At 35.9% G+C, this 144,179-nt stretch overlaps 2 protein-coding genes and 2 pseudogenes across 4 annotated transcripts; 1 reads left to right on the forward strand and 3 right to left on the reverse strand.

The window, feature by feature from the left end:
• Positions 1-3,021: 3,021 nt before the first annotated feature.
• Positions 3,022-4,214, reverse strand: LOC149828884 (secoisolariciresinol dehydrogenase pseudogene; annotated as a pseudogene). The gene has a single exon (XR_016434357.1). The product of XR_016434357.1 is annotated as a secoisolariciresinol dehydrogenase pseudogene (transcript).
• A 21,428-nt stretch (positions 4,215-25,642) lies between these two features.
• LOC149828885 (protein AUXIN RESPONSE 4 pseudogene) lies at positions 25,643-29,552 on the reverse strand (annotated as a pseudogene). Its single transcript, XR_016434155.1, has 2 exons — positions 28,350-29,552; positions 25,643-26,111 (listed from the first exon to the last, which is right to left on the reverse strand). The product of XR_016434155.1 is annotated as a protein AUXIN RESPONSE 4 pseudogene (transcript).
• Positions 29,553-54,193: 24,641 nt separating this feature from the next.
• LOC149828886 (Metallopeptidase M24 family protein) lies at positions 54,194-108,523 on the forward strand. Its single transcript, XM_090017780.1, has 13 exons — positions 54,194-54,567; positions 55,343-55,468; positions 55,630-55,749; positions 56,885-57,160; positions 57,907-58,079; positions 58,260-58,538; positions 71,141-71,292; positions 76,353-76,543; positions 77,165-77,273; positions 78,060-78,214; positions 100,721-100,813; positions 106,179-106,259; positions 108,267-108,523. Exons 1-13 carry the CDS (start codon positions 54,253-54,255, stop codon positions 108,339-108,341), a joined length of 2,145 nt encoding a protein of 714 aa, XP_089873906.1. The 5' UTR covers positions 54,194-54,252; the 3' UTR covers positions 108,342-108,523.
• A 15,358-nt stretch (positions 108,524-123,881) lies between these two features.
• On the reverse strand, positions 123,882-138,003 carry LOC149828887 (ribosome-recycling factor, chloroplastic-like). The gene is made up of 11 exons (XM_090016994.1): positions 137,778-138,003; positions 131,097-131,247; positions 130,827-130,896; positions 130,540-130,635; positions 129,716-129,813; positions 129,478-129,589; positions 125,315-125,356; positions 125,130-125,186; positions 124,975-125,025; positions 124,670-124,726; positions 123,882-124,108 (listed from the first exon to the last, which is right to left on the reverse strand). Exons 1-11 carry the CDS (start codon positions 137,872-137,874, stop codon positions 124,091-124,093), a joined length of 849 nt encoding a protein of 282 aa, XP_089873120.1. The 5' UTR covers positions 137,875-138,003; the 3' UTR covers positions 123,882-124,090.
• Between the last annotated feature and the right edge of the window lie 6,176 nt (positions 138,004-144,179).

Below are 144,179 nucleotides of genomic sequence, written 5' to 3' on the forward strand. Positions count from 1 at the left end.
TGTCTATATATGCATATAGTCACACTGTTTAGTATAAAAACCATATGATTGTCTTTGTTATCTTCACAGGCACCTTTAATTAGCTTTTTTTTTTCTTGTTTAAGAATCTCGAAAAAATATCATCATTTATAAAAAAAATATAGAAACATATAAAATATGTAAAATATGAGTGAAAATATGAAATTTGATATTTTCAAGCATGCTAGTTTGAAGTGTTAACATTATATGCAGCGTCGCTGCATGCCCACCTGATTGACAGCGACCCATCTTGGCATTTGGCGAGATGGGTGTGGTGTCCATCTCGAGAAATGTTGAGATGAATGGTCATCGTTGCTGCATAAAAAATGACATCAAAGGTTGACGAATGTTCCTTTAGGCTGATTCCCAAAAGATGGAGATTCAAATTTAGCTGCAAGGGACCCTTCCATTTTTGTGAGGTGTTTGCTCCAACCGTGAGTCCCACATGAGAAAGGGACGCAATAGTCCCCGCACACTGTTGTGTCCCTTGATTCAAACACCCCTAAATGTTCATCTGAGATCCTCACGAGGGTAGGATCTCAGATAAAGCTGGCAAACAAGTTTTACTAGACGAGCTTGAATTCAAGCTTGGCTCAATTTTGTGGCAAGCAAAGCTGAAGAGCCGGCTTGTTTATAGAAAAAATACACAGTTTTCTAGCTGAAAGAAATAGGATTACAAAAAAAAATACATGTAAAATATATCTAAAATATATTTTTTACTACCTAACAAACTTATAAGAGTCAAGCTGAGCCGAGTACCTGATCATATTTAGCTTGCCGAGCCCATTTTATGAATTTGAACAAGCTTTTTACAAGCTTAAAATGAACTGATCCATGAGCAACTCAGCTTGTTTCCCAGCCCTAATCTCAGATAAAGAGATTGAGAGACTTGGATTTGTACATGAGACATGCGCCATATCAGCACAGTTCATGCCGCATCAGATCCTTAGATCTGAGATCCAGGCTCTCGAATGCTGCCTTTGTATCCAAATCTCCTCATGAAAATGCTGATTTTTATATAAAAAAAAAGTAAAACAGCATGACCTTTTTTTTTGAAAGTCCAGCTGGGGTTAGGCATACCCCCCACCAGTTATTATTCAACCTACCACTGGGGTTTGAAACTGCAACGTTCGCTTTATGCATTAGATAATTACTTCTGTGTTCTCCTCCTCTCAACGCTTCCAAAAAATGGCAGTTTGTGTGAAAATGTTGGTTAGTGTCAGCTTGGTGGTTCATCTGGTTGTTGAGAAACAAGGGGTTGTTCAAGGGGAAGCATTCATCTTTGCAATCTGTTCCTCTGCACATTCAATCAGAAGTTAGGTTATGCGTTGGTGATAGGTTACCCAATACACCTATTTCTTTTAAAAAACAGTTTGTTTGTAATAGTTTTTTTTGGATAGTCCTAGGGGAAACACTCCCCACCCCACATCTTCACCAACTGCACATTGGCTGGCCTCTGGTTGGTAAAACCCTTGAGGTCCCCTCTGCCCACGGGAAGTATACTCTGGTTCGACCTTGTGGCAAAGGACACAACCTGTGGGTTTCGAGCTTGTGACACACCGCCAACTTGGCGACCTTCACAAGTTACCCCTACTATATGAGTGGATCCCTTGTGGGCCATTTGCTTGTAATAGTTGGTGACACCTGTTGGATGTAAAAAGATATGAGAAAAATAATTCAAAGAAGAAAACAATTTGAGGACCACTACTTTAATGGAGTACCTTTGTTTGGACTTTGATGATGTGGAATAGTCTCATGTTGATGAATCACAAAATGATTGTGGGGTTTATATCAATCACTTCTTCCAAGAACAAGAAGATGAAATGGTAACCACACAGGCGTGCTCGCCCATCGTGCCGGTACGGGTACAGGTAATTGGCCATTTAGAGCCATATCCATTAAATTTAAGTCCAATGTTTTTTTTCGCATTAATTATTTTATTTTTAATTCTTTGGATTAAATAAAGAAAAAGAATAAAATGGATTATGGATCGTTCTATTGAAGAGTCACATCTTTTCGTAACAGGTAACTGATCTCTTCCACGTCTTAGTGTTCGTTCAGGGATTATAAAACGTGGTTAGAGGGTTACAAAGAAAATGATCATCCTACAGTAATTGTTCTTCTCTCTCCTATCTCTCTCTCTTGCTTTTCTGGAAGGCGTTTCCTGGAAACATGAGTCTGCAGTTGTTCCTAGAGGTTGTTTTTGGAGGGTAATCTACCATCGGAGTGCACCGATCAAGATCACCGAGGCTATTGTATCCTTGGGGGTGGACGTTGGACCCTTTTTTGCACCACCTGTTTCATTTATAAGTTTAATGAATTTTTTCTTTTCTTTCAAAAAAAATACCTTGACCTTCAAACTAATGCTTTGGAAAAAAATTTGTCCTCATAATTTTATTTCATCCTCTTCCAAATGTCTAGGAAAGATTATCCGTGTTTTGATGGATGTTGTTGGTTATTGTTGTAGGGTTGACTAATAGATAGAGGCAGGGGAAGAATGTTCAGCCAGATAACACAAGTGTTGGACAGAATTAAGCATCAAATGATTGTTTTGCCTCATCATGAACAGAAGATATGTTGTCAAGGATTCCATGATAAAAAAAGGTAATGAATATGAATATTTGATGCAGAGAAATTTTGATGATCAGGAATCCTTGCCGAGAACAGTCACTTAATGAGCACGTCCCCCAGCGAGGTAAACCCCGCCGGCGCTCAAGTCCTTGCAGGGCCCACCAGTTAAAGGCACCTGCACAGCTGGTGGGAGTGGGTATTCCTGAATATTGTATCCGATAATACCTACAAAGCTAAATTACCTAAATATTTTTCGATAGAGAAAGCTGGGGTTAGGCAGACCCATACCAGTTATACAACTAGACCATAGGGATTCGAACTTGCAACATCCCAACACAAGGTGACGTGCACTAACTGCTCCTGCCACACAAGGGGAGCCCCCATTGGTTAAATTACCAAAATATTGAACAAGAAATAACTGGGAACAAAATAGAAGTGGAAATTAACTGAATTTTCAAACTAACCTGCCCTAGATCTCTCATCTATTTATAGATGAGAATATTTTAATTTTAACAAACCCTGACTTATTAAGTTTGATAAACCTTTTACTATTTCAAACTTATTATATAGATATGGATCAGACATAATGATCCTATATCTAAATTCAAAAACACCCAAATAACAGAAAAGATACAAAATTACATAATGGAACCTAAATGCTCCAATAAACCTGCATCGCTACATCAAGATTGCATTTCATGCAAATGCATCCTTAAAAGTCTTCTCTGAACCCAATTGTTAAACCTCCATCTATGACAAGGTTATGTCCACTGGTATACTTGGATTCATCACTGGCTAAATACAGTGCAGCCTCAGCGACGATCTCTGCTTTAAGGTTCACCCCTTTCACATACGAATATTTGTTCGCATGTTCGTAAAATGCAGACTCCTCAAAGCCAACCACCGGTGTCGCCAAAGGAGTGTATACTGCATATGGTGATACACAATTCACTCTGATCCCAAACTCCCCCAACTCCATAGCCATGCTCTTAGTGAAGCCTACTATTGCATGCTTCGATGCGCAATAAGCGTGAAGTCCGCGGCTGCCGACCACCGAAGACACACTTGATGTGAAAATTATGCTGCCCTGTTTTGCTGGGATCATGACCTTTGCAGCATGTTTGGCTCCAAGAAACATACCAACTACATTGACACTCATTATTTTCTCAAACATGGATTTCTCGGTCTCGACTAATCCAGGTCTCTTCGGATCGACTATGCCAGCATTGTTGTACATGATATCAAGCTTGCCATACTTGGCCACAGTGCCATCGATGGCGCTGCGTATGTCTTCTTCACTGGTGACATCACAATGAACATACATGACATTGCCTTTGCCGCAGGAGCTTATTTCATTACAGACTTGCTGGCCTAATTCATCTTGGATATCAGCAATCACCACCTTGGCGCCATGGCGATGGAACAGCTTGGCAGCAGCCAGGCCAATCCCACTGGCGCCACCAGTTATAATTGCTACTTTCCCTTCTAATCTGCAAGTGTTCAAAATGTGTGTTTGAGTTGGAATTGCCCAAAATCTGTACTGCATGTTTGCTTGCACTCAATAAAGCACTTTTCTCAGGTTTCTGAGAAAAGAAAGCTCAACTCTAGCACTTTCACAAGAGCTAACTGAGAAAATGGTTTGGAAATCCCTGTTTTTTTAGGTAAATGATTTGGATGTAGTTTGAAACCAGGAAAAAGAAAAAAGAAAAGAAACGAAAGATTAACATGTTCATCTCTACTTTTGGGCTTGATATCAAAAAGCTGTTCCCAACAAAAAGAGAAGAATGATAAACCAATCGAGAGAGTATACACACTATACGTAGAGAAAAGTTCACATACCTTTGGGCCGCACAAGAAGGAAGGTCGGAACCCATTTCTAATAAAATTATACAATAAAAGAAGACTTCTTTCTTCTCTTCTTTTGCCTCTGCTTAATGGTGAAGAATATGACATATCTCTTAAGATACAAATGGCTTTTTATACGATGCTTCTCCACACTGTGTTGGTGAATATAGTCTGATTCACATTTATCACAACAAAAGTCATCATGTGTTTCCAACTCATTGCACATGCTTTTCATGTCTTGTATGTTAAGGACCCACGTTTTCATTTCGGGGAAAAAATCATTTAGGGCCCAACTTTTGCCCCTAATTTAAAAAATGAGCTTACTATTCAGAAATTTTTTGAAATGAGCCATCGGTTTATTGACAACTGTCAAATAGGGACCCAGTTTTTTTTTTCATTTGATTTCGAGCCAAGTCCGAGCTGGCTCGGTTCGGTGTACATCCCTAATTCCACCCCAATCAAATGGGACAGGATTTTCATTGAGAGAGGATCAGGTCGGGAATGAGGGTAAGGTGCAATGTTTGGAGATCAGGCCATAGTGAATCGTTCATCTAAAAATGAACGACATAAGTAACCCGGGGTGGGCACCACTCATGCCCGACCCAAAGGAGCCATGGCCCACTTGAGCTCGAATGGTGAGAACCACTTCGATACTATAGTCTCTCTCTCTCTCTCTCTCTCTCTCTCTCTCTCTCTCTCTCTCTCTCTCTCTCTCTATATATATATATATATATATATATATATATATATATATATATATTATTTTTTATTTTATTTTTTGAGCTCCCTTGACCCCACCTCTTTGTCTCTCTCCTCAACTTTTTGTATGGGCCTCTCACTGAGCCATAGCCACAGGCTCATTGGCCACCAACCACCTCACTCAAAAGTCTTCAAGGGCTTTAGAGGCAGCCTCCACACTATGCACGTCGCTGCCATTGTACGCACAGGACCAGGTTCTCTCTCTCTCTCTCTCTCTCTCTCTCTCTCTCTCTCTCTCTCTCTCTCTCTCTCTCTCTCTCTCAATTTTCCGAATTGTGTCTGACAGTCCGCCGTCAGACGACCTCTCTAGCACATGCCCTTGGCCCTGATGGCTGAGTCTTCTTTTGGTTTTTGTTTTTTTTCATGAAATGCTAGATAGGGTTTTGATTTTAGGGGTTCTGTTTGTTTTTTAACTTTTCAATTAGCATAATGTGTTCAGGAGTTTAGGTTTTTTATTTAGTTTTTTTTTTAAATAGCATGAAATTTTAATTAAGGTTTCAAGGGTTTGTTTCTTTTTCTTTTTTTACTTTCAGTTAGCATAATGTTTTTAGGGGTTTCAATTATTGTTTTTTAAAATAGCATGGAATTTTCATTAGAGTTTTAGGGTTTTTGTGTTTTTTCAATTAGCATTTGAAATGAATATAAATGCTTGATTTTGGTTAGATAGGGGTTTTAAGTTTTGTCTGATAGGCATAAATCTATAGTTCTTTTTAGAATTTTTTCAAATGACATGAATATGTAATTAGGGTTTTAGGATTTTTTGTGTTTTTTTTTTTTAATTATCATTAAGCATGATTCAATCAATGAGTGCTTTATTTTGATTACCAACCCCCTAAATTTGATTTTTGTTAGTATTTAAGCCTTTTATTTTGGTTTTTCAAATGACATAAATATTTATTTAGGTTTTTTTTTCAATTAGATATCTAGGAATGATGTTTGTTAGGATTTAGGGTTTTGATTTGATTTTTTTAGAATGACATAAATGTGTAGTTTATTATTTTAAGGCTTTTTTTGTATGTTTTTTAAATACCATTAAGCATTAATCCATGAATATTTTGTGATTTGATTTTGGTTAGAATATTAGGAATTTTTTTATCAGTTAACGTAAATGCATAACTTATGATGTTTGTAGAAACTAAGGTTTTGATTTGATTTTTTTAGAAAAACATAAATGTTTAGTTATGGTTTTAGGTTTTTTTGTATTTTTTTTAATTACCATTAGGCATGAATTCGTGAATATTGCATGATTTGATTTTGGTTAGAATGTTAAGATTTTTCTATTAATTATCACAAATGCATAATTTATAATATTTGTAGTAATTTTGATATTTACTTTAGTTTTCTTAGAATGGCATAAATATTTAATTATGGTTTTAGGGTTTGTTTGTATTTTTTTTAAATTACCATTAGGCATGAATCTATGAATATTGCATGATTTGATTTTAGTTAGAATATTAAAGTTTTTTTATTAATTAACATAAATACATAACTTATGATGTTTATAAGAATTAGGGTTTTTATTTGGTTTTTTAGAATGACAAATGTTTAGTTATGGTTTTTTGTCTTTTTAATTATCATAAGCATGAACCCATGAATATTGCATGATTTGAATTTGGTTATGTTGGGTTGGGTACCGGGTCCGCCCATGATGGGCGAGATTCGGACCCGGCCCACCATTTGAGGAGGGGACGGTTTTGGAAACCGCCCACTCCCCAATTTTCTGAGGCTCTCTCTCATTTGGGCGTAACACAGAAAATGAAATGTGTAGCAGAAAAAATAAAGAGAAACAAAGTAAGAAAGAGGAGTTGTGTACGTTGGTTGTGAATGTGCACAGTGAGTGAATGTGCACAGTGGAAAGAAACAAGTAGAAGATGGTGACATTTGAGAATCGGAGGGCGTTTGGACTGTGGATTTGTCGTTCTCTCCAAGTGAGGGCACACATCCGTTGAGCAAAACGAGCATCAACGATCGGGGGTTTTCCGTTTCTGTTTCATCAAAAAGGTATGTAGCAGAACCTTCATTGGTATCAGAGCACCAGGTTTTATTTGATGTTGTTTTTGCTTGCAGTTTGTTGTTTCATGGCCGAAATGGAAGACGTTCATGGTGGACGTTTGAATATAGGGCATCATATGTTAAATTTTTTTATTGACTGCGTTGGCATGGGACCGTCTGGTGTTAATGCCCGGACCAGAACAAGTTTTTTTTGTTTAGTTTGTCGGCTCCGTTGTAGAGAGACAGTGATGCTTGGTCGACGCTGGCCCCGCGGCTCGGACGGAGGTCTGGCCTCCGGCCAAGCGGTTTGCTACAGCCGTAGATTCTGCAACTAGGTTGCAGACCTGGGCTGCAGCCAGCCCTATTGCAGAGCAAGCCTGACCATGGACCAGACCATGCGGCATAGGTCACAGGTCTGACCAGACCATGCAGCGGTGCTGCCCGCATTTTATGCTCCCTGCCTGCAGCATAGGCCGCAGGCTCTGTCTGGCCTGACACAGCTCTGCGGCATTGGTCGTAGGCTCTCCTGTTTCCATCCTGCGGCATAGGCCGCAGACTTTGTTATCCGGCTTGACCCGATTCTGCGGCTTGAGCCACAGGCTTGATTGCTCCCAGCCATGCGGCATAGGCCGCAGGCTCAAGCCGGCCTGTCACTGCCTTGCGGCACAGGCCGCAGACCGAGTTCCTGGCACTGCGGCACAGGCTGCATAATTTTTTTTTGGCTGAACTCTGGCAGGGCCAGGGTCCATGTGGGTCGAGGCATTTTGGTTAATGGTTGGAGCCATAATTTTTATTTAGCCATGGATGAGCCGGGCATTCATGAATTCATTTTATTATATAGTTTATTCATGAATGTGTATAAATATGATATAATCATATTGATTATAAGATGGATTTTTTTAAGTACTTTGGAAGTATTTATTCCATGAGTTAATATTTGATTCAAACAGTCATAATACAGTTTAGGTAAATATAATCATCTTAGGGAAAGTGGGAGGTGATTGTGAACGTAGTGATCTTTTGATTCCACGCCCTATGAAAAATTATATGTTACCTAATCGTGTGATTATAACTGCATATAGATATGCTAATGATTAGATCATAACATGCTTAAATAACATTATTTTTTGTGCATTGCTTTACTTTTATCTAAAAGGACATGGTTGCACCAAGTAAATCAATAATAGACTTGGCACGAATTGAAAAATTGAATGGTGATAACTATGATATATGGCATAGAAAGATTCAGTTTACACTGGAGGAGGTTGAGGCCTTGGAGACTCTCAACCATACTGTGGAATGACCTGAAATCGGTACTGGGGCACAATCTCGTAAGGACATAGAAACCTATGAGAAATGGAAGCGCATGAATACTGTTGCGTGTGTCACCATGCTATGTTCTATACAGGATGACATCATGTGTCAATTTGAGCATTATAAGACTACTCAACAGATGTGGATGGCCCTTAAAAATAAGTTTGGGGGAACATCAGTCACAAAACTAAGGAGGTTGACCATCAGGTTTGATTCATACAGAAAGTCCTCTCACCACACCATGAGCCAAGATCTCAGGGAGATGGCAAACATGATTAGAGAGCTCAATAGTACAGAGCAGACCCTTACAGATGAACAACAGGTCCAAGCTGTGATTCGTTCTCTGCCACATAGTTGGGAACATATGAAAATTAATGGCTCACAACGAAAGTATTAAGACTTTTGATGATATCGCCTGTCATGTAGAGCTGAAAAATGATCGCCTTGAGGCGACTCAATCATCTAGCATGAGGGCATATGTAGCAGAAAGCTCTAAAAGGCCAAATTCTTTTAAGAAGAAACACTATGGACCAAGGAGGTTCAAGAAGGGTGACAATAAGGGACAAGACAAAGAGAAAGAAAAAAAGCCTTATCAGCGCTCTGGGAAGCGTGGAAGCAAGAAAAATAAGGCAAATGCAAAATGCTTTAAGTGTGGCAATTTGGGTCATTATGCTCGTGAATGTCATGAGCAGGAGAAGACTCAGGAGCCACTAACCATGTGACCAAAGACCACACAAACTTCGTCGAATATAGGAAGATGCCATCTGGTTCGAAGTGGTTGTTCTTGGGGAATAACACTAGAGCAGAAGTCAAAGGGATTGGGAGTTGCAAATTGGATTTGCGAGGAGGACGATCTCTATTATTATATGATGTTCTGCATGTTCTAGAGATTCGACAAAATTTGATTTCAGTTTATGCTTTGTCTATGTTAAACTATAAGCTTGTGTTTGGGAATGTCAATGTTGACATCATTTGTGGACAAACTTTAGTTGCTTCTGGTTTCTTGATGAATGGTTTCTATGTGTTGGACACAGAACTTATTGATTTGAATGTTAATGATGAATGTTTTTCACTTGTTTCAACTGCTAATAATATCGATGTGGATGTATCTGTATGGCATGCTCGGCTTGGACATATAGGGCAAAAGAGAATGGATAGGCTTGCACGAGAGGGTCCTTTGGGATCCCATGCGAAGATTGAAATGCCTATATGTGAGCATTGCCTTACTGGAAAGGCAACTCGGTTACCTTTTGGAAAGGCAATTAGAGCAACCTATCCTCTTCAATTAATCCATTCAGATATATGTCGGCCAATGAATGTGGCAACGAGGCATGAAGCTTCATATTTCATCACTTTTATTGATGATTATACACGATTTAGCCATGTGTATTTAATTACGCATAAATCTGAAACATTGGATTGCTTTAGATCTTTTATGAACATGGTGGAGAATCAACTTGATCGTAGGATCAAGGCTTTGAGAACAGATCGTGGACGTGAATATCTATCCGAACAATTCAAGGAATTGTGTGATGATAAAGGGATAGATAGACAATTAACTACTCCTCTAACTCCGCAACAAAATGGTGTTGCGGAAATGAGGAATAGGACCCTCTTAGAGATGGTCAGGTCCATGATGGCGCAGGCAAATTTACCTATTTCCTTTTGGGGTGATTGCTTATTGACTGCCGCTCATGTATTAAATCGTGTACCATCTAAATCTATTTCTTCAACTCCCTATGAATTGTGGAAAGGCAGAAAGCCAGATTTGGCTTATCTCAGATCCTGGGGGTCTATTACATATGTCCATAATCTTTCCCATCAATATGGAAAATTGGGTCCTAGGGGAAAGAAGTGTATCTTTATAAGATACTGTGAACATTCAAAAGGATATGTATTCTTAGGAGAGAATACTGATAGGAGTGTTTCTGAAATAGATTCTAGAGATGCCACATTTATTGAAAGTAACTTTCCTAAAAGGGGAGAGATAGAGCGTCACTTCCAGTTCTATGAATTGGATGATGAAGATCAATCTAAAGAGATTGATCATCATGTTTTAGAGACACAAGAGGATGTGTCTATACCACTATTAGATAGTGGGAGTAACACTCAAGTGGATATTGATTTTGATGAAGATCTGACAACTCGAAAGAGTCTGAGGAAGAGAATTTCTCGTCAGAGATTCCAAATCAAAGGGGAAGCCTTTGTGGTTTTGCTCCAAGATGATAAGATACCTAAGAGTGTTAGAGATGCTCTATTTTGTCCTAAAAGGAATGAATGACACAAGTCGATGGAAGAGAAAATGAAATCCATGGCATCCAACGAGGTCTGGGATCTTGTTAATCTTCCAAAAGAAAGAAAACCTATTGGGAGCAAATGGGTTCTCAATATTAAAAGGAATGTTGATGGATCTATCGAGCGATATAAAGCTCGTTTGGTTGCTAAAGGATACACACAGATGGCATGGATAGACTATGGTGAAACATTCTCACCTGTGGTCAAATTGACCTCTATTCGCCTTTTGTTAGTCATAGTGTCACATATGGATTTAGAATTATATCAGATGGACGTTAAAACTGCATTCCTTAATGGAAAACTGGATAAAGAAATATATATGGAACAACCCGAGGGGTTTGTTACTGCTAGTTTTGAGCGCAAAGTGTGCAAGCTCAAACGATCCATTTATGAATTAAAGCAGCCATCGAGACAGTGGTATTTAAGATTTCATGAGACCATCATGAGCAATAATTTTGCTATGATTGATGAGGACCATTGTGTTTATCTTAAGCGTCAAGGTCCAAAATTTGTAATTCTAACTCTATATGTGGATGATATTTTATTGGCTAGTAATCATTTGGAGTTTCTAAAAACCATTAAAGAATGGTTGTCTATTCATTTTGAAATGAAAGACATGGGTGAAGCATGCTTTATGCTGGGCATAGAGATAAAAAGAGATCGTTCAAAAAGACTTCTTTCTCTTTCACAAGAGTCATATATAAAAAAGGTCTTAGAACGATTTCATATGCAAGATAGTAAACCCATAGATACTCCTGTTGCAAAAGGAAATGATTTAAGTCTTAAGATGTGTCCAAAGGAATCTAAAGAAATAGAAGTTATATCCAAAGTCCCTTACTCCAGTGCAGTAGGCAGCCTTATGTACCTTATGATGTGCACCCGACCTGACATATGTTATGCAGTAGGGTTGGTGAGTAGATATCAAGCTAATCTAAGACAAGCCCATTGGAAGGCTGTCAAGAGGATTATGAGATATCTTAAAGGCACATCGGATTCAGTTCTTTGTTACCATGGTGGTAACATGCGTGTGGTAGGCTATACTAACGCAGATTGAGGCGGGGACCCTGATGAGCATAAGTCTACGTCTGGCTATGTGTTCTTGATGAACAATGGTGTTATATCTTGGTGTAGCAAGAAGCAAACGTGTGTAGCCTTGTCCACAATGGAAGCTGAATTTGTTGCAGGCTCGTTTGCAGTGCAAGAATGTGTTTGGTTAAGGAGATTCATCAAACATTTGGGACTCTCTTATGAAGCAAAACTGCCAGTGACTTTATTCTGTGATAATCAAGTGGCAATTGCGTTTGCTAAGGATCCCAAGTTTCACAATAGAACCAAACATATTGATACGAGATGCAAGTATATGTGCAATATTGTATCTAAAGGCAAGGTTGCCTTGGCATATGTTAATACCCAAGATATGGTGGCAGATCCCTTTACTAAGCCAATCAATAGGGATTCTTATGTTAAACATGTAAAATCTATGGGTATTTGTAAGATTTGATATGCTAATGTTATTCATATTTTTTTCTATGATCATTGTATAGCATGTTGCACATCTATATGAGTATACTACCAGGTTTGAGATAAATCTCCTCACACGGATTTATCGCCTCAGACGCTGCTTGTGGGTGGGCTGAGATGAGATGTAACAAAATCTAGGATTGCTGAATTAAGAAGCATGTCGAATTATGGGGATATCATGTGATAATAACTCAAAAGAGTGGGAGTACAATGAGTTATGATATCCGCCATATATACGTATATGGGATACATCGCCCTAACCGGGTTAGGATGAGGTCTTGTGTATATTTAACTATATGGAGAGACCAACCTTGATATCTAAATGTCAAGGGTAACCTGGTTGACCAGATCTGAGGACTTAGATAGACATTGCATGGGAATGTGTATCCTGAAATACTCAAGTTAGTTTCTCGGGGAGGAACTGAACTAGTAAAGATCTGTACGACAAAAAAATTATGGTGTATGCATACACTCACTGGAGTGAAAAAGTCTTGCCGTAATACGTGAGTCATACCACGTATGTCGCACCATGACTATAAGTCGACCACAAAAGGAAATGAAGAATGATCCTTGCTTCTTCATTGTGTAAGTCCTTAATATATATATAGATATATATATATATTAATGTCCTTATTGACTTTTAACCTTATTTTAAGGAGAAAGATGAGTGTTGCTACTTTAGCATGTTGCTTAAGACCATGTATGATTCGGTCTAAAAGAACATGTCTGGGAAAGCAACTTATCTTGATTCAAAGAATAAGAATTGGAAAGGAAGATGATTTGACATTTTCAGATTATGCACATGTTAAAAGCCAGCTTATTTTACCGCATTCTGGGGATGTTTGGGTTTATGATGAAACATGTGGCATAATGAAAGGCTTTGTCTAGCATAGCTTAGCACTATAATATGTGCAGAGGGATTCAGTATGCTAGAATATGAAAAATGTATTTGATCTAGGACACAGTGAGCTTCTTACTTGGCTTGTGTAGGTATACCTTGTGTTATCTTATTGTTTGCAGGTTTAGGCTATTATGTTACATTAACTGGTACATAATATGTCTCCACTCCCCAAGCTCACGGGTCGTACAGTCCATTTGCTAGTATGAATACCCGATGTTATTCACCATATGAACACATTTGGTGTTCCTTCTTCTAAGATCTCTTCCCATCATGTGCGAGTGGGAGAATGTTGGGTTGGGTACTGGGTCCGCCCATGATGGGCGAGATCCGGACCCGGCCCACCATTTGAAGAGGGGACGGTTTTAGAAACCGCCCACTCCCCAATTTTCTGAGGCTCTCTCTCATTTCGGCGTAACACAGAAAATGAAATGTGTAGCAGAAAAAAATAAAGAGAAACAGAGTAAGAAAGAGGGGCTATGTACGTTGGTTGTGAATATGCACAGTGGAAAGAAACAAGTAGAAGACGGTGACATTTGAGAATCGGAGGGCATTTGGACTGTGGATTTGTCGTTCTCTCCAAGTGAGGGCACGCATCCGTTGAGCAAAACGAGCATCAATGATCGGGGGTTTTCTGTTTTTGTTTCATCAAAAAGGTATGTAGCAGAACCTTCAGGTTAGAATGTTAAGTTTTTTATCGATTAACATAAATACATAATTTATGATGTTCGTAGGAGTTAGGGTTTTGATTTGTTTGTTTTTTTTAACTCTAGGTGCATTTTTTATGCATTTATAATTTAAAATTTTTACTCTGCGTGCTTATATATAAAAGTAAAGTCTAGGTGCATTTGTTTGTTTGTTTTTACATGAAGAAATTGCTTGAAACATAGAGACCTAACTGTGTTGGCTCAGCCTGTTGTACTTACAATCTTTGCCCATGTCGGCGTAAAATTTTGAAGGCTTACACCTCGACCCTAGGGAGTTGCCAAGCTTCAGTTTATGCAATAGAGTGATGCCCATGGGATTTAAACCCAGACGGCCTATCAAATGGTCTAGGCCCCATTCCGCTGTGCTAAACCCCTTGTGTCAAATCTAGATGCATTTGTTCCCACCCTAGTTTAGATTCCTCACTCGGCCCTTAACTGCCAGTGAGATGTCCATAATCAGGATGAGCCTCACCTGTTTTTTTTTTATGGTGTTCATGTTTCGGATGGACATCTGGGTGGTTAAAATTGAATGGCTTGAAATGAGCGATCTTTGCTATTTGATGGGTGTCGTTCATTTGTAAGATGAACAACATCCAAGGCGCCTCTGACACTGTTATAATCCCACCCCCTCCCCCCGCTCCAATGTGATTGCATACTTTTAGCGTGTGCTGCTCAGCTTGAAACAAATGGACACCAAATCCTCATTCTTAGGTCAGGGCTTTTGGCTGATAAAAAACATGCAATGAACACTATTTTTTTACCTTTTATTCTTAGTCGTTCATTCTTTATCCTCTGGATACCATTGGTCAGGAGTCTTGAAAAATTTTGTGAGCCTTATCTATGAAAATATATATAAATTTTTTTATAAATTACACTTAATAGTCCATATTTTATGTATATATTTTTTATTCATCCTTTTTTTATATATTTTATGCATTATTTATTTTATATATTACACAAAATATATATTATTAATAAAAATATATATTTTATCTATACAAGCACTATCGAGCCAAGCCGAGCTAAGATGAACACTTTGTGTTTGGCTTGACTCATTTAAGCTAAACGAGCTGCTCGTGGCTCGGCTCGCCAACTATACGAATCAACGAGTTCGTGACTAGCCGAACCGAGCAGAGTCAGCTCTGTTTGTTTAGCAGCCCTAACTGTATTGCTTAACTGAGGTGCCATGTCATTTCTTGAACAAGAGAAATTTTCACATCAATTTGAAGAGATTTTCTCACAGCAGCCTCCAATCACTTTGAGGGAATTTTTATTCATGTAAACAAATGCTCTCTTAAACACCAGCCGGGGTCTCCTCCGTTTGTCTGGTATAGCAGTAGCTAGTGCACGTTGTCACCTTCTGTTGGGACGTTGCAGGTCCAAAACTCAATGGTATAATTGTATAACTGGTAGGGGTCTGCCTAACCCCAGCTTGCTTATCAAAAACAAAAAATGCTCTCTTACTTATATTTGCATGCACTCATTGTTGAAGCTTCAAGGATGCCGCACTTTGGAGACGAAATTAAAGCTGCCATATGGTCTTTACCACTTGACAAGGCAGTCCCCTCTGACCATTACTATTCAATCTAGTAAGAGAATATCTCTACCATCTTGGGCTCAGCTTGTTTGGTAGGAGCTGTTAGTGCACATCACCATGTGGGACGTTGCAAGTTCAAAACCCAATGGTATGTTGTGTTAACTGGTTGGGGTCTGCCTAACTCTAGTTTGCCTATCAAAAAAAAAAAAACATTGCATCGGGCTTCATTGAGAATCTTCAATTGGCGGAACTTGAAAACTTTTCTATGATCCAATTTGCAGACGATGTGTTGGTTTTTGGGGTTGCGACTGCACCCCAAATTGCGAGAACTTTGTATGTTGATTAAGGCTTTTGAACCGACTTCTGGGCTGACCATTAATGAAGCCAAAGGAAGTCTCATAATATGCTTAATGCCTGAACCCATTAATTTGACCAACCTGGTGGAGATTTAGGCCAGTTTTGATCAAGCATGTTTTAAGTTTGATACCCATCCATATGTTGTCTTTTTCAGTTGCATAAGAAAATTAAATCCAAGTTGTGTAGACAAGATCTAGATCATTTCTTTGGGGCAGTTCTGAACGAGACAAAGCTTTGGTTGCTTAGCATGCTATTGCTACCAATAGTTCATGGGGGGCCTTGGTATTCGGAAGCTTGGATCATTGAATAAAGCCCTGCTTTGCAAGTCTTGCCAAAGAGGCATCACCATTATTTGATATTCTAAAAAAAGAAATACTAACATAGAAGAAGGACCAGTCTTTGAATGGGGACCAAAAAGCTGGTGGAGGAGGGGTTCTTCAATCTCAAAAGTATCGCCAAGCAATTAGACACATTCTTGCACCACATTCAGGCGCCGAAGAATTCTTCGTCAGACGTCTCATGGTCAGTAATCAAGCATGGACAATTCTCTACATCCTCGTGTTATTTTGCAAACCTTGAGCTTGGTATGGACTGGCTACATCATGATGCGCCCTCAAGTAAAGGTCCCTCTCCACATGCTAGGTTCTTTGTATGGATCCTTCTTGCTGGTAACATCAAGACACTCTTCAAAGGAAAGGAATTCAGCTAGCAAAACAGATGCCCTCTTTATCTTAACAATTCGGAGACTGACCCAACTTTTTTTGGTTTTGTAGCTTACCTCTTCAAGAGTGTCTGGCCTAATATCATTCTTAATATTGACCCATCATCTTGCTTTATAAAATTGATCTTAGGCCCTTGTCAACTTAGCCATCCGAAAAAATCGAGATGCATCTGGAAGTGGTGGATATGTTGGCAAAAAACAATGGAGAACTCTACTTATCGGAAGCTGCCATGGTCGATCTAGTCAAAGCTTTGATAGATGTGGGTGCAAGTGGTCGGTGTTCTCCTCAGCTAATCGACACTCTCGATGAGCCAAGGCTGCCAAGTCAAAAGTTCAGCAGGACCTTAGAACCCATAGACTTAGAGTGAAATCCAATGTTCACATATGCTCTCATCAAGCATCCATGGAGGTCTTCTTATATAGTGGTAGATGAGTGGGGCTTACATGCATGACATTCATGCATATTGAATGTGAACTTTTCACATTCTCATAACAACCCCTCACTCTTATGATGTTCCTTAGTGTGTATGTATCAAACCGGGTCACATCCAGTTGGACCCCATCCAAAAACTCTAATATTCTCCCACTTGACCCATTGACGCGGAAAATGCATAATAGAGGTTATTTATTGTTATCTCGATTTAATTTTCATGTGGGTTCAACAAGAATGAATCTTAAGAGTCATGGAGATGAATATCTTTATATGAGATGTAATATTTTCATGCACGGTAATATTATTCATTTTAAGTGTTTAGCATGTTAAAAATACCTTTATGAACAGGTTGTTTTTTAACTCATTCTATTAGTCCTTTTAGTATTGTTAGTTTGTTAAACTCTCTATACAAATTAGAGATACTTTATACGCAATCAACAATACACAAAACCATTGCGAACCAATTTAGTTTCATAAATGTGATCACATATAACCATAATGTATTATCATATATCAAAAGGAATCAAATAGATTCATCATTATTACATGTTGAGAATATAATCTCGGTGCTAGTCCTTTACTAAGAGGATCCACAGTTATTTCTTTCGTACCAATTGTATTAATACACACTAAATGATTATCAGTCATTTCTTTAACGATAAAGTATTTTAACTTCATGTGTCAACATGATGTGGAGATATTGTTATTATTCGAAAAGGGCATGACAATTTTATTTTCATATAATAAAGTTTATGAACCATATGGCCAGAGACGAAGTCTAGTATAAAGCAATAAATTCTACCTTCATGATATGAGTTGCAGTTATAGACTACTTTTTGCTTCTCCATGAGACATCATCACCTACTAATAGGAAGATATATTTAGTAGTAGACTTTTTGTTGTTGAGAGATCCTCCTAAGTTCACATTAAGGTATCCAATTACCTCTAGGTGGTCAATATATAGTTCTTCATTTGTTGCAAATAGTGCATGACCTTCTTCATTGTCTTTCAGTGCATAATGTCTAGATTAAGTTGATATCTACTAAGCATCCCAATAACAAATGTGATATCTAGTAGTGTACAGGTCTGCGCATATTGCAAACTTCCAACCATCAAAGCATATAAGATGCTTGTCATCTAAGTCTTTTTATTATCATCTTGAGGACAATCATTTAGGCTCAATTTTTCCTTTTTTACTATTAGTGCCGATCCGAAAAAATAATTCTCCATCTCATATATTTTAAGAACCTGTAGAATTTCTGATAGAGGCCAAAGACACCCTTAGTTTTATCATGATGGATCTCAATTCTATAAACATAAGTGGTTTCATCCATGACCTTTATATCAAAATGAAAGAAAATGAAACTTTTGTCTCATGTAGCATACTCAAATCATTAGTTGCAAGAAGAATGTCATCAACATATAAAACCAGAATTATAAACTTAGTCCCACTAGCCTTAAGGTATATGCACTGATCAATAATGTTTTCAGTGAATATAAAGTTCAAAATTACCTCATTGAACTTTTTATGCTACAGACAGAAGGCTTGTTTAAGTTCATAGATTGATTTCTTCAATTCACATACTAAATTATTTGAGTTATCTATACTGAAACCAGGAGGTTATTGTATATATACCTCATCTTCTAGATCTTCATTTAGAAATGTCATTTTTACATCCATTTAATGTAGTTCTAAATTAAAATGAGCAACAATGATTCTTTAGTTAAGACATAAAAAAATTTCATTATAATCAATGTCCTCCATCTGTGTGAATCTCTTTCAATAAGCATATCCTTGTACCTCTCCACCCACCTTTTAAAGTCTGTTTTGGTCTTTAAGACCCACTTACAACCAGCAAGTCTTACTCCATCAGGTTGAGGTATAATATCGCCTACTTGGTTCTTTGTCATAGGGTTAAGCTTTTTTTTAATGACATTAATCTAATGTGTCGATCTTTCATTTTTAATAACTTCTTCAAAGGTTAAAATATCATCATCAATATCTATGAAATCATTGAGTTCTTGCAAATACACTAGTCTGGATGGATAACAGATTTCCTTATCCTCGTGGACCTCCATATAGGTGCTACAAGTGGTTCAAATTGAACCTCGACGTCCTGTATTATTGTATATCCTTATCGACAACTTGTTTTACTTGAGATTGAGGTTCATTGACTTGATTTTTCTTAACATTATTCAAAGAGATAAAGATCAAGAAAACTCAGTCTTTTTTCTTCGCAGATATAGAAACTGCATCTTGCAATTCCTCAAATGCAAGATTTTGATATGCATTTATCCCAATAGAACCATTTTCAAGAAATCTCATAATATTTATTTTTACTATTTGTGGTATACGAAATAGACAAAAAAAACTTAAAGCCTTTTAATCTTTCTGGATAACCAATGAAAATTCACTAGTTATCCTAGGATCAAAGACTTTTATATATGGGTTATATAATTTAGTTTTAGTCGAACAACCTTATATGTGCATATAAGACAAAGAAGGTTTTTTACATGTCTATTACTCATAAGAAGTTGAACAACCATCAAAGGAACCTTATTCAATATGTGCATCATTGTCCTAAGAGCTTCACCACACATGGTCAAGAGAAAACTTGAGTGATTTAACATTGCTTAAATCATCTCCTTAAGCATACAATTTCTCCTTTCAGCTACATCATTCTGGTAGACACTACCAAGCATGATATATTGAGACAATATCTTTTTCCTTTAGAAATTATGTCAATGGCCCTTTATTTTATCTCATCTCAATGACATGACCATAATATTCACCACCTCTGTCAAACCTAATCACTTTTATAACTTTATTAATCTATTTGATTTGGACTTGTTCGAATAAGTAAACTAGCCAAGCTTGATTAAGCTCAATTAATAGAGTAATATAGGGACTACTTTTAAGATATGTGCTATTTTTGTTGGCAAGTTTTCATAAAACTTGCCTTTAGGCAACTAGGTAATGCCTTTGCTTGAGGTTCTTGGTTCAAATCCCGCCCTCCACACTATAAACTCTAGTCTTTTTAATGTAATTTAAGGTGGCTTCAGCTGAGCCTGACTTGAGATGAGTTCATACACAGATTTTTAAGCTCGGCTTTTTTAGCCTAAACTCAGTCCTGCTCATGTTCACCTCTAGCGTTAGGAGCAAGAGGAAGAAAGGAGCAGGGCCAGAAAGCTATGGTATGAGGCAAAAAGGGACCCATCTTTTTCGTTTTAATTCTTTCTATTATTATTATTTAATGCATTTGACTTTCTCCATTAACCTAACCCCTAGGTCATGGTGAATGGATTCAATGGTCCAATAAAATGTGCTTTTCTTGTTTAGAAGATTTTTAACCATTTTTGCTCAACAAAACATCCACCAAATTTTCAAAAATGTGTAATTTTAATTAAGTGAATGAACTAGCTTAATGATAGGTTTATATATATATATATATATATATATATATATATATATATATATATATATATATAAGAGAAATGTATTGGTGTTCTATATCATGATATCATACTTGTACTTCATAGAAATTGTTTTATAAATATACTTTAAATATTTGTTTCAGTTTTAATATTTTATATATATTATATGTTTAATTTCATATTGCGGATGCGCAAGTGTCACATATTAATGCTAGTATAGACATTCACAAAAATATATCATGTTTATACGTAGCATTCATTTCATTCATTTAAAAATTAAGATGCTTATTCAATTGCATTCATTCCATTCACTCAAAAAATGAACATGCTCATACAATTTTATTCATTTCATTCAGTTAAAAAATGAATATGCTCATACATTTCATTCATTCAAAAAATGAATATGCTCCTATATTGTATTCATTTCATTCATTAAAAAATAAATCTACTCATGCATTGCATTCGTTTTGTTCATTCAAAAACTAAACTTGCTTATACATTTCATTCATTCAAAAATATATTTTACTTATACATTACATTTATTTCATTCATTCAAAAAATGAACATGTTCATACATTTCATTTATTTAGTTCATTCAAAAAATGAATCTGATCATACATTACATTCATTTTATTCATTAAAAAATGAATCAACTCATACATTTCATTCATTCCATTCATTCAAAAATTAAACATGATTATATATTTCATTCATTCAAAAAGTGATATTGCTCATACATTATATTCATTTCATTCATTCAAATAATAAACCTGCTCATATATTGCAATCATTAAAAAATAAATTTGTTCATAAATTGCATTCATTTCATTCATTCAAAAATTGAACATGCTCATACATTTCATTCATTCAAATAGTGAATTTGCTCATAAATTGCATTCATTTCATTCATTCAAAAATTGAACATGCTCATATATTTCATTCATTCAAATAGTGAATTTGCTCATACATTGCATTTATTCAAATAATGAACATGCTTATACATTTCATTCATTTAATGATATGTCATGCTTATACATTGTATTCATTATATCTATTTATTAAAAAATGATCATATTCATTCATTCAAAATTGAACTTTCTCATAGATTGCATTTATTCAATTTATTCAAAAAATGAACCTTCTCATACATTTCATTCTTCTCATATGTTTCATTGATTTTGCTCATACATTGCATTCATTCAAATAACGAACCTACTCATATAACTGCAATTGCTAATCATTCATCGCTTTCTTATCACACCCATATCATATGATCGAACTCTAACTTTTCAAAAGTCATGCTAACCTTCAATTGTTTGTTTAACTTTGCAACCAATGACTTTTTTTAGCTTTAAAGCAAGCAATTAAGTATATATCATCATCAAATAACTTCAATTTCATATCATCATCAAAAACATCTGTCTAACTATTTATGTTTGGAGAATAACTATACTTGATGCTCAATAACTCTTTTGCATAACCTATTTTATGAGACATCAAAGCTACAAATTTGTTAAAGCTACTATTTTTGGATAACAATGTAAATCTTTAATTAGCATGATAGGTATGTTAGTATACTTTAACACTCACAAATGCCATTATTAATTGTTGCTAACAAATAGTCGTAGGAATAAGACCGAAAAAATTGGTCATAGAGCAAGAACGATGTTGCATAATACAAGATATGCAACATATAATCATATAGATACTCACACACAAATGATTTAATAAAAAAATAGAATAGGCTATTGAACATGCAAAAATAGCTCAAAAACCATGTAATTCTTTCACAAAATGACTCATGTTAATGCTTTATAAAAACAATTGATTCAAGTCGCTATTTTAAAAAAATAACAGGTTCAGTCGTTAAAGATGTGCTTACCAGAAAATCTCATCATTGATGATTTTTCACTGATGAAGTATCATCAATGAATTATCATCTATGATTTGCCAAAAATTGTTGTCATGAGGATAAATATTGGGGAGTACAAAAAACCCTAGTTTGTGCGAAAATGGCTCTTGGTGTGAAGAAACCCTAGTTTTATATAATGAAGGTTACATTTAATGTTTGTCCAAAAATCCACTATTAAGAAGGAAATTCACATTGCATCAGTCTATAATATTTGCGATGTATCAAGAAATCCATAAATTCCTTAACAAAATTGCATATAAAGATCATATTCGCAATAACATGATTTGTGAAGTTAGTACCTAATTTGCATACTTCATTTTTTAGTGCGAACTTCATGAAAAGTGAGGGTTAAAGGAGGTTTGCACAGTCTTCGGCGACTTTGAAATAAAATATGTAATTTTACTTAGTTATTTATAAAGTTATGATCACAAGAAGGTTCACATAAGTTATATTTAGGTGTTTCATGAAGACCACAAAAAAATAGGTGTCAACATAGTAACAATTAAAGAAAAGAGAAAAGAGGTTTGCACAGTTCACCCAACTTTGATATAAAATATGTGATTTTACTAAGGTATTTATAATTTTATGATTAAAAGAGAATATCTTATAAATAACATACTTTTTATGCGCTTATTGGGAACTACAAAAAAATATATATGAATATATATTTAAGTGAGGTTTTGCCTTAGCCGATGGGTGAAACGATATATCACATGAACTTTGTGAGGTTCGCTTCTGCGAATAGTAAACAGGTTCTAAAAAGTTTTCTATTTGCGGTTTTGGATGGTGGGTGGATTTCAAAATTTTAAGGCATTTGAAAAAATACAACATATTTGTCGTACAGTACAATTATTTTTCAAAAAAAATATTGTTTTTAATCAAAAAAACACAATCCAAGTGTTGTTTTCTAGCAAATAGACTATGCCAAAAGCATTTGTAAGGTCAGACTTGCGAAAAACACCTCAAAACACATGTTTGCTTGTGGTGGGCAACTTCTCTTCTATATATATATATATATATATATATATATATATATATATATATATATATATATATATATATATATATATATATATATATATATATATATATATATATATATATATATATATATTCTAAAATGCATGATCCAAGCATTGTTTTCTAGTAAATCAATTGTACCAAACACATTTATGGGATTGAAATTTAAAAAAAAAGTACTGAAAAATCACTATCATGTTTCATTTAGTAGATTTTGTATTTTTTAGATTTTCATTTCCCTATAGAGAGAGAGTAATATGCTCGTTTTGCCCCGTTTTCTCATTCCGCCCCATTTGTCGTATTTAAAAATCATAGTTTTTTATATTTTTCTCACATCTAACACCATAGATGTAATCTATATGGTTTTGTTTAGTAGAAACTGACTTTTTGATCACCTGAATCTGACTTGTATACAGGCTTTTTGGTGATCCAAAATCAATGGCTATGAAGGCATCAATTTTTCTTGGCTGATAAAAATATATTTTTTGTCAAAAAACATAATCTAAGAGTTGATTCCCACTAAATCGAGTATGATAAACACATCTAATGGTTCAGATCTATCATAAAACACTTCAAACTATGGAGCCGATATATATAAAGTGGTGGCAGAGTATCATTTTTCTTCCTACATGAGAGAGTGTTTTCATGTTGTTTTTCACAAATCTGACCCTATAGATGTATTTGACATGTTCAGTTTGCTAGAAAACAACACTTGGTTCATGTTTCTTTTAACTCAAAAAACATGAATTTTAAGCTGTGAATATTTATGAAAATCTTAGATCATCTATTTTTAAACTTTATAAAAACCCACCTCATGTCGGGTCGGAATTGGACAGCCAAGGGTCAATTCTTATAAAATCAAGCATGTAGAACACATCTGTATGATTAGATTTAAGAAAAATATAGAAAAAAAATTCAAAAGCCTAGTAGGTTCCAGTAGGCTAGAAAAATTAGTCAACTACCACCTCTCTCTCTCTCTCTCTCTCTCTCTCTCTCTCTCTATATATATATATATATATATATATATATATATATATATATATATGAGAGAGTACCGTCGGACACACTCAATGCACCCATGTTTTTGTTTTTGAGTTTTGGTGACCTTCAGCAATGGTCACAACCGCCGCTAAAGGTTCCTTTAAAAAAACACATGTTTTTGCTGCTAATCTTGCACTATCAACAGCGGAAACATGTATGATGATCAATAATCACTTTGAGTGCTTGATGATATGCCTATATATCTGGGTAATATTGGCAAATAATGAAGGTACAAAACTAATGAATAAAAATCATTGTTTTCTTCAAAAATTTTCAGTTTTTTGTTGATCAAATGTTAAGGATGTGACATGGTTTGTTTAGTAGGAAACTTATTTTGAATTATGTGATTATGACAAATAAATTGGTTTTTAAAGGGTTTCAAAAATCAACGGCCCACAATGTACCAAAATTTTATAACTCAAAAGATCACATTTTTACATGTGAAAAGCACGATCCAAAGCTTGATCCTTAGCAAACAAACCATGTTGAACACATCTATGTGGTTAGATTGAGTTGATACAACATGCCCCTATGATTTCTAGCTCATTAGTTCTATACATTAATTTGTAGTCAATATTTACCCTATATCTATTGGTTAATAGTTACAATTACAAGCGACTTAGCAACTTTAAATTTTTCTCATTTTTTATAGTTTTTGGTCCAAATTAACTCAGATGTGATGTACATTTTTTTAGTAGAAACCAGCTTTTAAATAGTCACAATCCAACCTGTTTTCAGGTCTTTCCAGTGATGCAAAAATCAATGGTTGTAAATGAACCAAATTTTTATTACTCAAAAGAACGTCTTTTCATTATAAAAAACACGATCCAAGGGTCATTTCCCACTAATTTGAGCATGTTAAACACATCTACGGGTAAGTTGAGACAAAAGGACTTGCATCATGAGATTCCAACTAGATTATGCCTTCAATGGACTTTATTAAATCTAAACCATATATATAATATCACATAAAAGTGCAAGTTTTATCTCATCAAATTTGATACACAAATGCTTTGACATGGTCCATTTACTAGGGCAAGCATTTTCAAACAAGTAGTTTCAATGGTGAAACCTTTTTTTTTTATGAAAGGCAAGCTGCGGTTAGGCAGACCCCACCAGTTATTATTCAACGCACCACTGGAGTTTGAAACTGCAACGTCCCACCACAAGAGACGTGCACTGACAGCTCCTATCGACCACGCTAAGGCCCCCGTTGGTCAATGGTGAAACTTTTACACATTGTGAAGTAAACACGCTATAAGATAGTGCCAGAGAATGCAATGCAATTTATAGCAGTCAAATAAAGCAGGTCAAGAGCATAAGGAAAAAGAGTTAAAATAAAAAAGAACGCAAAAGCAAGGAAAACGCCAGTCTGTACTATAATTTAATCTCCCATGGAAGGACTAAATAAACACATCGTTTCTTTAAAGTGAAACTAGACCATTTTTTGATACAAAGACCATCTTTTCAATGTGGTCTCTTGCTCCCCTCTGCCATATCCTTGATATCAACTCCAACGTCCATGTCCAAGACCATAATCATTGGGGTAACCAGTTTCATGACCATGATGATAATGGTCATGTTCATCGTGGACATGTTTATGAACGTCACTGGCTTCATCCACCATTTTGGGATTATGATCCAGTAAAGGAGGCTCTTCTACTCTCCTGACAGATTTTGGCAATGACCATACAAATTGAGTAATTGCGTCTGCCACTGAATCTGCTGCATCTTCCTGCAACCATGAGAAGAAAATCATTGTATAAGCAAGGCCGAGTTCCAGTGATTGCATCAAACAAATCCTCAATTTGAGTCTGAGATCATAACCAGACTTCAGTTGTTCCAATCCTTTGCAAGTAATTGACAACACTTGAAATAAAAAGACAGCGTGAACTGCTCAAGCCTGCTGTTATATCTGAAAGCATCAATTAGGATTAAATTTTTCGTTCCCGTTCAGTTTGGCTGTCATAAAAGTCCCTGAACAGTTTATACAATGCAAATGAAAGGCATTAGGAAAAGATGAAGACTTGAAAGGAGGCGTTAAGGGGTGGTATGAAGGTTAGTAAGGTGAGAAAATTGTAGCTCTAAACAAAAAGAAATTGAGATATAGGATTCATGAAACCCACCCCAGGCAGTTGGGACAAACCTTGATAATGAAGATGAAGTCCCTGAGCAGTTTCTAAGCTTGTTCAATTACAAATGATCTCTCTCTCTCTCTCTCTCTCTCTCTCTCTCTCTCTCTCTCTCTCTCTCTCTCTCTCTCTCTATATATATATATATATATATATATATATATATATAAAGGCAATGAGTATATGCAAGCAAGGAATTTCCAACACTTTTTCACAAATACAATCCTATAGATGTGTTCGACATGGTCATTTTGCTAGCAATCAACACCTGGATCATGTTTCTTAAATGAAAATATATGATTTTGTTAGTCTTTATAAAAATTTTTGACTATCAATTTCAAACCTATAAAAACCCATCCACATGCAGGAATAGAACAATCCAAGAGCTGATACCTATAAAATGAAGAATGTAGATCACATTTGTATGGTCAGCACTATCAGAAAAACCTCGAAAAACCTGTTCTCATATTATCAAATGTAAATATTTTAAGACTTCTCAAATGTAACAAATGCCTGCAAAGGATGGATCCTAATGCCACTTTCTCAAACCACCAGGAAAGACAAAAAGAGCTTATCTGCCAATTCCATTATTAAGTAGAAAAAAGCAAACATATTCTCTCCATTGGCCATCTCTCACTCTCAGCCTCCTTGAATGATATTCATCCATTGGTAAATCAGAATATCTAAGTTTGATCTACGATGTTAATGAAATGAGATAATTCAGATTCATCCATGCAAGCTAACCTTATCATCATAAAGAGAAGTGTTTTCCACTTAGAAAAATAATGTGTAAGTTAGTAGATTTGTGTAAACGCCCACTCCTATCATCAAAAAAGGTTGACCATTAAGAAAAGTATATTTAGTTCATTTCCAAAATAAGCAGGAAAAAGTACTCCATTCAACATCAGAAACACAGTTCACATACAGAGTGTGGGTTTCATGAATTAAAGGGTCGATCCAAATTCCCAGAGTTCCACTCTCTCTTGATATCACATTTGGCTGACGCTATCCACGACACAATAGCAGTGTGGCGAAAACTTGAGCTCCAAGTTCATGTCTTGAGCTAAAAGATCATTCACTGAAGGTTGATGATTTATAAAGCTAATCAATTCATACTTACCCTAAGTCATAGAAAGACAAGAAAAACATTCTGCAGTAATGTGAAGGAAGCGGGAGAAGGGGTATATCTGCCACCAAGATATGATGTGAAATTCAAAACTGTCCATGAATTCATCTGATCATTCAGTGTCTTGATAGGTAATAATATGAAACTGATAGGCAACTATCCTTAGTTTTGAACATCAAAATACTTGTTTAATTTGAACCAGAGGCTGGTCATTCACCCCCCAACTCCTGCAGTTATTATTGGCTGCTGGTAATCCAGAACAGACCACCAAATTGAAGTGATTGATGCAATTATAATTGGCTTTCGAGATAAAACAGAGAAGTTTGATGCCATAGTGACTCTGTCTACTGAATTTGGGTGTCTCCAAGATGCCCTTTTGGGAGCCTTTAATCGGAGGTGTGTTGTGGTTTCCCCCATTGCTCTCATGCTCTCTACTGCTTGGGACCAGTGGTGTTGCCAAAACACTGTACTGAGAGTGGAGTTGGCAGCCCCAACACCACATTTCAATACCATTTACAACTGGATGTTTTTGGCAACTCCATCCACAACACAACATTTTGGCAAAACCATAAACGGCGTTTCCATCTCAATGCAAAGCTCCCAAACAGCACCTTATTCAGTGATAACACAGCAAAACACTGTACGAAAAAAGCTAAGATCAACAGAACACAGGGAAAATCAAATCTTTCATTGGTTCAAAGATTGATCAGCTCACCTGAGGCCATCTTCCGCCAGAGTGGGCAACAAATTCAGCATGAGGAAATGCAGCAGCCACTCTGCGCCCTTCTTCTGTCCAATCCGCAGACCACTTGCTCGACCACAGTATCCTAACAGGTATCCCACTCATCACCTCCGAATTCGACCATTCCGCAAGGTTGAAGCTCGAATTCATCCGCCTCCCCATCTCTGCGACTGTCTTTGCACCGCCTCTACTCTTCAGAAGAATCCTGTGATCATTTCCAGCTGACATTGACATCGATCTGGAACAACATTTCCTAAGAAGAGCAGTGTAAATCCGCTCTGAACCCAGTAACACCTCTCTCACTCCAACTACATCCAAACCCCACAAAGGAAAAGCTGTTCTCTTCGGATTTGTTCCACCATCGACGATTGTTATGCTACAAATCGATCCAGAGCCCACTGAACGTAACACCCCGCTGATTGCTATCGCGGCCGAATCGTGAAGAACTAAATGCACCGGCGATAGACCCATTGAATCGATGACCTGCTCAATTACACCCCCAACACCCATTGAATCTAATCGAATTGGGCTAATTCTCTTTGAAAGCCTAACCTTTGTTTTCTTCTCCTGGTAGGGGAGGCCCCCTGTTTCAACGAGCTGATCAAACCCCCAAAAGAGACCCTTCTCCGTGATATCATCATAAACGTCCCGGAATGAATCGAAGAACCGCGGCCATTGATCTTCCACGGTTTCTTGGATGGATTTACCAGAGAAGCCCGAGCCGGGGAGGTCGATCGCCAATGCGCGGATACCACGAGAAGCGAGGAATTGCAGGACGTGACGGAAGGAGAAGGAGTTGCAGCCCGAGCCGTGGATCAGAAGCACGGTTTCGGCGTCCCTCGGGCCGTCTTCGACGACGAAGAGCTCGATGGCCTGCTGGTTCTCGTGACCGACATAGGCTTTGATCATCTTTCCTTTGGAGAAATGCGAGAGGAGGGAAGGAGTGAGCGAGAGAAACCAGGATTTGTCGTCGTAGGACGGCTGCTTGAAGGAAGAGAAGGCAACCATGGTGAGGGCGAGGAGGGACACGAAGAGTGTGAGGTAGGCCCAGAAGGCAAAGATGGTAATGGAGGGATTGGTCGTGGAGGTGGGGGTGGTTGTTTTGGGGGGTCTCTTGTTGGTGGGTTCCTTCTTCTTCTCAAGAAGGGACGCCTCCTCTTCTTTGATTTCCTCCATCTCTCTCTCTCTCTCTCTCTCTCTCTCTCTCTCTCTCTCTCTCTCTCTCTCTCTCTCACACACACACACACACACACACAGAGCACTCACTGTGCTGAGTAGAAAAAAAGTAGAGGAAGGAGGAAAGGTCTGAAGCCTCAGGCCTTCACAGAAAGGGCAGTGTCTGAACCAGCTCGTCCCTCTTTTTGGGGCAGCTCTGCTTTTTTCTCTCCTTTTCAAGCGTGGTGTGGTGTCTGCTACAGTGGCCAACAGAACCCTGTTGAACAGGCTCAGCCTACGTTGGCTTGGTTAACTGCTGGGCCCGAGCCACCCGACCCGGTTTGGTTGATGGTGAATGTGCAAATTGAGCTCCAGAGTAAACACTGGACAGAAAGATTGATACGGGGTCTTATGGATAGGGAAAATGGATCGTATCAGTTGGACCTCTGATCCAAGTTTGATACATTTTTCTCAGATATGGATCATAAAAATGTTGAGTTGCTGACTGCGCTTTTTGGATTGGGTTCGAGTTAGATTTACTGGTTAAATCGTATTAGGGGACGTTCCGTTCGTTCCCACAGAATTGCTTTCTCAAGGGAGCCTGAGAAAGCGATCCTAAAAACCTGAAATCTCATGTTCTTCTGGAACCTGATTTTGAACATGAGATTTCAGGCAGCCGGGCAACACAACACTTGAGATTTCATATCTCACAGGTTGCCTAGGGATTAGGGATGGCAGTGGACCGGGGTGGGGGACAAGGTCTCCACTCCTGCCCCGTTTCAAAGTATGAACCTTCATCCCCGCCTCCATCCCCACGTGGGGATGGATTTTAAACCTCCAACCCTACCTCCATCCCTGTTTCATGTCTTCCATCCCCGGTCCAAATGGGGGTGAGGCGGGGCGGAGCCATGTTTCCCCTCGGTCTATAGTAATTCCTTAAAGGATTGGGGACGGGGCGGGGAAAGGTAGGGATTAAGACGGGGACAGAGCGGGGGAAAGCGTAAGTCCATCCCCACCTCCATCCTCGCACGGGAATAGATTTTAACCTTCATCCCCGCCTTCATTCCCGTTTCATGGCCTTCATCCCCAGTCCAAACAGGGCAAAGCGGTGGAGCCCCGTTGTCCCCAAGTCCACTGCCATCTCTACTTGGGATTTGGAATCAAAATGATTTGAAAGCAAGTAAATCTCACGGGTTGCCTTGGGAATCAAAATGATTTGAAAGCGAATTGAGACACCCAAAAGTACCTTATGATTCAGATCAACCATGCTCTGAAAATGCATGAAGTCCGCTTGCATCTCCACTTATGGGCCCTGCGCTTTGCTGGTGCTTGTGGGTTAGGCCACAGACAAAGCAACCGACAAGTAGAAGGAATCAACAAGGTCTAGGAATAAGAGGTTCGGAATAAAGCAAGAACAGGGTGCAAGTAAAGAAATTATATAACCTAACGCGTGTGAATGGTGGCATTGTTGCTGGATATGGAGTACTTAACCCTTGGTATATACTCTTGTTCGTTTGTATGGATCCATCCACCAAATGGTAGATCTAAACGTAGAGATGTGCTTAGCATGATTTATTTAATATGTTATATGGTTTTATGATGCAAGAGTGGAGGATGGTCAACCAGGTTTAGGATCCATTTGGGTCCTTTTATTTCTTTTAAGGTTTTATTATATTAATATTGAATATTGGACATCAGATTGGCTTTGTTTTATAGTTATGTATTGGATCTACCTCAAATCCATATTAGAATTAGGGTTTTTTTGTGAATTTTTTTTAAATAATTTTTGTACATGTTTTCATAGATGGAATGAATTATTACCAATTTTCTTTAATTTTTCTACTTATTTTCTATAGATTAAGATATCATAGGCGTATAGATCATAGCATAGTTTTCAATTAATCAAGTAATCGATTTGCATCAATTGTTATTAGAGCGGGTTCTCCATCGTCGGGATGATAAAGAGCCTGAAAAGGGATCAAACGATCATGGAGTTCAATGGTCGTCTTGATCAATTGAGTTAAAACATATAAATCATCTTGAAAACGAGATGCGTGAAGAATGCTCAAAATCAGCACAACCAGACATCAACCGAGATGAAGCTTTAAACAACCAACATCATCGCTTTTCCAACTAACCAAATAGAGTTGGGGTCTTTAAGGTCAAGGAGATAGAAATAAAGGAACACATAAAATGAGTTGGGATTTGATAAAAATAGGTTACAATTTATTTCTCCTCACTAGGAATGATTTTTTATTTAATTTTTTAGGTAAACTAAGGATAAGTAGGTTAATTTATGGTTAAATTCTCAACCTTAGACTTGTCGGGTTTGGGAGAAATGTTATGGTGAAGTCGGGTAAATTTTTGCTAGTGCAAGCATAATATGGGCTAGACTTGGAGAAGAGGAAGTGAGTGGTATAGGCTTAGGTATAGGGTTGGTTGACTTGCTGAAACTTGGAGGGAGGTCAAACCAAGATTGAACAAGGGTAGGGTGTTGATAGACTCCAAGTGCATTGGTGAGTTCATGATCTTAGCCATCGTTCTTATGGTTCACTGACATGTTTAGTGCTTAGAGCTTGTTGGGGGCAAGCAACCTAGAAGACCACAAAGTTCCAGATCTTGGTATGATCCTCTAAGCCTTAGAGATGCCAAGCAAGAGTGACAAAGTTACTGCAGAAATTGAGTGAGATAAGAGGGTCAAGGGGCAAGAGAGAGGGACTCCTTCATTAGAAGAATAGAGAAAGAGAGAGAGTGTGTGAGGAACTTTAAAGCTTATTTCGTTTTCACATGTATGATGTTCCAATTGTTAGGATAACAATCTTATTTATAGGCCAATGAAAGAGACATAAAGGTTTTACCAAATACAAGAAATGTAAATGCAAAAATGAAAAATCGTAAGAGGTTCTTTTGAGTCTCAACTCTAAAAATAGGTAAAAACCTTCTTAGGATTAGGATAACACCTAGGACCTTCTTAAATCACCTTTGCACATCCATCTAGGCACCTCAGAAGGGGAGGTTGACCTTTCTAGTAGGCCCCACATGGGATAGTTGGTCTTGGGTGTCTCCTTTGAATCTAAGTCCATCCAAAACGGGTCTAGTTTTTTCTTGTTTCGCTTTGTCTAACCAGAACTAGATATGGGTCCTAAATGCTGAATGAGATGATGCCTCATACCATATATCGTACTTGGTTGAGGATATTGTTGATGTGTCACCTTAGGGGTGGGTCTCAATGCAGGACAAAGCTTGGATATGGATCTATAGATAATAGGTCATCATCAATTGCTTGGACCACAAAGTTTGGATTCGAGTCTTCAACATTTGGCTCTCTAGTAATGCTTGGATCCATCTGGACCAATAAGTGTGGATTGAAGTCTTCCACACTGGGATCCACTTTGCTTGACAGGGACAATGGATTTGGAGCAGGGTCCTCTTGAATTTGGATGGTATCATCTCTTTCCCCTTAAGAATTGCCTAGTCCACTAAGAAAGAGTTTGCTATGAAGATTGTCATTCATCTCTAATGTTGGCGGGATACTTCGTAGTGCTTGGCAAAATGTCCTCCAGCCTTCAACACCACTTGACACCTATTAGTGGTGTCAACGGGTTGGGTTTACCTAAACCCACCCCATAACAAACCCTATAGGGTTCGGGTACGGTGATAAATATAAAGACTCGGGTTCGAACCCAAAGATCCAATTAATACATGGATCCAAGTATAGTTTGTGAAATTTTATACCTGACCCGAGTTTCGATTAAGACCCATAAATTTTTAATGTAAAATGCTAAAAAATATTATTTTATCAAGTATGGCCTGGGTCTGGTTCATGTAGTTCTTATCGAGTATGGGTATGGTTTCTCTTATGGCGAGTTCGATTAAGATCTAGTCTAAACCCCATACCATACCCAAAAATCGAGGCTAGGTCTGGTACCACTTAGGTTTGAACCAAACCTGACTTGTGTGTTCTTCCAACACACGAGTTGTTTGCATCTGTGAGCCTTGAGAAGAGAATGCTCACTTTGTCGGTGGTGAATTCAAAGTTTGCCTCCACCCGAATAAAAAATAGAGATTGGTTTTGATCAAAATACTATGAGCTATATTTTCTCGTTGAGGGTGCTTTTATTGAGATTCAAACTTCAATCATGATATGAGTTTGCTCATGAAAAAAAATTAGGATAGGGCATGACAAAGGAGGCCATTCACTTCGTTTTCTCGATATGACAACTCAGTGGTGCGTAGGTTATTGCAACCACCTTATCAATAGTGTATATTTTTTAAGACACGGTCCATCAGAGAACAACACAAGGATTGATGTTTTTCTTCTATTGTTCCACTCTGATTCCAACAACCATCTTGCCACATTACCTTGTCGACAATCAGGGCATGAGTCCCTAACACTCGACCATGACAAACAATGCACACAAGGAAGTTGGGTTGCCATGTATGGGTGTGACACACAACGAATGAGGTCTTGCCCGATTAGCGACATTGGATATGCACAACTTCCAATTGGTTGAGACCTCCAGTGTCCAGCAACTTGAGTCACAATGCCCTATGAGTCAAGGAATTCTATGATCCAATTTATTTGTAGCGGGTTAAGGCATGTTGGTCTATGAGACTTTGGAAGCTCATGTAGTGTCTACCAGAAGGATCTGATACTCTTTTCCCATGCACCAACTTGTAGACATTCAATTCCTTCATGTTCAACGGCAAGACCTTGGCACAGTTTGCGAGATTTTCGAAAAAGTGGCTTTCTAGCATTGAATGATCTCTTCTTCAAATGTCACACCCTTCAGTCTCTGTAACAAACACTTTAGAGATTTTGGGTACAGTGAGCAAGAGAGCCTTGCATATGGCTTTCTTGGGTGCCACAAGGGTGAGTCTGACTCCTTCTGCTACAACAATGGTGTTCCCTTATAACCTTGCTTCCAAGAGAAAGCAAAGATTTCATCATTTACTTCGCCTCTTGACTACCCATAAGAGTTTCAAGGGCCCTTTTCAAGGCCTTAAAGGGTGTGGGGTTAGGCTTAGAGGTCATGATTTCAATTTTTTTATATTTTACACCGACACCTTGAATAACGCCCCAAAATTTTAACCTGAAAATACATGATTTTTTTATGCAAGGTCTTATTGGTCTTTGTTCCAACTAGACTAAGAGTTAAGGAGTCAACTTGTGCGCAAACACTAGTGTTTAATAGCCCACTAAAACTAAGTTCGTAAAAGAGACACCAAAGACAATAACCCTTTATCAAGAAAGCATAAATACAGTGGAAAACAATTGTCTTTAGTTTTGCTTAGAATTTCAGGTAGGTTGGAGGTATTTAAACATAGCATGAAACTGGATCTAATTTCTGTTTTGGAACTTGAGTCTAAATTCAACTCGTAATTTGATTATAACTCAATAATCTGAATCTGAAACATAAAAGATAAATACAGTTCATAAATCCATTTAAAATCATTCATCAATTTAAATAAATTATTTTTAAACAACTATCAAAACTAATTAACAAGTTTTTTTATTCACCTAATTCTAAATCCAAAATTGTTGGTTCTTGGTATTTCATAATCACTCCAGCTAATTCATTCATTATCTTAAATTTTTTAATATAGGGGTCAGACTCATTAAATCTCAGAAGGAACATAATAATAATGCATGCATATATGAAAACTAAGCATATATGAAATCAAATATTATTTAGAATATGTATACTGCACATAATCATCACAAAGCATTCAACTGATCATGCATAGCCAATACCTTTAAGCAACATACTACAGAACAATAATATGTTCATGATTATGCATCTAAATCATTAGGACATGTTTTCAATGCCAATTTAACACATAATAAAGGTGTTCAAGTGTAAAGATTTTGTTTATCTTATTACCTTTTTTGTAAGTACTCACAAGTCACTATCACAAATCAGAAGAGATCACTTAGGTATTTATTATGCTATGTATTTTAATTTTCATGAGTAACTTACTGAAATTAATTCACTAAAGGTGGTCCAATGTCGAGAGAAATCTCACCAGTAGCCACTAAAACAACATGATACATCTTAAACTTCTGCAAAAGACCTAAATCAACCACCTAAAACAAATTGGTAGCCCAACCCTCTAACTCCGAGGACTGAGAACCATGAGATGCTCTTACTCTAAAAAACAAATAATGGTCCAACAGAGTTTTGTATCACCTACCTCTCTAAGGTAAGCCCGAGTCCGAATGGGTTACTGGGTGTTTTTATTAAGGATGTCATTACATTCATCACATGTGTTACATTATTCAACACTACATGGCTCAATAACTCAAGTACCCCTCTAGGGTAACTTTCACATTATCTTTCATGGCATGAGTATCATACTACTCATTCATGTTTCTCATTTATGTTTGTTAAATAGTTATATTAGCTTATCATTTTGATAACCTCATTTAGTATGTTTTAACATTTTTAAAACAGTCAAGTATCTTGCATGTGAAGGCAATAGCCAAAATATTATGTATGCATATATTCTTTATTTTCGTAACTTGATGCACTTTTAGCACCCATGGGTTCTCATCAACCCCTTGCTCATTCATAAGTGATTTCATTTACATACATACTTTTCATGCCTTACAACACACCATCATATATTCGTGCACTCATGACACCATATTAGTTTTTTTGAACTACAACTCATTAATGACTATCAACAAGTGCATGCACGTATTTCATGCCTTATAGCACTACATAATAATATATACTATCAAATTGCATACCGTAACATCATATTGTATATAAAAACATGTTATGCTACATATTAACATATTATGTTGCATATCATTACATCATGTTGCAGATTAACACTTCATGTAGCCCACTAAAGCATTATAACAAAAATTTACAACATATAATTACAATTATGTTCATGTTCATAAGTAAAGGCACAATCATATACTTCATTAGGCCCACACACTATACTCTAATAAGTCGTGTGTTCATTTGGTTCAGCTTTAGAACCAAATCATGTTTACTTTCGTAACCATGACATGCCAAATTCAAAATTATAAGGACATAATTTCTCAGTCAAAATGTTTTTTGATATAATCTGAATAAAATAAATTTAAATTTAAGATTTTTAATGTAAATACACACACGTGTTAGCTGTTTACATGCAAAAACCTAGACTCAAACTTATTTTGGATCAGAGAATAAAAATTATGCAAGTGCAACCTGATTTCTTTTCTTAGAACAATTTTGTCTAGTTTAGTCTTTCCGAATAACCTCAGCCATGCAATACACAAAATGAAATAAATTTTAGAATTTTTACTGTAGTTAAATTGTTGTATTTGACACAAGCTAAAAAAAAATAGAACTAAACACCTTCACAATAAAGAATTAAAGATCACACAATATAGTCTATTTATGTTTTATGAAGACTATATTCCAGAAATTTTAGTTTTTGTACCGAACTTCTATGATTTTTTATTTTCAAGCCGTAATGAATCAACACGCAAGATTTTTATCGCGTGTTCTTTAATATAACTAACACAGATAAAAATTTCAATCATAAATCCTAAATAATTTGAAAGCGATAAATTTTACAAAAAACATTCAGCCTATATAGATTTTCTATTGGGACGAAAAATCTATGTCAATTTTCAGAGGTTGTATCTCTCAACCTATAATTCAATAGAGGCAAAAAAAATTCTATGATTATTTTCATATGTCTGAAACATCTTCAAAATTTTTAAGGATGTATGGGTTCATAGTTTTGGAGAACTAGATTTATTTTCAAAACTGACCAGAATAAAAATATAGGATAACATGTCATTTTTAAGAAACACAAAGAAATTCATGTTTTTCATTAAAAAGACTAAGAACATGTGTCTAATGATTTTGATTCAACATAAACACACCATATATATGCATATACACAACTAAGCATGCTGGAAATAAGAGATATAATTCATAACACGCAGCAAATATAAGATCCAACATTTTTACTTAATAGAACACGATTTTCTCAAAATTGATTTCTAAAAAAGATTTTGGGTTTATAAAATTCTCCAAGATCAATTCATAAATGAATCTAGGCTGATATTCATGTTGATACACATCTGAGAATCATCTACAACATGTTCATGTATTTAGCTCCATAAACACATGCAAGATTACGTGTTCCTACCTCAGAATAAAAAAAAACTAAAAAAATACTCTTATACAGGCAAAAACACTGACCGGTCCTTCTCCTATATATGTGCACCACCAAGATGCAACCACACCAACACAACACTTCTCTAAGGAGTGTGTGTGAAAGGAAGAAAGAAAAGAGAGAGAGAGAGAGAGAGAGAAAATAGAAATTTGAGAGAAAGTGAACCCAAGAGGGAGTTGCGTGAGATAGGAAGGAGGGAAGTTAGAGTCCGCCTTTTATAACTCCGTTAAGAGTCACATATTTGTTTTAGAAAACTCTCTCTAACTTATCTAATTTAATTTTAATTTCATTATATAAAATTTTATGAAATCCTAGGCTAGTTAGGACTTTTATATGAAATAGAAAATAAATAAACACATTAGCTAACTAGGACTCTTTAAGAATATGAAAACTAATTGGCAACTTTGACTTTAACCAAAGTAGCGAGGATTTTATTTAATCCTTCTCATATAAGATTTCAACTTCCAAGAGGGGCCCACATAAGGTGGGGCATCTCACCCTATGACTCTAATTTTCTTAATTAAATTCTTAATTATTTTCAAATTAAATCCAAATTTAACTCCAAATTAAATTCTAATCCAATTAAATTCCAAATTCAAATTCACATTCTATTAAATCCCAAATTCAAATTCAAATTCAAATTCAAATTCAAATTAAATAGCATATAAAATTTAACTCCAAATTATAATTAAATTTTAAGTCAAATTCAAATCAAATTAGCTTAAGATTCAAACTTAAATTGAAATTCAAATGAAAGTTCAAACCAAACTTGAGACATAAAAAATCATCTTTATTTATCAAATAATTATAAAAATTTTGCGGGTATTACATCATTCACCCTTAAAAGAATTATGTCCTCAAAAATCGATACAAGAGCTACTCAAACAAACTAGGGTATTTTTTCTTATGCTACTTTGAGGTTTTCATGTATACTTCTCGATACCATGAACTTACCAACACACCTTGACAAGAGGAATAGTCTTCAATTTCAACACATGTTCTCTTCGGTCAACAGTCTCTGTTGGCCTCTCCTCTAAAGTCAAGTCTTCTCGAATATCCACATCCTTGTATTGAATGATATGAGATGGATCATGGACATATTTCTTCAGCATAAAAATATATAAGACATTATGGATCTGTGTATATTGAGGAGGTAGCACCACACGGTATGCTGCTTCACCAATCTATTCAAGGATTTCGAAAGGACCAACATATCTGGGACTCAATTTCCCATTTTCTCTCATAATCCATAGCAGTGCCTCTTAGCACACAAATCAAGTTCACAACAAGATCTAAAATCACAATAATGTTGAATCATAATCCAGACCTCTAGCATAAAATCCAAGATTTTACAACAAGATTTGGTTCCTTTGACCCTTTAAGATCTTTCAAAATGGCCCAGACACTCTGAATTCATTATCTGAAATGCCTAGTAGAGATAATGCAATCTTTTCTTTTCGGCATAGAATACTTGTATAGTGCTCAAACAACCAATCTATACCTAATATTATATCATACTCGGTTGTATTGAGTAGGATGAGATTATCATATAGGTTTTGTCCATCTAACTCTATGCAGTGCGTAAGTTACACATAAGGTGTTATAACTAACAAAGTTATATACGTCCAATGTATGGTTCAGAGGCTCAATATTCAGCCTCAATTGTTCAGTAAAATTTACAGACAAAAAAATATGTAACATGACAAAAGTAGCTTGACCAGCGACTAACATGGTACCTTGCATCAAGTCACCCTTCTTTAGTTGATCTACTGTGGTGGTATAGACATGGCATGCCACCTTATTTTGGAAGGCATGTTGTTGTTGTTGTTGGGGTTGAATTGCACCGACTGCTCGCTTGCACTCATCAACCTTATTCATGAGACACTACCAGATGTAATGGCTTATCTTTCTGTAGTAAAAATAGGTGCCTGAGTCATGAGGGCATGATTGTCCATCATAGAAACGATTGCACTTCATGCACTATTGGGTTGGCTTCTACTGTTGTTAGAATCCTCCATACTGCTTCTGCTTCTTGGCAGGTGGGGTGAACTTCTTCTCACCCAAAAATTGTTGTTTGCAGGTCCTACCATTACCAGTTGACCTCTTAGATTGATCTCCCTTAGATCTCTCTCACTCTTTAGACAGAATGGTGGCCACTTTGATCGCAAGTAAAGTCATAATCATATATCCTCATTAGGCCCACATATTATACTGTAATAAGTCATGTGTTTATATGGTTCAGTTTTAGAACCAAATCATGTCCAACTAGTTCACTTCTAGAACCATGACATACAAGAAAACAAAAGTTTTAACTTTAAAATTATATAAATAAAATTTCTTAGTCAGTAAAAATTCTGCCACAATCTGAATAAAATGAATTTAAATATAAGATTTTTACTGTATATGCACACAAGCATTAGTTGTTTACAGGAAAAAACCTAGAGCCAAACTTATTTCAAATCAGATAATAAAAATTCTGCAAGTGCAACCCATTTTTTATTCACAAAACAATTATATCTCGTTTAGTCTTTCTAAAGAACCATCAACCATGCATTGCACATAATGAACTAAATTTTAAAATTTTTATTATAGTTAGCTTGTGTGTCTGACACAAACTCTAAAAAAAATCAAAACTAAGTGCCTTCTCATCATAGAATTAAACATCACACAATAGAGTCTTTCTGTTATTTGACATATTATATTCCAGAAATTTAGGTTCTAAACCAAACTTTCATGATTTTTAATTTTTAAATTATAATAAATCAACATGAAAGATTTTTATTGTATATTCTTCAAAATACAAACTAAAACACATAAAATTTTCAATTACAAATCCTAAATAATTTTGGTGCAATAAATTTTACAAAAATGTTTAGCCTACACAAATTTCCTATTAAGACCAAAAATTTGTGTCGACTTGGAGAGGTTGTATCTCCCAACCCATAACTCAATCGAACCCAAAAAAAAACATTAGATTGCTTCTATATGTTTGAAAAATCCTAAAAATATTTTAGGATTTATGGGTTCATATTTTTTTAGAACTAGACTTATTTTCAAGGCTGATCCAAATAAAAATACAAGACAATATACAATTTTTAAAAAACACAAAGAAATTCATATTTTTTTATCAAAAATGCCAACAACATGCATCTAATGATTTTGATTCAAGATAAACACATCATACACATGCATGTACACATTTATTGAAAATATGAAGATTTAATTCATAACATGAAACAAACACAAGATCCAATATTTTTACTTAATAGAATATGTTTTCCTCTAAACCGATTTTTAAAAAAGATTTTGGATTTATAAAAGCCTCCATAATCAAATTTATATCAGTTCCTAGATGAATCTAGGTTGATATGCATGCTGATACACATCTAAAAATCATCCACAATATGTTCATGTATCTCTATAAATACATAGAAGGTTACATGTACACCAACAAGTTCTTCTCCTACATATGTGAACCACAAAGATCCAGCTACACCAACACCTCTCCAAGGAAAGCGTGTGGGAGTAGGAAGGAAGGGAAAAGGAAGAGAGAGAGAGGAAATAGGAAATTGAGAGAGAGAGAACCCAAGAGGGAGGGACGTAAGATAGGAATGAGGGAGGATAGAGTCTCCCTCTTATAACTCCCCTACAAGTCTCCTATTTCTTTTAGGAAGCTCCTTCTCTAACTTATCTAATTTAATTTTAATTTCACTATATAAAATTTTATGAAATCCTAAGCTAATTAGGACTTCTACATGAAATAAGAAATAAATAAATACATTAGCTAACTCAGACTCTCTAGGAATATGAAAACTAATTGGCAACTTGCACTTTAACCAAAGTAGAGAGGGTTTTATTGAATCCTTCTCATATTCCAACTTCTAAGAGGGGCCCACATAGGGGGAGCATCCCACCCTATGGCTCTATTTTTCTTAATTAAATTCTAAATTTCTTCTAAATTAAATCCAATCCAAATTTAATTTTAAATTAAATTTTAATCCAATTCAATTCTAAATTCAAATCCAATTAAAATCCAAATTCAATTAAATCCCAAATTCAAATTTGAATTCAAATTCAAATTAAATCTCAAATGAAATTCAACTCCAAATTAAAACTAAATTTCAAATGAACTTTAAATCAAATTGTGATCCGAACTCAAATTTAAATTCGAATTGAAATAAAAAGTAAAACTAAAATTAAGACATAAAAATTCATCTTTATTTATCGAATAATTATGAAAAATTATCAAGTATTACACCTTGTTTGTCCACATCATGGTCATGGTAAGACATAGTAGGATGTCCAAAGTGGCAAGCGGTCCCTTGGTCCATATACTCTTCTGATGTGATAAGATGGTTTTGGTAACCTTAGGAGTGTAGGAAGGTAAACATATTCCCAAACTTGATAAGACCTACTTCTCTTGGTTTGCAGACCTTCGACCAATAGGAGGTAGACTAATCCTTTTTACAAAGGTTAAAGGTTTTAGTTATCCCACCCCTTTCTTGTGCTTCATAAAACAACCTTCTAGGGTTTCTTTTTCAAGGTTGACCCCAGTAGGCATTTTGTGGCATCTTTCATGCCACTGGTTCCCTTATAACTTTTCATCATTTGGGTGTTCTAAGGGCTCACCCTAAACTATCTTCGAAGAATTGTATTTGGCTTATATATTGCCTTTTTACAATATATAGCACATTATGTGAGTTCAAAAGAGAACGGGATGATCTTCTTCTACTTGCTGAAGTGGAACACCCTTTGGTCGCTCTTGTGGGTCCGCTTATGCCTCCAACAGTTCTTTGAGAACCACATTAACCTCAAGAACAATGGCAAATTTGTTCTCGTCAGTTTTGTCTATGGGCAACAACAACAAGGCTGGTTCGCATTTCAAAAATTGAACTTGCTTCTTGAAATCATCAAATCATTGGCTAGTGGATTGAAGCAATTGTTGCGCAGCTTCGATGCCTGCTTGTATTTGTGGCAGATCCAACATGAGTTAAACGCTTGCCGCAACATTAGTCATATGATTTTCAACTAAGTGCTTGGTGTTGGGCTTTCTCTTGGCGGTTTGGTTAGAGAAGGTGGAGTTCATGTTTAAAATTATAGAGGAATGATGATCGTTCGCTCTGAGGCCAAAGTTGTTATGGTCCTAGACCCACGGGTTGGACTGGGTTAGGTCAAGTAGGTTAAAACAGGTTTAGTTTGGGTTTGGATAGGGTTTAGTACAAAATTTGGTTCTCCCAATTCACAATAGATAAAATGCTAAAAATTTAGGAGGAGCTTTGAAACACATTAGGAAAGCTTGGATAAAAATTAGGAAAGCTTGGGTAAAATTTTTAGGATTTTGAGAGTTGTCATTTGAGAGATAGAATTTCTAAAAGTTATGTGATTTTCTGGGGACGGGGTTATGTTTGGATTCTGACAGACCTTGAGAGATTAATTTATTCCTATCAAAATATCGATCAAAAAATTATAAAAAATTCAAGACAGACTTAGGATAAACAAGGGAAGGTTCAGTTAAAATTTGGGGTTCATGGTATTTAGGTCAAGAAAATAAAAATAAGGAAACACAAGAAATAGGTTAGGATCTAGAATGGGATTTGGTAAAAACATGTTACAATATTTATTTTTCCTTACTGGGAATGAGTTTTGATTCAATTTTTGGTGGGTAGACTAAGGACAAGAGGTTAATCTATGGGTAAATTTTTAGGCTTGGACTAGGTCGGGTTACGAAGAAATGTTAGGGTAAAGTCGAGTCAAATTATGCTAGTTACAACAAGCAGAATATGCGCTACACTTGGTTCAAAGACTTGAGGAAGAGGAAGAGAGTGGTTTAGGATTAGGTATAGAGTTGGTTGACTTATTGGGACTTGCAGGGAGGTCATACCAAGCTTGGGTAGGGGTAGGGTGTTTCTGGACTCCAGGTGCGTTGGTGAGTTCTTGATCTTAGACATTGTTCTTGTAACGCCCCAAAATTTGAAACCATTTTTTTTTTCAATGCACAATGAAAATACATATTACATAATGGCTCAAAACTTTGGGCAGGTTATAGGTCCAACACATAACACTTCTTACATTTGGATTGTTTTTATAAAAATTATTTAATGCAACTAAAGATAACCAAATCATATTGGGAAATGAGCCAAACCATTTATTTAATCACAACTTGAGAAATTTAAATAACAATGTTCAAAACATAATAAATAAAGTTTCCAATTCTAATTCTAGAACCTCAAAATATGTAGTTGCTAGCATCTTGCAGCTCTCCTGTCAACGTGTCCGCTCATTTTGCATCACCTGCAAGTGGTAGGGGTCAGAAACAAGAGTTCTTGGTGTGAACATCATAAACATCGTATTTAAACTTAGGATTAACATACATGATCATACACAGGCATTCTCGAACACTTATAGATCCATACCACCAACAATATCACTCAATTGAATTACATAAAATTGCAAGTAAACATATACAAAGGCAACTCATAAAACACCAAGTACATGCTTGCAAGTTCACTTAGTCATGATCTCATTCATGATATAGAACAATAACTTAAATGCATATACGAATAACAATTTCAAAAATATTAACTTGATGCATGAGTGACTTCGTTCAATTCAATTAACCTTTTTTAATTATATGATGCATGGCATGCTTATTTCCAAAACAACTTTAGTTTCTCTTTTATAATTTTTGTGGGTACAAACACATGTTCATATCCTGGATTCAAGGCAAAGACCCAAGGGTATATTCACAACATTGTCCTATTAACCTGACCTTGCTCAATGAAATTGGTGTCGAGGTAAACTTTTAACGAAAAAGATCTCTAATCCACCAACATGATATTTCAAATGTTGTTAACTTACTACGTGCTAACTACCCCATCGGTGGTAGTTTTTCCCTATATTCGTGGCTGGGGAGAGAAACCTTCTATGCTTGTAACAAAATCCCACAGAGCTGAAAGTACCATTTATGTTTTTCTCGTAAGTCATTAAGAAAATTAATTCTTATTGTGCACAGTTTAAGTTTAAATTTATTAATTCTCTTATAACAATTTATTAATCATAGCTTTTAAAAGTTAACCAACCAGACCTTATGCACGTATAAATAAACATAACCATTTGCATAGCTAACAACCTCTAATTCGGGTCAATCACATGTTCAAATTATGGTTCATACTAGGACCTCATACATATACACCACAACTTGTGCGTAAGTGTCATGCAAAATATGAAATTCACATCCTACATTTTCATAATATGAAAAGGATGATTTACACACATATACATAACTTATAATTTAACGGATGATGCATGTATCATCTCACATGCATATTCATTGCACAAAAGCGTACATGTATCATGATTCAATTCATTATTGCATGATAATTTGATGTTGTCATATGCATGTTCTTTGCATCAGTAAGCATTCATTGCATTCAATCATCTATACATGCTTCATGACCATTTAGGCATTAACATTTTTCAAAGGTAGCATGCACAGTGATGCACATACAACTATCAAGTGGTAAAGTGGCATCTTACCATGGTATGCATATACCAAATTGTTGTACATCCATTCAACATGCACAACTCATCAAAATATCTATAATATAACATACATTATTATTAAGAAATTCAAAGTAATTAACACTTAATATACGCAGAAAGAAAAACATTACATATAGTAACCCTTTTTAGAAAGGGGTAGAGGCAAATTTATGACAGACTTTGTAAAATCTGTCAAAAATCATACCGACAAGTTTTGCAACCCATTTTTTTAGGACTCCTATACATGTTAACAATTAGTCCTCAGAGGCTCTGGTCTAATACACTCATAAAAAAATCAAAAGGGCTCATGGACTAGACACCTCTTGAAAAATGTCAAATGCAGTCTTCAAATGAGCTCCATAAATTTTTATCAACTTTTAAGAATTTTTAAAATTCTTCTGCAATGTCTCAGGCCCTGATCTCTCTACCAGGTATTCATCTATGTAAGAACAAACTTTAAAAAAATTGGCAACTCCAAAATTTGAGTTTTGGATGGGTTTTGCATGGTATTTATAAACATGGGTTGGTTTAGTCTACACTGCAGGGCAATGGTCATGTGTCCCATTGTCATGGACATAACTCTCTCATACGATGTCAGTTTGGGCCATGCAATACTATTTCAGATATCTCCTTGATGTATATTACATCATCATATATTTATTCACATATAGTACTTGGGGTTTTTTAGAGAATCAAATGTTTTTCTGAAACTGATTAGCATAAGAAAATATTAAGAGCATGTATAGTTTTCAAACATAAGTTTAATGCATGCCTTCACTTCAATAAAACATTGAATCAATGTCAAGCATGATATTGTAATTAAAAACACATTATATAACTCTAAAATCAACATGAAATGTATAAAAAATTGAGCAATATACTTTAGATCATAACAAAACAATAATCCAATACTTGATTTCATGCTTACAAACCCCAATATATTATCTGATCAACCCAAAAAAAAGTTCTGAAGTATAAACACAATAAGTAGCACATAAATTGCATAAAATTAACATTAAGACTTATCAAATAATTCAGAATTAACCAAGCCCTAACCAATCACATCTTTTTGTTCATATGAGTTTTCTTAAATACCTTTTTGAAAAACTTTAATGAAAATGTTAAATACTTTTCTTTTTATACTCAAATCAAATCTAAAATTTTGTACCCAATGATGGATCAAATCTGATCTAGGGCCTGATCAGACATTGAAACATTTGTGGTACACACGTACCCTAATCTAAGGCCTAAAGACGAGTTTACAATATCCCTACCTTGATTTGCTTTTCTGGTTGTAAATCCGGTTGTGGCTTTGCACCACCACCATCGATCTTGGCTATAGCTTTAATGATGTCTCACACCCAAGGGAGGAGAATAAGAGGGAGTCATGTCATCTAGGAAAAAGGAAAGAGAGAGATGAGAGGGAAGAGAGAGATCTAATGGGGTTGGTGTGTGGGATTCTCTCTCTCCCTTAAGCTCCCAACCCAATTACCATATGGATTAGGATAGACACACGGTAACTTCCTAGATAAACATTCAATTTTTGTCAAACTATTTAATTATCAAAAGATAGTCTTTGTTTTTTGTTAATTATCTGTAAGGAAGTAGGAAGGTGGGATGTCCCATATGAAAACCCACCATCTTGTTTATTTTTTTCAAAGTTTCCTTTTTCTTGTCTCACATCCTTTCCTTAACCTCTTTTTTTTCTCTTTTTTGGATGCCAATTAGAGTAGACAATTTAATTGATTTATTACTCTAACTTAACAAATTCTTAAAAATAGAAGGGGGGGGGATGTACCACCCATGTTTCCTTTCTTGAGTGTATTACATATGATAGAATCTAATTTATAATATACTACTTATATCATAAGTATAGTTTATATATTATTTTAAACTAATTTATATCTAATTAAAATATATAATATCCTAATTTAGTAAATGAGGAATTGGAAAATTTTAGCTATGAGTCATCTCAAGCAGACCCCACTGTCCCACGTGGATGATACATCACTTCTACCCCACATGCCATGCAAGTGATCCAACTAGATCCCAAAACGGTTTATTAAATCCATATTCTAAATAAGATTCATAATTCGATTAGTGTCCACTTATGATCCAAAATCCATTTCTGAGCTTCGATCATGGTTCCGAGTTAGATCCAAAATCCAATATAAGATCCATATCCATTTTAGAGTCCAAATCCAACCTACGAAACAGATTCATTTAGGACTAGAATTGAAATGTGAATTTTTAACATTCATACACAAATTCAACACTAAAAATCCTTATTTATTTATTAAGAATAAGCCAAAAATCACAATTGTTACAGTTCTTATGGTTCACCCACACATTCAGTGCTTAGAGCGTGTTTGGGGAAGCAACCTAGAAGACCACCAAGTTTCAGACCTAGGTCTAATCCTCTGAACCTTAGAGACATCAAGCAAGAGTGACAAAGTCACTACAAAAATTGAGAGAGAGAAGGGGGCAAGGAGAGAGAGAGAAAGGGACTCATCTCTTAGAAGAATAGAGAAAGAAAGAGAGTGGGGAACTTTAAATCCCATTTCATTTTCATATATATGATGTTCCAATTGCTGACATAACAAGCTTATATATAGGCCAATGAAAGAGTCATAAAGGCTTTAACAAATACAAGAAATATAAATGCAAAAAAGAGAAATCCTAAGAGACTCCTTGAAGTATCAACTCTAAAAATAGGCAAAACCTTTATAAGGTGAGAATAACACCTAGGGCCTTCTTAAATCAACTTTGCATGTCTATCTAGCCACCCCAAGAGGGGAGGTCGACCTTTCTAGTGGGTCCCATATGGGCCAGCTGGTCCTTGGTATCTTCTTTAGATCTGGGTCCTTCCAAAACAAGTATGGTTTATTCTTGCTTCGCTTCATCCAACCCAGAATTGGATTCAAGTCCCAAATGCAGAATAAGGTGACCCCTCATACCAAATATCATACTTGGTTGAGGATGTTGCTGATATGGCACCTTAAGGGTGGGTCCCATTGCAAGATGGAGCTTGGATCTAGTTCTATAGAGAATGGGTCCTCGTTAGCTGATTAGACCATGGTGCTTGGATTCAAGTCTTTGACATTTGGCTTTGTGGTAATGCTTGGATCCATGTGGGGCAATGAGTGTAGATCATGGTTTTCTATATTGGGATCCACCTTGCTTGACAAGGGCGATTGATTTAAAGCAGGGTCCTCTAGAATTTGGATTATATCAGCATGTGCCAAGGATGACAAGTTGATGTCTTCACTGCTATCGTGATAGTCTTCAAGTTTAAAGAGGAGTCTCATAGGGCAATCCTTCTTCCAATCCTTTATTTGCTGCAAGACATATTTGTTAATTGTGGGAGGTCAACGAGGTTGCTAAATAAACCCAAATAGCTAGACAACTTGACCAACCAATTTGCACTCAACTTCATTCATGTTGTACAATCAAATGTCAATCCTTATGATGTCCTTTACCCCCACAACCGCATCAACATTCTCCTCCTTCTCCTCCATGTTTTCATAGAGCCACCACTTTAACTACAAAACTAAGTTTCATTCATGATTAGTCCTATATCACATTATTTATGAAAATATAAGAAATATCATCAATGATACTTATGTTTGTCTTGGTCAGCTTGTGCAACAATGAAATGCATTGGACACATCCCATATGAGGACCCTCCACTCTTCGATCAATCACTTCTTCGCTACGTGACTGACTTCATATTGCAACATGTGAAAATTCATGGAGATAGTTAAACATCTAGGGCCTTGCAATGGATTGTGCTCTCATATCCAAAATTGCAAGGATTAATACAAGGTTTAACAAAGATTAATATACAGTATAATACATCAATATTGTTAAATAATGTTGAGTATAAATCAAAAGTTTAAGTACAATGAAAGAATAAATACCTCAAACAACACCAACATCCCAGTCATATTTTTTCTTTCACTATTCACGCTTCTAAAACTTGCATAAAGGTGTACAAGTGAAGTTGCTCCCAATGCATATTGATCTACATGATCTAGGTTTTATAATAGTTTAATATACGATGCATAGATTGACTTCACACCAGTGTCAATGAATAAGCATATGTCAAAGAAGTAGAGCAAGAATACTCTCACATCCTTTCCCACCCTACTACCGCCCTTCCCTCCAACATACGGTAGTTTTTCATTCATCATTCTCTCCTTGATTGGGTCATAGTGATTCCTCGACGATGATAACTAAATCCTTTCTCTTTTAAACACATCATCCTTCGCATCCAAATAAAGATCACATAAGTACTTGAAATCTCCTTATCATTGTCCACTCACTGGCTTCCCATAATACTTAAATTTGGTGATTCATACTACACCCTCTAACGTAATGATCATCTCAAGATCTGTAAATTAAAATATATTGGTTATTAGATTTTAGAACATCACAACAACCTTTAAGAGGGGGTAACCGATGTTCCATGGTATAATCTCCAAGAAATATTGGAAATGCATATGATACAACCACTAATTTGCTTCCTCTATTAGTGTTATGAATCATTGGTGTGTTTGGAACCTGTAGAATTGATGCATGCATGATGTTGGATCTTCTAAATCTTTTGGTTGTGGATCATGTAATTATGATCAATTTTGCTAGAAACAGTCAAATTAATACTCACATCCATTTTCTGAAGAGGGTTTATATTAACCTCAACCTTAGGGTTCACATCCTTTCTTTGGTAAGGTACCTCCTACGCCCTTGTACATGATCCTTTTCCTCTATTATCCACATTTTTCATTTTCATCTCACCACTATCACTGTAGGTGACCACATCTTCAACTTCATCTATTTGGGCATTGAGGTTAGCAATAACATCAGAGTGAGTCAATGGGTCACTCTTCTTTACCATTGAGCCACCCTCCCCCTTCTTAGATGCTTTCGGGATGAGAGACAATATTGTAACTACAAGCTCTTCAACATTTTCTAAACATTCTGCCTTAGATATGAGTCACTTTGAAATTGTTAGATGTTGTTTGGCTAACATTTAAGGTATTTATTGCTAATTGTTTAAGCACAATTTTTTGGGTTTACGAAGTGCATTTTTTATGAAAAATGTCAGACACCTAGATTATTGGCATTAGATGTAGCTTCCTCTCTATCCAGGTATCAAGCCTACTTTGTGCTTCATAATACATAGGATGACCCAATTTATAATTTTTTTCTTTGTCTTTTTCTGTTGTACTCTAACACTAGAAGATGATGTGGATGTAGACCAATCTGACATAGTCTTCTCAGTGGCTATATTATATTAAACAAATTCATAATTTTATACAATAACAAGATAGAGAATATTGGTGAACAACTAGACAACAGAGACACATGACATAGGCTATTGAAAAAACATTGCAAAAAACAAACATAATTGCCTATTGACAAATGCAAAACCCCAATTAATAAAAAAACCAAAAAAAATCAAACAGTGTTTCCAACATACCATGCTTATTATACAAAATACACAACATATAAACAACTAAACTGGAGGATAGAGACATACAAATCATTTAAAGAAATAGAATAGGCTATTAAACATGCAAAGATAACTTGAAAACCATGCAATTCTTTTACATAATAAATAACTCATGTTAATTGTGCAAAAAAAAAAACCCTGATTCAAGTTGTTGTTTAAAAAAATAATTGGTCCAACCGTTTAATGTGTGCTTACCAGAAAAAATCACCATCGATGATTCTGGAATACTCGAGGATGAAGTGTCGCCAAAGAATTGCCAAAAATAGTTGCTAGAAAAGTCATTAGAGGAAAGCAGGATTAGGGCCACAAAGAACTGTAGTTTACGTGAAAATAGCCTTTGGTGAGGACAATCAGTTTTTATACTCAATCATTTAGTAGTGCAACCTTTATGAGGTATATACATTGATCGTTGTATATATGCGACTTTAATCCAATATTAGCGAAATTGTGTGGTTCGATTTAACTTCACATATATTTTTATACGAACTTTATGAGGTATATAAAGATTAAGTAGGATATTTGCGAGGTTACGAGGTTTAATTTAACTTCACACATATTTTTATGTGAACTTTATAAGGTATATGCGAATTAAGTAGGATATTTGCGAGGTTACGAGGTTCAATGTAAGTTTGCATATATTTTTATGCGAACTTCAAGAGGTATATGCAGATTAAGTAGGATATTTACAAGGTTACTAGGTTCAATTTAGCTTCACATATATTTTTATGCAAACTTCATGAGGTATATGCAGATTACGTATGATATTTTCAAGGTTATGAGGTCCAATTAACAGCAGGTTTACACATTTTTTTATGTTAATTACGTATTATATATACGAACTTAGTCAGATATTTGAGAAGTTTTGATGTTTTGGGTTTAATAGAAAGTTTGCAAATATGATTATGCAGACCACAAAAAAATTTGTGGACCTCCTTTTAAGTAGGAGTTTGCGACGAGAGAAGCAATATACCACACAAACTTCACGAGTTTCACATATACAAAGGGTAAAAAGGTCATAATACAGTTTGTTATTTATGATTTTGGTCATTATGCAAATTTTGGCAAATTATAAGGTTTTTGAAAAATACATCATTTTAATCATACAATACAGTCATTTCATGTTTTTCAAACAACTACTAAAGTTTTCCCTTTATCTAATACAACTACCATAGTTTTTGGCTTTTTAAATATATGCCAAATTATTCTCACCATTAAGCAAATATACCTAATCATCAACCACCAATAGCTTAACCATGAGTCTACATTAACTCATGGGTTAAAATTCTCATTTTTACCCATAAAAGATGTTGCAATTCATTGCCCTTATCTAGGGTTGGGAAACAAGCTGAGTAGCAGCTGAATATGAACAATAGGTACTCAGCTCAGCTCAACTCATATAATCTTGTTAAGTAGTATGAAATATTTTAGATATATTTTATATATATTTTTTGTAATTCTATTTCTCTATGCTCTAAGGGCACGTTTGGAAAGGAAAAAGATATAGGAAAAGTGATACAAGTGGAAAATTCATATGCCTTTTCTAACCCATCGAAACAAGAGAAAATTTCTTTTCCTATGAGAGTTTTTCTTGCTTCCAAATGTGAAGTGAGAAATATGTAGGAAAAGTGATGCAAGGTCAGAAAACCCTACAATTTTTTTGACCTTTCCAAATGAGATAGACTTTTTCTCCGAGATTTTTTTTTTTAAAAAGTACACTTTTTGAAATGAAACATTCCTCTAGGGGGAGGTGGAGAAATGTTTCCTACCAAGAGAAAATGGTGATTTACACCCTCCACCACCCATCTCACCACATTTCACCACCACCACTGCCACAACCCACCATCACCACAACCACAACCACTACCACCCTCATCACCCACTTCCAAGAAAATCGCCCTCCCCACAATGATTTTTACCATCCATCTCTACCACCATCACCCACCTCCTGGAAAACCACCCTCCCTGTGATGATTTTCACCATCCTTCAACACCACCACTACCACCCATCATCATCCACCTCTCAAAAAAACTGCATTGGAAATACTCCACCCCCTCTTATTTTTTTAAGATTTTTCATTTTATTTTTCTCGCCCTACCCAACCAAGTGAATTTCTTTTAGAAAAAGTATCATATCAAAACTTCTTATAGGGATTTTTTTTCCTATGAAAGTTTTCTTGCTTCCAAACGAAAACAATGTATTTTTCTACAAACAAGCCATCTTGACTTGGACTCATTATGAGATGAAACTCAGCTTGGCTCACCACACGAACGGGCTAAGCTTGAACACTTTAGGCTTGGTTCCTTCAGCTTATTGCCTGCCCTACCCTTATCTTTATGCTCAATTAAAATTACTTTTTTTTTCTTGAACCCAAATTTCTTTCTCGCTTTGCTGCATCACAATTGCCATTTGTTACCCTATTTATTAGAGACAAAAACATGAGGAAGTTTCAACCTAGGTCCAAACCCGATTCAACTCACATTACCTGACCTGGATAGTGTATATCTGAATCTAGTTCAAATTTGGAATAGATAAAGTTAGGGTCTATTCAGATCCGGGTTAGAATTAGATAAGCATTGGTTCTAGGTCATAATGAGTCCCAAACGGAGTTATCTTTTCCCTTAAAATCAGTTTGTTTTTAAGTGTTTTCTTGGATCCAGTAATATAGGTTTCCAATTTTGAACCGGATCCTGAGCTTGATTGTAAGTTTCAAGTTGGATTCAGATTTAATGGACTAAATCTATACAAACAAGAGTATGTAAACACGATGTGGTATCATAATACACAACTAGAAACCTACTAAATGAATTTTTATTATTTTCTTTGAAATTCCAACCCCATAGATGTGTTCATCACCATTGATTTACTAGAAATTGGACCATGCATTTTGGATGAAAAAAATGGTATTTAAAGCCTAAAAAATTTATGAAAATTATAGGCTGTTGAATTTTGAAACTATACAAAAACCTACTCATCGAAATCAAGTGTTCCAAGAAGTGTTTCCTATAAAAAAAGCATATAAACCACATCATGGTCAGAATTTCGAAAAAATATAAAAAATTCATGAAAATCCAATAAAATGTTTCATTTAGTAGGTTTCCATATATATATATATATGAAAAAATGTATGTTGAAGCTTTATAAAAGCTCTGCTTAAGTATCTTAAGAGCCGATTTACACTCACATTCACAGGGTTAGCTTCATGAAAAACAATAAAAATAAATAAAAAATTTATTTCTACATGTATCAAGTACGAGTGATATGAGCAATTTTCCTCTCCAATTTTTTTCCGAGAACGAGATTCGTGACACTGTGAGGTTGCCCCGTACTGTGAACCCCAATCTTGACTGGGGGTTCTCTGCGGGCCCCATAGGTCGACACCGTAAAAGCGACCCCGAACCCCCACAAAACGAGGGGCCTCTGGAGATTCGCTGAAGGATAATCCTCTACAGTCTACAGAGGAGGAGGAAGAAGAGATGGAGGCCACGCTCGGACCTCTCCGCTCCCACCTCCTCCCCCTCCGAACCCAGGCCCTCCCTTCGCCCTACGCCCTCTCGGCCCTCCTCCTGGCCGTCCGATTCCCGCCACTTCTGCGGCGCTCGCCGTCGATCATCCGGACCTACTGCGGCAAGACCCTGCCGGAGAAGGTCGTCGTCCGGCCATCGTCGGAACTGAGAAGGAAGGCGGAGGGCGCGAAGCCAGACGAGAAACTCGCCGCCCTCCGCCGGCAGTTCGCCCGTCCTGACGTCGCAGTCGATGCCTACATCATCCCTTCCCAGGACGCCCATCAGGTCCCAAATTTCCCCAGATTTGTTTTCTGAATATTTAGGTCAATAGACTGATTGGTGCTTGGTTCTTAATCGTCGGTTCCAATTTCTTGATGTTTTTATCTTTTTGGTGGGTTAATGGAGGGTTTTTTGATGGTTTATAGTGTTCCTTAGTGAATTGGCGGGGAAATCAAGTGTTTTGAATTATGTGGAGATGGTTAGGGTGAAACTTTCGTGGTGTTTCCCCGTGATTAATTGGTGGGAATTGTTGATTGTCAAAGGGAAAAGTGATGATTTTGTAGCTCTCTTTGCTACTTTAAGCCTTGTTTTCATTGTGGCTTGTAAACAATTCGGAGTATTTTTTTTCCTTGTCCCCTTTGTTCTTATTTCTGAATTATTGTAGAGTTTGTAAGGGTTCTGTTGCGATTAATGGGACCTATCAAACAAAAGGAAATTAATGGGATTTGCCAACTGCAGTGGAAGTCGAAACTACCACTTGCTTATGTAGCATATCTTTTTTAATTAAGTGGCATATGATTTCCATTAATTTCGAAGATGTAAATGCTTTTATGATATGTTATGTAAATTTTGGGGTTTTGACTCCATTTATGTTTGCGGCGGCAATATTATTAGTTGTTCATGTGGAGAACTTCTGTTACCTTTTTTTTTGGTTTATTTCTTTCTGAAATCATTGGCTAACTATGCGGTGTAGAAATCTGAACCGGGTAATTGTTGTTCAAAATGCATAAACATCTTCCTCTTTTTTTTTGATGTGCCACTTCCTTCCCCACTTTGGCAGAGTGAGTTCATTGCCGAATGTTTTCAGAGGCGAGCTTATATATCAGGGTTCACTGGCAGTGCTGGTACTGCTGTTGTCACGAAAGATAAAACTGCATTATGGACTGATGGACGATATTTCCTTCAGGTATCGTTCTTATAAACCCTAAAATATATATTTTATGTCAGATCTGAATTCTTAATCCTTTGATGGATCCATTTTGATATTTCTAAGTTGAGTTTTCAAAAGCATGCATACATTGGTCTTCCAATTTTTGTTATTTTAACACCTTTCTCTGTGATGATTAGGCAGAGAATCAGCTGGGTCCTGATTGGTCTCTTATGAGAATGGGAAATCCAGGGGTTCCTACTACTACTGAATGGCTGAATGATGTCTTGTTGCCAGGCTGTAGAATTGGTATTGACCCGGTAAGTTATGTTTTGCATGCTCCTTGGACAATGCGCACATAAATTCATGGAATTTTGCTTAAAGAGCATGTTGTTGTCGACAGATATAACTACCTTTTTTTAAATGTATGTAAAATCATTAGAGATCATCCACCAAGTGATATCATTTCAAACTCTGTTGATTCAAATCCTTCTATTTGTATGTTCTTGAAACCAGTTTCAATGATCCAGATGCTTTTGGAACTGTTTGATTAAATTTGATCTTGTTTATAATCTATAGATAGGTCACCTGAATATTAGCTGTTGGTTCATTGGTGGCATTTTATTTTTTGGGAGGCACGTAGCTGACTCAACAAAGGACAAATATTTTTTCCATATTTGTTTCTATTTCTTCAAAATTTGAAAAAGGAAAAGTAGGTTAAAATTTTGACCTAGATTTGGTTTTCTTCAAGTTGGTTGTGTGGTTGATATTAATCTACTTGATAATTTCTTGAATATATGCAGCAGATTTTTCCCTTTTGATATTTAATGACCAATAAAGTTTTATCGGGATTTCTAAAGCTTACCCTATGTAACTGGGATAAGGCTTGATGGTGATGTTGTTGTTTAATGATTAGTATCATTTAGGTTTCCAAAAAACTATTGCCATTACTAAAAATTCAAATTTCAGTTCCACATGAATTTTAGGTTGCATGATTCATTCTTAGCTTGAATATTTTTTGGTTCTTATGTTTCTATCTTGAACATTATGTAGTTAATACATACCATAATCTATTTAATTGTGAGTTTTTGTTTAAAGTTTCAGTGAAATATCGAGTTTATTTGTTATTATTTTGTGAAAATTGGAAGATCTGTTTATAAAATGCCGCATAAGATGCTTATCACCATTTTTATTCTTTTATAAGCATCATTTAGGAGGCTTGAACTTTGGGTAATGCCTCCATGTGATGTGTTTTCTGTTAAAGCTACCAAGATTACCATTTTTCTTTCATCTCATTCTTTGGTTAATCCTCCAATATTTTCAAAATTTCATATTCTCTTATGTTTGTTTTAGCTTCAGGCTATTTGCTAGAACTCAAGAAGAATAGTCATTAATAGTTTTCTTGATCATCGTACACTTTCTCATATGTTTTTGTTTTTGATGTGTTGTGAGCAGTTTCTTTTTTCTTCAGATGCAGCAGAGGAGTTGAAAGGAGCTTTGTCTATGAAGAACCATGAGCTAGTTTTCATCGAAAATTTTAATCTTGTGGATGAAATTTGGGGTGACTCAAGGGCAAAGCCTCCAATGGAGCCAATGAGAGTTCATGATATCAGATATGCTGGTGTAGATGTTTTGTCTAAATTGTCTTCTTTAAGATCAAGGCTTGTTGAAGCTGGGACAAATGCCATTGTCATCTCAATGCTAGATGAAGTTGCTTGGTTGCTGAACTTGGTAAGTTTTTTCAACTTAATGCTTCTATTCTCTACTTCATGAGTGCCTTTTGATGTCTTGCTGATTATTCCATACGCCATTATGGAAATCTGGTTTATCTTATACATTATTGTTTTTAATGTTGAAAGCTTTTCTACTTTTCTTGTCATTATTGAAAAATATTGCCTAATTCTTTTTTTTATTATATATATATTTTAAAAGTTGAGATTCTCTTGACATCTCAGGCAATTGCCTTGCTGAAACATGCATAATTACATTCACTCACACACATATAGGCTGGTTTAACTTTTTAATATAAAACTAGTAAGACATGTAGAAATGGAAAAGATATTATATGGTGGCAAAAATAGATTCTATATCCTGGCTTTTAACTGTATAACTCATTGAGAAAAGGAAGACCAATCCATTACAACGATGGTTTTATTGTTTTAAAGCAACATATTAACCAACATTGTTTTCTCATGCCAGCTGTAATTGTGATCTATGATGTAGATGCAATCATGGCAAAGATGGTTATGTCAGATGCACACACACACAAAACATGATTTACATTTTTTTTCTGAAATTTGATTCAACATGATTTATATTATTGACAATATGGTGGTTTTCAGTCAAATAAACTTTGACATGTTTTCTCTCTTCATGTACTGTATTTATTCATGTTAATTTGCTTCTCCTTCTTGAAGAAAATTTAAGTATAAAAACTTATGCTTTTTTATTGTCATGATCTATAACTTGTCTGTCAGAGAGGAAAAGATGTTCCACATTCTCCTGTGACCTATTCATATTTGATTGTGGAAAATGACAGTGCAACCTTATTAGTTGACAATTCAAAAATTACTGAGGAAGTAATGACTCACTTAAGGAACTCTGGCGTAAGGTCAAAGCCGTATGAAGCAATACTTGCAGAAATGGAAAGGTAGTAACAAGTAACAACCATATGTTGTACCATATCTTCTTAAATTGTTGCTTGAATTGAGCTAGTGCTTTATATTCTTCTTTAGCCTGTTGCATGATCTAACTTACTGCCACTATTTTTTCATGATAAATGGGTCTCTTCTTTTACACTTTGTAATCTGTGTGACTGTTTTATTTTCAGGTTGGCCAAAAAAGGGACAAAGCTTTGGTTGGACACATCCTGTGTAAATGCAGCAGTTGTTGATGCGTATAGATCTGCTTGCAGCAGAAACTCCAAAAACCATCAAAACAAAAGCAAAAAGAAGAATGTCAAGGAAATCTCCAAGAACAAAGACATTGGGGAAGCACCTGACATCGTAATTGATGGACCAGCTGCTGTGTACAGAGCTTCTCCCATTTCTCTTGAAAAGGCAGTGAAGAATCATGCAGAATTGGAGGGGATGCGACAAGCACACTTAAGGTGATTTAATCTTGTAATCTGCCTTTTAGTTTGCTTTTTTCAAACCGGTCTTAGTTCTTAAAGTTGTTTGGGAGGATTGATGATTCAGACCACAGGAGGTGTGAGCAGTACCCATAATTTGCTAAGTGCCCAAAAGGGTGACCAATGATGTGTTAGAAAGTGACTTGGAATACCTTGGGTTCAATAATGAACCCATACTTATGCACGTAAAGTGCAAATATACCCATTAAAGGGAAACAACACACGCACATAATGTGCCAATACATAAAACCCATAAAAAGGGAATAATATGACTTAAAGTCATAAGTTACATATCATTGAAGAATAATGGAGAAGGGGTGAAAACCCCATTACAATGGAGCATAAGCTCCCTCAAGAATGCCAAATACAAAGGGGAAATCCCCTATTTATAAGCATGAAAAGGGACCACCTTGGGGGCTCCCAAAGAGGACGTTGGAGAGCCCCCAACGGTCACATTTGTGACCGTTGGGGGCTCCCAACATCACTTTTGGGAGGCCCCCAATGTGGTACGAAATCCAAAAATATAAAAAACAAAAAATAAAAATAAAACAAAAATTACAATGCATATTCCAATTGGAATATGCATAAAATGCTAATTTACAAGAATACCCTTGAGGGTATTTTAGGAAGATAAAATATATATATTTATATATATATATAAATAGAGATATGTATACATATATATATATATATATATGTATACGTATCTTTATATATATATATATATAAATATATATATGTACATTTAAGGATCAACATATTTTAACACCCCCCCTTAATCTTTGCGGGGAAACGAAAAGATTGAACAAAGGGCAAGACTCCAAGAGGCTCCGACAAGGATGCAATGGAACTTGAAAAGGCCTTCCTCCTATTGTCTTCAAATTTCCCGAACTATCCAGGGTACTTCTCTTTGTCCTATCTCTAAGATCCTGTGAAATAACAACAAAGAAACAAGTAAAACAAATCTTTGTACTTTTATTCAAATGGAACATTTCTAACTAGCACAGGTTAGAAGAGATGCACATTATGCAAAAATGACACCAAAGTTTAAAAAATCATATATCATGTTTAAAACAAAAATGAGCGGAAGCAAATTATGCAGAAATAAATTGCAAGAATGCATAATGCATTCATAAGGTCCAACGTTGGACAAATATAACCCCATAATGGGGAATAACAAAAATGGTCCACTAAGGGACACCACAATAAGCCTACGAAGAGGCATGATATACATAAACATTATTGAATGAGGGTCAAACAAGGCCATAAAGAGCATATGCATATACTTATCATGAAATGAATTAATACTCAAAGAACTCATTAATGAACATGCTTCAAACATGTAATGAAGTGCCAAATAAGAGAAACAAAGTCTCCAAGCATACTTTAGGCAAAATAAACCCAAGAGTTCACAAGGTTTTAAAATCATTTATGAAAGACATACATAATACTCATTTTGCATATAAGGGTGGCAAAAACCATAAGCACTTAATATATAGATTAAATGCTAAGAAATCAACTTGATATGCATATCAAAAATATGATTTGCTTGAAAAACACAAGTCATGAATGAAATTTTGCAAATTTCAACAATAGTTTATCCATTACACACATCTTCCTCATTAGTCCTCCAAAACCCATAAATCAAGTGTATAAGCTACTAGATCAAGAATATAAAGCCATTAAAGGCCAAAGACACACACAAAGGTGTGTAAAAGAACCTCTTGTCTACATATAATAATACTTGAAATAAGTGCATCTACGACAAGAACAAGAGAATACATGCCAACATGGACTAAAAAGTATCTCTTGTCTACGTAAAAAATACACTTAAAACCAAGTATGTTCAGCTACTAGAACAAGAGTAATAAGCCAACCATGGGCTAAAACATAATACATCTCTTGTCTACATATGATAGCACTTGAAATGAGTGAAATAAGCCAACCATGGGCATACATCTTAAGCGACTAGAACAAGGACACAAACGCCAACATAGGCTAAAAATCACACACCATGGTGTGAATCAACGTGCCTTGTCTACATATAAAAACACTCAAGACAAGTGTGTTCAGCTACTAGACCAAGAGAGCAAAAGCCAACAAAGGGCTAAAAACACACGAAGGTGTAATAAAATTCTTGTCTACATATGATGACACTTAGATAATGGGCATAAAAGGAAAAGACTTTTGAGGCAATAAACTTGTAATGAAAATAAACCTCGAATGAAACAATATTCCTTTTAAAACATGAATACTCATAACAATAACATTTTGGAATAAATGCATGTAAAAGTATCTTCAACAAGATGATAAAATAATATTCTTTAGAACAAATGTGTGAACATACACACACCAAGAACACTTGTGAAAAAACACAAGAACACATGTGCACAATAAGCACAACATTCGGAATCACAAATGTGCAAATGCACTCATAAGATTCATAAATAAAAGGTTGGGCTATAATCCCAAAACACCTTGATTTTAAATATACCTTAAAGCATTTAAGGTTTCAAACACCATATGTCCATCACATTTACTTAGAAGCATCCATAATATCAATGGCCACAAGAGAAAAAATGAGTGACACACTCATAATTAGAGATCAAATAACAACTCATTTTAGAGTCTCAAGGTGCCCATAACTCACCTCAACAACCATCTATAATATGGAAGGTGGACAATCTAAAATGATACAACACGAGGTGCCCATAACTCACCTCGACAAATATCTCTAATATGACAATAATAAGGCCAAATAAATGATGCATTAAATAACATGTGATGGACAAATATAAATGCCACAAAAGGGCAATAAACACATAAGGAATCATTTTCCAAAAAGTTTTTACAAAGAGGACCGATTAACCAAATGAATCAAAGGTCCAATATAATCCATCAAAAAACAATTTTGCATAAACACGAATTATGCCTAATCTTTAAAAGAAGTCTTGTATCAAAAAGACCACAACATAAAGAATTCATCAAGACAATCAAGCTTTTAATCAAAGAAATCATAAGAACCGTAATGGTTCACAAAGAAGGCTTTAACACAATACTCAAGGAAAAAGTACTTGAAAATTTATAGATTTGGGATTAAATCCCATACAACAAGTTTTAAATATTCTTTGATTGAGATGAGATATGCGGAAACGTACAAAGTGCTATAAGCACTTACAATGATTTAAAAAGGACTCAATATCTAAATTCATTATGTTTTTCACAATAAGAAATATGCATAAAGGCTCCATAATGCAAAAACGTCTACGAAGAGACAATACACATGTAAGCACACAAGGCTTTATAAAAGATGTGCACGAAAGCATTCATACAATACTTGAACAAATACACACCAAGGTGTAAACAAACATGCACTAAGGCATGTATATCATAGAAAAGAGGGAATGCATATAAGCGCAAATATTTTGAGAAGCAAATGTGCACAAAATACAAAAATACACAAAAGTGAGCAAGTATGCACTTTATAAAAAGAGCAATGCTTGAAATTCTCAAGTTTTAATTATGTAATTACATGCTTGACAAGTGCAATTGAGGACAACTAAAACTATATTATGGCCAATGTAGGCATTTCTAAAGATATTATTAAGAGATTTCGAAACCTTATGAAAAATACAAACCAACAAGTTTATAAGGATGAAAAATGAAATCATTTATACCAAAAAAGGATGCAATAGATGAACTATGCATTCTATGTGGGAAATTCCTTTTTTTTTTTTAAAAAAACAATCTTTCCTAATGGTTTATCATGAATAATTTTTCAAAAAAAAGAAACATTGAAAAACTTTTTAGGAGTTCTTATAAGTTATCATTAACAAGAACTACTTTAGGATTCAACAAAGATTTTAGATGTGAGAGATTCTCATATAATGATTATATCAAATTTTTCAAAAAAATGCACTAACATCCATAATCAAGAGAGGAACTCAAATCAAATTAGGGTTCATATGAGAATTAAGAAATTTTAAGCAAAGATCATTATTTTAGCAAGAGATCATATATAATTTTAAAAGTTAACTTATAGGTCAATCATGAAATACTTATTTAAGAACTATAAATCTCACATAATTGAAGGTAATTTTTTAAAAACATAAATTACTATTATATGCTATGAGTAGTTCGATAAATAGACACGAATTTTATATTTGGACAACAAACGATTTCACCAAATTTAGAAGGAGATATTTTCAAAATATATGAGCACACGAAATGTGAAAAGAAATAATTCAACTATCATGACCATCAAAACGAACAAACTATATGCAAGAAACATACTTTCAAATGCATAATACTTTTTGAGAAAAGGGATACATACCGAATAACTTCAAAAGCATAATACTTTAGGAAGAGCAATGAATACTTCACCATTTCTTGAGCGACACGCTTTCCGTTGCACCAAGAGACAACCCCATCGTGACCTTGCTCTGATACCATGTTAGAAAGTGACTTGGAATACCTTGGGTTCAATAATGAACCCATACTTATGCACGTAAAGTGCAAATATACCCATTAAAGGGAAACAACACAGGCACATAATGTGCCAATACATAAAACCCATAAAAAGGGAATAATATGACTTAAAGTCATAAGTTACATATCATTGAAGAATAATGGAGAAGGGGTGAAAACCCCATTACAATGGAGCATAAGCTCCCTCAAGAATGCCAAATACAAAGGGGAAATCCCCTATTTATAAGCATGAAAAGGGACCACCTTGGGGGCTCCCAACGTCACTTTTGGGAGGCCCCCAATGTGGTACGAAATCCAAAAATATAAAAAACAAAAAATAAAAATAAAACAAAAATTACAATGCATATTCCAATTGGAATATGCGTAAAATGCTAATTTACAAGAATACCCTTGAGGGTATTTTAGGAAGATAAAATATATATATTTATATATATATATAAATAGAGATATGTATACATATATATATATATATATATATGTATACGTATCTTTATATATATATATATATAAATATATATATGTACATTTAAGGATCAACATATTTTAACATGATGCTCCGAATGGGATACCAACCCTTCGGGGGGTTAGGTAAGGACAACCAAGGAATTCGGACTCCCATCCAAATATCCAAGACCAATTCAGGTGAAGGCCTTGTATATGACAAGAAGGAAAAAAGGAAGGCGGTAGTACCAAAACTGACAGATCCTCTACATTTCATCAGATGTCGAAGTTGCAACCCTCAACCATAACAAACTAGGAAAGGAGCCTTCTAGAGCTGACCAATCCAATATTGTCTCAATGCACCCAAAAATGGATTACTTCACAAAGAAAGCAAGAATGAGAAAATGGGGTCAGGATCCCAGGATAAACAAAAGAATTAAAACTACATATTGGTCATGGTTGGCCTCTATCAAATGGGACTTTGAAAAAGATGAATCCCAACAATCATGGGATCATTACTATCAAAGGTGACTACAACTAGTCTCGTGGGCCGAAGTTCAAGGAAGGATACCTTCCCCGCTCATTGAAGGACATTATCATGAGGCAACAATCTAGATATATGTTCGCTAGACGGAACTTCCCCAATGGTTAGAAAAAGACCACCTAAAGCATATAGTCGAAGTCGAGTACTGGTACTGGCAACAAGAGTTCAGAGATAAATAGTTCTTTGAAGCTCCCCGTCACTGCTGGGAATTTCATTTGTGGGAAGCACTCTACCAATTGAAGGCCACCACAAAGGACCCTGCTCTAAGGTGTCCACCCTCTCAGATGACAATCAGGCATGTCGTAGCCCTAGTAAGACCCATAGAGGAACCTCTAGAAGAGACTGAATACGTCTTAGCTCTGCCTACACTCGCATGGGGATCATCCAACTCAGAAGAGTAAGATATCAAGCTTGCTCCCATGGGCCCTATACCACAATCCGTCAATCCCATGAGTTCCGGAGGAACACACGAAGCAAAGCCTAGGCCAACCTAGGGCATACTCAATAGGAAGATGATCTTGAACAAGAGCAACGGATTTATCATGACTTCCACGGATGGGAATCTCAACTAAGATCAAATTGAGTTCTGGATCAAAGAGAAGAAGAATGACAAGGATTTCTAGAACAAACTTTAGAGGATATTCGTCAAGAAATGCAAAGATGTGGATCGCTGAAACTGTTCCCCAATTATCAAAGAAGATGGGTCGAGTAGAATCGAAGATGATCTGGATGACCTTTTTCTGAAAAAACTATCCTTGAAAAGATAACTCAACATAATGTTCAAAGAGCACCGACGAATCTGAAGGACTTCCCTTTGAACCTAATCCGTTGACCCATGAAGCTAGCATTTGGGGCATAAATCACTATTAGTCCTATGGTTTAACCTGCTATCTAGATCCAGCTGCTAGGATCCGGCAAGAATATGAGGAATGAGTTAGGCTTAGAAGGCACAATTCACCTAAGAAGAAGAAGCTCAACATCATATTCATAATGAATTAGAGCGGATGAGAGAGGAAAACATGCTAATCCCTCTCCCTGCCTGATGCAGCGAAGAAGACCGGTTTTCACGTGCTTTGACGACGGCTGATGAGGACACGACCTTTACGGTCGTGCGTGGTGCAGGAAGTAAGAAGAAGGCCCACCAAAAACAATGGGGCTTATTTTTATTTCAATGTAAAATTCAACTAACAATAGAATGAATGAATGTAAATGAAAGGGAACAAGCAAACGAAAGGAAGAAAAGCTGCTGCAGTCTGAATATTCTTTGCCACACGCAACCCTAGAATAGGGTTTTTAAAGACGTCAACTGGATCCGAGTCCTTGGTCCGGTCCCAGACCCGAGACGTCTTCTCGTTGCTGCTGGGCCTGGGACGCTCGAACCTGTGCTCGTCTGGAATAAGTACGCAGGGGTACACCATCCCTGCGTCTTGGTACCATGTTTTGGGTTGGATCCACTACGTGGGTACGATCCTCAATCCCTTCGTGCATGTCCAGTCCCGTGCTTGGGTCACGCGGTACATGCCCGATCTGGTCCTGCTCTACATCATTCTCCCCTGGTTGGGAAGAAGTTGGCTCTGACGACTTGTTGTCTCCACAGTAAGCATATAGATTAGACACATTGAAGACAAGCGAAACATGCCAGTCTTTGGGCAGTTCAAGGAGGTAGGCATTCGGGCCCAATCGTCGGAGGATCTTGAAAGGGTCATATTTCTTAGGACTCAACTTGCCGTAAGTACTCGCTGGGAAATGCTCAGGACACAGGTAAGCCCATACTAACTGACAAACTTGGAACTGAACATCGCGACGACCTTGGTCTATGAAAGCTTTGTAAGCGTCGTAACTCTCCACAAGCTTGGCTCAGACTTGCCTCGTGACCTGCTGGCGGGCGGTCTTCTCGATCTGCACTTGCAAGGATAGACGATGGAACTAAGCGATGTAATCCACCACAGTACTGGTGCCTTGACGCAGGGTCAGATACTCCTTATAGGCTCTCTCAGCGTGGTCTGAAGGCACGAAATTTGACTGCATCTCCTTCCATGTCTGTACGCGCTCTAGTCCCTGCCATTCCCTCGACCTCTGCAGTTCAACCCACCATGTCTGGGCTAGGCCTCTCAATCGAGTGGACGCTAAAGAGACACAATGGTGCTCCGCGACGAGGTGGTAGTCGAAGAAGAACTGTACAACATAGACCCAATCGAAAAACTGCTCTGCATCGAATCGTCCTGCGAACTCCGGAAGGTCTAGCTTCACCCTGTAGGTGGAGGGGTGCTCTGGTGCTCTCTGCTGACGTGTCTCCACCATTCCTGCAGGATACTCGTTCCAGAATTCGTCATCATCCAACTGTACTTCATCACCATTTTCACGGTACTGCTCGCCTGAGGGCTGGTGCTGACGAGCTTCCATGGTGTGTGGTCGACGCTCAGGTCGCATCGATCCCTGCTGAATCTGCCTGGCGCCTGCTGGAAACTATCTTGGTCTGGCTTGCTCGTGGGTGGGAGCGATCTGTGGCCAACGTTGTGGCATCGGTATGACAGGGGGTCCTACTAAAGGTGGACGGGTTGGTCGGATCTCGGGCTCTAGGTAGGTAGGAACGGGATAATATGAGTTTGGGTTATAGGTTGGGTTAGGGTAGGGGTAGTGAGTCGGGTATGGTACTGGGTTCTGGATCGGGGATGGGTTAATGGGTTGGGTCTGGTACGAGTATTGGGTTTGATTGGTGTAATACTGGGATGATTCACCCGATTGGATCTGGATCGGGTCAAGTCCTAAACTATTCGTCGGACCCAGAGTGGGATAGGTAGGATCATGGATTGAGTTATGATGTGACAAGGCTTGGTTTGAACTCGATCCTTGATCCATAACAAAATGGGTCTGTTTTTTACCCGACTCAAATTCAAACTGGAGCTCCGTCCGGGTCCGATATGGGTTTGGGTCGGCTGGGGATTTGAATTGGGGTTCAAAAGTAATACGTTGGATCGAGTTCGGGTCGAACCACAAACCAGATCCAATTGGGTAGGTCGGGTAATGGGGGTTTGAGGGCTAGCCCCGTTCCTTGGGACCCAAAGGATGGTCCTCGGAATTCGGGTCGGGGTCCCGCTGTCACATAGTCCGGTCCGGACCCTCTCGGGTTCGGTCCCATCCAAGAGGACCCGATACCCCCTGCACGTTGGTGGGCTGCAACAACACCACCACGGGCAGGCGCAAGTAAGCGGGCCGGATCAGCCTCAGTCCTGGCTGACGCTGCTGTGTTAGCAGCCTGGCCCAGCGTCACGCCGGGGCCTTGTGAACCAGGACCGGGCTGCGGCACAAGCTCAATAGCACGAGGCCAAGCCTGCGCCTCCCAGCCCAGCGTCACACTGGGGCCTTGTGACCCAGTTCTGGGCTGTGGCACAGACACAAGAGCATGAGGCCAGGCCTGCGCACCCGAGCTGACATCGGGAGGCACAACCAGAGCCCCGTGAGTCGTCTGGCAAACACCGGCGGCCAGATGGGCAGCTGGGACATGATCCATCGTTAGGAAAGGTACCAGATTCGGGGCGGTGGCGCGACCACGAGGAATTGGCTGACCTGGTTCGGCTGCGGCAGCATGTGCTTGACTGCCTGCGTCGTCACCCAATCCCGTTCCCGTTTTCAGCATAGAAGCCGCCCGTGCCTCCCCGGACGATTCGATGGCCACGATCCGATCTTCGAGTCCATCCATACGTTTCGACATACCGGCTACATCCTTGCTTACGCGCAGCAGGTTTTCCTAGATCTTCGTCATCATGTTGAGCATCTGCATCATCGGATCCTCGCTGCTGGTTTTCTCTCGCTCTTTTCCACTTGTAGGATCGTTCCTCGCCTCTTGAGCCATATCGCTGACGAAGGAGGAAGGCTGGGCTCTGATACCACTTTGATGCAGCGAAGAAGACCGGTTTTCACGTGCTTTGACGATGGCTGATGAGGGCACGACCCTTACAGTCGTGCGTGGTGCAGGAAGTAAGAAGAAGGCCCACCGAAAACGATGAGGCTTATTTTTATTTCAATGTAAAATTCAACTAACAATAGAATGAATGAATATAAATGAAAGGGAACAAGCAATAGAAAGGAAGAAAAGGGAACAATCAAACGAAAGGAAGAAAAGCTGCTGCAGTTTGAATATTCTTTGCCACACGCAACCCTAGAATAGGTTTTTTAAAGACGTCAATTGGATCCGGGTCTCTAGTCCGGTCTCGGACCCGAGACATCTTCTCGTTGCTGCTGGGCCTGGGACACCCGAACCTGTGCTCGTCTGGAATAAGTACGCAGGGGTACACCATCCCTGTGTCTTGGTACCATGTTCTGGGTCGGATCCACTACGTGGGTCCGATCCTCAATCCCATCGTGCATGTCCAGTCCCGTGCCTGGGTCACGCGGTACAGGCCCGATCTGGTCCTGCTCTGCATCACTGCCCTAAACATAGAAAATTCATAAGATGGACAATCCCTCGGATTTGAGGACCAGTACCTCACGTACCTAGAGACCTGAGGATGGAGTTGAGAGAACATGCTCGCAATGGGTTTGGATATAGAAGAAGAGCTTAAGGGCCAGTAGAAGTTGTCAAATGGTACCAAAGAGAAGGTATTGGATATTGCAAAAGAAGAACTTATAGATATAGGCCATTTGAAAAACCACTGTAAGATATAGAAGAAGAGCTTCAAAGGCTAGTAGAAATTGTCAAATGGTACCAAAGAGAAGGTATTGGATATTGCAAAAGAACTTATAGATATAGACCATTTGAAAAACCACTGTACGACCGCAATGGGTTTGGATCTAGAAGAAGAGCTTCAAAGGCCAGTAGAAGTTGTCAAATGGTACCAAAGAGAAGGTATTGGATATTGCAAAAGAGGAACTTATAGATATATGCCATTTGAAAAACCACTGTACGACTGATTCATCCATTTCGGATCATACAAGAGGCCTTGAAAAAGCTTGATTGGACTATTCGACTCAAAGTGGACAGATTATGGTCTGCGAGATCTCTTTCAAGTAGACCGAAATTTGATTCATGTCCCTCCCAAGAAGTTTTGGAGGATTCATCGAAGGGTGGGTTCTACCATGAGTCCCTTTGAAATGCCTAATATCCAAAACCTCAATTCTCTAGTGTCTCCTTCGAAAATCTCAGAAACCTTGAGGGATGATACGACCATTGATTCAGGAAATGAAATCCTAGATTTGGCTTTTGTGTTTGCTCGCATGTCTTTTGAGCCGAACACTCTATTGATACCCAACCCACAAATAGGTGAATTTGAACCTGGCTTTGTACCATATGAAAAATCTCAAAAAACTTAGAAAATTGAAAATCCCCAAAAAGTGTCTTTGTCGGAGGATGGCATCACTTCCCCCCTATTCCAGAATCCATCTATATTTGCGGACAAGGACCCAGAAGTCTTCGTCATTCCTTCCCTTTTTCTCAATGTCTCTGTTCCTTTTTCAAAAAAAAAAAAATCTGAATATTTCAAAACCCAAGAAAATCAGAAAATTTAAAAATATGACACTATCAAATCTTCTGAGTCCGCGAGCAAGGAATCTCTGAGCCAGGAACACGATGAGGTAGAGAGGAACTTGATAAGGATATCACCAAGCTTCCTGAGTACATAATTTTTTTTGAAAGGCAGGAAAATTCTTCTCTGGTGGTTAAGGAAGAAAGTGTAGAGGTCAACCTACCCCGAGTTGTTTGAATAGGAGCCTCACTGATCCTAGAAGAGAGTCAAGCCCTAGTTGAGCTTCTCACCCAATATAAGAATGTATTCGCATGTTCATTCCAAATGCATCTAAAAATCAATGCAAACCTTTATGATTAAAATTAGGATTTCTTCATTGAAATAATTTAATCTAAAAGCATTAGTAAACAAGTATATATATATATATATATATATATATATATATATATATATATCATCAAATTAAGCAAAGAACACCTGCACCTGTGATCTTTTGCTAGCTAGTATGGTACTAATGGTAGTACCATATATTTATACATATACATAAATACATACATACATGTGTGTGCGCCCAACCTAGCCTCCCTCACACTTTTTTTTTTCTGGGCAAACAACTGGCCTACCAGCCACAACTATGTTATGCCTTGTACCGGTAGCCATACATATGCACTATGTCACATGGGTGCGGCGCAATTTTAAAAAATTTGGACACAGGGACTCGGCTATATATATATATATATATATATAAGTGCACAGTCTGCACTGCGACTGTGCACACGACACAGTCACTGCGACTGTGTACAACATAGCTGTGACTGTGCACAACACAGTCTCTTTATATATATACAACAACAACTACGCCTTCATCCCAAAACAATTGGGGTCGGCGATATGAACCAAAAAAGAAAATCATTCTGGGTCTTCCACATGAATTCTTCTCCTCCAATCATTTCTATACAATGCCATGTCCTCGGTGAGGTTCAAAGCATTCATATCCTTTCCTATCATCTCCATCCAAGTCTTCTTAGGCCTACCCCAACCTCTTTTAACTAATATATTTTCTCATTTCTCCATCCTTCTAACTGAAGCATCATTAGGCCTTCGCCGAATATGTCCAAACCACCGTAAATGATTCTCTCTCATCTTATTTTCAATGGATGCAACACCTACCTTCTTACGTATCTCTCTTTATATATATATATATATTTATTTATTTAAAAAATTAAAAAAATCATTTTTTTAGTTTTTTCACCCTAAAAATGGACGAATATAGACTTAGTCAATGTTGACCGAGTTTAAAACGAGGATGGACTCGGCCTTGATTCGTTGACCGAGTCTGACTCGTCGTTGACCGAGTCCGGACCGTGTTCTAAGCCGCACCCATGTCGAGGCGTGTCGACTCGGGTGCGGCACCTCCCTAGCCGAGTCCGTGTGACTTAGCATATGCAACATAAAGTGAATGTGAGCATCTACCATTTCATGTTTATTTGCTTTTGTGCATTTATACTTGTTGAATTGTATTGCTAGAATTGTTTTATGGTATACAACATGTCCATAATAAAACCTGTTGAAACTATTTTGGAAATTAGTGTATATTGTGGCCAGGTATGACCAGTTCTTCATGATACATCTTTCTTTCCTTGTAGAGATGCAGCTGCTTTGGCGGAGTTTTGGGCTTGGCTGGAAGAAGAGATTCATAACAAAGTGACTTTGACGGAGGTAGAGGTTGCAGAAAGATTGCTCGAATTCCGTGCAAAGCAGGCTGGATTTTTAGATACCAGCTTTGATACTATTAGCGGTACAGTACATCTATTATTTCATACCAGTGTTTATTTGCTAGGATCTTAGAGAACTAATGCAATCTTTGTGCACCTATTAGAAACTTGAAATAAAAGATATAGAAATATGCCTATCATGATAGGGTGCCCTTTTTCAATTCCCATCAGGTACTCGTTATTTGTATCATCTTCATTTCTTGATAGCAACCACCTGCTTCTTCTGCAGCTTGAAATATTCTTGGTCAACTTATTTGTTAAACTGAATGAGTTTGCTTATGAAGTCATAGTAGTCTTCAAGCAGGTTCAATCTCATTTGACAGAAGGAATGTAAGAGTAAAGCTAGCAATATGAGTATACTTTTTATGTCTTAATGAGTTCAAGACAACTAGTTAGAGTGAAAGAAAGAAAGGAAAGATGTACGTGTACAAAGAGAGAATTTACCTGTATGTTCTCTATATAACCTTAGATCAAAAGAAAAAAGGCATCTTTGTCCTAAAGGGTAAAAACTCCCCCCTCAAACTCTAGATGGTGCAAAAGAAAGCTTCTAGGGTTTGGAAAATAGAGCATGAAACCATGAAGATTGTGCTTTAGTTTACAAGTCCATAATCTGCTCTGAGGATGATATATAGTCCTTATACAGTACTCTTAATGATATCAATGACAATTTAATATCAATGTCCTTGGTACACGTATGGAACTCTGAGCTTTTGGTAATATGAATGACACTGATTATCACAACCCAATGATGTAAGGTAGGATATCTTGACACCAAGGTCCCTAAGCAGCCAACTTAACCACGTAACCTTTCCATTGCCACAATACGATATTCTGCCTTCACAATAGACTGTAATACTTTGTTCCTTGCTTCATCATGGAACAGAGATGTAGAAACAAGTAATAGGGCATGTATTCTATGTGCAATCCCCATAATCGAAATCACTATTTGTAGAAAGCTCAAGATTAGAATCAGATGAGGGTGAAATTCATGGTGCTACTATCTTAGTTATTGAGTGTTTGATCTTTGTCACTTGTGAGTTTTTTTATTTGATAAATTGAAATTAGTCATGAATGTCACACAACTTATTATCTTCTTGGATTTTTCATGTTTTACATGATTGATTATTTTATGTGATATTTTGGCTCTATTTTCTAGCTAGTAGTCTTATTTCTTGCACTATGAAATTATTGAATTTTTCATTTTTATTTGTAACCTTTTTTTAGCATAAATATGTCATTTTTACAATATGTTATGGTACTGTAGTATTTTGGGCAATCACCACACCTTTTACAACATTGATCTCAAATCGATCTCACTATCAAAAGATTGGATATCGCATGTGCTTTGAGCTTGCTAAGCCATAATACATGCATGCCCCTACTCATCAAAACATGCAAGTGGTGCCAAGAGTTCTAAGATACTTGAAGTGCCAAACGTACAAGTGATGCAAGTAGAGCCTGGGAAAAGTATCCTATATATTAATCATAGTCATTGCAATATACCAATCTATAAGAATGCTATTTGGGTCTCTCCTTGGATGATAAAAGATTTATATCCAGATTTGGCACATAATTGTAGGAAATCTTCTCCTTGAAGAAGCAAGATGTTTCTATATTGAGTGTTGAGTCAGAATATAAGGCTATGGCCCTTAGAGCTTGTGAGTTACAGATTGAGGTGTCTCCTTATAACTATTGTGATAATAAATCCATCATAAACATTGGCCACAATCTCGTGCTTCATGAGTACCAAATATGTTGATGTAAATTCACTTCATCGTGGGAAGATAGAAAATGGGAATTTAAAGTGATTTTTGTGCAAAGTCAAAATCATTTGGCTGATATATTTACCAAAGCCGTAAATAGAACTAGACATAGTGAACTTTTGAACAAGTTGAGGTTAATTGATATTTTCACCTCAACTTGACGAGAGTGTTATGAGATGAGGTTATCTTTCTTCGTAGTCAGGTTGACCAAGTGACAGAGAGATAGTGGGGGGTGTCGGCAAGGAAGCACCCTAACGATGTTCCAAACGCTAAATCCTATGACCCTACAGGAATGGGACTAAAATCTAAGGAAATTTAAATAAGTAAACATCAGAAACATATATATATATTAGTGCCTACCTTGCTCTTGAATAGAATTTCGAAAATAAGTAGGACAGAGTTTTCAGAAGTATTTATATGGGACCTGCAGCCAATGTATAATGGAAATAAGACTACACGATACCACCTAATAGCGATGTGGACAGTCCCTGATTCATCAATAGAAAAGAAATAAGAGATGCAATGACAGCAATTCTATTCGGTTGACGCAAAGTACACAGCCAGAAATTCTGTCTAAATGATCATCAACTTAAGAAGCATTCAGTTCAGTCGGCTGTTCTTAAAAGTCAAAATAAACAGTAGTATGTTAACAAAGTGAACTTGTTAGCGTTAAATACAGGTTCAGCATTTTAAACAGGCGCTAAACGAAGCTGCATCCAGTGTACAAATTAACAGGAAAAAAACACCACCATCTTGATTCTCAGACTTGTTCTGTTAGTAAAGCGCAGAACAGGATTTATCTTCAGTTAGATGGCCCTATTTATGCCCACTCAGATTTTCTGCCTACCGTCAGAATCATAACAGCAAAATATTAGCTGTTCAGTTTTCTTTAACTTGCGGGACTGACGTTGCTTTCCCAACCAAAAGAGACTCAGAGGCGTTAAGACTGAACCTGAGATGGTCAGCTTTGACGTCAACAATGCAGGGAACAATAAGAACGTTCCACCCTGTTTAAAATGGGTAATCAACAGAGGAAACAATGCTGATGCAGACTATAAATCGATCCAATAGGATTTGAGCGGAAATGATGCACAGAACGATTACAATGCCAGCAGCCCAGCAGGGAAAAAAAATCAACCCAATATCAAAAATTGACACTGGAAAACAGAAAATACAGATTCAATCCAAATCAAAACAGCAACCCCCAAAAGCATATCTATTCAATTTTCAATAGTGACCTGAATCAAACACGTCAACCAGGTTCAATAAAAATCAGTTCTTATAGCCCAACATACCAATAGAGGGAAATAATCACCCAAACAAACAATCTGATCAATCTTCAAAGACCTAAAGCAGAAAATAACAAATCCAGTCTTCCTTCACGCACAAACTGTTTCAGAAATATGCAAGATTCAACCAAAAACAATAAAAAGAGGGAAAGAAATACAAATATGGATAGCTCCTGTTGTACCTGCAGAAATTTTCGAGTCGGAGCTGGTAGCACCGGCGTTGGAATCAGGAGATGGACCAGAAGGGAGATCCGGATCCGCTACCGATGGGTTCTTCAACTGGAATCCAGTGGACCGAACTTGCAAATTTTTGGCTTTGAGACCTGTGGTTTGGGTGTCCTAGGGTCTGGTCCCTGGTGGACACGATAGGGGAGAGGTTGAAGGTTCCTCGTGACGAACGAGACAATACGAGCAAAATAGGGTCAAAATGAGTAATCGAGTGAGGCGGTTTGGATTCGGTTGGCTAATCTGATATGGTTTGAGGTCCATAACTCGTAGGACCTGGTCTAATGATTCAGAGGAGGTCTAGGGACGTGAGAAAAGGTCTGGGACACGTGCTGGGCAAAGGGGAAAGCTGCAGGGCTTTTGGGGTTACCAGAACAGATCAAACGGTTAAGCCGGATTTCCAGTACGGTTCGGTTTTGGGTTTCAGGTCCCAGAAAATAGACAAAAGCAAGGTTGTCTGTATCGTATCATACGATACGGTATGATACATATCGTTACTATATCAAAAAACAATACTTATATCACGATACAAGTGCGTATTGTATGTATTATCATACGATACAGGCTCAACACACTTAAAAAGGACTGAAAAGTAATTTTTTCATTTTTGAGTTTTAAAGACCTCTTAAGGGCTGACTCCCTCATTTGTGTAGAGGCCATTAGAGAGGTATCCACACACCCTAGGACTCCTGTGAGCGATTTTGAAATTATGTGGATTGAATCCGATACACATGTAAGAACAAACTTCCAATCAAGTAGAATACTTGATTGAATCAACGAAACCACCCACACAAGGGTCTTAACAAATTGTTATTGCATAAAAGGCACTCAAAAGAGTTGTAAAAAATACATGGCCCATTGGGGCTATTTATAATACAATGGGGGGAACAAGAGGCTGAACATGTGACTGTTGGGGCTGCACCTAACGGTCACATTTCACATTTGTAACCGTTGGGGCAGCTCCAACAGTCATATGAGCTGCCCTTTTTGCATAAAAAAAACAAAAGGAAAAAAACAAAAAAAAGTACAAAAGACAAAAAAAAAATGTCAGCCCATTAGGGACTGATGCCTATTTGGTGAAAAGACCGAAATACCCCTAATGTGTATTTCGGTTTACATAGCTATATATATTAACTATATCTTAACACCCCCCTTCAAACTCATGGTGGAACAACTGAGAGTTTGCCTAGTAGGAAGTGAAATCTGGGTGACGGAATCGCTTTGGTGAAGAAATCCACTAGTTGATACTCTCTGATGGAACATAGGGCAATGTGATAGTTTTTCGCAGAAATTCTTCACGGACATATTAAATAGACTCCATCAAAAGGGTGAACTACTTCACTGATCAATTTAAAACAAAGGTATGAAGGATTTGGGAAATGAAAATATTTTACCAGAGTTTAGGCAAGAAAAATGTGATATCTGACCTTGAACTTAAAGGGATAAATCTCATACTGGATTATACTTTTCTTTTTATTGTTTCCTCTGTCCATTGGTAATCCCTGGAATGAGAAAAATAAAAAAAAATAAAAGATATCCTCTCGTTGACCAATCAATCCATTGCTTTATTTTGGTTTTTCTTGCATATTATATATTCTAGCATTTATGTTCTATATTGTTACAATGAAAACTTCCATTCTGCAAAAATGGTGTTTGTCATAATGAAATTTTCCATTCTGTAAAAGAGATGCAGACTGAGATATGCTATTATCTTAGTTTTGCTACCAGTTTAGAATTCCATCCAGCTATTTAACTTTGTATTGTTTTGCAAGTTAATAATACTTAGCAGGAGATTCATTTTTACAGGTTATGGCCCGAATGGTGCAATCATTCACTACAGACCAGAACCTGAGAACTGCAGTTTTGTGGATGACAAGAAACTATTTTTATTGGATAGTGGGGCCCAGTATATTGATGGAACCACTGATGTAACAAGGACTGTTCATTTTGGTGAACCTAGTTCACGAGAAAAAGAATGTTTCACCAGAGTTTTACAGGTGCGTCATATATAATATTTTATGTATATGTTTTGCTTTTATTCTTTCTTTCTTTTTCTTTTTTATTCAAAAGAGGAAAAAACTTTGAGTTGCTTAATTTTTACTGTATGATATCTCTTTTATGTCTGAAATTTTGTTAACATTGTTCAGGCCTCATTCCTGCTATTTGCATATTGCAACTTTGTGATATGTATTATATCTATAAATCCCGCTTTTAGCTTACTCTTGATCTTGTTGACTTTTTTCCTCAAAAAATCAATGTTTTTTAGCAGTATACTGAAGGGCAAAAGGGTGGAAGGAACCAATCTCATTGCTTTGGCTGATTTCTTTTTTTCCCTCTTTTCTCACCTGAGTAGTTTTCACCCTCTTTTGTTCTGAATTTCCCTTTAAATTCAGCTTTTAGATAATTTATTGCTATAATTAACCTTATCCTCCTCTGATATATGAAATTATGCTTTTGTTTTTTATGTTGATACAATTGTCGCGATAATATTTTATATTGAGCTCGTTGTGATATCTTTTGAATTAGTTTCTCTTATGATCATCTTCAGGAAATACATGTGGATTTTGTTTTTATTGCAAGTAATTTCTTCCCAGTAATTCATATTTGTGTGGTTTCAGGGCCATATATCTCTTGACCAGGCAATATTCCCTGAAAATACCCCAGGTTTTGTGCTTGATGTTTTTGCTCGTTCTTTTCTTTGGAAGATCGGACTTGACTACAGACATGGTAAATTCCCTGTAGTTCCAGTAGTACGTTTTCTACTCTCTTTTTTTACTGAAGATATGGTCCTTACAGTATGTAAGTCCCTAATATATCCACTACCTGTTTCCTATTTGGTTTATGCTCGGGAATTTCATTCTTTTTCATGGTTTTGAAAAGTTGCCACCATGAGGCATGAGTCAGGTATTTGGTTGAAGTGCATAGACAAAGGTTAGGTGCAGTGATCAGCCTCCTGGTGTTCACTTCAAATACTGAATGCAAAACCATAAATCACACATAAATAAGAATTTAGATTGTTTTTTTTTTCAACTTAAAACCTTCTTTGTGTTTGATTTCACTATGACGTGCATCTTGGATTATATATGCTTTCATTCTTTGTTCCAGTGCAAAAATAAAGCAAAAAATTTTTACTCTTTCAGATATACATCATAAACTATTTTTCTTTACTTATTTATTGCTTCTTCTATTGCAGTCATTATTCAAACTTAGTTATTGAACTAACTGAAATCCATCTTATGCTATTGATACACAGTTAATATTTTGTATTATACCATTGACCATTAGAATCCCAATTTCTTGTTCTAGTTGGTTACTTTGTATGCGAAACACTTGTTTGCCCAAGATAGTTTAATACTTTGATAACTAATCATGAGATTTGTGCATCTGTACCTTGAGTTTTTCTTTCCTTTTTGACTTTTCTTGGGCCTCTAAATAATTCTACTTGCCCAGATTTCTATACTATTTTATTGATTGTCGGAATTGTATGTGACATTTTTTTTCTTGCATTTCCAGGTACTGGCCATGGTGTAGGAGCTGCTCTAAATGTCCATGAGGGTCCTCAAAGCATAAGTTATCGTTATGGAAATATGACTGCATTGCATAAGGGCATGATAGTTAGTAATGAACCTGGGTATTATGAAGATCATTCATTTGGCATTCGGATAGAGGTATATTTTGCAAAGCTTTAATGTCTGTGCCAGCATATTTGGTTCTCACTATAATATTGAAATTAATGGGTGTATGCACATGCATATGCATGTTGTGTGGAGGTGGGGCAGCATTACTCATGTCCAACCGCTTTTCCCCACCACATAAGATGAACTGAAAAATAACAATTTAGCAAACCTGAACTCAGATCTATGCTTAATGAAAGATAGTGAAAAAACTTGTTAATAATGGTTAAACACAGTATGAAAGTCCTAGAAGTGGATCACATCATACATCATTATCTTCATTGAGTTTTCTCCCATCTAATTTTGGAACTTCCTAGTTCCTGGCATAGTCACCTGTATCATTCAAGGTAATTTCTCACAGACCTTTTTTTTTCAGAGGGGTTTTCAATAAGTGAGTTTTCATGGGAAAAATCTCCGAAATCCAGAAATTGAAAAATTAAAAAATGTAAAAAATAATAAGATAATAAGAATATAATAGGTTTTGTATCCTTTTTCTTGCAAAAATAAGAAAATAAGTTTGGAAAGTTTTTAAAATACAAAAGAAACAAATAATTGGCTAAAAATATAAAAATAAGAAAATTTTCAAAAATATTCTGATATTTTGATCTCTGGCGATATTTTGCCAATATTACTGGCTTACCTTAAATTGCTGATAGTGTCACGATATTTTCAAAATATCAGCGATGTTGGTGACTATGCTTCCTACTATTTGAGTGATGTAAATTAAGTACAAGTCATTTGGCTAACCTACACAATCTTCAAACTGAATGTAAGATAGTATCAAATAATGAAGTTAGAATATACATTGTATTGAAAAGGAAAAGATAAAGAAAATAAGACATTTTCTAATTGGGATTGCTACAAGATTGGAGCATGCTATAGTGTGTCGGAAACATGTATTGGTTGGGTGCTATTGCAGATGGTTCAAATAACAAGGAATGGTCCTTTCTAAGTCTGGTCCCAGCTAGTTTCCAGGTTCTTTGTTGCGGGATACATAAGTTAGAAGTAGAATATAAGAGATGACGGTGTAGGAAATCTGAGCTCTAAATTGGACATATATTTATAATATTGGAGCATGACAAATATCCAACTTAGATGCCCACAAGGGCTCAGTTCATCTGGTAGGGGCGACTTGTGAATGCCACCAAGTTGACGGGACGTCACAAGTTCGAAACCCATGGGTGGCATCCCTTGCCGCAAGGTTGAAGCTTGGTGTACTCCCCGGTGGGCAGGGGGAACCCCTAGGGTTTTACCAACCGGAGGCCAGCCAATGTGGGGTCGGTGATGGAGGGTTTTCCCCTTGGATTATCCAAAAAAAATCCAACTTAGATATTCCAGTAGGAGAAAAAAAAATGCAACTCAGAAACAATAAGAAAACTCCAATCAGCAGAACAAGATAGATCTTTTATATACTTGAGCGTGTGCATGTTCATGCTTGTATTTGTATTGTTTTCATAACCTTTGTACTGATTGATTCTAAATTAATATAAATGGTGGCTATATGTTCCTACTGATGCTCATAACGACTCATTAATTAACACCTTTCAACATGTGCTTCAAATCAATTATAGAAGCATGCAATGTGTGTTTGTGTGTGTGAGAGAGAGAAATGTCATGAATATTTCTAAAACAGTGTCATATATTTGCACCAAGAACTTACAAAGAAAGAAATCTTGAAACAAACCTGATATTTTCAAAATGTCACCCTATTTGGGTGTACCACGATGCTATTCTAAAATTTTTATGATGACATCACGCAATTATTTTGCTATTGTCTTTAAAACTCATAATGGTATAGAAATAATCTTATTGAAGAAAAAGAAAAATTAAACCACTTTTAATATTATTTCTTTTTTTATAATTTGCTTATATTTTTGCTAATGTTTTCGGAGAAAATAATAAAGGTGCTATTTGATTGCATGAGAAAAGTTTTGAAGTAGGAATTGGGAAGTTTTTCCAAAGAATCATGCAGCCCATGTCTGTCTCCAAAACCTAGCAATTGCTTTCAAACTAAGTCTTAAAAGTGTTTTGTCAGTCCTCAGGAGGTCTAATAAATTTCTCCAGAGAAACCTTCCCAAGCAAAGCAATCCAACGACCCTTAAGTGAACAGTAACCATGATGTAGGCTTAATGTAGGTTTTGTGTTTTAAAATATGTTCATGTATATACAGTAATATATTGTCATGAGAGTGTGGATTCCAATGCACTCCATGATGATCTCCAAGACTCAAAACATTATACATTTAAACAACAAACTTAAGAATTAAAAATACATATCAAAATGTAAATAAATAATTTTATTCACAATGGACATTAAAATAAATACAAAATACAATTACATTCAAGCCTCACTAAAATGCGCTCAAAGAAAAATAATACACAACCTTAATACTATCCATCACTCTCTCAACCTTACACATACACACACCCCGTTTATTTATAGAGGAGAAAAGGAGGAAGAAGTAAAGAAGAGGAAGTCCTCTAAATAGCCAACAAGGAGAAGCCTCCCAACGGCTAGAATTTCTAGCCATTGGGACCAAGTCCAATATATATATATATATTGTATATATATATTATAGTATATATATATTGTATGTATATAAAACTATATATGTGTATACATGTGAACGTATATGTATATACTATATACATAAACATGTATATGTATAAATAATAATATACATATATACGTATGTGTATACGTATAACTACAAAATGATTCATTTAATCTTAACACCCTCCTCAAACTTACAATAGTGACTCAATGTAAGTTTGCAAATACAAATAAGCAACCCATTGCATAAAATATCATTTGTCTTTATCAATTTCTTTCATTTATTGCTTCCTTTGGGAGGTGCTCTATCATATGCTCCATTACACTGGGGATCTTTAATTGTCATCACTCCTTGAAAACCGGTAAATAGAGCTAAAAAACATCCAACTATACAAAAAAAACATATCTTAAATAAGATTTCAAATGATAATTATGTCTGCTATATATTATAGAGAGAAGATGGCCAAACACACAATATAAAAACTATTTAATTTAACATCATTTAAAGTGAACAAATCATTAATTTTAAATATGATAAATTTTTATCATTTTAATCATACATGAAGACATGCATTATTTAAAGTGAATACACATATATTTATCCAATAAAAGACATAATTACTAAAGAAAGAACTCACAAAAGAGTTAAAATTACAAGACAATTTTACACAATAGAAAACATAAAAGACAAGAGTGTTAAAGAAACATTAATTTTTCAAAAGATAATACCAAGTGTCAAATAGACACAATAGCCACTATGGGCATACACGTAAGAAATTTCACTAATGGAATGCTTAGAAAAGCATGTAATGAAATATGCGGAAATTACAAAAACCAAAATGCAAAAGCACATACAAGTCCAAGCATTGACAACACAAAGATACAAAGGGACAATACAATCACAAAAGTGCATAAGCATAAGTCCACTATGGGACAATACAAAGAACCAACAAAGGGCAACATAAGCAAAGAAAAATATATATTTGTTTATTGAATATATGCTTGAAAAAAACATAACCTTATGTAAATTATGCAAGACAATTAATCTTGTGATAACTAATGCAGCTAAAACATATACAATGCAAAATGCATGAAAATATTTCAACAACCATTTCTCATAAAAGAGAAAATGAGTTTAGACAAATTACAAATAGACTTTAAAAAATCGCATACATCATAATGGATGAATTTAGCCAATTAAAACACTAGTTTAACCACCATAAGCAATCACCTCCTAGGCCTTCAAACCTCAAATATCAAGTGTATCAGCGACTAGAACAAGAGGATAATCATCATGCCACTAAAAGGCCAGAGACACACACGAAGGTGTGTATAAACATCTCTTGTCTACATATAATGACACTGAAAAACAAGTGATTCAGTTTCTAGAACAAGAGTACAATGCCAATAAAAGGCTAAAATCACACACGAAGGTGTGGATAAACATCTCTTGTCTACATATAATGACACTAAAAAAATTAAGTGTATCAACGACTAAATTAAGAGTATAATCTCAATGCCAACAAAGGGCTAAAAAGTAAAAACACACACGAAGGTGTGAAAAAACATCTCTTGTCTACATATAATGACATTTAGATAAGAGGCATAAAGAGGAGAAGACACCTAAGGTAAGAAGGCTTGTAATCGAAACACACTAATGTTATAAATAAGAATATCAATTTTAACAATCTTTCGAAACACCATGGTTTCAAAAGTAGATAACCATTACAGATAAACAGAGTTATAAGCATCCATAATAATAATGGCCATACAACAAATGAGTGAAACACCACACTCAGATCTAACACAACTGTCAGTTAGAGTCAAACCATAAGTTGACAATCTAAACTGATATAAAACGAGGTACACACAATTCACGCCAACAAACATCCCTGAATCAACAAAAGCATATGTGTATTCAAAGGCCAATCAACTATCAATTACATCCAAGACTGGTGTCAACATGACACACTTAAACTTTGATAATTGCATATAGATAAGATGATTTGAGGTGCACTCATAACTCACCTCAACGGCTAACCCTGACCCAACAACAAGGCCAAGAGAGATGATGCATCATATAAAATTTTGTGATGGACAAATCAAAATGCCATAAAAAGGCAATACATACTCACATAATTTAATTTCCAAATAGGTGAGTTCATATCAAATATCCGATTTGAAAAAACAAGTTTCAAATCAAATAAAAAAAAGTTCAGGCAAAAACATTAGTATAAAAATTAGTGCACTCATATGCACAACAATATGTCAATGGATGCAATTATATGCAATACATGATGTCTCATCTTAATTTTCACAATCTCGAATAAGCAAATAATGAGTCATGCCCAATATAAGCACTCTTCATTAGAGGTGGTGGAATTATGAAGTTTGAGAATCCTTCAAAAGATCATAAATCCACCAATGAGAGTCAAGTGCATTAAGCACATCACATACAAAAGATTAATAAATCTCATTAAAGAGACAAAAACATATATGACTAAGAAGTTAGAGCTAAATCATAAGTCTATTATGAAGCAATTGAAGACAATCAAATGGAGATTCCCAAAGAGCTATATAGATCCACGTATATCCACATATATATGATCACACTAAACAAAATATTTTTTTCATAATGTAACATTTTTTAAAAAGCATGATGTAGAATATCAATACGCAAGAGAGAAATCACAAAAGATAAACACATTTTTTATACTATAACAAGTCATGTTTATGCCTTTCAATAATTAAGGCATATACCAAAAAGAAAATCTTAATCCAACATGCGTCATTTGAAAATAATCTTTACTTAATAGAGCAATATTGCTCAAATATATATGAAATAACATATTAAAAAAGGCTTCATTAGAAATAGATCACGATAAAAGATTATGCTTGATCACATCATAATATATTAAAAATTTCAAAGATAGTCCATACATATATTAAGAAATATGAATTTTAGTATTTTGCAAAACACATAATATTATAAGAAGCCACATATTCAACTTGAGTGGATAACTATATAGGTGTTCTTTAAGGAACACACTTACAATACCCACAAAGAGAACAAAAAAAAGGTGTTCTAAAAGAACACAATCACAAATTCTACCAGAGGATACACAATAGGGCACAATATAAAAATAAATATTTTTTTATCAAATGAAATGAGTGTGTAAAAGCATATGCAAAATCTAGTTTTTCACTACACATATCTATAATCTAAGACATATCAAAACACCACAATTTCTACATACTTCACAAAAATATTTATTTTTAACATAACTCCTTTTTTAAAACACATATAAAAAAACAAAAAGCTAAAGATACATACCGGAATGTGAAATCTTTGAATTCATTTCATTTATTAATATGAATCCTTTCCAAGATCAATGCCTTGCTCTAATACCACTATGATGATCTCCAAGACTCAAAACATTATACATTTAAACAATAAACTTAAGAATTAAAAGACACGTGTCAAAATGTAAATAAATAATTTTATTCATAATAGACATTAAAAGAAATACAAAATAGAATTACATTCAAGCCTCACTATAATGCATTCAAAGAAAAATAATACACAACCCTAATACTATCCATTACTCTCTCAACCTTACACATACACACACCCTTTATTTATAGAGGAGAAAAGGAGGAAGAAGTAAAGGAGAGGAGAAAGTCCTCTCAATAGCCAACAGGGAGAAGCCTCCCAACTGCTAGAATTCTAGCCGTTGGGAGCTGGTCAAACAAGTTGTTGGGATTGACTTAGTCCCCGATATATATATATATATATATATATTATAATAAATATATATATATATATACATATTGTATGTATATAAAAATATATATGCATATACATGTGAACGTATACATATATACTATACTATATACATAAATATGTATATGTACAAATAACAATATACATATATACATGTGTATACGTATATCTACAAAATGATACATTTAATCTTAACATATATATATGGGTAAATATTGGCTACTAATGAAGGTATGTAACTAATGAGCTAGAAATCATAGGTGTAAGTTGTATATGTAACGACCTGACAGATTTCAAACCCAAAATACCAGAATTTTTTTTTCAACATGTAGAATATATATATATATATATATATATATTCTTTCTAAAATGTAATAATGCAACGGTCTTATCAACGGACTCGTTTCAATCGTACCAAGTACTAGACGCCCGCCTGAGCTCGAGCGTGTCTTAGCCTCCTAGTACCAAATCCAGTACGAAACCATTCATTAAAGAATCCGATTAAACCATTACACACCATAAATCATTAATCCAAGTTTTTCATCATTGGCATTGCCTTAATCGATTCAAGTTATAGGGAGTCAGCCTGTGCATGCACTGACGTTTAATAGCTCCGTAGAATAAGATTCGAAGTTAAGGCATGCAAATGACAAAATCCTTATATTTTTATTAGGTGAGTAAACACAACGGAAAAGTATTGATTTTTGAAATTAATTTCATAAATTGGTTTCTTGGTTAAATCTTCGGACATATTACATCACGAGAACTACTACCCTCACATACCTGAATAGAAATTGACTATGCATAGAGTAATTGAAATTCAGAATTAAACTAATAATCAAATGTCTAATTAAATAATCCTTTAGCAATTGAGAAAGTATTAAAATTTAAATGAAACAAGAAGCCCTTGGGATCATCGAAAACATCAGTGTGCACAACCCCCTCCAGTCTTCTGCACTCGCTCTAGTATCACATATCTCCTGAAAATCATTTTATTTTGAAAGAATGAGACTTTGGAAAGTCTCATTAAAATTTACACAACTAATGTAAAATACAACACCTAAAGCTTACATGATATAAATATCTCAAAATTTGCATCAACTATCAACAAGGCAGATATAAAATTTCTACAAGGTAATCATGAATTCAAAATTCATAAGCAAATACGGAATAACAATCTTAAGCATGCTAACATAAACTCAAGATAAGAACAAGATATATATCAATGAGTATGAATTCATCAACTTTCAAGAAACAAGAATAATTTGCAGTAATATAAAGTAAAGTAAAACAAAGCAAAGTGCAGTAAAATAATGTGAGCAAGTATTTTATGTTTTCTCTTGATTACCTGATCTACCTGGGTATGACATAGATCAACCCGAAACAGGCTGACTAGCTCGAGTGTTTATTATGCTATGTATTTGATTATGCCCGAGTAGCCCCCTGAGTCGTACCCCTAAGGACGAAGCCCAAACCATGATAGGAAACTGCTACTCCGAGAGAACTCTACTCGGGGGAGTGGCGCCATGCCACACGATGATCATGATCACTCACTTCTGAAAGCATAATCCATATGCATTCAAGACATACAAGTCATCATATATATATATATATATATATATATATATATATATATATATATATGTCTCTAAGACATTTAGATCATTGCATCATTTTCATATGCATTCATAATTCTTATAAACAATAGGTCAAATCATATTTGACCATCCCAGTGTGAAACACACACACATACTTTCTAAGTAAATCAGTTAGATATTTATGATACACATCAATCATGATACATAGGTGTGATATTTTCACCTAGACGATTATAATGTAATCATTTGCAACAAAACTACGTAGGCGTGATGTGTCATTCACCTATAGGCTAACATAATCATTACAATCATAACCTCATATCAAGATCTAAAGTCAATAAGGGTCTGATTCTCACATCTGAGTTCAACATATAATCGTGCTACAACAGAAAAACCAAATCTATTGATTCATAATTAGCGATCTCCACCAACTCAGAAGATCATCACAGTTCATCAAAACATTTCATTTAATCATATAAATATTTACAAGATCCGCACTGAATCGTCTGGTCTGGGAAATGTACAACCTCACAAGGAGTTACTGCCCTAGACGGATGGTTTGCCCGGTCTTGGATAATGACTTCCTCACAGGAATATACTGTCTTCGCGGGCTATTTGCTTTTGGACAATGCACTTTCTCACAGAGACTTACCGCTCTAGCCGGATTACCTGATCTGGTCATGCACACCCACAAGATAAATACACATAACTTAATTCAATTCATGTTGTACAAACTTGTAAACATTTATATCTCATCAATATATGCCTTTGAAAGAATCAAAATCCAAGAACAACTCCAAAATCCTAAATCGATTTATGAGAAATCAGGGTCTTGATTATCATACGAAGAAACTATTAGATATTCATTAAATCAAGCATGAATTCAGAGATTTAACGACCTAACATGTTGAATACAATCTAATTAAGAGTACTTGCTTTTGGAATCAATCAAAATGGTTAATTTACAAGACAATAGAAATTGAGTCATGTCACACATATAACTCACATAAGCCTTTATTCAGATCTTCTCACATGTTTAGCACTTTATTTTTTATTTCATAGAGTTTATAAATACTGATAATATGCCATACATGTCAAAAATATATTTAAAATTCTAAGGTCCACACATGTTACTACTTAAAAATAAACATAATTCTTTAGGAAAACTTGGATCTCTGTTGACCCATTTTTATAAATTCTGTCAAGAATAACAGAGCTTATATAAATTCATTATATTTTTACCGTAGTAACCTGTACCTTTCAAGAACACAACCCAATAAACATATCTCAAAAATAATATGTAAAGAAATAATTAAAAATCTTTTACGGAACCCTAACTGATAGAGTTTTGATCCAAAATCTGTAATCTTCAATATTTTTATCAGATTACCGGATTTCTTGAAATTTATATACAACGTTTTTGACAAAACCCTTTTTACACAGTTTGTTATTATGTATTAGGATTCACCCAAAATTTTTATAAAATATTTGGAGTCGTTTTTCAAAAGTGTTTATATCTTTTATCACAAATTTGTCGAAACCATCCTGTAACCAGGGCAAAAAACTAAGGCTCTGTTAAAATGGGCATATCTTCCTCAATATAGATCTAAAACGGATGAAACAAGATTCTAAATTCAGAATCAAGATGTGTAGATCACTGTGGTGATTTTATTTGGAATTTTCGGACTGATATTCATAAAGATAGCGATTTATTTTCGAAACTGGTCTGGAATAAAATATCAGACAACACAAATTTTGGTTTCTTTGAAAACGCTTTTGTAAAAACCCTTATTTAAGATCATAAACCTTTAGAATCTCATTGTTTTCGATTTGATCAGACTTAATATGAGTTAATACATGAATAACACCAGAAAAATCACATTATGATTGAATCTAATACGTAAATATAATGAAACCCTAATTTTGTGTGTTTCTTAAAATCATTTTTAGGGAAAAATCATGATTTACCTTTTTCAAACCTAAGGAAGGATTAACTAAGAAAACATGTAGAACAAATTAAGAACATGATCATATGCTGCTGGAAACAAAATAATCTAAACATGCATGCTCTAAGTGCGTAAAAAGAATCGGTTACGTAAATTTTACCTGTCAAACGATAGTTTTTTAAGGTAGAACAGGGGAAACGAGTGATCCGACTTCTATTCCACCACCACCAATCGAATAAGTGTAGGTTTAATGGCTGCACAACCCTATTCCGGACCTCCTAGACATTTTAAGAGAAGAGCGAAAGCAAAAAACCAAAAAGGAAAAAAAAAGAAAAAGAAAGAGAGAGAGATGAAAAACTAACCTTGTTAATCCTCTTCATGAGGGCCTCTATTTATAGATGAGCTTAGGTAAGAGTCCCATATCTAATATAAGAAGTTAATATCTATTAATCTTTTTTATTAAAAAGAAAATAAATTATAGTCATAATTCATTAAATTTCAAAATTGATTAAGCTAGAGAAGAAAAATGAGAACTTCTTACCCTGACTTGGGCTCTAGTGATATGGTAACCTTTCGAGAGGCCTATAGACCCAAATACTCAACAAAATTTGATGTTTAAATAGTCAATTTGATAGCCCTCGAAACGTAGCTCGTTGTGGTGGTCTTAAATTTAATCGTACGCACACAGATTGGCAAAAAAATTTAGTTGATATCAAAAAGTGTTAATTTTCGACTTACAATTAGGTATGAACTTCAGTCGATGATAAAATGTTCAAATCAACACCAATTTGGGCATGTAGATAGTCGGTTTTGATGCCCTTGAAATAAGGAATGCCAAAGTTAAATCTGATTTAATAGGTGAGCCATTGATCGACCGAAATTTCTGTTGAAACAATAATGATATTGTTCGGAGCGTCGTACGCTATGAGTCCAATCCAATGAGACTATATCCAAATCTAAAAATATACAAATAATTTACTTTCTTGTTTAGTCAACATATTTTAGCTTTTTCAGTTATTCTTGAAATATTCTTCATAACTTAAGACGAAAATTTATAATTAATTGAAATCAAGAAAATTAAGAAAATAAAAAATTCACGATTATAATCATGAATGCACCGATAATTCATCATTTATTCATTTTAATTATCAAGGAAAAGTGTTCAACATGGTTTGTTTGCTAAGGATCAGGTCTTGGATCATGCTTTTCACATAAAAAATGTGATCTTTTGAGTTATGAAAATTTGGCACATTGTGGGCCATTAATTTTTGGAACCCTTTAAAAACCTAATTACTTGTCATAATCACATGATTCAAAACAAGTTTTCTACTAAACAAACCATGTAGATCACATCCGTAACATTTGATCTACAAAAAATTGAAAATTTTTGAAGAGTGATTTCTACTCATTAGTTTCGTACCTTCAATAGTAGCCAATATTAACCCTATATATATTCATATTGTTATGTACATATTTTTATGTTCGTGGATATATATCAAGGTCGTATGTATCATATCGTAACCCGTATTGATCGGGCCCAAAATAAGATATGTATCATATCGTATCGTAAAAAATCATAAATTTTGAAAAAAATCAGAAAGAAATATAAAAAAAATCTTAAAAAATCATAACACACAAAACAAAAATGAAATGCACAAAATGCAACAATAAAATCACATGTGAAGCATTTATGTCTTTATGAGCTGCATAACACATCATCAATCATCAAATTTCACAAGAACAATGCAAAAAGATATCTTCAATTAAGAACATACCACAAGATTCATAAAAAAGCAAAACAACCAAGTTTATGAATACTTAAAAAGTTACAAATTACAATACATAGCCAAGTTTTTAAGAAGTATACCATCAATCATCATTATTTTCTTCTTCTCCTCCTTTGACATTCAAATCATCTCCAATATACGTGGGGTCTTCGTCATCTACGTCCTGATCTCTCTCCACCTTTATCCATTGAATGTCCTCTTCGTTCTGAAGGTCTGCATCTTCTTGAACTCATTCTTCTAATACATCGAAATTCTCTAAACTGATGGGATCCAACTGGTCTTTGTGCCTCCTTGATGACAACTTTTGTATTTGCTTAAAAAGATAACATGAAAATTTAAAATTAGTTGAATTTTGTATGCATAAAAAATATTAAATAACACATGAATATGAAAAATGAACTTTACAAATTTAAAATTACCTTTGTCTCAATCGTAGGTTGTAGCAAACATACACGAGGTCATTGAGCCTTTGGTGCTCTAATCTGTTTCTTCACTTTGTATGAATATGCTCAAAGATGCTCTAATTTCTTTCGCATCCACTTGCATTGTATGTTTGAGTTAGGATGTGAATAGCAAAAGCTCTTAGGTTTAAAACATCACTTCCAAACCTAGCCTACCACGTATGAAAAAAATAAGAAAATGAGAAATCAATAAGACAATAATTGATACAAATCATACAAAACATCATAACTAAATAACAATATGAAATTAAAATTAAAATAGACAAATAGATTACCTGGGCTCATTGTGGAATGGTTTCGCACCGCTACAGGTCTCACTATATCATACAATGCATTGATATTGAATGTCATAATCAGGGTTTAACCTTTCAGTGCAATCTACCTTTGTTGACTTCTTTGTCCATCTTAAATGTAGAGTATCTAAATGCAGAATTTAAATAATACGTTGCAACATGAAGATGATGAAGTTGCCCAGTCCACCTATGGTCAATAATGTTTCATATAAGCAAATACATTTTTTTTCTTTCCATTTAAATTATCTCTAATGACCTCTTTTACCTTATCCATGGCCTCATAGAGATAATCCATAGCTGGTTTGTCTTCGTTGTCAATCAATCAAAGCACCTTCACCAATGGTTTACTTATTATCAACAACTTAACACATGAATCCCAAAATTCACTTTTAAATACAATATCTACAATTTCTCTTGGCTTTCTTTTTTGGAAATGGGGATATGCATTCCACTCATCCAAAGAAAACATCTTTTTAAGTGCACTTCTATTCTTTACAAGATTCTGCACTTTCAAAAAATTTGTAGCAAATCTAGTAACTACGCTATGAATCAACTATGCACCATTAGTATACTTAATCATTAAGTTCAAAACCTATGCATGATTATAAATAAATTTTGTAATTTCTTGGCAGCATTTAACTGTATATCATATCTCATCCATGTTGTCAGTGTCCTCAAGCATGAGGTCTACGCAATGGGTAGCATACTGTAATAAAATATGACAAATACAAACAAGTGCCTCTTATGGGCAAGAACAACATACACAAATGGAGACCACTTATGAGTCAAGATACAATCACAAACACAATGCCACTTATGGGCAAGCGAGACAAACATAAAAATATAAAGAATTTAGTGAGAGAGTGCTTGAGATCAAGCATAACATTTACAAGGGGGTTCAACTCCTATATATACACAACACATCTCATGGAGCCTTAGGACCATCCCCAACGGCTAGAAATAGAGCCGTTGGGGAGGTCCCAACGTCTCTATGAGATAAAGACAATAATGTCCTTTAACTTTGGGCTAAAGGACATTATATACAAAAAGAATAAAAAACCTGAAGTGCCCTTAATGAGCATAACTAATTACATAGGCTGAAATGACTAAAATACCCCTAATGGGTTTTACTTATTACATCAAATATATATATATATGTATATATATTTTAAGACACACAGGGTCCAAAAGAATGATACATAATTTTCTACCAGTTTTTTATCCGCTGCATTATCAGTAATGAATTGTTCAATGTTTTGAAGCTGAACCTCTTCCACAACTTGGTTGAAAATCCTCAACAATACATCTGTTGTCTTGGGCGTGTCAGACAAATCAATTGATTTTATAAACATGGTTTCTTTGAGGCAATAGATAAGGAAATTTATCAGTCCTCAACTTTTTGTCTGTCCACCTATCTGCCATGATGCTACACCTAGTCTCTCTCCGTGACTGCCTCATCTCATCATAATAAGCCTTCACTTAATTCACATTAGCATATAAAACCTTTCCTCTCAAAGCATGATATGAAGGCATCTTGTATCCAGGCCCAATACTAGTTATGACAACTGCCATGGCCTAAAAATGAAATGAATTTGCCGCATTTAAAGTAATGCATCATAAAACCATCTCCCAACCACGACATTTGCCTGCTCGACTAAATGCTAAGTCATAGCACTACGAACATCGGGTTGCGTCCCAAGGGCAGTCCTAGGAGGGAAAAAGCTCCTAATAGAGCCTCTAGCTCTACCTCCTATCGAAGAACTCATCCCTCTTCTTTCTCTTATTCCTCTTCTTTTGGTGCCCGCGACACTACTACTGGCACCACCAACCACACCCTTCCCCTTTGCTTAAGAACTTCCTACGTCTGATGCTATGCTACGATCAGTAGGGAGTTATTCTTTGCCATACACATCCTCCTATGGCTATGCGTACCCCATTTCTACCTTATTCACGTCTCTTTCTTATTTTTTTCTTATGGTAGCTAGTAATTGCTGGTATTGCCATTTCACGACATCTAGCAAATTCCTTGATATGCATGGGGCAACATTTTGTCGTGTCCCAGTTAAATGATGCTTCAACCGAGAGATACCACCTAAAAAACTTGTATAACAATAGTTGTACTCAATTTTTAATTGATTTTCACTCAGTACACGAGTGCCTCATTGTCATGCGGGATCATTTGAAGCCATCTTCCTCCGAAATAACTCAATAAAATTAAGAAATAAGGTTTTTTTACCTTAGCCGTTTGGGTGAAAAAATGGTGGAAATGCACTCTTAATTGATGTAATCATAAAAGTCCTATCTCCAGCACAAAGATCGGCCCCCAAAACGGTCTCACGACTCTTAGAGTGTGTGTGAAGCTCTCTAGTATGATCTATACGATAGAAAGTTTCGGCCCTCAAAAGCCCTTTAAAACCCAAAAACTTAAAACCTCGGTTTTGCTCTTTTTAATGTCTGCCATTACCCGTATCGTACGATACTGTATACGATACGGCCCTGTATCATATGATACACATGATACACACTCGTATCGAGATACGTGTGTGTATCGAGACACCTTGATATATATAATATTTTTCTATCTTGTAATAGGAAATACCCACTAGGGGTATTTTGATAATTTCACAATAATGGGGTTTGTCTTGTAGGTAATAATGTAGATGTTAGCTCTTCCTATTAGAGGCAGAATGATAATTTTGTACATGCAATAGGCTCTACTCTTTAAGGGCAAAACTATTCTTTTTTGTTTTTTAATCAATATAGCTATTAGGAATCTGTAACAACTATATTTTGTTGTCTTTTAGTCAATATAGTTGTTGGGGTCTTTCCCAATAGTTATATGTAATGTTGCAAGTATTGTACGATACATATTGTTATTATGGGAAAAAATGATACGATACACACACTTGTATCGCGATACGAGTGTATATCGTACAATGCAACCCTTTATTGTGTTGTACTGTACGCTACAATTTCAGTGCACTTTAAAAAGGGCCAAAATTGATTTTTTATTTATTTTTAGTTTTAAAGACCTCTTGGGGATCGACTTTCTCATTTGTGTAGATTCAACTAGAGGAGTATCCATGTATCCTAGAAGTCGTGATAGCTATTTGGGGGCCGATCCGTGTGCAAGAGAGAGGGCTTTTGTGGTTTTCTTAAGTAAGAGTGCATTTCTACCATTTTTCACTCAAGGATGTGGGTTAAGGTAAAAAATATCTATTATGAGAAAAATTACAAAACTACCTTCCAAATTTTTTTTGCCTTGGGGGTTCATGCCCCTAAACCACTCTGCAACCCCCTGCCAACTTATCGCGGAGTTAGATCTACAAAAATTAGGGATTTATGTCAAGGTAGAAATCAGACTCCACACCAACAACGATGACATTAAATCTCAAGTAATGAGTGAAAATTGATTGAAAATCGAGTGCAACTATTACCATAATATTGTTTGTTTATGTAATATGAAAGTTTGAGTCTTATGGCATGTTCTTAATTGCAAGATATTTAATATTTTGCATTGTTCTTATGAGATAGTTGATGTTTGATGATGTCTTATGCAGTTCATAGAGACATAAATGCTTTATATGCGATTTTATGGTTTTATTTTTTGCAATTCATCATTGTTTCATGTGTTACGATTTTTTTAGAATTTTTGCTAATTTTTTCTGATTTTTCATGAATTTTTGAAATTTTTTATTAAAAAGCTATGAATTTTTATGATACATATCTTATTTTGGGTTCGACTGATACGGGTAACGATATGATACTTACAACCTTGGTTATACGGGTCCTCTTGGCCCTCTTGTCCCATTAAATGTTATGTTTTTTTCCTAATGCATTCTTTGTGCATTACTCTCTTAATAATATTTTTTTTTAAGTGTGTTTTTGTTGGCCATTAGTGGCTTATGTGAGTGAACACATTTTTAGCATGTTTTGTACCTCTTGTATTATGTTCAAGTTTTTTGACATTGAGTTCCATGAAAAAAAATCAAAACGAAACATTTTTATCAATTTGTTAATGAACTTAGACTCGAATTTGAGAACTAAATCCACCATTCTTTATAGAGGAGGAACCCCTTCCATAGTTAAAACTCTAGAAGAATTGACTATGAAAGAAAATAGGTTGAAGAAACCCAATCCCTCCAAGGATGAAGATTTGGTTTTTGCTATGTCAAGATCCGAAAATCATACAAGAACTTATAAGCCTCCACATTTTGGAAGAAGCTCTAATGAGTATAAACCTAAAAAGATCATGTCATTTTTATAATGAGTCGGGTCACATTAAGCCTTTTTACCCAAAGAGAAGGGAAAAAGATAGAAGAGAAGAAAAGAAGGTGGCTTCTGTAGGACCATCCATTGAGAAAAGCGGTATAGATAAAAGATCTAAAGGTATTGGATCAATGTCGCTTGCTCAACTTATGGAGCCACTATAACCGCTATTCAAGAATTAATATTTTTCCCTCTCTTGTGTGGTTTTATCTACTTGCGTGGACCCCGATAAGACCTCTTGAATCCTTGATTTTAGTGCATCTTTTTATGTGACTCCAAATAAATCCATATTATTTGAATGTCGTGATACCCCAAATGATTCTTATGCTTCAACTGCCGATAAAACCTTTCTAAAAATCAAAAGTTTTGGAGCATTATCTTGAAAAAGTATCTCTTATAGAAAATTTGTTTGAAATTCCTCCCAATTACAAAAATTGAGAATTTTTTGTTGTAAATGTTTTGTCCTTACTAAAAAAAATGATAAACTTTCTGCAAAGTCATTCCTTGTGTATTTTTGGGATATGCCTAAAATAAAAAAAGGATATAGATGTTATGATATTGAGAACAAACTTTATGTTTCAAGAAATGTTACCTTTCTTGAAAAAGAAAATGGTTTTGGAAAAATCGAGTCTAAGAAACATCATGATTGGTTGTGGAGGGGTGACAACCAATTTTCTGATAACGGTTGGGTTACATCAAGGATCTGCTTTAAGCCCTTTCCTATTTGCGATAGTGATGGATGAACTTACGAGATCAATTCAAGAAAATGTACCGTGGTGTATGTTGTTTGCTGATGATATTGTTTTGATTGATGAGTCTAGAGCTGGGGTTAATGCTAAGTTAGAATTATGGAGACAGACATTGGAAGCTAGAGGTTTTAAGTTGAGTAAGAGTAAGACTGAATATATGGAATGTCGGTTTAGTAAGCAACGAAGTAGTGATGGGAGTGTAGTGAAGCTTGGTGAGCAAGATATACCGGTGAATGATTATTTCAAATATTTGGGATCCATCATTCAAAAGTATGGAGAAATTGATGGAGATGTAAATCATAGGATAAAGGTTGGGTGGATGAAATGGAAAAGTGCTACTGGAGTGCTGTGCGATCGTAGAATGCCATTGCGGTTGAAGGGAAAGTTTTATAGGACGACTATTAGACCCGCTTTACTATATGGTACGGAATGTTGGGCTGCCAAGAGACATCATATTCAAAAAATGAGTGTAGCTGAGATGCGGATGCTTAGATGGATGTGTGGAAATACAATAAAAGATAAGATTCGGAACGAAGAGATACGTAAGAAGGTAGGTGTTGCACCCATTGAAAATAAGATGCGAGAGAATCGTTTACGGTGGTTTGGACATATTCGGCGAAGGCCTAATGATGCTCCAGTTAGAAGGTTGGAGAAATGGGAAAATATATTAGTTAAAAGAGGTCGGGGTAGGCCTAGGAAGACTTGGATGGAGATGATAGGAAAGGATATGAATGCTTTGAACCTCACCGAGGACATGGCGTTGGATAGAAATGATTGGAGGAAAAGGATTCATGTGGAAGACCCAAAATGAATTTCTTTTTGGTTCATATCGCTGACCCCAATTGTTTTGGGATGAAGGCGTAGTTGTTGTTGTTGTTGTTGTTGTATCTAATTAGTAAGCATGACATTGTTAATGATAATCTTAATAGTGATATGCATGAGAGTAATGACATTGATACTCATGATGTGCATGAGAGTGACAATGATGACACTCATGATGCACATGAGAATGATAATGATAGTCGAAATCATAGTTGGCAAACTCGTGACTCGAGCTCGGATCGGACCCCTACTAGGTCATCAATCAGCGGGTTGACTTAGTGACTCGGACGAGTCAGGACTCTATATTTTAAAATATAAGCACATGAATAAGATATGTAAATAACTAAGCTTCAAGCTAATATGTCAATAGCTAAGTTATAAAAACATATAATTATACATGATTATTAACTTTTTTCATTGAACAATATTAGATTATTCGTAACAAGTGACTTTATATAAGAATTATGCATTAAAATAATAAAATACATGATAAAAATTTTTTTTTAATGAGTTGGATCGACAATCCTAAATCGTGACCCAATTGGGGTCCGATTCGGGCGATTCCCGAGTCGACTCGCCGGGTTTGTCAACTGTGGTCAAAATGATGTAGTTGAACCACGCAATGAAATTCAAGTTTATACTCGTTGTACCAAAGACCATTCTCCATGTGCCTTAGAAAAATACTCTCAAGATCAAGTCATGGATCAATCTATTGTTAGAAGATTTATGAGGATCTCTAAAGCACCTAGGAGATTTGTATCCTATAAATCATTTGAACCCAAGTATAGAGCGTGTGTTATGGTCATTCATTCATATGTAGAATCATCCTCCTATAATGAGGCTAAGTAGTGATAATTCTTTAGAAAGATGCAAAGCTAGGTTAGTGGCCAAGGGGTATACTCAAGAATATAGAATATATTATGAGGAAGCATTTGCTCCAATAGCTAGAATGACCACGGTGAAGACTTTTTATTGCTATTGTCTCTATTAGAAAATGGCATATTTTTAAATGGATGTTAAAATTATTTTTCTTAATAGTAATCTTAATGAGAGTTTATATAAAATCTCATCCTGGACTAGGATTGACACATGAAAAGGTCCTTCGTCTATGTAAAACCCTGTATGGTCTGAAACAAGCCCCGAAGGCTTGGTATGACAGTTTTAGCAGTGTGATGGTTCAACTAGGTTTTAAGTCATGTTATTATTTACACTGCGTTGTTTGTTAAGTCTTCTGATGTAGGTATAGTCATTCTACTTCTCTATTTGGATGACATGATTATCACATGATGTTATAAAGATGGAGCTAGTCATAATCAAAGATGTCCTCAATCAAAATTTTGATATGATAAGTCTTGGTTTTCTTTATTATTTTCTTGGAATTGAAGTTGCATATTTACCTCACGGGTACTTTTTATCACAAACTAAATATGCAGTCGAGATAATAGAAAGATCGAGGCTTATTGGTGAAAAGAGAGTTGATACGCCAGAGATCATCAATGCAAAAATGAAGAAAAACGGTAGAGAACCTCTGAAAGATTCAATTCCATACAAACAAATGATTGAAGATTTAACTTATCTTTCTATTACTCGTCCTTATATTTTGCATGCTTAGTCAATTCCAACATTCCCCGATACAGTACACATGAGTGTTGTACTGATGATAGATATATTAGAAATACTATTAATCAAGGTTTATTTTTGTCATCTTTTTCATTAGAAGCTATTGCATATTTTGACTCTGATTGGGGAGATATAAATGATCGATGCGTAACCATTGGATTTTGTGTTTTTTTAGGTGACTCCTTGATATCATTTAAGTGCAAGAAACAACAAAATGTGTCTCTATCATCTACCGAAGCCGAGTATCGTGCCATGACCACTGCAACTTCATAGCTAGTGTGGTTGAGACAATTGCTAGAAGACAGGTGCCCATTTAGCGTAATCTTCAAGATTATGCAATGACAACAAAGGCGCCATTTATATTACAGGAAATCATACATTACATGAGCAAACCAAACATATCGAAATAGATTGCCACTATGTTAGAGAAGAATTCTTGAAGATGACCATTACATTGCCATATATACCATCTAAGTATCAACTAGCGGACTTCTTCACCAAAGCTCGTCCGTTTCAAAGATTCCACTTTTTCCTTGGCAAATTCTCGGTTGTCACATCATAAGTTTGAGGGAGGTGTTAAAATATGTTCATGTATATATATAGTAATATATATACATATTGTTATGTACATATTTTTATATTCATGTATATATATATATTCACATATATATAATTTTTTTTATCTTATAATAGGAAATACCCACTAGGGGTAATGTTTGTAATTTTACCATGTAATAGGGTCTGTCTTGTAGGTAATTATGTACATGTAATAGGCTCTACCCATTAAGGGTGGAATGATAATTTTGTACATGTAATAGGCTCTGCCTTTTAGGGCAAAACTGACATTTTTTGTCTTTTAGTCAATATAGTTGTTGGGAATCTTCAACAGCTATACTCAATCTTCTTTTAGTCAATATAGCATATTGGGAATCTCCAACAGATATTTTTCTAGTTGTTGGGGCCTTTCCTAACAGTTATATAGGTCTTCTTGGCCCTCTTGTTTGTATATAAAGAGGGACTTTTTGTCTCATTAAATGTTATGTTTTTTCTAATGCATTCCTCTCTCAATAATATATATATATATATATATATATATATATATATATATATATATATATATATATATATATATATATATATATATATATTAAGTGTGTTTTTGTTGGCACTTAGAGGCTTATGTGAGTGAACACATTTAATGTTATGTTTTTTCTAATGCATTCTGTGCATTCCTCTCTCAATAATATATATATATATATCTATGTCACACGGACTCGGCTAAGGAGGTGCCGCACCCGAGTCGACACGCCCCGACACGGGTGCGGACTCGGGTGCGGCTTCGGACTCGGCCCGGACTCGGTCAACGCCGAGTCGGACTCGGTCAACGAGTCCAGGCCGAGTCCGTCCACATTTTGGACTCGGTCAACTTTGACCGAGTCCAAAAATGTCCCTAAAAAACTAATTTTTTATATTTTTTATTTAAAAAAATATATATAAAAAAGGCACTGTGACTGTGCAGTCTTTGCAGTGTGCACAGTCACAGACTGTGCACAGTCTGTGACTGTGCACAGTGCACAGTCTTTGCAGTGTGCACTGTGCACAGTCTGTGACTGTGCACAGTGCTGTGCCTGTGCACAGTGCACAGTGCTGTGCCTGTGCACAGTGCACAGTCACAGTCTGTGACTGTGCACAGACACCTGTGGCATTTAAAAAATAAAATAAAATAAAATTATATATATATATATATATATATATATTTTTTGCCGAGTCCCCGTGTCCAAAAATTTTAAAATTGTGCCGCACCCGTGTCGCACCCGCACCCGCACCCGCACCCGCACCCGCACCCGCACCCGCACCCGCACCCGCACCCGCACCCGCACCCGCACCCGCACCCGCACCCGCACCCATGTGACATAGATATATATATATATATATATATATATATATATATATATATATATATATTTTAAGTGTGTTTTTGTTGGCACTTAGTGGCTTATGTGAGTGAACACATTTTGAGTGTGTTTTGTACCTCTTGTGTGAGGTTTGAGTGCTCTTTTTACTTCATTACATGGTATTAGTCCTATGATTTCTTTAAGTTGTGGCACTCATAATTGCTCCACTGTAGTGTTAGTTCTATTCTGATGGAGCTTGATAACCTAGATTGGCCTAACCATTTGGTAGCCATTGTCCAGGTTTTCCATTTTATGGAGGAAAAGTAGAAAAAGAAAAATGTTAAGAAAAGCTTCCAATAAAATGTATGAGGTGTTGACAACTATTTAGTTTCTATAGAAAGCTTACACCAATTCTAAGTCTGTACATTGTTTCTGTGTTATCACTTTATTGTCAGGAATGGAATGAGATTATCATTTGCCTAGTACATTTGATGGTTTTATCATTGTTAGTTTTTTCAGATGTGAGTGTTCACTTTTATTCTTTCATCAGTAGGTTTTCCTTTCTTTTCTGTTTTTTGGACAAGGCCTTCGCCTGTAACCTAATATAAGAACAAGGATTTTGATCGTGCATTTCTTAAATAAATAAATGACAAATATTTCTAAGTAGCTTAATCACAATATGATTCTTAATGTAATTTTCACACTGGAAAAATCTTCTTGCAGAACTTACTTTGTGTAAAGGAGGTGGAGACTCAGTATCGTTTTGGAGGGATTGAATATCTTGGTTTTGAGAGGCTCACGTTTGTTCCAATTCAGGTAGAATGGCTTACCGCTCAACTAAGTGGGCATTATTTAGTTGATAAAAGATGCATGCTTGAACTATATCTTCTTAATATTATTATCAAAAGTTTGGCTATGTTGAAACCTTAGTAGTTAAAATCCCGCCTAAGCCCCCCTATGTGGCCTAGGCTACCTAGGCACAAGCCTAACGCACCTAGGTGCCTAGGTAATACTCTAGGTAGGGAGGGGCACCAAGGTTGGTATTTAGTATTTGTTCTTTATAATGTTTAAAACATTATAATCATGTTTTGGTTGTGTATTGTGAAACATTTAAGTTTTCAGTTTTTTTCTTATATGTATTATTTATAATTTTTTATTTTAAATAGTTATATTATTTTATTGATTTTTAGGCAATGCAGATAGACAAATATGTGGTGCAGCTAAACAAATATTTGTTTAGATGGACTTGAATGTTAGAAATGCATTTATATTTTAATTTTGTTTGGTTTCATTCATGAATTATGTGTTTTTGTTGAGTTTCAGTTGTTTGGCTTCATAAATTATGTTGAATATGTATTTTCTATTATTTTTTTTCCTTTTCTCGTCTTAACTAGGCCGACTAGTCTTGCATGGGCACTGACTAGTCCTTTTGGGGGATTGATACCTAGGTGCTGACTAGCTTTTTTGACTACTTAGGTTGAAAATTGCTGTTAGCATTGGCTTGTATTGTTTCATCAGTTATGCAAATGTTTCCATGAAATTTTGACCATGATTATTCATGGTATGAATGTTAAATATCTCTTGGGAGTTTTTGGTTTTCAACTTTTCATAATTGGCTTGTTTCATATGACAACATTCGTATTTAATTTCAATTGTTTCACCTGGAATTATGTAAAAAGATTATGCTTTAAGCATCCTGATTGTCATTTTGCCCAGATTTCATGTTATCAAAAACTCCATGGGGGCTTGGAGGCTATCCCTTGTGTATATTTTTATTCTTCCTATGCTTGCTACAAGGATGGTGCTGTTAAATTATATTACCGAAATCTTGTAACCTTATATATTTTATATATATAAAGGATGATACATATACATATATGATATATATGTATATGTATCTATCCATTTATATATATATAATATATTTTTCATTATTTTAGTCATAGGGGTAGTTTAGTCATTTCCTCAATTTTACGCACATTCATTTTCGTGAATGTGATTGTATTTTTCTTTTCTTTCTTTTTTATTTTTACTTTTTATTTTTTTATTTTTACTAAAAGGTGTCTTGGGGGGCCCACTCAAATTATGATTTTTCCCTTGGGGTTGTTGGGCATGTTTTGCGAGCGTATGAGCTTTGTTTTTGACGAAATCACTTACATTTTTTTTCAAAATTTCGATGTGGTCGCAACTGTGAAATCTAAAATTACAAAATAGGTCATCAAAAACATCTATTTCATTCAATATTTATTTTTTAGCAAAATGCTTGAAAAAATTTTGAGTATTACAATTTCAGCTCTTGATTCATGGACATTATCATGACCAAACTCACAATCATAATCATCAATATCATTCTTTGAAATAAAATCAAATAGAAAAGAATACTCAGTTACTTCCTTAGATTTCTCACAATCAACGAAATTTTTATTTTCCAAAAAAGATACATTTCTTGAAACATACAATTTTTCATTTTTAAGGTCATAACATCAATAACCTTTTGTGTTGTATGCATATCCAAAGAAGGAACAAGGGATAACCTTAGGAGAAAACTTATCATTTTTTTTTGTTAAAACAAAACACTTGCATCCAAAAACTCTTAATATGAAGTAATTAGGAGTAAGTTTGAAAAGCTTTTCAACAAGGGGGATATTTTGTAATGATGAAAATGGCATTTTGTTTATAAGATATATAACGGTTAATGCGGCTTCGGCCCAAAAGACTTTTGGTACCTAGCTTGCAATAAGTAGAGTTCTTATAGTTTCAACAATATGTCTATGTTTTCTCTCAGCCAAATCATTTTGTTGTGGTGTGTGTGGGTAAGATCTTTGATGTGTAATGCCATGTAATCATCAATACACAACGGTTAATATGCATATTCACCTTTTGATATGATTGGTGTTGGACCCCAAACATTTGAATGGACTAACTCAAGTGGTCTAGTAGAAGCAAAAGTTCTTTTATAGAGGGTAATTTCTTATTTTTGCTGAGAATACAATCATTACAAGTAAAATTGTCAATATTATAAAATTTGTTCGAACTTGAAAAATATGAAATTTTGGATACATTTGGATGTCCTAATCTTTTGTGACACAAATCTAAATCTAATTTTGGACATTACAATAAGACGTATTCTTGAGGCCTCCTTCTCTATGGCCTTCCCCAATCAGCTTCTCTAACTGACGATCTTGCACCCAACAACTATTTAATGATGAGACATTACGTCCATGTTCTGATATTTGAGAGACAGATAAAAGATTTACATTTAGTTTAGGAATATATCTAATTTTTTAAATTAATTTTTTTTTAGAGTTTTCGAGATTTTCTTCAAAATTCCTCATTCCTTTGATTTCAAGAGATGTACCATTGACAGTGAAAACATTAGACATGCTTGAGTTAGTACAACATTCATATAGGATATCAAGGGTTGGAGTCATATGAAACGATGCACCGGAGTTTAGGAGCCAAAGAAACTTACCGGTTTCGGAATAAGATGAGATCGTGACTCCGGTTGAGAAAGATAATCTTCTAAAAAGAGGTTGAAGTGCCTCCCCCAATTGGGACATGCTTTCAACAGATGTATCTTGTGAGTTGCTCATTCTTTAGTCTTTTGAGGCGAACTAATCGTAGTCACCTTATTTTCCTCAACTTAGGACACAAGGGTTTTATGGATCCCGGTTCATGGCAATAGCGACAAATGACTTTCCTCTTATTATCATACTCATTGTCTTGTCTCCCAAAGTGAGGTGGTTTGTATCTGCGAGCATAGGTTCCTAACCTAGATACGGTCAAGACAAATTCATCATCATTTTTTGAGGTGTCTCTTCAACCTATTTCCTTTCATACTTATCTCCTCAATTGTATCAACAATAGAGAAAATCTTTCTTCTATGGAGAAGAGCCGACTCAGTGGCTTCAAACTCATGTCGCAACCCATTAATGAATTGGTAAAAATATTCTGCTTCTATTTGCTTTTGCCGGAGCTCAATATTCAAAGGGTAATGTCACTTTTGGTTCAAGTAGAGTCAGTTCTTCTCAAATTCGAATAAAGCATTATAGTATTCCCTTGAGTCATGGTTCTAATCTTATCTTGTGAATTGCACACATATGCAATATCTTTGAGTGAACACATATTTTTAAGGTAGACCCAAGCGTCATTGGCATGCTCAAACCTCGCTAGGCTAGAACATTTTTTAATGTTTATGATATTGATAAGCCAATACATTATTTTATGTGTCCCATTCTTCATTCCTTCCACTTTTTCTCATAATCGGTTATGGCCTTAGTCCTCTCATCTCCTTGGAGTGCCACATTCTTCCCATTCTTGACTTGGTAAGGAGTTTAGGTTCTGGATCAGATCCATCCACTAATCCCCACAAGCTCTTGCCTCAAATATGGGTCTTCATGATAGAAGACCACATTACATAGTTAGTGTCATTGAGCTTGATGGGCACACTGTTTATGCTCTTGTCCTCCATTAATGATTACAAAGAGAGAGAGAGAGAGAGAGAGAGAGAGAGAGAGAGAGAGAGAGAGAGAGAGAGAGAGAGAGAGAGATGCTTACATGGAGGAGGAACATGCAAATGAACACTTGAGGAGCGATCCACGAGCACACGGACAACGAGATTGCCAACTTCAAATATCAAGAGCATTATGTCTCTGATACCATGTAAAGAGAGTAGAACCACTACACAAGAGAAAATGCCCACCAAAGTATCCAAATGGACAAACACAAACAGCCACTATGGGCACACTCACAAAGGCCACTAAGGGCAGACACCAAGAGAGCTCACAATATATAAAAATATTGTTTTATTAACTTCACAAGATGTATGCAAGATGCATACTTACAATGGGGATAACACCCCTTATTTATACACACAAGAGAGAGCTAGTCTAGCTGTTAGACTAGTCTAATGGCTAGTCAACACTTGTTGACTACAATAAAAAGAAAAAAATAAATAAAAGAATAAAAATTAATAATATACATATATATTTATATATACATACATGAATATGTATACATATAGATAAATACATATATAGTATCATATACAATGTGTACATTTTAACAAAGCTATGTCACATGGATATGGCTGCAGGTTCGGGTACAGTCAAAATGGCCTGCCCGTGTGACACTTCCCTGAAGTCAATGCTACGCTGTCAGGTTCTTAGTGTTACACACTTATGTCTCATGGAAAGGGCTGCAGATATGGGGATACCACCATTTTTATGAAATTTCCAATATGACTTATATAAAAAGGCAGTCAAAATGGAGTATCCGTGTGACATAGTTGCACACATAATTTAGCCCTTTCAAATAGTTTATAGCTTGTTTTTGTTCCTTTTAATGATTATAGTGGTGTATAATGCATTTACAGTTTCTGTTGTTGCAAATATAGCATAACCAGATCGTGATGCCTTGTCATAATAATTCTTGAATACTTCCCATTTGAGTCAAGGGATTCTTCCTGCCTCGTTGGTTTATTTGAAGACTTGAGATTTGTAGATTCCAATGGTTCTTATCCATCCACTGTGGAAGTTTTTGTGGCATTCATGTATAAATACCTCAGTGTGATCTGCTGTGTTCTTCTCTCGACAGTGTAATTTGGGCCTTCTATTAGGCTTTAATCAAGTTTCTTGAAGTTGTTACTTTTTTATGTTTTTTGTTTGTTTTAATTTTAATTGGAAACATAACTATTTAACAAAAGCGTGTAAACTTAGAAGTTATAACTATGCAAGGGTTCTTTTAGTCCACCTAAATTCTTCAATTGATTTTCTTATAGTTGGGGGTCTCGTTAGCTTGTTTATTCAGTAAAATGTAACTACTGATTCTTTCTGTTGCACTTAATATGCTGCAACATTTGATTTTACAGAATTTCTCAAAACATATTATAGTACCTAAAACTCTGCACCCTCAACATTTTCTAATGCCTGATTAATTTCATAGAGTTCATTATGTCCTATGTTTGTGATTTGAAGTAATTCTTGAGAAATCATTTGATACCATCGACTTTGCATTTTCTGACTCTTCTGTATTCTTTCATATGCTAGATACTGAACTATGATAGTTTATAGATCTATTCTTGAACTTTTGTTATATAAGCTGAGATTGCAACTTATGGCTTTTTGCTAATAGATTGTTTATGCACAAAAGTTTGATTCCTTTGTTGAATTGTATCATGTAGGGAAAATTAGTGGAACTGTCCTTACTTTCATCATCCGAGATAAAATGGTTCAATGATTACCATTCAGAAGTCTGGGACAAGGTCAGTTTAGCAATTTTTATGAATAGATGAAAAGGGATTTTTTTAATTTAGCTTTTACTTTGCTCATTTCATCCTCCAACTGCCCCATTCCTCCCCTCCCCATCCCCTCCCCCCCAACCACCCATTATTTCATGGCATCTTTCTACATGGTTTTGAAGTTAAAAGAAAAAAAATGGAAGTAGAGAAATAAAGGAAGTGATTAATCTCTTTTCTGTAAATAATGTGATGTAATTGATAGCCAGAATGTCAAATTATAGCTTTTGTAACTGTACAATTTCTATTATCTTGAAGTCGAGGAGTAATTTAAGACTACTAAGTGTTTCCTAAGGACAAATATTGTAACAAGACATGTATATGCAATTGGATTATGGAGAAAAAATGCAGGGAGATACAAAGAAAACTCGATAAGTGACTGACATGCCAGCGTATGAAAACAACTGTGAAACACCAAAAATAAATTGCATTTGTTTTCATATCAGAATGAGATGAACTAACATATTGTTTAGCAAGAAGAAACAAGAAGTGGGAACAGCAATAACATATCATTTTTTTTTTCTGATGACCAAATGCTTGAAAAGGAGTGTCACAAATATTTATCTGGCATACTTAAGGATGTGACCTGAAACCTTAATGTGTTACGCTTTGCTTATTAGTGTCCTAACTATGAAAGTTGCATCTATATCCAGCAGATCCTAAGAGCTACTGAGTATATTATGATCTTGTGTTATTGGTGGATTCACATCGGAAGGTTGTGGAAAAACCCTTAAAATTGGATTTAGCTGGATCCAACCCAACCAGCCGTGTCTCTTACCTGTACGACATGGGTACCCTGCCCTTCTCCATGTACCCATGTTGTATAGCTGTTACCTTATGAGACCATGGTGAAAAATATATTTCACCAAACCCATTAACATGGTTAACCAGGTTGAATCGGCTGAAGCTAAAGTTGACCTAGTGAGTCCTTGCTGTCATTACATTGGAACTTTTTTCTTTTTCATAGTTCTCTTATGACTATTTGCTCTTGAGTGCCTCGGTAATGCAGTTGGCGGTGAAAACCTGTATGTAAAAGCAGTTCTTTCATAGCTGAATGCTGCCAATCTTTCACACCATATCTACTTGCTCAAATCTTGGAAGATAGCTGCAAGTAGTTGAAGAAATTGGTTCTAGCATCATTGTGCCTCAAATTGTTTAACCACCATGTCAAACAGACAGAAGCTTTTGGTTTGATGGATATTCATCAAATGGGTCTGAATATGACTCTTATCTTGCTTCAGTTCCAAGAACGTTTGTTTACGGTTAAATCATTGTTGATTAAGGTTCAATTCAATGTAGTAGTAAGAAATTTTTTCATTAATAACAGAATGTCACTGTTGTAATTCCACAATGACTTCTCACAGGCATATGTTTTGGCTATTAGTTTGTGACATGGGCCATTTTCAACTAAATCAAAATGTGGCTGTCTCCTGATCCAAATGCTTTGCATCTTGAACTGGCAGAAATATGATTATATTGTGTTCTCTAAGGTATCAAATTATATGTGGAATAGCTGAAGTAAAAGACTTCTCTTAGTTTCCATAATGCACAGGTCAAGTGCTGATAGTCACTGTGCAATGCATGAAACTTCCATGATTTCCATGCAGTTCATAACCTTAGCCAATTGTTGGGAGATCCCAACATTTTGAAAAGGTTTAGGTGCCCTTGTGTCATGTCCTAGTAAGAGAGAGCATTATGTGTATTTTCATTGGTTTATTATTCTAATTATTGTTAACATTGATACATATTTTTTTTATTGTTTACATTTTGGTTGTTCTCCTCTTGAAATCCTGTCTGCTTAGAAAGAATTTCCCTCCATGTTGGCTTCAATGTTCAATTTTGGTGTTTTATCTTCAGTGCCATCAATCTAGTAACTGCAACCATTTAAAAGAATCAGACATACCATCTTTTGAATCTAAAGGGCCTCATATTTGTATCTGAAGAATGAGCATAGATAACCGTCTGATTTTACAGGTCTCTCCATTACTGGATGGATCTGCTCGTGAGTGGCTTTGGAAAAACACACGACCACTTACAAGACCGTCATGATGCCCTTGTATCCCTTCCTGGGATCATTCATTTGAAATACGGTACAAATTGCCATCTTCCCTAGCCTGGTGAATGCATGTAATTTTGTTAGATATGTAACTTGAGACATTTATGTAGTTTAATATTCAAATTATTTTGAAATGGCATAAGGGCTGTTGCTTCTCTTGGAATTGTAAAACAAATTATCTGTTCTCCGAAGTCAGCCTTATCTGCGTGTTGTTGGTTCCATATTTGCTAGCTTGTACAGGTAGAAAGTTTTTTCACAGACAAAGTGAGATTCTATCTAGCTCAGAGCATGGTTTTACTTTCCTTAAGGTGGCATTTGAGGCAGGGATATACATAAACCTTATTTTGTACCATTTTGAGGATATTAACGGCTAGTTAAGCCTCTCTCTCTCTCTCTCTCTCTCTATATATATATATATATATATATATATATATATATATATGCAACGTCTGTGGTATATATATATATATATATGCAACGTCTGTGGTGATGGATAAAACAAGTAACTGCTAGACGGTTTTTATCTGCACTTTTCTCCATCTATTTAATGGGAGCTGCATAGAACATGAAGCTCTTGAAATCCAATAATTTGTAGCTTTTGTTTAATGTGGGCACCCATTAAGTACGACAGCACTTCATAAACTATCATGTTTCTAGGGATATCAAAATTGAACATCCAAATTTAGGGATATCAATCAATGTTTATCCATGTTTTTGCCATTGTGCCAACATGTTGGATAAACTTCATAACGATGTCTATCCATGTTTTTGCCTGTATATGGTTTGCCACAGCCTATGGTATATTTAGGGATATCAATCAATTGGATTTCATCTGATGTCCAACCGAATTTGCTTAGTTGCATTTGGTAAGTCAAAACCATATCTGATTATAATCAGATGCATAAATGGTTTTGATTTTTTGCTGCTGAATCCAACAAATATCTGAATTTGATGGATATCTGAATCCGTTTACATGTAAAAAAGTGAATCTGATATGAGCTTTTCACCACCCAAATTCAAATCTGTTTAGCACACATCTGATTAGCCCAGATATGGTATTGGTCACATCCAATCCAAATCCAAACCATTTGCGTCCTTGGGTATATTGGCTAGTGCATGAAAAGTGACTTTGACTTCTAGAATTCCTTGTTTTTGACATTGGGAATCAGTTTGAAGTGAAAAAATATACTATTTCTTGACAATATCTACTACTCACTAAACATTAATTCAAAGAGCAAAGTGTCATTCTTGCATGAGTATTCCGTAGGTTAACTGTTTAACTTCTTAAGTACCTTTAATGAAAACGTGGATGACACCAATATAGAAAATCAAAAAAATTATGGCCATATTTGATTGACAGAACATAAAGCTGTAAGTAATTCGTATAATTAAATAAAATTTCTTAATAGTAATTTCTAAAGATTCAGTCTTGCGTCCTTTAATCGAACATCAACTAAATAATAATGGTATATGACAACTAGCCTGGGGAATAAGGTACAAAATGATCAGAATATAGACAAGGACGGGATTAGCCCTATATCCAGTATTTCTGCTCATGCGACAAGAAACTTGTCTTTCAAAAGTAAATAAATTTGATATCTACAAAAATGAGCTTCATAAAAAAAATTGACAACTTTAAACCTTATTTTTTGCCAACTATTTGATTGTGCGAATGCCGATTTTCTTATTTAAATATATCCATTTTGTTATGAATGTGAAGCGTAGTCAGGCACTGTTTTGATATAGAACCAACTTTGGGCTCAATGCACAAGGACAAAGATGAAGCAGATGGGTCTAGCAGTAAATGAATCGAGCCTGAACACCTTGAGTTTGGTCAGCTCGTTTTTCAGCCAATGCATACACACATGCGTTAACGCCTATGGATCTCCATGTAGCAAGTTTTTTTATCCAATCCGCCCTCATAGATGGATTCAGCATGTCCACAATAGTAAGAATCAACTTTTGAATTGTGTTTTTTTTTTATGAAATACTAGAATTTTATAACCCAATAAAGTATCACATTGTAAGCCATTAATTTTTAAAGCCTTATAAAACCTACTTGTAATAGGACAATCAAAGAGTTTATTCCCACTAAAAAAACATATAGATCGCATAAGTTAGTCATTAAAAAAACTAAAAAATGAAAAAAAGAGGCATTTGTACAAACAATTGTAGCAAATGCCCGCGCACACACACACACACACACACACACATATATATATATATATATATATATATATATATATATATATATATATATATATATATATATATATATATATATCAGCGGCTCAAAATTTTCGTAAATATTCAAGCATACAAAATCATATTTTTTTATTCCATTACAATGATCCAATAGTCTATTTTAAGCAAATGGACCGTGCCGAATGCATCTGCAAGTTTAGATTTGCAAAATATCTTATGAAAATCTCATATCATACTAGTTTACATATTTTGTTTGTATATATACATATAAGAATTGAAAATATGAGAACTAATGTGTGAACCGCGATTTTCATGGATTTTTTGTTTTTTTCTCTTGAATCTAAGCGTATGAATGTGATCTACATGCTTGGTCTTATAAGAACCCTCTCTTGAATCATCTGATTTTGATGCATAAACGAGATTTTTAAGGCTTTAAAAATCAATGGCTCATAATCTTCGTAAATATTCAAGCATTCAAAAATTATCCAATGGTTGATTCCTAGCAAATTCACCATGCGAAGCACATCCACATGGTTGGATTTGCAAAAAAAAGTGTTGAAAATGCCCATATTTCTAGTTCTCATATTTTAGTGATTTTATATATATATATAGCTTTTGCTACCCTATGAGGAACCCCCTAGTGGATGTGTTCAACATGGTCAAAATAGTAGGAATCAGTCGGTTGATTTTTCAACTCGTAAAATTTGATATATACGTCAAAAATATCAAAGCAAGAAGATAACTCTGTAAGAGAAGTTGAGAGGAAACACAAAAGAAAACTTCATGGACTAAAATGAGTTACAATATATGGGAAGCATCCTCTCTACTTCAATACAAGACAAAAACTGTTAACGGTACACTAACTGAAAATATACAAGAATACCCCTAAAAAAATACACATATATACAATAAAGGGGTAACACTCAAGATGGTCATACATATGATATATAAGTTTCAACATTCCCCTCAAACTTGAGATGATGTAAGAGGAATCATCCTAAGTTTGGAAAGGAATGAACTAAAATGTAAGTAATAACCTTAATAAACACATATGCAATTTGATCATCAGAGCTCTTGTGCTCAAGAAAGATAACTCAATCTTCATAGGCACTCCTAGTAAAGTTATAATTTACCTTAATATACTTAGTTTTTTTATGAAACTCTAGATTTTTTGCAATATGAATAATGCTCATATTGTCACAATACAAGGAGGTTCGTCTACTAATAAGAACCCCTAATTCTCCTAATAGTCACCTTATCTAAACAATTTCATCTATAACTTGAGACATAGCTCTATAATTCGTTTTAACTATAGATAATGCAAATATTTGTTACTTGCTTTTTCAAGAAATTAAAGAGCTTCTAAGAAAAATAAAAAAATCCAATAGTAGAGAGGGTACCAAGTAGAGCTTCCAAAATCCGCATTGCAAAAGGCCCTAAGACTTGTGGAGGATGACGAAGCGAATAACATCTCATAATGCATAATATCTCTTACGTATCTAATAATCCAAGTACTGCAATAAGATGAACCGACCTAAGAAAACTTATAAATTGACTGATCACATGAACATCATAGCTGATATTTGGCTTGAATATTATCAAGTAAATCATACTCCCAATTAGCCTTTTAATTTTGCATTTGCTTTCATAGGAGAACTAACATTTTTAGAATCATTTGCTAGCCTAGCCTTTACAACAAGATCAAAGACAAGTAAAGTCATCTCTTTGAGTATGAAATTTTCAAGCAAAGAAAATATTTCAAATTTTTTTAGGCCCTTCATTTCAAATATAGTAGCCAACTGCTTTTTGGTATCAACCACCTTCTATAAATCATCACACATAGTGATCGTATGCAATATACACTTTTTGTGAGAAGAAGATGACACAAACAACACTGGATCATAATAGTTTTGTTGAAAACCAAGAGACTTAACAGTTGAATTAAACTTCTCAAACCAAGCTCAAGGTGCTTGTTTGAGTATATATAAAGCTCTTCTCAATTTGCAAACTCTGAATACCCTTGTGGCAATTTCATATATACATCATCATCCAGATATTCTTTTAAGAAGACATTTTTTATATCTAACTACCACAAATTCTATTGTCTAACTGTGCAGCAATCGCAAGTAAGGTCTTTATGATGGTCATATGAGCCACATGTGTAGATGTTTCAGCAAAATTAATCACAAATTGTTGACTATAACCCTTTGCCACCAACCTTGCTTTGTATCTTTCAATAGATTCATCTGCCTTAGTCTTAATCTTATAAACTTATTTACATCACACTACAATTTTTTTCATATAGGAGCTTTACAAGATCCCAAGCATGTATTCCCTCTAGAGCATTCAATTGTTCAGCCATCTCATGTCATTCATCTTTAGAAGTTGCTTATGCATAAAAGTTAGACTCAACATAAAATTAAATTAAAACCAATAATGCACGATGCTTAAGAGAGAAAATTTCATAAAAAAACAAAACAAGTAGAGAGAACAAAAATTTGAGAATTATGATGTACCTAAATAGGAGAGAAAGGTGTAGGATCTTGAACAGTGTGCTCAGAATCAGTTGAAAGAAAACCAAAATTGGCATTCTTCCTGCTCAATTCGATCTATGAAAGGTATACTTAAGATACCCTCCTATCTTCTATCATAGGTTTGGCTAAACCTATTACCAAGAGTTTGATACTCAGACTGAATGTTAATATTCCTATCCATGCTTTCTTATATTAGAAATGGTACCAAAGATGAAAAATAAACTTCATTCTCCTTATTCTTAAGTTGAGAAAAATATGGTGTATGCTCATGAAAGATATGTCAACTCCAAATCTTTTTTTCAATCGAATCATAACATTTATAACATTTCTATCAATTAAGAAAAACCCAAGAAGCAACATTTCACAACCCAAGGAAAAAGTTTATCTCTATAGTACTCGAGTAACAAAACAAACATATGCAACCAAATATTCTCAACAATCTATAATTAGGTGCAGCACCATATAACTTTTGATAGGGAGAGATGCCTTTAAGAACTCTAGATGGCATGTGATTAATTTGATAGATAGTTGCACACACAACATCAACCCAGAAGATTTCAGGCAAACAACTAAAAAACAAGACTCCTTAAAATGTCTATTTTTTGTCTTTGCACCTCCATTGTGCTCAAGCGTATATGAAGATGATTTTTTATAAATAATTCTTTCTCTTGCAAAAAAAATCAACACAAATAACTAATACATTCTCTCCCTAAATTTGAGCAAAGGATTTTAATCTTAATAGAAAACTAAGTCTCAATCATAGCAAAAAACTTCTTAAAGATTTCAAATAGCTCACTTATGTTTTTCATAAAGTAAATTCAAGTAAATTGTGTTTAATCATTGATAAAAGTAACAAAATAGATAGAACCACCCTTTAACAAAACTGGTGAAAGACCCTAGACATCTGAATAAACAAGACCAAATGCTCTATCAGACTCTATCTCCCAAGATCCAAAGGGCAAGGCATGACTCTTTGCTAGCCTACAACTCACACTTCTTCACATTATTTGACACAAACTTTAAGTCCACCAAAGCTATCAGAAGAAACAAAATACTGGAATCTAGAACTAGAAATATGACTAAGTCGTTGATGCCACAACACATACTCATCCAAAATTGCTGCTCGTAAACCACTTTCAAGCTTTTTTTAAGAACTCAAATCTAATAAGACTAGGTAATACAAGTCTCATCTTCTATGGCCAATCACAATCATCCTTTCTAAAAGTTAATCCTTCACAACACAATCCATAGAAAAAAAGATTACATTGCAATGATGTTTAATAATTTAGCTAACAAAAATAAAATTCATAGCTAAAGAAGGGACAAAAAAACTTGAGAGAATATTCAAGTTTCTCTCAAGACAAGAGGTGGGAGTGGCAAATCAAACTTTGAAAACTCGCATAGAGGATTCATCTACCGTGCATAATGAGTCACTGCAAGGATGACAATTGGTTAAAATAGACTCTTGTGGAGTCATATGACATGATGCACCTCAGTCTACTAACAATATGAAAGAACTACTCAAAAAACCAACAAAAGCAATATCAAAAGAGGCAAACGAAGTAGAAGAAGAAGAAACTGAAACATCAATCTGGGTAAGAAGTTGAATCTACTCTAAAGTGTTTGATTGGGTAGCTAATAAAGAATCTAAAAAGTTTCATACATAAGAAATACAATGTGTATTGATCACAAGGGGTAAAGTATCCTTAAGCTTTTCAGCTTGTCGAGCACAAACAACTATGGGGGGTCATACTTCTTTTTCTCCAAAATAAGACATGATTTCTTCATGTGACCAAGCTTTTTACAATAAAAGCAATAAATGAGGCTCCTATCATTTTTGAATTTTTCAAAACCACCTCCTTTGAGTACATCAATCATTTCAATCGTCTCTCAAGGCCCTAACATCCTCCTCAGGCTAAGCCCAACAGTCTTTCGTACTCATTAACCTCCAAGCTACAAGGTAATGTCTACAGAAAACACAAAAGAAAGAGCAACAATCACAATAACCAGGCACCAAACAAGAACCACCATATGTAGTTCACACCACTATTTCTATAAGAAGACCCCTACAACTCCAAAGATGTTGCACAAAAATATAAAGCACAACAAGAACGATGTCCAAAATACTATATATAACAGCACTTCAAGAAACTATCTCAACTGATATCACAATACCCAAGTGCACATAAAACAATGTCAAAACAAGCCTACCAATAGCACAAAAGTGGCTCAAATTAAGCCCAACAGCCACATCCAATGCCAAAAACTCGGTCACAAAGACAAACACAATGCATTCTTTCATGCCACTACAAACAACATATTATATAAGCAAGCACAAAATCAGATAACCTTGAAATGCCCAAAAAACTATTTCAAAAGTGACCCAAATTCAGCCCAACAACCATATCCAATGCCAAAACTAGGTCAATGAATAACACAAGGTGTTCTTTCACGCCATCAACACAAATAGCATATTATATAAGCAACGATAGCCTTGAAATGCCCAAAAATCAAGTTACAGTCTGAAACTTCTCCCAAAAAATTCAATAAACCTCACTAAAAATGCCAAGATTCACACCCATACTGATATCAAGCCACAACCAACTCAAAAATGACTCAAATAGATCAAACTTGAATCATCAAAATGAGCAGATCTCACAAATCTAGACACTCAAGAATATAATATCCAAAAAATCTTCAAAAAATCACCAAAAATCCAAAACTACTCCCATCGGAATGATTCTTGATTTGCTAGACTACTAAAATTGTGTTCTACTAAGCCCTTACCTTAAAAAATATAAATCTTAAACTCTACTCTGATGATAATGTCAGCATGGCGCAAATCCTGATGCAATACCTAGATTACCGATGAATGAAGTCTCTTTTCCCTTCAGGACACAATCTCAGCCCTCTCGTTTAGTTTGACATGGCTCTGATACCATATCAAAGCAAGAAGATAAAATCTAAAAGAGAGAAGTTGAGAGGAAGCACAAAAGAAAATATCATTGCCTTTAAAATGAGATGGTTATAGCATTATACGAGAGATGTCTCCTCTACCTCAACATAAGACAAAAACTGTTGACTTTACACTAATTGAAAATGTACACGAATACCCCTAGAAATAATAAAATGTACACATATATATAATAAAGGGGTAGCATTCAAGATGGTCATACATATGATACACAAGTCTCAACAAGAAAAACATTATCAAAATGAGTAGATCTCATAAATTTAGACACTCAAGAACATAATATTCAAAAATCTTCAAAAAATCACCAAAATCCAAAACTACTCCCATCGGAATGATTCTTGATTTGCTGGACTACTAAAATTGTGCTCTACCAAGCCCTTACCTCAAAAAATTCAAATCTTAAACTCTACTCTAATGATGATGTCAACATTACATGAATCCTGATGCCATACCCAGATTACCAATGAATGGAATCTCTTTTCCCTTTAAGACACAATCTCAACCTTTTCGTTTAGTTTGACATGGCTCTGATACCATATCAAAGCAAGAAGATGAAATCTAAAAGAGAGAAGTTGAGAAAAAGCACAAAAGAAAACATCATTGCCTCTAAAATGAGAGGGTTACAGCAGTATACGGGAGATGTCCCCTCTACCTCAACATAAGACAAAAACTGTTGACTTTACACTAACTGAAAATGTACACGAATATCCTAGAAAGAATAAAATGTACACATATATATAATAAAGGGGTAGCATTAAAGATGGTCATACATATGATACATAAGTCTCAACAAGAAAAACATGAACCAGATGTCAGTTTCTACTAAACTTGATATATAGATCACATCTGAAGGGACAAATGTACAAAAAAAAAACTAAAAAAAATAAAAATATTATATTTTTTCACTAGAGGATTCCTTGCCCATGAGTGTAGTGTTAAAATTGCAATCTCATAGTTAATCTCATATGTGAGATTAACTCTATCATATGTAATCTTATCATTTAGTTTAGCTTCTTAATTTAGTTAGAATTAGGCTAGTTAGAATGACTTTTTTTGTTTTAGGACATTGAAATAGGCTTATGCCTTTATTGACTTTTCAATCAATAAAGCATAAAGTATTGTTTGTTTTAGGTCATTCAAATAGGGTTACGCCTTTATTGACTTTCAGTCAATAAAGCATGAAGCATTGATTGGAGTTGTTGGACTCCCAACAACTCTAATTAGAGTCGTTGGGAGCCCAATGACTCCCCCTCTCTAAGCTTCTTTTCAGCTCTATAAATATGGGCTTTTACTTCTTGTTTATTACTACTTTTTTTGTGGGTTTATCCCACTTTAATGAGATATATTTTTTCTCTCTTGGTATGTGCACTCTTTTGAATATTTTGGTTCTTGTGAGTGTGTTGAATGAACCTGTATGTTCATTGTGAACAATCTTTTGTGAGCTTCTTTTTAAAGTTTCATTTGGGGTTCTATTTTCTTTCATGGTATCAGAGCTACGGTTGTGATCAAGTTACTTATCTCGGTGCATTGGGAAGTGTGTCACTCAAGTTTTAAAGGAGAATAAGTGTTCTTCTTCAAGTATATATAAAAGAGTGATCAACAAGCTTGGAGGTGTGTTCATATCTACCATTCGTGGTAGAGTACATCTTTCTTCTCTACTCTCATTGAGTTTCTTTTTTCTTCTTCTCATTATTAAGCCTTGTAAAATGGATGACAATGATAACGTCACCATTAAACCCATTAAGCTTAATGATTTAAACTACGTCACATGGGCTTCAATTATGAAGCACTTTATATGGGAAAAAGGATTATGGGGATTAGTAGACGGAACCAACATTGAACTTACATTAATACTCACCAAGGATGAAGGAGAGAAAAAAATACTTCTCACGGAGGTAGAAAGGATCAAGGTCATTTCCACTTATGAAAAAAAATGGAAGGAATGACGAATGGGTCATGCCAAAATTATGTCTTGGCTTATTACAAGTGTTGACATAAAGAAATGCTGGAGTCTTGCAAAATCTGAGCATGCTAATGATGCATGGGATTACCTTAAGAGAATGTATTCTCTTAAGGATATTACATATGTGTGCAATTTACAAATTAAAGTTCAGAATATGTTTCAAGGAGACAAAAGCATTAGAAAATACTACAATGGCTTATCAGAATTGTGGGAAGAAGTAGCTCTTCTTGAACCAAAGTGGCATTTTTCACAAGATATTGAACTCCGCCAAAACCAAATCAATGCGAGCATTTTTTTTATTTTATTAGTGGATTACGATCGGAATTTGAATTCACTAAGTCTATTCTTCTCCATCATGAAAAAATGTCGTCAATAGAAAATACAATGGAAGAGTTGAGTATGGAAGAAAATAGACTAAAAAGTAGAATTTTCAAAAGCAATGATGACTCAGTTCTAGCCGTCTTGAAACCTGAAAACTTTGTCAGGACTTACAAGCCTCCCAACTATGAAAAAGAAAATGACGATTTTGAGAAAAAGAAAAGTATTTGCTACTATTGTTGTGAACCTGGACATGTGAAAACTCACTATCCAAAATTAAAGAGACCTTATGAGAAAAAGGTTGCTTCTGTCGGACCACCACAAGAATCAAGATAAACTTTCATTGGAAGTATGTCTCTTGCACAATTGGTGGAAGCACTCGGACGACTACTCAAGGGAGCATCTTCATCTACGAGAGTTGTTGTATCTTTTGTGAGCACCTCCGATCTAGGTAAAACTCTATGGCTTCTTGACTCAGGTGCTTCTTTTCATATGACTCTGAATGTTGAAATATTATCTGAATGTCATAACTCAAATGGATCTAATATTTTTATTGCCGATGGAACATCACTAGAAATCAAAGCAATAGGAAATTTTAAAAAAATTTCTCAAAACTTAAAAGGATTTTATATTCCATAAATTAGATATATTTTCAAATTAAATCTCAATCTCTTGTCTGTTTCTCAACTATCTGACCATGAATATAATGTTTTCTTCTCCTCTCGCGGTTGTCAAGTGTAGGATCATCATTCAGAGAAGTTGATTGGGAAAGGCCATAGAGAAGGAGACTTATACTATATGAACTTTTTAGAAATTCTCAAGAATACGCTTTATTGTAATGTTCAAAAAATGAACTTAAATCTATGGCACAAGAGACTTAGTTATCCTAGCATATCCAAGATTCATTTTTTCCAAATATGAAAAACTTTTGTAATTCTGAAACATTTAAATGTGAAAAATATATTCTGAAAAAAATGAAGAAATTACCTTTTCAAGAAAGAAATTTTGTCTCCTCTCGGTCTTTTGAGTTAGTGCATTCGGATGTATGGGGTCCTGCACATGTTATATCCGAAGAGATTTTTTCATATTATGTCATTTTTGTAAATGATTTTACAAGACATACTTGGATTTATTTTCTAAAACATAAATTCGAAGTATTTTTTCATTTTCAAATATTTTATAAACTGATTAAGAATCAATTTAAGAATGATATCTCCATTTTTTGCACTGATTTAGGGAGAGAGTTTTTGTCAAAAGAATTTAACAATTACTTAAATCTATATGGTATTTCATATCAAAGATCATGCTCATATACCCCACAGCAAAATGACCTAGCAAAAAGAAAACATAGGCATATTATAGAAACAACAAAAACCCTACTCGTCACTCATCTAATTCCAAAAAAAAATTTGGCCGAAGCCACTCTAACCGCAGTATATCTCATTAATAGAATGCCATCCTCGGTGTTAAACAATATTTCACCTGTTGAAAAACTCTTCAAACAAATCTCAGATTATTCAAGGTTAAGGGTATTTGGTTGTAAATGCTTTATTTTCTTCAACAAAAATGACAAACTCTCACCTCGTGCTATTCCATGTGTGTTTCTTGGTTATACAAGCAATAAAAAAGGTTATAGATGCCTTGATCTTAAAACTAGAAAGCTATATGTGTCACGAAATATATCATTCTTAGAAAATAAAAATTTCTTTGAAATTAAAAACTCTATAGAAATCGATGAATATTTCTTTTTACTGGACTTAGTTTCAGAGATTGATAAGGAAGATGTTGATCAAAAAGATCAAAATGTGATAAGTACTGAATCATCTCATCCAGAATGCATTCAATACTTCAGATGAGGTAACCTAGAAAAACCTTGTACTCTAAAAAAATATACTAAAACACAAGATCATATAGAAGCAAGAAGATCATCTAGGGTTTCAAAAGTACTTAGAAAATTTGTATCCTATGAGTCTTTTTTGCCAAAGTACCAAGCATATATTGTCCTGTTACATTCCTACATAGAACCTTCTAATTATGATACTGTAAAAAAACATCCTGAATGGGTTGAAGCCATGTCACTAGAGTTAAGTGCCTTAGAAAAGGCGAATACGTGGACTATTCAAGATATTTCATCAGGAAAGAAACCTATAAGATGTCATTGGGTATACAAAGTCAAAACCAAGAGTGATGACACTCTTGAACGTTTTAAGGCCCGACTAGTTGCTAAAGGTTATTCCCAACAATATGGAATAGACTATGTTGAAACTTTTACACCATTCGCTAGAATGACCACTGTAAGAACTTTGATTGCTCTTGCCTCTATAAAGAAATGGCATATCTTTCAGATGGATGCCAAGAATGTGTTCCTTAATGGTAGTCTAGCTGAAGAAGTTTATATGGAACTTCTACCTGGTATTAAGATTCCTCAAAGAAAAACCCTTCGTTTACATAAGGTCTTATATGGACTTAAACAAACTCCAAATGCTTGGTATGACAAATTTAGTCAAGTTATGTTTGCTTTTGGTTTTCAATTTTGTATTACTGACATAACTTTATTTATTAAGAAATCTAATGCAAGTATTATTATTCTTCTACTTTATGTGGACGACATGATCATCACAGGAAGTGATAAACAAAGAGTTGACAACATCAAAAAATTTCTCAAAAACAATTTTAAAATGAGTGACTTGGGGTTCTTAAATTTTTTTTAATCGAAATGGCATATTCTCCTAAAGGTTATTTACTAACTCAATCAAAATTTGCTCTTGATATTATTAATAGGTCCAGAATCACAAATGAAAAGCATGTTGACACTCCTGAAGTCGTAAATGTTAAAATGAATATTGATGATGGAGAACCACTTTTGAACCCAACACCTTACAGGTAGCTTGTTGGGACATTGTCTTACCTTTCCATCACATGATCAGACATCGCATATGCTTTCCACACAGCAAGTCAATTCTAGCATGCTCTCACTATTGTTCATATGAGAGCAGTATTACGAATTATCAGATATCTTAAAACCTCCATTTATAGAGGACTTTTTTTGTTTGCTTCTTCTTCATTACAACTGCTTATATTGATGCAGATTGGGGGGTGATCCCAATGATCAACACTCAACTACTGGTCTTTATCTATTTTTAGGAGAATCTTTGATTTCTTGGTAGTGCAAGAAGCAACAAAAAGTCTTTCTTTCATCAATTGAAGCTGGGTATAGAGTCATGATTACAACCGCTATGGAAGTAGTATAGTTAAGAAGACTGCTTCAAGACATGGGTGTTATGGCTACGGGACCATCACAACTATGCTGTGACAAAAAAAACTCTATTTATATTGTCGGCAATCGAACATTCCACGAATGAACGAAGTATATCGAGATGGATTGCCACTATGTACGAGAGAAATTTCTACACGGCAACATTGATCTCCCATATGTCTCCTCAGAATTTCAGCTAACCGACTTCTTTACCAAACCCCTTGCTACTCTCTAGTTCCATTTTCTCTTAGACAAACTTTCGGTTGTCCAACCATAAGCTTGAGGGAGAGTGTTAAAATTGTAATCTCATAGTTAATCTCATATGTGAGATTAATTCTATCATATGTAATCTTATCTTTTAGTTTAGCTTCTTAATTTAGTTAGAATTAGGGGTGGCAAAACCTGACCCGACCCGCCAACGCGCCTCTTAGTTGGGTTCGGGTTTGGCTTAAACGGGTTCATGTCGTAAATGGGTCAACCCGCCTAACCCGTTTATTAGACGGGTCGGGTTCGTGTTAAGGGTATGCCAACCCACCTGACCCGTTTAATAAATGGGTTAGGCGGGCGGGTCAACCCGTTTACCCGAACCCGACCACTCGCAACCCGTATGTATTTAATTATCTAACCCTAATTTCCTAAAGTGTAAAGGCATTAGTCCTTCCTACCCAGCCGCAGTCGAGAGCCGAAGAGTCGGAGACCTCTTGTCTGAGTCCTCTTCACCTCGTTGCCATCACGATTCACCGCACAGGCGCACACCACCACCCTCTTCTCTCCTCCCTCTTGTTCCTCCTCTTGGTTTGGCACCACCCTCATTCGCTCCCTCCCTCCTTCATCAGCTCCCTCTTGTCCTTGCCCCCTTTCTTCTCTCGCCTCACCTTCTCATCTTTTTCCCTAAATCCTTTCAATTTGGGTTGAAACTTCCAATGGAAACGATGATAGCTTCTACTCTGAGTGATACAGCTTCAAGGTAGACCGAACGCTTTCTCCTTTGGTGACCAAACCCATTTTTTTCTCAAGTCCCTTGTGCTATTTTTGTGTGTTCCCTCTAGGTACTTGAGTTGGATGGAAGGAGAAATGGAAGATGGTATGGATACAATAGGTAGTGATTCTACGGCAGCATCCCATCAATGGGAATTGATAGAATCCAAGCACCAACAACTAAAATTGAGCCCCAACGACAACAACCATAATCTGGATTACCATGACCGTCTCGGCTTGCTTCCAGAGGTCGGCCTTCGAAGCAAAGCCTTCCAAGCAGACAACTGAAGCCCTTTCTTCCAAGCAGTACCATACTTTCTATATAAAATTCATAGGCGCAAGCCTTATTTCGTCAATTTGACCCCATGGAAGCAGTCAGCGTATTCCATTTAGTAGGGACTGTACCTTAAGTAAATGGGTGCCCGTGTCATGTAAACGGGTCGCGTTGACCCAATCCGTTTATTAAACGGGTTAACCGGGTCGTGTCAGGTTACCCGTTTGATAAATGGGTCGGGTTCGTGTTTGCCACAGCCGACCCGTTTAATAAACGGGTCGGGTTCGTGTTGAGGTATGCTGGCCTACCAACCCGACCCCATTGCCACCCCTAGTTAGAATTAGGCTAGTTAGAATAACTTTTTTTTGTTTTAGAGCAGTGAAATAGGCTTATGCTTTTATTGACTTTTCAATCAATAAAGCATAAAGCATTGTTTGTTTTAGGACATTCAAATAGGCTTATACCTTTATTGACTTTTCAATCAAGCATAAAGCATTGACTGGAGTTGTTGGACTCCCAACGGTTCTAATTGGGAGCCCAACGACTTCCTCTCTCTAAGCTCTTTTTCAGACCTATAAATATAGGCTTTTACTTCTTGTTTATTACTACTTTTTGTGTGGGTTTATCTCACTTTAATGAGATATATTTTTTCTCTCTTGGTGTGTGAATGAAGCTTTATGTTCATTGAGAAAAATCTTTTGTGAGCTTCTTTTTGAAGTTTAGTTTGTGGTTCTATTTCCTTTCATCTAGCAAACATTAAACCTATATATATATATATATATTGGTTTTGTACCATGAGTGCCAAGGGAAATTTAAAGTCCTCACCTGCGACTCTTGTGGCTTGTAAATCATTCAAGTCCAATCCTGGCAATACAAGTTGACTTTGAAGGGGACAACTCATCTGAAGCCACAAAGACTTTCGAATAATAGGCAACGAGTCCTAAGTACTCCCTGGTGGATTGCATTATCTTGCTTCTATGCATCTAGAGTACGCAATGTGCAAGATTTACATGCAACATCATGAGAAAAGCAAAAATGTAAAATAAAATAAATCAGGCAACGTTAGCATGGTGACACGTTCAAGCCTGTAGCCTGTACAAAAATAAAACAAAGATCTGGTGACATCAAAAAACATTCTAACATTATGCCTAATTCACGTTCAAGGAGAACAAAAATGAAGGGGGCAATGGTGATGGCAATGACTTAAAGCCCAATCTGCGTACACACTTCCAAGTATTCTTTAGACCTTCAACAACTCCTGAAATGAAAATAAAGCAGCTAACTATTAGGAAACAGAAAGAACTGCATAGATGATATTAAGGGAAAATCTTGGCCACTTTTAGAGTATCAGACCCTCTAGCTGACACTCATAGTTGTGGGCTTTATTTGATCAATCTGACACCATAGATGAATTTAGCATAGTCCATTTAGTAGGAAATGCACTTTGGATTAAGTGATTTCAAAGTAAAAACATGATTTTGTCAATTGTGAAATTTTAAGGCATTGTTGACTGCTGAATTTTTGAAGCTCTTAAAAATCTGCTTACACAACAGAATCGAACAATCTCAAACATGCTTTTGACTATGAAACATATCCGCAATGCTTGATCCACAAGAAATATCAAGAAAATGTGAAGAAACAGGGATTTTCTATTAGAGGGTAACCAATATTTCCCCATGATACAGTATTGTCATACTGAGATTCAAATAACTGCCAAAATTCAAGTTTGTTGTTCTGCCTTTGTTAATGAGGAAGATGCTTAAAAGCATTTGGCAGAAAGAAAAAGGAAAAGAAGAGTTTCATAAAGAGCTTAATATACCTTCTCTTTCTGTTTATAGAGAGAATCAATCTTCTTCATGTACTCATCTGTCAGTTTCTGAAATAAACAAGCCAGCAGCCACGTTTCATTAACAGGTCCATATAATAAACCTTCTAAGATTTATTTCAAAATTTACTTGGTAAAACTTAAGACATAAAGGCTAGGACACCTATGTATTTTTTGGGTTTTATGACTCAGTTACTGTGACACATTAACCATGATCTCAAATTCAAATCAAATCCTATGATCACAAACTTTACCCGTCTACCCACATATGTGTGTGTGTGTGTGTTTTCAAATCGTACCTGCAAATCACTGGATAAATCCTTAACATTGTCTTCAGAAAGCTTTTTCTCCTGAAAAATAAGGAGCAATCCACAAGCAATAAACAATTTCAACTCAATAGAGAGGAGCAAGAAGCAATCTTCTGCATCACAGTGAAAAGCATTGAATGAAGGACCTTCTCAAGTTTCTCATAGGCTTTTAGGGCATCCCTCCTTATGTTCCTTATAGCAACCTGTATGGTAAAAGCGAAAATATCATTCAGATGGCAGAGAAAAACACAAAAGGGATGAGAAATGCAATTCATGAAATATCCATGAAGATCCACAAAAAGTAAAAAATGACATGAAGTATATGCATTACCTTGCCTTCCTCCGCTTGTTTAGCCACAACTTTAGAAAGCTCCTGCAATTACTCAATGCAATTTGAAGTGATTGAACTATAGTGATAAGTTGTAAAAAGATTTCTAACATAATGTTAAATATTTTGCTGCATCCTTATGAAAGCACTTTAAAATTCAGAGCTCAGCTTAATCAGCATATCACTTATCTTTACAGCAGTACCAAATACAAGCATTTCAGCTTCCAGTTTCCGAAATGTTATATGTTCCAGTTTTCACTAGTTTGGTATGTCCTGAAGCAAAACTTTGTGAAATGAATATTTGAAAGGAATTCTTATGCATTTAGAGGGCATAAGATCAACTTGGAACATCTTATAACAGACCTTGAGCTCAAGGTGGGCTGATAGAAGAGTATTTATCAGTATTGCATCATATTATTTTACGCATATACCATGATATGTATCATAACTAGAGGGCCAAACCCACTTTCGGTTGTGTACCATATCTATACCGGGTATATCATATGACACACCCATGTACTGTATGATACACATACAGGTGTACCGGAAAATACACAATTGGCACAGCTTAAGTTACAACAACAACAACAACTACGCCTTCATCCCAAAACAATTGGGGTCGGCGATATGAACCAACAAAGAAAATCATTATGGGTCTTCCACATGAATCCTTCTCCTCCATTCATTTCTATCCAATGCCATGTCCTCGGTGAGGTTCAAAGCATTCATATCCTTTCTTATCACCTCCATCCATGTCTTCCTAGGCCTACCCCGACCTCTTTTAACTAATATATTTTCCCATTTCTCCATCCTTCTAACTGGAGCATCATTAGGCCTTCGTCGAATATGTCCAAACCACCATAAACGATTCTCTCTCATCTTATTTTCAATGGGTGCAACGCCTACCTTCTTACGTATCTCCTCGTTCCGAATCTTATCTTTTATTGTATTTCCACACATCCATCTCAGCCTACGCATCTCAGCTACACTCATTTTTTGAATATGATGTCTCTTGGCAGCCCAACATTCCGTACTATATAGTAAAGCGGGCCTAATAGTCGTCCTATAAAACTTTCCCTTCAACCGCAATGGCATTCTACGATCGCACAACACTCCAGTTGCACTCTTCCATTTCATCAACCCAACCTTTATCCTATGATTTACATCTCCATCAATTTCTCCATACTTTTGAATGATAGATCCCAAATATTTGAAAGAATCATCCACCGGTATTTCGTGCTCACCAAGCTTCACTACACTCCCATCACTACTTCGTTGCTTACTAAATCGACATTCCATGTATTCTGGCACAGCTTAAGTTGCACATTTTTTTTTAAAGCATATAAAAACCCCTTAGTACCGGCTAATATTCACTTTTAGAAGTATTAAGAGAGGCACTCATACACCCTAGAGAGCTTGAGAGCGATTTTGGGAGTGATTTTTTGCAAGGACAGGCTTTTCATTTTTCCACCAAGGGAGCATCTTTCCACACAATTTTCATTCAAGAGAGTGATCAAGGCAGGGATGAAAATCTCAGAAAAATTCCCACATTCTCAGTGATATTTGTGACACCAATTCCTACCTAACCCATTAACTAAAATAACATAATTTATCAGTATTGCATCATATTATTTTACGCATATACCATGATATGTATCATAACTAGAGGGCCAAACCCACTTTCGGTTGTGTACCATATCTATACCGGGTATATCATATGACACACCCATGTACTGTATGATACACATACAGGTGTACCGGAAAATACACAATTGGCACAGCTTAAGTTGCACATTTTTTTTAAGCATATAAAAACCCCTTAGTACCGGCTAATATTCACTTTTAGAAGTATTAAGAGAGGCACTCATACACCCTAGAGAGCTTGAGAGCGATTTTGGGAGTGATTTTTTGCAAGGACAGGCTTTTCATTTTTCCACCAAGGGAGCATCTTTCCACACAATTTTCATTCAAGAGAGTGATCAAGGCAGGGATGAAAATCTCAGAAAAATTCCCACATTCTCAGTGATATTTGTGACACCAATTCCTACCTAACCCATTAACTAAAATAACATAATTTTGGCCAATTCAAGCACTCCACTAAAAACTGTTGGGCCAAAGCCCAGAATTAGCCTTTTGGCAATTAAGCTAGACAGGATGGTAAGCACAATTTAGTCCAGAGTCATTTGCTTAATTATGCAATTAAACATGCATGGATGATTAAGGCATTTACCTGTTTTGCTCCAAGTTGGGTTGTTCTACCAAATAGGCCCAGTACTATTGCACCCAAGCAAATCAACTCGCACACACATGCTGGGCCTAGATCTAATCACAATTATTTTGACCACGCCACATAGAACTTGTGCCAAGTTGGCCAATTCTGTCCACCTTTTGAAGTTGGATTTGCATTAGCATTACATGTGGATCAGAATATAGGTCTAGCCTACATATTAGGATAATGGATTCAAATCTACATCAATCTGGACTTGGTAACACTGAATCTAGTAAGATGGGTCAAACACATATAAGGCACAAATTATTTCTAGGCAGGGATACAAAATGGCCAGAGTTCTGACCCTGTCTCAAACTGGATGTGACCCACATTTCAGATCCTAATAATACATAGCCAAACCTGGGTTGGGGTTATACTTCATAATGATTCTGGCCCAACAGAGTTGGATCTGGGTCAGAATTGAGTAAATGCATGCATTCAGAAGCAGGTCAGAGCTGGATCTAAACCAAGCAAAAATTAACCAATCTCCTCCTCGATTCTTTGACCAGTAGTGAGTAATTGGTGATTTGCTTGACTAATAGCCAATTGCAACTTCTATAACTAATAAGTATCCTTGCATCTCTAAGTCACTCACTGCCGTCCAAAGTTTCAGGCCAATTATGTGGTCCCAAGACTCCCAACACAGATCCATGCTTGGTCGAGGTCAAGAACATTGAACAGCTGGGTCTTTTCTGAAATAGATGCAACTCTCAATATTACTTCTAACTTAAGACCCCTTTGTCTAAGATAGTGCAACCCTATAATCTCTTCAGCTAATATGTCCTGTTTCGTGGACACATGATATTGCTTTGAACTTGAGACACTTTTGACTGCAATTCCACTCACCTAGAAACCACAGTCCACTGATAATGCGTTACTGTTTCTGCACACAATAAATTCTTTTGTTTTTTTTGGGATGGTGGTGGTGGTTGGCATATAAGCTTATTTATTTATTTATTTATTTTAATTTCTTGAGGGGGCCTGGGCCCCTGCCTGCCCTCTCTTGCCCTGGATTAAGATAGAAAAAAAAATCTCTCTTTTGGTTGTTTAATAATTAATATACATACTATTTCATAATTTACAGTTTCCTCATAAGATATGCATGCCATTCATAGCATATAATCTTGATTATTGGATATTGAATGTTTAATGTAGTTCATAATTGTTTGATATGTGATATTATGGTTCTATTTTGTTGCTAATATTATTTTTTCTTGCATTGTGATTTTTTTAGAAATTTTCTATAATTTTTTATTTTTAACTTTTTTGTAAAAAAATTATTTTCACAATGAGTTACAAATCACATCCTGCTTTGGGCCTGACCGATGAGGTACTGGTACACTTTTTACAACCTTGGTATTCATGCTCAGCTTTCAAGAGCCACAAGTTGTAATTTTCAAGAAGAGTATTCATGCTCAGCTGGCACCTTGATCTCCCTTCAAAATATGTAGACACCAAGAGGTGCATATTCAAACCCCATTTTCTGATTTTAAATCTCTTAACAAACCTGATTAACACACAATGACTTTTATGCACCTCTCTCTCTCTCTCTCTCTCTCTCTCTCTCTCTCTCTCTCTCTCTCTCTCTCTGGTGAAAAAAAATAACAGCAATTGGGTCTGGGTATTGGGTCAGGTCGGCGCAGGTCTAACACAACCAGAACCATACCCGTATGGGTACTTGGGACCATGGGGCGTACAGATTTGAGCTTTTTTTTACAAATTAGGACACAAGACATACGTGCGCACACACACATAACATTCAGGATCCCATTCATGTTAACAATGGCAATATAGGTGGATAAGTTAAGATGTTTTTGATGCATCAGATTGAAAAAAACAGCTTCAAGAATATTAAAGAACAGTATAGCGTCTGCAAATATTAGACAAGATAACCAACCTTCCTTCTTTCAGATGTTAATGGCGGGATAGTTAACCGAATCACCTCTCCATCATTATTAGGAGTCAGATTGAGATCAGAATTGACAATGGCCTTCTCAATAAGCTTTAAGCTGCACATATGAGAATGCATCAGGAATATCAGAATACAAACCTTCTCGCTTTATAAACTGAAAACCAGAATATGCACAAAATACTTCAGAAATAAATAGAAATAAAAATTTAGTATTGCATGTTACCTTGATTTGTCATATGGCTGGACAAAGAGAGAACTACTGTCTGGAGTACTAATCTGCGCAATGCTCTTTAAGCTTACAGGACTTCCATAATACTCAACCTGGAAGCAATTAGGGCTGTAGTCAATACATAGATCCTTTAGTTAATACAATCCCAAGCACATCTGCATACCTAAGTGTATATACAATGCAATTACCTGGAGGGGTGTGTATGCATGTGTATATCTGTGCACGTGTCAGTGCATAGATAAGTTATTGCTAACAAAATGTTCTCCAGTAAAAAGAAATTTCATCCATTTTCAATTGGGGGAACTGAGATGCCAAAGACCAACATATAGCAATTAAAAGATTTACCAACAAGCGGTTATACACAGAAGTTCCATTTTTGTGTGTGTCAACTCTTTGGTGAAATTAATTCACCCAACTGGGATGGCACCCAGTTTACAAACACGGAGAAAAAAAACTCTTTGGTGAAAATAATGTCAGTAGGCTTCATAATGCTTTGTCTTTGATAGCTTTATAGGTTTCTTCATGATGTCATCATCATGGAGAAGAACAAAGAAAAAAGACACTTTTCAGAAAGTAACCATCTAAATTGAAAAAACTCTTCAACCGCTAAGTATCAGACTTAGCACTAGAGATGGATGAGGTAACACCTTGTCCTTTTCTCCAGTTACACAAGCCCCATCAGAAAAGTAAAAGACTTGAGTTTAACAAAAGGTGATGAAGAAAGGCACTCTTTGGAGAGTCTCCTGAAGACTGCAGATGAAACGAATACATGCAAGAAAAAGAAATAACTGGGTTAAAATGCATGTTGTACTTCTTACTTCAACGCGATCTAATATGGCAGGACTTGCTCTTCCAGTCCTCACTGCATTAAAGCTTGCTTTGATCGTATCAATAGTCTTTTCCATGCGATCTTTCTGAAATGAAAAAAAGGGAGTGAAAAAACAAAATGTCAAACTAAACTTATCTTAAACCTATGAACATCACCTAGCCAAAAGAAAAATACGACCAGTCTTCACTTGACTAAACTTGCATCCAGAAATGATGCATAAATAGATCCCTTATCCATAATCTACTTGTGCCTTCACATCAACAGCTATAAACTTACAGCATCATTCTCAATCAAAGATTTTTCAGCTTCTATTTCCTCAATGGTGGCACACCTACAAACTCCAACCCTGAAGAAGTGGCAGAAGGAATGAAATAGAGTGAGATCCACTCCAAGCAACACTATGTTGTTATGTCTCCTGTCAACATACTAAAACTGAAAAAAATCCCCTAATATACATACTTCACTTGAGATATAATAGGATTTAATTCCCTGGAATATCAATATCATACTTTCTAAACGAAATTCCACGTTTAGCCTGGCTCTAACCTGTATTTTAGTGCACGTGTGGAAGAAACATTTCTGAAACTGTTCCTAATGCTTTCTTGATGCTTTACATAATTTGCCGAAGAACCAAATGTGAAGGCACTTGAACATATGGAGAATTTTTTAGTAGAACCTTCTTTTCCACAACATGCAACTGCAAGATTCCCCTCAACATCAGATGGGTTATTGCATACCAAAGCACACGGTCAAGGCGACACGAAAAAAAAGAAGCATTAGACAGGAAAGAATTGATTGATTAAGTCCTAGCATAGCCATGAACAAATCAAAGAAGTTGTATAACACGAAAAGAAGAAAAGATAAAAACAGAAAGCAACACAAATATCAAAATTAAAAGCTTAGATTGTAGTATATATGATTCCCATGAAAACCTAGCCACAATTTGACAAAAGAATACCGAAAGACACTAAATCAGATCATGTTAGAAGCATAGTATCCAATAAATACCTTGATTTAAGTCCACTTAGAAACCATAACGTGCAGTAAAATCAATTGCAGATGTACTGAAGAGACAAAATGTGCAAATATGCCTTACCTATTTCAAAATTAATACTACTATAGGCCAACATGGTAAATATCTGCATAATGTTTATTGAATTCAATTAAATAACAACCACGTACATGTACACGCACTGCTTAATGAACTGAAGTTGCCGACTCTAGATCAATGTTTATTATGCTTCTCAGAAAAGAAAAGAAAACATTAGACAAATCAAAGCACTATGAAGACATAATGACAAGGCATCAATTGTTACAAGTAGAAATCAAGCTCACCTCTATTTGGTCAGGATGCTAGATATGCATACAGATACAAAAACTGAAAAAAAAAAGGAAAGGAATTGTGCATTAAAAGGAAAAAGGGCACCACCTGCTTATAGTATTATATAGAACCAATTAAATGTATTTAATGCATTTTACACAAAAGCACCATGCATCATCCCATCGAGCTGAAGTTCGTTTTCTAAACCATATTACTCGGTTTTACGCCTATCTTGGGCTAAAATTTATGCCATTCCACATTTATGGGTCTACATTGTATCCGCTAACTTTTCATTGGTGTCCCTTTTCTCCTGTTCCTCCTGGTTCCTTGACTTTTCATGCATAACAATGTCATTCCGATGACTCCAAAACATAACTTACTGTACACATCTCAATTACAACTATACATTCTTTCACCAATTTTATTGTCCAATATTCTACTTGATGCGACATACAAATTTATCGTTTGCTGATATAACCATCTATTCAATTAGAGAGACCTACTCAACAGTCACCTATGTTCTCTCAACTTCATCATCCTGCATCAAACTTACACCTACTTAACACACACCTATGTTCTCGCAACTTCATCATCCTGCATCAAACTTACACCTACTTAACACACAGCTATGTTCTCTCAACTTCATCATCCTGCAACAATATTTCTGGTCAATTCCTCCTTAAACCGGCCACCTAATTTGTAATATCACGTATTTTTCATGATTTTTAAATTCGAAAAATATAATTTTTAAATTATATATTTAATTAAATTGATAAAAATCATGAAAAATATATTAAAATATAGGTGACATCAGCTGGGTCTGGGCATGGCCCATAGCCCTTTGACAAGACCTAGTTAAGCCAATTATGATTTGAGAAATTTTTCGTTTTTAACCTTTAAATTCGAGCGAAATTCAGATTAAATTAAGGAGAAATTCGGGTATATACACCGTTAGATGCACCTCGGAATACTGATCGTGTTGGCGGCCTGTTTTTTCGAAATCGGATTACAGTTGACCCGAAAATCATATTTTTCAAAAATGACTCGCCTCTATTTTTTACTTTTTCTGGATTAGATCGGACGGGATCCGTTCCGTTTGATCCAAGTTAATATGGATTTGGATCTAGTCTAGGATCCATATTGACTAAGATTTGGTCCATGTAGAATCCATATAGATTTGGATCTTGGATCCAGATATGGATCTAAAAAACATACATGGCCAATTTAAAACTTTGAAATCAACTTTGAAATCAACTTTAAAATTTAAATCGGATGAGGGTAGAACTCTACTCCATGAAGTCTTCAAGAGGGGGTCAACACCCTCTGGAATATTCTTAGAATATTATATTTTAAAAATATTTAATAAAATAATAAATAGAAAAAAAATAAAGAAGATAAGATATTAAAAGAAATAATATAAAAGGGGTAGATCTCTCCCTCTCTCTAGAACTCGTGTTCTAGATAGAGAGAGTTAGAGAGAGAAAAAGGAATAACACCAAAATCGTGTGAGGAGAGAGAAAAAGAAAAAAAAAAGAGGAAAGAAAGATTAAAAAGAGAAGAAAGGAAGAAAAGAAAGAGAAGAAAAATTAGTTTCCAATACATCCATCAATTTTCTGGGTTTTTTCTATGCTACGATCAAGGTACGGGTTTCTTCTTACAGGAAGAAATATGTTTAAATTGATTCATGAATAGGTATTAGAGGGGAAAAGGAAAATCTGATTTCAAAACAATATACATATTTATGTATATGTATTGTCGATTTTATGTTAATAGATGCATGTGTATATTTATTCCCATAAGATGTCGATTTCCCTATTCCATGTGTTTGATAATACATGTTGTCGATTTTTTTTTCTTTTAATGGCTTTTCATGCTGAATATATATATCCTATCGATCTTTGATCATATTGTTGAACATGTATTTACAGTCCTTGTGTGATGAATTTTAGCATGTTTCTAAAAAATATCATGTGGTTCAGATTTGTTTTTGTTCATGCTTATTGTATATCTATGTCACACGGACTCGGCTAAGGAGGTGCCGCACCCGAGTCGACACGCCCCGACACGGGTGCGGACTCGGGTGCAGCTTCGGACTCGGCCCGGACTCGGTCAACGCCGAGTCGGACTCGGTCAACGAGTCCAGACCGAGTCCGTCCACATTTTAGACTCGGTCAACTTTGACCGAGTCCAAAAATGTCCCTAAAAAACCAATTTTTTATATTTTTTATTTAAAAATATATATATAAAAAGAAGCACAGTGCTGCAGTCACAGACTGACTGTGCACAGTCACAGACTGTGCACAGACTGTGCAGTGTGCACAGACTGTGCAGTGTGCACAGTCTGTGACTGTGTGACTATGCACAGTGCACAGTCTGTGACTGTGTGACTGTGCACAGTCGCACAGTCACAGACTGTGACTGTGGCATTTTAAAAATAAAATAAAATTATATATATATAATTATATATATATATAGATATAGATATATATATTTATATTTATATATATATATATATATATATATATATATATATATATATTTTGCCGAGTCCCCGTGTCCAAAAATTTTAAAATTGTGCCGCACCCGTGTCGCACTCGCACCCGCACCCGCACCCATGTGACATAGTTGTATATATATATATATATATATATACTTTGTTCAGATCTTATAATTTCTTGACATGCATATAGTTGAATAGGTTTTGTTGTTCCAGATTTATTTTAGATGCATACAGACAGATCTGCCAACTTTCACATAGTAACAGATCTGGAGAGATCTGACAAGTGCATGGGTTACAAATCTGGTCCAGATCTGCCGATTTTCTTAAGTGTGCAGATCTGGCCAAATCTGCCAGGTTGGGTGCATTATTTCTGATCAGACTTACCAAGTTTTGTTTGTATGCAAATCTAATCAGACTTACCGAGTTTTACTTGTGTGCAAATCTGATCAGACTTACCAAGTTTTGCTTATGTGCAAATCTGATCAGACTTGTTGAATTTTTATATGTGAGCAAATCTTATCAGACTTGTTGATTTCATGTGTAAGCAAATTTGATCAAACTTGTTGAGTTATGCATGTGTGCAAATCTGATCAGACTTGCCAATTTTTGCATTGTGTATATATCTTATCAGACATACCAATTTTTTTATGTGTTCAAATCATCTGACTTGCCAAGTTTTGTTTGTATGTTGAATTTTATTTAGCATGTTCTGGATATACTTCTTGGATCAGATTTGATATGTGTGAACTGATCAGACTTGCCAAGTTTCATGTGTGCGTAAATATGATCACAACTTGCCAAGCTTCAGAAATCAACAAATCTCATCAGATTTGTCGTGTTGCACAAGTGTGCAAATCTGATCAGACTTGCTGAGTTTCAGAAATCAGCAAATCTGATCAGACTTGTCATGTTGCACAAGTGTGCAAATCTGATCGGACTTGCTGAGTTTCAGTAGTCAGCAAATCTTATCAGACTTGTTGAGTTGCATCGGTGTGCCCAATCTGCTCAGGTTTTGCCGAGTTTCATTGTTTGTCAATCTGATCGGGTTCTCTCTATATATATATGTCAATCTGATCTAGTTCAACCGAATGGATGACTGTTTACTTTGTGAATTCAGATTTGCCCAGTTGTTGGCTTGATAAGAATTTTCTGCATAGTTGAATTAGTACATAAATTTGATCATGTTTAAGATTGATGTATGAATTTTTCTGAAATGATATATAATCATGATTTTGATTTTAGATTGACTTGCAGTTGTGCATATTATACACATGAATCTGAATTTATTTGATGTTTGCATAAATATGATCATATGCATGTTTGATTGTTTATGCATGGAATTAATCATGTTAATGTGTTCTGTGAGTATCGATTGACATGTGTATGTATTTGGTTTCATGTGTAATCATTTGTGTGTTTGAATGTACATTGTAAACATGTTTTGAAACAATGAGTGTGTTGCATGTTCACTGAAATTTTGCAAAGATACATAAATCACTTTTGAGATATGTTGGTGGTCAGATGTGAACCACTGCAGACCGTGCAGGTCAGGAATATGTGTTTCTTCAATCGTTGTTGATTCTATTTATGCATTATAAAATTTATTTCTGAAAATTTAATGGTTTTCCAAAATTAATTGCATTGTTAAATTGTGCGGGCCAAGGCCTGAAATTTTGTTTTACAAGTTGATTTGCAAAACGGTTCTTGTGTAAAGAACTTGAAATTATTTGAAAAGATAAAAAAGACCAAATAGTGTAATTAATTTCTTCATTGATGTCTCTTCCATAGTGTGAGAATCTTGGATAGCGGTCTTGAGGGACCGTGAAGATACTAAAACTCTGTGTGCGATTGTGCCTCTGAATCCGATATGGTGGTTCACCTCCCGATTATAGTTTTAGGGAGATTCAACCACTTTGCCTGGGGATGGTGTTGTTGACTCAGTTGTAGTTATTGGTATACTAAGAAAGTGACATCAGTGGATGTTGATTTTTCTGTTGTCCTGTCATCAGATGTTGATTTCTAATGTTACGATTGATGGTGTTGATTCCTTATATCGATCAAGGAACAAGTGTGGAACTCAGTAATAAAATATAAATTGTGTGTTAAGCTACAACTAGGAACCTAACATGAACTTTAAAAATGTATGCTCGTTTTGAGTATCTGCGGGTTTAAGGAAGTGAAAATTAAACTTGTGTGTATTTAATAGGGATATACACGCAAAAGCAACTCTGATAAATAACTTAATAAGTTATTCATGTATATTTACTGTTCAGCATTAGCTTATACATCTATGCATATTTGACTTTGCATGATATTTTATTCTGCATGATATTTTGTTTAAATGCTTGAATGGTAAGTTGACTTTGATAAATTGTTGTTGTGATATTCTTCTGAAATTTATGCACGAATTTGGTTTATGTTATTTTCTTTACTAATTGAATTTTTAGAAAAATTCGTACAAAGGACTTTGGTTCTTACCTGTTTTCTTATAATTGTTTTACGAGCTCGGATGCTCAGTGATGTCCTGACTAGCTGGAAGGAGACTGCGACTCTTCTATGACTGGTTTATGGTTCATGACAGAATGACTTTATTGAGATAGACCATTTTCATGTCTAAACTATTTGACATTATTTATTGAATTAATAAAGTGGGATTTTTTTTTTATTCAATACCCCGTCTCGTTTGTGGTTTGGTATATTAAATCTGTGAGGCCTCGAATCCTTGGGTTAGTTTCCGCAATTGTTTAAAAAATAAATAAATAAATCCACTATTTTTGCGAGGTCAGTTGGAGTCGTTATATATTATGAAGTCCTTGTTCTAACAGAACTTGTCTCAGTTGGGATACCGAATGCACGTTGGATAGGCTTACTTTAAGAAAACAAGATAAATATAACTCGCTCTGCAATTTCTTCGACATCATGCAGGAATTCCAACACAAGTCAGGCTTAGTGGTAAGTTCTGAGAAATCAGTCTACATTCCTTTCAATATTTTGCCATATTTTGACTCTCATTTTGTATCCCCTTATATGTTAGTCATATTGGAGATTTCACAAAAATGGCAGTATCTATCCCCATATCCGTAGCCATATCTATGTGACATAGATTTCGTCAAATCGACTTGAATGGAAATTAAGAGTCACTTGATAGCACTTTCTCTCTCCAATGCTAATAATTAGCAGAACCAAACCGAGCAAACACCCATTCGCACACCAAACAATAAGAAAATGAAGGTCAGAAAGATAGAATTCTCCGTGTAAGATTACATAAGAACCAACAAGCATTTGCAGGCACCAAACCCCTCATACGAAGAGCACCAAGTACCAAATTTCATGAGATCTTCAGAGCTACCGAAGTACGCAAAAGGCCACAAAATTGCAGAGATTGGAAAGATAAGCAAAAACCGACCTGTTTGAGAGTGGTTTCTTATGAGAAAACTTCTGGGCACCGCCCATTTGATGGAAGAGGAGTGCCCAACAATGGAGGAAGGCAATTGTGCAGCCATTTCTTTTGGGTGTCTCTGTAACCACACCAACTATGTGGTGTAGAGTTCAGAAGAGGGAAAGAGAGGAGCAAGACCACCTAGAGAAACCCAGTATATGAGAAGTGATGGATAGGGGGCAATGTTAACGATAAAAGAAGATGATGATGCTATGCCGGTGTTGCTTCATTTTGTAGTCCGCTAAATTCCTAGGAAAAATATGACCCTCCGAGGCCGTTTGATAGTCTGGGAAAAACATATCCGTAAAACTTTTTCTCCCACCAAAAAGGATTGCATAGTGCCCGGAGCTTTCTAGGAAAAGCTCGAACTCGTCTCGTTAAGGCTCATCCCAGGCTTGCTCGGCCAACGAATCCTAAGCCTAAGGCTCGTTTTCGTAAGCCACACTGGGATGATACAAACAGCATGCTTTCTTTTCCGGCCCATGGTTGGCAAACTCGCCAAGTCAAACCATTGATCGACTCGGCGACCAAACCAAGACTCAAATGGTTTCTGGCTTGAGTTAAAACCAAAACTGACCAAAACTCGGTTTAGACTAGGTATAAATCGGTATACTTGTTTCAATTCCTTGTTTGATAAGAACCAGCGAGTTGGGTACATTTTGCCTCTCTATTTAGAAACTCTCAGTGAGATGGGATCCATGGTCACTATACCTTGGTGGAGGTGTTTGTAAATAGGGGTGGCAATCGTGTCGGGTTGGCGGGTTGGCGGGTCGACCCGACGGGTTGGCGGGTCGACCCGACGGGTTGACGGGTCAGCATACCTCAACCCGAACTCGACCCGTTTATTAAACGGGTAGGCTGTGGCAAACACGAACCCGACCCGTTTAATAAACGGGTAACCCGACACGACCCGCCAACCCATTTAATAAATGGGTTGGGTCGGGTAAACGGGTTCTCAGGTTGACGGGTCGGCAGGTTGGCAGACCGGTTGGCGGGTTGACCCACCCGCCTAACCCGTTTATTAAACGGGTCAGCCGGGTTGGCGGGTTGGCATACCCCCAACCCGAACCCGACCTGTTTAATAAACGGGTTACGCGGGTCGACCCGTTTATTAACCGGGTTGGCTTAAGCCCAACCCAAACCCACCTAAGAGGCGGGTTGGCGGGTCGTGTCAGAAATTGCCACCCCTATTTGTAAATTGATAGTTGGCATGAGAGTTTACGCGTTTGGGAGAGGAAGTGAGACTCTTTTGTATCTTAAATAATATAAAAGCATAAGCAAGGGTATCAGGTGCAGAAAATTGGATGCTTTGTAACTTTGTTTTGATTGATATTCTTGTCATGATAATTTAAAATTTGTAAGCCATTTGTATAAAGTTTTCATAAAAAAAAATATGTCTTACTTACATGGTAAATTATAATTTTTTTTATAAATTTAATTGCCATTTAAACTTCTCTCCCCATGTCTTTTTTTTCTCTTCTTTAATTACCAGAAACTTCCCTTTTTTCACTCTCTCCAAAAAGTCTCTCTCCCTCATTAACACGCATAAAATGAGGATTTTCTCTCTCTCCCTCTTTAATAGAGGAAAAAAATGCATGAAATAACATTTTTATTGGGGGTTAAAAACCAAGCCCAATGTTTAAAAAAAAAGGACATGCAGGACAAGACTGCATGTCTGACTTTTGTCAAGGGGTCTGATGATACAGTTCGTATATATATATATATATATATATATATATATATATATATATATATACTAGAATATGCAAACCCGAGCCTAAATTTTGCATTTTTTGCAAATCCGTAGTCCATTTGCTAGGAATCGTCGATTGGATCATGTATTTTCAATAAAAAAAAATGAGTTTTTTTTTTAAAGGCAAACTAAGACCCCTACCAGATATCTCTTAAGCCCCATGTGGCAGAGGGATTCGAACCTGAGCCTTCATCTTGGCACATGACCCCGCTTGCCACATGGAATACCACCTTGGTGATGAAAAAATGAGAACCTACCTAGTTGTTGAACCCGAGTATGAATTAAGATTTTTTATGATTGAATATTTACAAAAATACCAAGTTGATTTTCAAGCCTTAAAAGATCCTTTTGTGTGTCATAATTGGATGATCCATGAGTCAGTTTCTATAAATCTAAGCATATAGATCACATCACTACGGTGAAATTCAAGAACAAAAATAAAAAAAACATGTGAAAATCTGAATTTATACTCTGATTCGCATAATAATTATTTGGCCACAACTCTTAATGTCTTTCCTTCTCTCACTAGTTGGCCATAAAAAAAATGCTTCATTCCTAGGGATAATTGTTAAGGCCTTTGGTTATTTAGCAATGCAGGGATATAACGGGTCAGGTCTTATCGGACCGATTTCATATCAGGTCAAAAAAATTGGACCAAAATCCTACTCAATTTAATTCAAGTCCGAGCATGAGTCCAAGTGCAAGTGAAAATTGGGGACTCATTTAAGTTAATTGGTTGAGGTATGTATTTGGTTGGGTATTCAATGTGCATGTTTTTTAATCAGGTATAAGAATTAGACCCAAACTCAATCCATCAATACGTTTATAATTTCAATTACGTTTACTTTTAATCTTGTTAAATGTACTTGATATAGACCTAGACCTTTTATAGCATTTGATTTTATAAGGCCCGACCATTGATTTTATCTAGTTTGCATTAAAGAGTGGATTTGGTAGTCGTCACCTCCTACGGGTAGGGGTTGTCATCGGATCGGGTATGACCCGATATTGACATGTACCAGATCATAGAAGGCCAGGCTTTGGTTATAAAGAAGGGGATCTGATTAACTATCTAGGTTGTACCCCTGATATTTGATTATTAAATGGGATAGGTATGGTTTATGAAAATTTATACCAAACCTGGGTTCAACTCGCTTTTCGATTAGGGTATGGTTTTTCTTAAGAAATGTAATGCCTTGAGTTTTTTAACCCTTTTAAAAATATATGAAAATTATAACTTTTTTTTTATCATTTAAAATCGACGATGGAAATTGATTCTACTTGGGTTCAAAAACCTCAGGCGGGTTACATTCAACTCCAAAAAGCTTGGCAAAACATCATTTGTACCTCTTTGCAAACAAATATTAAAATACACTTGGTTTTGGTACAAAAATGCATTCATTCAATGAAAGAATACACTCTCTTCTTAATAGAGTACCAAAACCAAAACCAACACAATACTCAAAAGCAATCCCAAGTCCAATATGCAGGAGTCCTTCATGTTGCACCCTCCATCTGTTCGCTAAGCACCTGAAAAACAGTTAAAATAATGGGGTGAGACAAAAAATAATGTCTCAACATGATCTAACACTCAACACGAATCACAAACTAGCATAACAGACATCTATGTTCGGAAAGTCCATCATGACTAAAAACTCAAGTCTTAACATGAAAAGGGTCAATCCTTGACAAACAGAAATCAACCTCAAAATCATATTATACATATCACAGAAGAAGAGTTGATACTAATATCCAAACTTAGAAGAGTAAACTCTCAACTCAACAAAACCATCCATCATACACAACTAAGGAGTCGACTCTGATACATCCTAAAGTCAACTCTCAAAGAATGACATAATATACACTAAAGATAAGTTAACTCTGCATTCTCAGGAGTCGACTCGTAATGTATAATGTAACACCAGTATAAACCAAAAAGAGTCGACTCGCCCAATTCAGGGTTTGACCCTCAGGTGCACCATGCACCGAACACACATATTCATGCCAAGTCTAACTACATGCATGAATATTTTATTAATCTTTTTATTTAGTTGCTTTTGCATAATTTTGTTACGATCTTGTTTACACAAAAAGGGCACCACTTCCCTAGAAGTTGTGAGCATCTTCGGCCCATCCAAGGGTGTTCATTCATACATTTACTTGTGTCTTTTAACCGTTGGAGGACACCAGGACACTTGCAACATCCAGAGTTTAGGATCTTATCTCTCTCCCTGAAGTCAACGTAGTGCACTACTAGGCATGTTGTAGCAACTCCACCTTCGCCTCGAGTATCGTAGTCCAGTATCTCCTAAGCCATAAGGTAGATGATGGATCTCTTAGATTCATATGACAGGAGTCTCGCTCAATTGTCCAAAAAACTTTTCACGAGGTTGGTGGAGACTTGTTCATGTTTGACAAGTTAACTTAAGCCATAAGAAAATCGGGTGTGCGCATGTCACTCTTAGTAACAACATATAATGTTAGGTGTGGCAAAACCTGACACGACCCGCCAACCCGCCTCTTAGGCGGGTTCGGGTTTGAAAAAAATGAACCCGTTTAATAAACGGGTCGACCCGCCTAACCCATTTATTAAACGGGTCGGGTTCGTGTTAGGGGTATGCCAACCCGCCTGACCCGTTTAATAAACGGGTTAGGCGGGTCGGTCAACCAGCCAACCCGCCAACCCGACCTGCCAACCCGCCAACCCGACCCGCGAACCTGAGAACCCATTTACCCGACCCAACCCATTTATTAAATGGGTTGGCGGGTCGTGCCGGGTTACCCGTTTATTAAACGGGTCGGGTTCGTGTTTGACACAGCCGACCCGTTTAATAAACGGGTCGGGTTCGGGTTGAGGTATGCTGACCCGCCAACCGACACGATTGCCACCCCTAGAAACACCCCCCCCCCCCCCCAACATCCAGGATGCCATGGATGAACCTATATTTTGCAAACTCTAGATGTTCATCCAAGTCATCAACCACTCTGAATAAAATATGGGACCTGTCCATCCATGACATTTTGGATGTCGTTCATCGCATGGATGAACGGCGTCTGGCTGAGCTCCGAGCGGTAATCCATCAAAGCTCACCACTCTAGCCTGATATCAGGCACTGCTGACTGCTGGCTCAGGAGTAGATGGTGGGTGATCAGGTGCAGCAGCACACTTAAAGCATGTGATCTCATTGCACCTGATCTCGCATTCACAGGGGAAGCCCCAAAACACCCACCAACACCACCAAACATTTCCCTCACCCTCTTAAAGTCAGGGGTGGCAATTTCTGACACGACCCTCCAACCCGCCTCTTAGGCGGGTTCGGGTTGGGCTTAAGCCAACCCGTTTAATAAACGGGTCGACCCGCGTAACTCGTTTATTAAACAGGTCAGGTTCGGGTTGGGAGTATGCCAACCCGCCAACCCGGCTGACCTGTTTAATAAACGGGTTAGGCGGGTGGGTCAACCCGCCAACCCGTCTGCCAACCCGCCAACCCGACCCATCAACCTGACCCGCGAACCCGAGAACCCGTTTACCCGACCCAACCCATTTATTAAATGGGTTGTCGGGTTGTGTCGGGTTACCCGTTTATTAAACGGGTCGGGTTCGGGTTCGGGTTCGGGTTGAGGTATGCTGACCCGCCAACCCGTCGGGTCGACCCGCCAACCCGACACGATTGCCACCCCTATATAATGTATCTTGTTTTTAATTAAGTTCTTATGCATTATACAACCTTACAATGTATTTTTTTATACCATGTGTCAACTCTGACAAGTTGACTAAAGCTACAAGAAAACTAGATGAGCATAACACATCTGATAAGTTGACTGAAGCCGTGAGAAAATCAGGTGAGTATAATACAACTGATAAGTTAACTTAAACTATAAAAAAACCAGGTGAACATAATACATCTGATAAGTTGGCTCAACCATAAAAAGACCAGGTGGGCATAGTACATCTGATAATCTAGCTCAACCACAAGAAAACCAGGTGAACATAATACATCTAATAAGTTGGCTCAACCATAAAAGACCAGGTGGGCATAATACATCTGATAATCTGGCTCAACCAGAAGAAAACCAGGTGAGCATAATGCTTATGATAAGTTGGTTCAACCATAAAAAGACCAGGTGATCATAATACATCTGATAAAATGGCTCAAACTGTAAGAAAACTTGATGAGCATAACACATCTAATAGCTAACTGAAACCGCAAGAAAACTCAAAGAGCATAACATATTTGATAAGTTGGCTCACTAGCATAACATGCATCATAACCTCGTGGTTAAGGCAACCCGAGTCAATGCTTTACGTATCATACCATCACGACATCAGTATCTTAGCCAAGACACAACTACCGCCACAAAAATGACATACAACCCACAAAACAAGTGTACCCTCTAGGTACTGACACCCAAGGCTAAAACTCATAGTACCCCTCGGGTACGAGCTACAAGGACCAAGCATCCAAAGTCTATATACACACAAGTATGAACACCAAACACTATACAATACTATTATGGTACTTGGGTCTAAGATAAGACGTAGCACACACAATGGTAGTCAATACAAAGGCCAACTTAAGATACTCTCTCGGTACTATGGATCAACATTTAAACAT

The sequence above is a fragment of the Nuphar pumila genome, chromosome 9, assembly GCF_984573655.1.
Source record: "Nuphar pumila chromosome 9, dmNupPumi1.hap1.1, whole genome shotgun sequence".
Classification (NCBI taxonomy): domain Eukaryota; kingdom Viridiplantae; phylum Streptophyta; class Magnoliopsida; order Nymphaeales; family Nymphaeaceae; genus Nuphar; species Nuphar pumila.

Bases quoted from the DNA above. Each gene is read 5' to 3' on its own strand.
- LOC149828887 (XM_090016994.1), bottom strand. From the start codon at position 137,874: ATGGCTGCACAATTGCCTTCCTCCATTGTTGGGCACTCCTCTTCCATC. The intron at 129,590-129,715 runs GTAACATGCAAT...TCATATGTGCAG, and splicing joins CAGCCATATGACAAATCAAG to CTTAAAGCTTATTGAGAAGG. The intron at 125,026-125,129 runs GTCCTTCATTCA...CTTATTTTTCAG, and splicing joins CCTATGAGAAACTTGAGAAG to GAGAAAAAGCTTTCTGAAGA.
- LOC149828886 (XM_090017780.1), top strand. From the start codon at position 54,253: ATGGAGGCCACGCTCGGACCTCTCCGCTCCCACCTCCTCCCCCTCCGA. The intron at 58,080-58,259 runs GTAGTAACAAGT...TTTTATTTTCAG, and splicing joins ATACTTGCAGAAATGGAAAG to GTTGGCCAAAAAAGGGACAA. The intron at 71,293-76,352 runs GTACAGTACATC...TCATTTTTACAG, and splicing joins CAGCTTTGATACTATTAGCG to GTTATGGCCCGAATGGTGCA.